The 144179-nt window shown below is 42.2% G+C and overlaps 1 protein-coding gene and 1 long non-coding RNA gene across 3 annotated transcripts; one reads left to right on the top strand and one right to left on the bottom strand.

Moving 5' to 3' along the window:
• Positions 1-36837: 36837 nt before the first annotated feature.
• Positions 36838-39786, bottom strand: LOC142069173 (uncharacterized). The gene is made up of 2 exons (XR_012665014.1): positions 39560-39786; positions 36838-37374 (listed from the first exon to the last, which is right to left on the bottom strand). It is a non-coding gene; the product is annotated as an uncharacterized LOC142069173 (long non-coding RNA).
• A 14435-nt stretch (positions 39787-54221) lies between these two features.
• SESN3 (sestrin 3) lies at positions 54222-143220 on the top strand. 2 transcript variants are annotated; one of them, XM_048843457.2, is made up of 10 exons: positions 54222-54454; positions 98357-98422; positions 106535-106732; positions 108082-108264; positions 108654-108890; positions 113689-113836; positions 123343-123461; positions 125611-125801; positions 131460-131604; positions 133052-143220. In XM_048843457.2, the coding sequence occupies exons 1-10, from the start codon at positions 54365-54367 to the stop codon at positions 133136-133138; spliced, it is 1464 nt and encodes a 487-aa protein (XP_048699414.1). In that variant the 5' UTR covers positions 54222-54364; the 3' UTR covers positions 133139-143220. The 2 variants fall into 2 exon arrangements, with proteins under 2 accessions (XP_048699414.1, XP_048699424.1); XM_048843467.2 differs by lacking the exons at positions 54222-54454; positions 98357-98422 and adding an exon at positions 100306-100422.
• The last annotated feature ends 959 nt before the right edge of the window (positions 143221-144179 follow it).

Genomic DNA, 144179 nt, shown 5'->3' with positions numbered 1-144179 from the left:
CCTAACTGGCTTGAAGACCGAACTTGACAAGTTTATGGAGGGGAGGGTATGATGGAACTGCCTACGATGGCATGTGGTCCATCGGCAACTGCCAGTACCAAAAATCCCAATGACTGGAGATGGGACACTAGATGGGGAGGGCTCTGAGTTACTACAGAGAATTCTTTCCCAGGTGTCTGGCTGGTGGATCTTGCTCACATGCTCAGGGTCTAGCTGATGGCCATATTTGGGGCCAGGAAGGAAATTTTCCCCCAGGTCAGATTGGCAGAGACCATGGGGGGTTTTTGCCTTCCTCTGCAGCATGGGGCACGGGTCACTTACAGGTTTAAACTAGAGTAAATGGTGAATTCTCAGTAACTTGAAGTCTTTAAACCATGATTGGAGGACTTCAGGAAGTCAGCCAGAGGTTGGAGTCTATTTCAGGAGTGGGTGAGTGAGGTTCTGTGGCCTGCAATGTGCAGGAGGTCAGACTAGATAATCACAATGGTTCCTTCTGTTCTTAAAGTCTATGAGTATTTGTATTACCATCGTGCTTAGGAATTCCAGTCATAGCCCTTTTTGCTAGGCGCTGTACAAACAGCAAACAAAAACAGTCCCTGCCCCAAAAACTTTCAATGTAAATATAAGACAAGAGGCAACAGACAGATACAGGCAAACAGCACAGGAGATGGAAACAAAGACAATAATGGTCAGTATTATAGGCAATGGTAACAGCTTACCAGCTGTTGTCAAGTTTCGTGTGGGCATCACAGCAAAGGAGAGTTTCAAGGAGCGATTTGAAGGAGGACAATGAAGCAGGTTTGCAGACGTTCAAGGGGAGCTCCTCCCAAGCATGAGGTGCAGCATGGGAGAAAGCATGAAGGTGCATGTTTGAAAATTTAACATGTGGGCAATGGAGACTGGCTCCCTATTAGGCAGGAGTCAAACTTTCCATACTGTACAATGGGGACAGACTGTAAAGTGGCTTTGAAAGTGAAGACAAGTAGCTTATGTTTAATGTGATAGAGAAGAGAGGGGCAGTGGAAGGATGCAAAGAGAGAGGGGTGACATGGTCAGAGCAATCGGCTAGGAAAATGATCTTGGCAGCAGCATTCTGAACGAATATGTGCACGGCGAGATGGCATTTGTGAAGGCCAGAGAGAAGAATGTTGCAGGTACGAGATGACAACAGCCAGGACAGGAGTTTTAGCTGTGTGGCTCAATGGGAAAGGCCATATCTCAGACATGTTCTGCAGAAAGAATCAGCAAGATCTTAGAAGTTGCCTGGATGTGAGGACCTAGAGAAAGGTTCAAGCCAAAGATGACGCTCACTCTGTGCCTCGATTCCCCATATGTAGAGGGGGAATAATAATAATAATAATAATACTTCATTTGCCTGTGTTGGTACAACATCCTGCACAATGGAGCCCCAGTTCCTCTTGGGGCAGGTAGACACTACTGTCATAAGTAATTCTATTCAACATGTGTTTTTCATACTGAAAGCCAGACTTTACACACAGTAGTGACTTTCCTGCAGGACTCCAAAGTGATTTAGACCCTTCACAAACACAGAACTCACTTCATCTGCCGTTGATGGCCCATGCCAACACAACATCTTTAGGGGCCTGATCCAGCTCCCACTAAAGTCAATGGAAAAACAAATGGGATTTGGATCAGATTCTCAGAGAGGAATGGAAGAAAAAGATTATATCCGGTTCTTTGAAGTTGTTTTGAACTTGTTTCTCTCCCCAGTACATCTTACCTCTTTCAGTCCTTCAGATTCTTTAAAGGGGAACAGAAATGCTTTGAAAAGAAGGAACAAACCTCTTAGGGTCCCAAATATGTGCAGATTTAAAATAATTATTGAATAGATGGTGAATCGATCAAAGAGGTTGAAAATCAGTTCCCCTTCTAGTTACCTGCCCCAACCTGTGTTCAGGATTCTGTGTTTCACTTGCTACAGAGGATGGCATCATTAACTCCTAGAGCAGCACAGAAGGCTTTATCACACACAGCGTAGCCAGGGGAAACAGAATCGTGACTTCAAGGCTTGGCAGATGTCATGTCTTTCAGTTCCTCTTTAAGCCCTGTGTTATTTCACTGGGTGAGTTCCAACCCTCTTACATTAATGAATATATTTGAAGCAATTATGGGCTGAAATCAGTATGAACTTGCAGGTCAGCTCATCAGTGTGACCCTAGCAGTTTGCTGCAGGCATGTAAAAAGGGACATTCCATGCCTTTTCCTCCTCCTCCTCCTCTCCTCCCTCCCACACACACTGTATACAATTATTTCTAGTGGCACCCTGCTTCTGACCCAAGAGCAAAACACCACCCAACAATAGAATGGAGAGATTTTGTGCCAATTAAGCAAAGATTTTGCTGTGAACTCTTGTGTATAGCTTTATACAATAAACCTGAGAGATATCCAAGCCATCAAATTAGAAGTATTTCCAGTGTCTGCTATGTAGTCCACTCTGATGAAAAATCCAGTACAGGCCAGGAAAATGTTTGAAGCAGCTAAATTGAGGCTGATTCTGTGTCTCCACCCAATCAAGCAAGGTAGCCTCGGCTTTGCTAAAACTGTAGTTACATGAGGTTTCCATTTTGGTACTGAAGATCATAAGGATATCAGTTAAAGGAACAGTGTCCAAATTGGTAGGCCTCATATTCCATACACACTAAACCAGACACACAGAGAGAGAGAGAGAGAGAGAGCTTGCAAATGAGTCCCTCGGTATTGTAATGCATTCCCTCTATGGCCACTGCTTCTCCAGCCTCTGGGTTGGAATGGAAGCAGCAGCCCCTCCATTCATGCTTCACAGGAGTTCCTAGCCATGGGATCTACATTGTTTGTACCCAGGCTCCAAATAGGGTAGTACATTAGGCCTCTTGAACAGTTCTTCCGCCTGTAGCCCTCTCTTTCCTCTCACAGCCTTACTTGTTGAGTGCAAGTCGTTTGGAGGAGATTTTACTAGCCCTCCACATCTGGTTGAACTTCATCTTACAAGTTTCAGTTCGCACTCCAGTTTTATTTTGGTGGCAATACTGTGCCAGATTTAACATAAATGAAAGCAGAATCAGGCCCCAAGTCTTTTTTACTTCAAGATCATTGCAGCAATGCTGTTTATAGAAAGCAAAACAAAAATGCCTTCAACGTCATCCAGTGTCAGTTGCCCAGCACTCAGGGCCATCTCTACACAAGCAATCCAGTTTGTGAGTTGCAAACTTTGGTTCTAGAATTGGATCTGGGTTTTAACTTCTCCCTCAACCTGTCAAGTCTCTTATCTGGGGTTTTGGTTTGGGCCATCAGAGAGACAAGCAGCTGCCTGTGAAGTTGGGATCTGGATCTCAACTTTCCCCAAGTTTGGGGTTGTTCAGTTCTGCTTTTTCCCAGTTAGGGCTATAATTCAGATAGATGAACAAAACAAAGTGCCCATGCCTCTGACAGCTCAAAATATCAGCTAGTGTGGTTTATTGATGTTTCACTGAAAACTAAACAAAGTACTGGGCCTTTTCATCCTTGAAATGTATCTTCCATTTCACTGTGTCAGTCAATCAAACTGAAAATCCTTCTGAAACTCTGTGGGGAAAATCACTGTAACTGTTTAAAGAAAAGCAATTCTGGCTGGAGTGTGCTGTTTCATAAAATCACTCTTCATATACACACAATCCCACAAGTGAAAGACTGAGGCAAGTAACTTTGGGCCCCAGCAATGCTTGAAACACACAATTACTTGTGCTGACCTTCCCCACTCAGCACCCTTCAATGAGTATCAGTCTCTTATGAAGCAGAAGAGAGAAGCAATTATCTCCTTTCATGCCATTCTCTTTGAGTCAGACGCCTCTGCATTATGCACCATGCACGGGGAGTAGACATGTGCCATCCTTTTTGGAATGGGGCCTAGGAGCATGAAAGAGGAGTAATGGAGGTTACTCACAGTGTAAGCTCTTTGGGGGAACTGTCTTTTTGTTCTGTGTTTGTACAGCACCTAGGACAGTGGTGGGCAACCTGCGGCCCGCATGCGGCCCATCAGAGTAATCTGATTGTGGGCCGTGAGACATTTTGCTGACATTGACCGTCCACAAGCATGGGCCCCCGCAGCTCCCAGTGGCTGCGGTTCACTATTCCCCGCCATCAGGGATTACCCTGATGGGCCTCATGAGGCCCGCGGGCCTCAGGTTGCCACCACTGACCTAGGACAATGGGGTCCTGGTCCATTACTGGGGATCCTAATGTAACCTTTGGGTGTGCTAGAGTTCACCTCATTTCCCTTCTCCAGTGCCTTAAAAAAAACCACAAAAACAACTCCTGTAGAAAGTAGCTGGAGACCCAGAGTTCAGTCTCTAAGGATTTTCAGCAAGGATTGCACAGGGTCAAGCTCCCCACGTTCAAGTCCAAAAAGGAACTAAAGAAATGAATTTAATTAAATAACTTTATAAAATTTTATGATAAAGAAACAAATAATCTAATTTTTACAGGATGACATGGCTATTTTATAATCCACAGACATTACCTTCACAGTTATACATAAACATAAATAAAGAAAACAAATTAAAATCTGAACAGTACAGTCCCCACAGAAATACAGTCGGAAGAAACTGAAAGCTCCCAAAAGCTTAGTTCACCTAAGTCACGGTTAGAATCTTTGATCATCAAATCTATACAGTCTGGTGAGTCTAAAACAACATCTTCCCTCCATTTGCTTGTAGGAATCTTCAGCTGGAATCCATGCAGACTCTTCCTCTGCTGAAACCACTGCTAGCCGGTCAGCTAACTGATTAACCAATCACTCAGCTAAGTGTACAGAGTTAAAGAAAACCTGGTTACAAGAAAATACAAAACTGAGAATAGCGAAATATAAACGACTCTTTCCTCATCGCTACATTTAAAGAAAAGTTGGTGACTCAGACTAGATGAGACAATTTAACTAGAACAGTTTGGCCAAAATCAAAACAACATTCAAAGCGTACAATTAAAATAGAAGTTATTTTTCCCTTCCAATTTCCCCTTGCTATAATTAGCATTGCCCATGCTTCCCTGTTTGAGGGTTAACAGTATCACTAGCCTGATGCAAAATGCTTCAGAGCTAGGCACAACAGCCCGCTTTCTGCTCCTGGGCTCAGCTTCTGCCAGCTCACACAGGGCACATGGCCTTCTACAAAGCAGCTGCCCTGCCCGCTTGCCCTCATGGGGTCTGACCACAGCAACAGGGAGCCTATTGGAGCAGACCCAAAACTACCACACCCAATTCCCGAAGATGTGGAGTGCTTAATCTGACTAGCAAGTGAGGTCCATGCTTTCTTTAGTTAGAATCCTTGTCAGATTATTCTGTAACATGTAGTGAATTTTTGTTCTCTGTTTGTTCAAGGGAGGTAACATTTACCAATAAAGAGTTAAGCTGGGGGTGGGGGGGAACAATGACCCAGACACAACTCCCTCCTCCTGCGAATGAGTCTCTTAAAGAGATATCTCTCGATTAGGCACCTGGGTTACACAAGCACTACATCAAAACAGATTGTAAATAATAATAAAGATAAACCATCATGCTTTGGCCATTAACCAACCCCTAACTAATAGGGGGGGTTAGGAAGAAACTTTCCCTGGGGGCACAGTATTATACACTTGCCTGCAGCAGGATTTCTTGCACCTTCTATTGAAGCAGGGGGTGCTGGTCACTGCTAGAGACAGGACGTTGGGCTAGATGGTGTGAACCAGTGTGGCATATTTTATGCCACTATGCGGTGTCGTTCTCCTTCACCGCCTCATCCTTGCCTGCTAGGCAGCCACAGAAACAAGGTGAGTATCCAAATATTCACGCTGTAGGGAGAGTGACTGGCCAGAAATGGGAGGATGCTACGGAGCAGAAGCTCTTTGCACCGACACAAATTGCTGTGACAATTAATGCTGCACTTGAAGCCCTGACTACCAATGCATGGCTTCTGTTGTCCTTGGAGTGGTAGGTAGGGCACAGATGTGATGGGGGAAGCTAACTGCAGCATCACCACTAAGTCAGCAGTGCTTTTAAAGGGGAGGGGCTCACAGATAAGCAATCAAGGATATCCCAGAGTCAAGGCTGGGTTTCCCTATAGATCCCCTGGCTCTATGCACCACCTTTAACCCAGACACTTCTGTGCCACTGTGAATCGCTCCCACAAGATGGCAGAATGCACCAACCTCAAATGATATTCCAATAGGCTGCAAATTAAGTGGGAAGAAAGAATATCATTTAAAGCACAAGTAAAATTTAGAACAATTTAAACACTAAGGGCCAAATCCATTGCTGGCATGACTTCAGCGATGTCACTGAAGGTACACTGGGAATGGGACTTGTTCTGTCAAAATCAATTACATTTTTTGTGCGTGTGTGATATCTTAAATTCAAGTATTTGGGTTGATTCAGCATAATGCACTCCTTTTTCAGTGGGGTGGAGCGTTATCATGTTTATAGGAGTTGATCTTCCTATTAACCCAACATGTTGTTGATAGAGTGGAGTGAGAAAGCACAGAAGTACAGCCATTCTGAATGTCTTGAGCCAACTTACACTCTTTAAAATCAGTCTTGGACAGGCGGTATTTATACAATACAGCTTGTGGTCCTCCTAGTCTGATCTTTTAGGTAAGTGTCCAGAGGTCTCATCTCTAAAGATAGGGAAAAAAATACTTGAAATATACATATCCTTGAAATGTGTGCATCGCGCCCTGTGTAAGCTTGTCTCTTTCACCACAGAAGTCAGTCCAATAAAAGATCTGACCTCACCCACTTGATTTCTAAAATGGGTATTCCGCATTCTCCAACAGTCTCAAAATAATTTTATTTCCTGATGTTTTCTTTCAAGCTGAGATATGGGGGAGGGGGATTTCTGTGACATGCTTATGTCTTGGGCTGTTTCAGGACTTGTGTCACCTTCCAGTCAGGTTCTCTTCTGTTGCACTGGTGTAATGCTGGAGTAGGTCCACTGAAGTCAATGAAATTATTCTTGGTGTAACTGAAATCAGAAGTTTCAGAGTAGCAGCTGTGGCACTTTCCACTCTCCAGTGAAGATTTTTTATGGGCTGCCAAGGCTCTTTGCTGGTGGGCTGGCTTTAAAATGTTCCTCCCATTGGTAGTAAACGGCTTTTTCCAATGTTTCCTCTGGTAACGTCTAGGTTTTGAAGGCCACCTCAATAGGTGGTCTAATTTAGGCCAGATGTGTGCACTTGTGAACGTGTCTGTGATGATATATAAAAACGTTAATTTTAAGAAAGGCCTCTTAGGGTTTTTTCAGTAATAAAAAAAGGCTCTGTGTTATATGCGGTGCATGTGACACTAGTAAAAGGTTCATTCAGAAACGGCAGCTTTTAGCGGCTTCTGAAAACAGCATCAAGTCTCAGGTTATGATGCGCAGCTAAAGAGAGTTTGTTCTGATGGTGCAGTGCTTCAAACCCTGTTTCAGCATGGGCTGTCCTGATTAGTTCTGAACTTTGTCTGCAAACTACACTTCTAAGGCTGGATACACCATGTTACTCCAGGTTTGGGCGGGCAGAGTCAGTGGAGTAACACCACTGAAAAACTGGAATAATGGAGGGGTGAATCAGGCCTTCATGGCAATTTTTCTACTTTAAGCCACTTAGGGCCTAGTCCTAAATTCCATGCAAGCCTCTACTGACTGCAACAATTCCAACAAATCACTTATTGCTATTGCTTCAAACACAACACCTCTGTGGGTTGTACGCGCTTCAAACACTGTGGACCAGATCCTGATCTCCACACTCAGTATGCGCAGAGCCCAGCTAGAACCTTTGGTGTTGACTAATAGCACTAACCTTGCTTGCCTTTGTGCAGAGACTGCAATTGTGACCATCTTCTGTGCAGCACAATAGGAACTGGCCTATCATAGATTGGCTCAGGTGCAAATTCTGACTCAGTTACAGCACCGTAAAACCAAAGTAACTCTCTTGACCTCACTGCTGCTACGCTTGTGTGAATGAGATTCAATCCTAGCCTAGAATTCTAGAATGGTTGGAATAGTGATGTACTGTTGCCCCAAATGAGAGGATTTGGAAAGCATCCATGTGACCGGGGTCCTAGTGGGGGCCAGCTGTGGTCACTGAATTAGGGTGAACTGCAAAGAATGGGGCAGACAATCCCCAAAAAGCTGGTGATATTCCAATATTTAGATTTACCAAGCCAGCATAAAACAGCTTCTTTATTACCTTGCTGGTTACTCAGAAGTCCAAACAACACAGTTCCCTTGAAGTGATCCAGCCTCTGGCCTCCATCCAGGTACCCACGTCAAATATGATGAAATTTTCTGTAAATCTTATTTCATCATATAAAAGAAAAGCTTCTTCCAATCCCAAAGGATCGAACATATTACCTCCCAGGTTACTGGGTATTCCAGATCTTACCCAAATACACGCTACAGCCAATTCTTATTAACTAAACTCAACTTTATTAAAAAAACAAAAGAGAGAGAGTATGGTTAAAAGATCAATATACATACATGAGTTCAATCCACTGAGGTTCAGATTCCTAGCAGAGATGGTGAGCTTTGTAGTTGCAAAGAGTTCTTTTAGAAATAGTTCATAGGTTATGGTCCAATGTCCATGTATCATATTCAGGGCGTACCAGCATAACTGGGACCTTAGACTTGGGACTCAAGCTTCCCCTGGTGAAGCCTAAGCAGATCTGAGATGACTGAATCAGGACCCAAGGATCTTTTATGCAATTTCATGTCTTTTGACAAGCTGGAGTTCAAAAGGTAATTAGCATGACTTTGAAGGAGGTCCATCACCGGTACTTAGCTGTAGAATTAACATAAGGCAATTTGCTTGTTCCTCCACCATTCACAGATTATTTGCTATACATTTCAAAGAGAGATGAATACAGAGATATCCAGGGTTTACAACTCATTTAAATGATAGGATGTTCTTTTGACCTCTGAATTATCAGAATACAGCATAGACAGGGACGTTGATTACATTGTTGACCCTACTCATACATAGGTAAATACACAAACATTATCTCCCCACATGTCTTTTGAGGGTTATTTATTTTGCAGGATGTTTAATCCTTTCTAACCATGCGTCACAATCCAAGAGACACATAAGATGCATGCCTGTTTTCCCACAATTTCTCTATCACGTATCAGTCAGTTGTAGCCATCCTTCGTTCCATCTGTAGTTCATAAAAATCTCAGAGGCACTTCTTATTTCCAGTCTCTCCATTCAGGTGAATTTATGACAGAGGCTCATCCGTCTAGAGTTATTTCCCCAACATTTGAGTCAGTAGTTTTGCCACATTCTTTATCCTATATCACATGATCCAATTCAATGCTTTCAATGGAGCTGTATCCATAAAGAGCCTGTGGCTGCTGGTGACCCATTAACTCAGCAGCTCTCATTAAGATGTCGTTCACCCTAGGGATGTTTGGAAAACCAATGATCTAAGCACCCTTCTTGCATGACCACAATTCAGGATCTGTTGCATTAGAAAATGTGTACACTGGAGCGTTTGAAGAAACCAAGAAGGAGGAGGGAGACAGGGGTCTGGATTTGTTTGAAGGTTTTTAGTAATTATTCCTCAAATGAATACAGAAGGGCGAAAGCCAAAACACAGACTGAAACACCCCCAATGTTGGAAATGTATAAAATCCCAACAAGTCTGGGATTTCAACACAAATTTTGAAAATGCTTCCTGTCTTTCTAATGCGATGAACAAAAGCACTAGGTCCTACTTCCTCCAAACTCTGGTCCAAAATCTGGATCTAAATTTTGGGACTTGAATCTATTTTGACAAATAACTGGTTCACAAACAGTGTTTTCTTTCCTTGCCACTATTCTCTCAAGCTATGAGTGAAACTTAGAATTAAATTATCCACTTTGATTCAGGCTCATTAAAGGTGCTGGATAAACAGTACTAGAGGACACGGGTGTCATTTGTCTGTCTGTCTATTCAAACAGCAGCAGCACAAAACTTGTATTCCCATTTCTTGGACCACATCCTCAGATGCTGTAAATCAGTGTTGCACTGTGCTAACTTACATCAGATGGAGATCTGCCTGCCATTTTTGAACCAAGACCAGACCATAACAGCTTTCTGAAGGAGTTACCATGGGACTGTAGAATCTGCCACATTCAAAAACTGCAGTAAACAGATGTGAATGACAAGGTTCAGTGCTCGTTGTTCCACCCATACATTCATAATACAGCATGCAACTTGATGATCCAACCATGTAAAGTGTGAACAAAAGCAGGTGATTGTTACTGCAATGCTTCACCATCCTATATTCTCCAGTTTAAACAGCCTGATAAAGAACAAAGACTCATTGGGCTCTAAAATACCAGTATTTCAATCAAGCAAAATTCCCCACACGTACAGTTTCAGAATCTCAAGACTAATCAGAGGCTCTCTACTCACTCTTGCCCTTCTTAGTTTTCTGTTTACACCTGATTGCACCTCTTAGCCACGCACCTGATTTATTTTATCCTGCTCTTTTATCTGCAATTTATTGTACACACGGTAATGCTCTTTTCTTTACCAGTGCCCTTGGTCATTCTGGGCTTGATCCGGCTCCCACTGAAGTCAGTGAAAAAAGAGATCTTTCCCTTGACTAGGAGCTGAAATGATATAAGGACGCAATAATATAATGCAGATATTAGTATTCTTCCTCTTCCCTTCCCCAATGTTCCAGATACAGTACAAGACACATTGTACAAGTGCATTATATAAGCTTGGCTGTCCCTCAAGACTGGGAACCCAAATAAAATCCACCCTGGTTTGTGACTCCTAAGTTCACAAATACTTCAGAAGAGGGCTGGTTTACCAATGATCTAATAATAATACTCAGGGTTCATACTATGCTCCACATAGTCAGAGCTCTGCTCAAACAATAATTAATTTTCACAACATTCCTATAAAGTGGGTAGGTCAGTATGTTTAAAACCATTTGACCGAAGGGGAAAGTGCGGGTGAGAAGTTAAGTGACTTGATCCTGGCAGCACAGAGAATCAGTGCTAGAGGTTCCTGTGTGCAGACTATACGCTCATGTCTCCCATTGCCCAAGTGAGAGATGTATTTGACTTTGTAACACAGCAAAGAAAAACTGAGAGACCTGATTGGTCAGTAAGTATTCCAGCTTATGGGCCAGATTCTACAGCTGCTCTGTGCCTGGAACTCCCATTGATTCTGGTGGGAATTCTGTACACAGCGTGCTTCTAGAATGAGGCCCTACATCTAGCAAACCCATGTGAGCTAGACCTTCTTCACCTCTTCACTGACTAGTACTCACCACTTCAAGTCATAAACTTAAATTACTGGAGAGACGCACACAAATGAGTAACAGCAACCACCCCTATAGCCCAGCAGAAGGCTATTTTATAATAGGCAGTAACACATTCTGTGATGCTTGGGTGTGCCCTGGGGTGCAGCTGAGTCACAATAATAATGCTTAGCCTATCTGTAGCAATCTCCACCCAAGGATCTCAAAACAGCTTGCAAACATACAGGGGTAGCTCCTCAGCAAACCCAATGAAACTATGCTGATTTACACCAGCTGGAGATCTGGCCCTAAGTCTCCCAACCCCCCTGCAAGGCTGGTATTATTAGTTTACCAGATGGGGTCCAGATTCTCCAACACAATCCTGCCACTTTGCACCATTACGGTGGCACAAAGAGGATGGATTCTGGCCATAACTGGCCACCGGAAAATTCCACTTACAGAGGTAAACTCCTCATTGGCATACACCCAGAGGTGGCACCAGTGCCAGCTGCTCCACCCTCTACCCTGGCAAAAGGGGGCAGGCTGGGAAAGAAAGGAGACATGACACAGGTGGGACAGAGGTAGGGCAGGGATGTGGATCCTCTACTCTAAAGAGCCTTACGGTTTAAGGGACCTCATGCTGGCAGCGTACGATAGAGCAGCTCCTGGTTTGCTCTGAGATGCAGGCCAGCCTGGATCAGCAACAGGGAACTGGCTCCTTGGTGGCTCCCACATGAGAGTCAGGGGAGGACTGAGCCCTTGAAAACTAAGGCAAAGAGTGAGTAAGCAACTTGCCCCTCATCTTGCAACCAGTCACAGGTAAAGCTTGGAGCAGAACCCAGGGTTCTTGATTCTCCATTCCATTCTCTTGACCATTAAATCATGACTCCTCTGTGGCACAACACCTCTCCATACTCCACGTGCCAATCTCAGCGCTGGTCTCTACTACCAATTTATGTCAACATAACTATGTCGCTCAGGGGGTGTGGAAAATCCACACTCCCTGAGTGATGCAATTATACCGGCCTAACATGAGTGTAGACAGCGCTATGTTGAGGGTGGGGAAGGGCTTCTTCCATCAACATAGCTACTGCCTCTTGGGGAGATGGAGTACCTTCATCCGTGGGAGTTATCCCATCAGTCTAGGTAGCATCTTCACTAAGAACTACAGTGGTGCAGCTGCACCAGTGCAGTGCTGTAAGTGTAGACAAGCCTGAGATGTACAAACGGAGGCCAGCTCCAGCTCCTTGCAATCAGAGCACACTGGTTCCACCATGTGTCCACTAGAATCACACTGTCTCAAATGTCTTATTGGCTTCATCTGCCCTTGAACAGCCTGCATAATCATCTGAGAGGCAGTATTTTGTTAGCTTTGTAATCAAATTTTCCTTGTTGGAGAAACCTGAATCATGCATAGAGAATAAATTTCCTGTAGTCCAACCAGCTGCCAGTATAATTAAAGAGGAGAGGAGCTGACATTTGTCATTTTTTTTTATTTCCCCACCCACAACAGGTTGGGAGTAAATAGCTGACTGCTGGCAAATGACTGTGGACATGCTGTAAGATTGGTATGAAAAAGGGGAACTGTTAAGGAGAGGTCAAGTATTTCCGAAAGAATCCATTTCTGTGGTTAAATCACAGCTGGTGCTGAAACAAGAATAAATGGATGAAATAATCCTTTATCAAAATGAATGGGGGGGAAAAATCTATTAGATAAAATCTCCTCCTGTACATACACTGTGAAGGTCTGACAGCAGCCTCTGTGCTTAGGAGACATGACAGCATATGCTGTTATACTACCTTCAGTCATAGAATCCTAGAGGATTAGGATTGGAAGAGACCTCAGGAAGTCATTTAGTCCAACCCCCTGCTCAAAGTAGGACCAACCCCAACTAAATCATCCCAGCCAGGGCTTTGTCAAGTCGGGCCTTAAAAATCTCTAAGGATAGAGATTCCACCACCTCCCTAGGTAACCCATTCCAGTGCTTCACCACCCTCCTAGTGAAATATTTTTTCCTAATATCCAACCTAGACCTCCCTCACAGCAACTTGAGATCATTGCTCCTTGTTCTGTCACCTGCCACCACTGAGAACAGCCTAGCTCCATCCTCTTTGGAATCCCCCATTCAAGTAGTTGAAGCTGCTATCAAATCCCCCCTCGCTCTTCTCTTCTGCAGACTAAATAAGCCTAGTTCCCTCAGCCTCTCCTCATAAGTCATGTGCCCCAGCCCCTGAATCATTTCCGTTGCCCTCCGCTGGATTCTGTCCAATTAGTCTGCAACCTTTTTGTAGAGGGCGGACCGAAACTGGAAGAAATACTCCAGATATGGCCTCACCAGTGCCGAATAGAGGGGAATAATCACTTCCCTTGATCTGCTGGCAATGCTCCTACTAATGCAGCCCAATATGCCGTTAGCCTTCTTGGCAAAAAGGGTACGCTGCTGACTCATACCCAGCTTCTTATCTACCGTAAGCCCCAGGTCCTTTTCTGCAGAACTGCCGGTTAGCCAGTCAGTCCCCAGCCTGTAGCATGCATGGGATTCTTCTGTCCTAAGTGCAGGGCTCTGCACTTGTCCTTGTTGAACTTCATCAGATTTCTTTTAGCCCAATCCTCCAATTTATCTAGGTCACTCTGAACCCTAACCCTACCCTCCAGTGTATCTACCTCACTCCCCAGCTTAGTGTCATCCATGAACTTGCTGAGGGTGCAATCCATCCCATCATCCAGATCATTAATTAAGATGTTGAACAAAACCGGCCCTAGGACAGACCCCTGGGGAACTCTGCTTCATACCGGCTGCCAACTAGATATTGAGCTGTTGATTATACCCATTGAGCCCGATAATCTAACCAGCTTTCTATCCACCTTATAGTCCATTCATCCAATCCATGCTTTTTTAACTTGCTGGAAAGAATACTGTGGGAGACCGTATCAAAAGCTTTGCTAAAGTCAAGGTATATGATATCACGTCCACCACTTTCCCCATATCCACAGAGCCAGTTATCTCATCATAGAAGGCAATCAGGTTGGTCAGGCATGACTCGCCCTTGGTGAATCCATGTTGACTGTTCCTGATCACCTTCCTCTCCTCCAAGTCCATGAACCTGATGCCTGCTGTCATCAAGGGAAGTTGTGCTACAGATCTAGGGCAGTGTGTGTCACTCGACATACAGTTGTGATTCCCACGGAGCTCTGTTATGACAGTGTTTGGCACCCACTTGACACAGGTCTTGAGCAGAGGAGGCTCTTCTCGAGGATCACAGACTGACCCCAGCAGAATACAGGTTTACATGACACATTTGTTCAAAACTCAGGAGTCAAGATAAAATAAATCAGGAGGGTTTTTTTTTTAAATAAGAAATTTGGTGGTCTTTTTGTCTATCTTCTGGTCTGTCTTCTGGTCTCCTGAGCGTTTAGGGTCCCCCCGCTTCATGCTTTCCAGCTTTTCTCCACAACCACAAGGGCTAGAAATTTTCTTCTTTAAAAAAAAAATGAAAACAGATTTGCACAAAAGCACTTGATTCCAGGAGCTGGGGTTTTAAGACAGACAGCAAATTCTGAGAGCCTTGCAATGAAACTGAGATTTGACAACATGGCATCTACTGTGGCTGCCAGGCTATGGAGAAATCAGGCCCAAAGTTTTGAAACTAGCCATAGGCCCACACCAAGACTGCAGATTGGATTGTACTAAGATCCACAAAATCAATACTGGTGGGAGCCTTCATATCCCAAAAAGATTAAATGTGCATGTTAACCACTCTGGTTTTAAAAGCAGTAAAATATGTCCTAAATATTTTCCAAACCATTACGTGCCTGTCAGAATTCAAACTGTCAAATCAATACATATTATACATCTGTGCTTGCAGTGTAGAGATGAAGTTTCCTTCTTGCATAGTTGGTTGAAACTAGTTTTTCATGATTAGCAAAACAAGGACTTGTTAAACTACAAAATGTAGTGATCAGGGCTCTGATAACCAGCCTGCTGAAGGCAGCACGCAGAGCTAAAAATACAGAGGAAAAAAACCACAATAATCTCAGCCAGGCAACTGCCAATAGGTGAACAAATGAAGCAGACATAATGTTAATATCAATTTTGCAATCCCATTCGAGGTCCAGCAGCAATGGGAATAGCTATAAGAATTAACAGCAGTACAAGTTTGACACCAGTTCAGTTCTATCAGATCCGTGATGAGCAAAAACAAGTTAGAAAGGGCAACCTGGCTCTTTGTTCAGGCTGCCCCTCACTATTTGGACAAACTGGTTTTTGAATTGCAAATATTAAAATTAAGCTATTGCACTACTTTAGCTCTTCTAGTTATTATAAAGTTCTTTTCATGAGTAACCACATGCCCAGACTCCATTTGGAATATATCATATACAGGAAATGAATGGTGTGGTACAAAGGTTTTATGAGCATAAGTTTTTGATGGCTGTGTGCATCCCCAGTGGATCTGAAGTCAGTGGAAAGACTCCCATTGACTTCAATGGGTTTTGGATCAGGCCTGGGGTGAGTTATGCAAGTCATCCTCAGTTAATGCCAATAAAACTTTTATACCACATCACGCCACCTTTGTGCATGCTACAACCACAATTATTTTCCTAATAATTTAGAATTTAAAAAATAATGTATCAATTATTTCTTGCATCCTTCTTAATGAAAGCCAGGATCCTTAGTTACCACGAATGTAACTGTAGAGGGCTGAGAGGTAGGAAAAAAACATAAATAATACACTTTAAACACATCTAAAAATCACACAACATAAATTTTTCTGTAAATATGTCATGACTTTAAAGCCTGATATCTCAGGACTTTGCAGAACTAAAAGTTGGTGCTGATGGTCCAATTTAAGAAGCTGGGAATCTCTTTCCCAATCGGAAAAAATTCCCCTTTCTAGCCTTGCAAGATCCCAAGATAATTGGATTCATCCTGGTCCAGGATGAATATTGCCCATGCTGCAACTTCAGCTCTGTTTAACTACCGGCAGTGTGGGTGGGGAAGGAATTTTCCTTTGGGGGAAGAAAGGAAGTAGTTTTGTGGCAGGTTGATTTCTCTTCAAGAAATGGCGGCTCCTGGCAGCGGGCAAGAGGTTTTGCAACGTTAGAAGTAGATTGAGGAGATGGATTAACGCACTGAGTGCGTCAGTAGTAGTCAAAGGTGCCTGATCAGTTTATCGGGATCATCACCATATATTGCACGTGTGTGTATATTTATGTATCTGTGTACTGTACATTGTTGATTAAAAGGATCATTGCCATATAGCCAAATAGTTCATAATTTTTATGATCTGCTTATCCTTGGATCAATTTATACATTTAAATGTACCAGTAAATGCAGAGTAATAGATTGCAGACCTCTGTGAAAAACCACTATCAATGTTTCAGCAATGTACTGTACATGCTACAGAGAACTGCACTGTCAGCAGGATATAAGCTGGGCATGTATCCATGTTTTCCTTACTTTTAAAAGAGTCATTGACCTTACACAGGCCTGTATCGAAATAGGATGAACAAAAACTAGACTAGACACTGCAGTATTTGGTTAGACTTCTTTCATCATGTAGAAAAAGTTACTGTATATCCATTTGCAGTCATCAGAATGCTGATTATCTACTTCTTGTACATTCAGCATTATTTAAAATACACAAGGAATAATCAGCTGTCACCCAGTTTAAGAGCAGCAACTCACGCAAGAAGGAACTGAAAAAGGATCTGTAAGCTGGGGGAAAAAACCCAATACCTTCATATTGTTTTTCTATTTTACTTACTTCCTCATCTCACTGCTCGAGATAATTTTGTAATGGTATGGGCAGATCATGTGTATCTCTGTTTGGGGTGTGTATGAAAGACTTTGTTTATATGAGATTAAAAATGGGCAGTGGGAATTAAGAGTCACAGATAGAAGCAAAGCAATAAGGAGGATGGGAAAATTTAAAATGAATTTAAGAGGGGGACTTTAGAAAGCTGGATTGGGAGCTACTTCAGATCCTCCAGAATTTGGTTGGTCAATATAATTTCAAAAGAATATTATTGTTATAAAGAGACAGCCTATGAGCTATGAAATGTTCATTTTGGGTCTGATCCAAAGCCCACTGAAATCAATGGGAGTCTTTTTAGTGACTTCAGTAGACTCTGAATCAGGCTATCTATGCACTGGGGAATGTCCAAATGTATTAAGGATGCAACCAAAACTGTTTTTCTAGCTTTATGACTATAGCAGCTTGTTCTGGCTACCTATCGTGAGTGAGAAGTACCAGACCTTAAATCTCATCCTTCTGATTCCCACACATTTCAACTGCAAACTGTTTGTGTCTGCTTTCTCCAACAGCAGCACCCAGGATCTCACCCCTGGACCTGCTCTGAAGGTGGGTGTATTCTTGTCCTGGAGAAGAGACTTGACCCATCCAACCCACCTTTGATGCTATGCCTGTCAAAATCACTAGGTTCCTACACAACTTTGAAAAGAGATACAACCACATGACCTCCCACACACACACCCCCCCTACCACTAAGAACAAACTCCTTCAGAGGTCTTTCAGCCCCTGGAACGGCCTCCTGCCTCCCACCCTCCCAATTAGCTCTCATGTCCTGGGTGATGTACATACAGTTCTCCAACACATTAAGACAACATTTTAAAAAGCACCCTCTCTAATTTGGGGTTCCTCCAGTTTTGGATGCCCAATTTGAGCTGCCTTGGGCCTGATTTTCAAGGGTGCTGAGCCACTGTGGCTCCCACTGAATACAGCTTTCCAGCACTAACGGCTAGATATTGCTGGTTAAAGTACCACAAAGGTCAACCCTCTCTTGACCCCTCCTATTATTCCTCATTTCAAAATTTAGTTTAGCTAGAGCCCAATCCTGCTCCCATTAGAACCACTGGTAGTTTTGCCAATGATTGGGGTCAAGACACTGATGGGGAGAACACTAAAATCAGCAAGTATGCTGGGCTAAAATATATATAAAAAAGGAACATGTATTAGAGTGAGAGGCCTTTTAATCAGTCACTTCCTTCTGAGAAAACCGGGACTATTAATTGCTGCTATCTGTGCCTAGTTAATTACATAAAAATGAAGGGTTGATATATGACCAAATACTATCTCATTGGTATTCAGCCATACGGGAACAAGAAGAGAAAAAAATAAACCAGAGAAGAGCAGTGAGAAGTTAAAATGGTTTCCTAGAACAGATAAATATTTTCTGTCTAGTGAATTATCCTCTTCAGCTCCTCTCTTACGAGGGTGGTAAAGTCAGCTGGCAAGCTGCATGTTCCACAGATGGATTGGCAGTGGAACATGTACCATATAGCTGATGTACACAATTTATATTACCTTGATATGTAGGTTTTGGGTGGCTGTATAGAGGAGTATCCGGAGCAAGGGCTCAGGAGTGAGTTGGCAAAGTCTGAAGATGATTCAAAGTGATTTAGCAAAAAGAAAAGGAGTACTTGTGGCACCTTAGAGACTAACCAATTTATTTGAGCATGAGCTTTCGTGAGCTACAGCTCACTTCATCAGATGTTTACCGTGGAAACTGCAGCAGACTTTATATACACACAGAAATCATGAAACAATACCTCCTCCCACCCCACTGTCCTGCTGGTAATAGCTTATCTAAAGTGATCAACAGGTGGGCCATTTCCAGCACAAATCCAGGTTTTCTCACCCTCCACCCCCCCACACAAATTCACTCTCCTGCTGGTGCTAGCCCATCCAAAGTGACAACTCTTTACATAATCAAGTCGGGCTATTTCCTGCATAGATCAAGGTTTTCTCACATCCCCCCCACCCCCATACACACACAAACTCACTCTCCTGCTGGTAATAGCTCATCTAAACTGACCATTCTCCAGGTTTAAATCCAAGTTAAACCAGAACATCTGGGGGGGGGGTAGGAAAAAACAAGAGGAAACAGGCTACCTTGCATAATGACTTAGCCACTCCCAGTCTCTATTTAAGCCTAAATTAATAGTATCCAATTTGCAAATGAATTCCAATTCAGCAGTTTCTCGCTGGAGTCTGGATTTGAAGTTTTTTTGTTTTAAGATAGCGACCTTCATGTCTGTGATTGCGTGACCAGAGAGATTGAAGTGTTCTCCGACTGGTTTATGAATGTTATAATTCTTGACATCTGATTTGTGTCCATTTATTCTTTTACGTAGAGACTGTCCAGTTTGACCAATGTACATGGCAGAGGGGCATTGCTGGCACATGATGGCATATATCACATTGGTGGATGTGCAGGTGAACGAGCCTCTGATAGTGTGGCTGATGTTATTAGGCCCTGTGATGGTGTCCCCTGAATAGATATGTGGGCACAATTGGCAACGGGCTTTGTTGCAAGGATAAGTTCCTGGGTTAGTGGTTCTGTTGTGTGGTATGTGGTTGTTGGTGAGTATTTGCTTCAGGTTGCGGGGCTGTCTGTAGGCAAGGACTGGCCTGTCTCCCAAGACTTGTGAGAGTGTTGGGTCATCCTTTAGGATAGGTTGTAGATCCTTAATAATGCGTTGGAGGGGTTTTAGTTGGGGGCTGAAGGTGACCGCTAGTGGCGTTCTGTTATTTTCTTTGTTAGGCCTGTCCTGTAGTAGGTAACTTCTGGGAACTCTTCTGGCTCTATCAATCTGTTTCTTTACTTCTGCAGGTGGGTATTGTAGTTGTAAGAAAGCTTGACAGAGATCTTGTAGGTGTTTGTCTCTGTCTGAGGGGTTGGAGCAAATGCGGTTGTATCGCAGAGCTTGGCTGTAGACGATGGATCGTGTGGTGTGGTCAGGGTGAAAGCTGGAGGCATGCAGGTAGGAATAGCGGTCAGTAGGTTTCCGGTATAGGGTGGTGTTTATGTGGCCATTGTTTATTAGCACTGTAGTGTCCAGGAAGTGGATCTCTTGTGTGGACTGGACCAGGCTGAGGTTGGTGGTGGGATGGAAATTGTTGAAATCATGGTGGAATTCCTCAAGGGCTTCTTTTCCATGGGTCCAGATGATGAAGATGTCATCAATATAGCGCAAGTAGAGTAGGGGCTTTAGGGGACGAGAGCTGAGGAAGCGTTGTTCTAAATCAGCCATAAAAATGTTGGCATACTGTGGGGCCATGCGGGTACCCATAGCAGTGCCGCTGATCTGAAGGTATACATTGTCCCCAAATGTGAAATAGTTATGGGTAAGGACAAAGTCACAAAGTTCAGCCACCAGGTTAGCCGTGACATTATCGGGGATAATGTCTCTAAGGTGCCACAAGGACTCCTTTTCTTTTTGCGAATACAGACTAACACGGCTGTTCCTCTGAAAAGTGATTTAGGTTAGTCAAAACGAGATAGTATTGTTTTCAGACTGTCTTTTGAAGACAGGCTGTAATTTTGTATTTGTGCAGTGCCTAGGATAATGAGGCCCTGAGGTAGCTGAAAGCTCTTTCCACTATTGCAATATAAATGATAAACAACAACTTCTGAAGAATCTAGCAAAGTTAGGCAACAGGCTAACGGGATGGCAGATGAAATTAGATGTAGACAAGTATAATCCTTGAGCCTGGTGCCTATGGTATCAGCAAGACTTGGGGCTGTAATGGACATCACTGTCCCGGAGTGCCTGTGGTGGCATTTTCCAACTGACTCCTGTGTTCAGAACCTGGCTCTCCAGCCAGATCCCGCTGAAGTTCCACCCCTTCCAGGGAATAATGTTCTTAGTGTCCTAAATAACGTCCTTCACCGGTTTTAAACCACAGGTAGCAAACTAAAACATCTTCTGCCCCACCTGCAGTCTTACTTGATTTTCAGTCTCTTCACTGAGAAACAAACAAAATGTGACACTTCTGTCCTATTGTCAGGACACTAAACAGCAGAGCCATTTCTATTGGGTCCTGCTCCCCCTGTTATGAGCCCAGTGCAGACACTTCCCCCCACCCTATGACTGCGTCTCCTTTAGCCTTTCCACCCAGGAGAGGTTTCCCCACTGCCTCTCCCCTGGGCCTTCTCCTTAGAAGAGGACTGAAAACCACCTTCTCATCCCTGGGTCTCCTCTCAGTATTGCGCTGAACTCCTTCCTTTATGGAAACTACCAGTGCTTAATTTGTAATGAAAGAGGTGCCAGGGCTCAAGCAATTTTTTTACTTTCATAACTGAAGCAGCAAGCCCTTAGGTGCCGGGGCTATGAACTGCCAAGCCTACAGGTGCCGGGGCTCAGCCCTGGCATGCCCTGGCACAAATTAAGCACTGGAAACTACCCAGCTCTTCCCCAGTTGGGTCTAATACTGAATTGAGCCTGAATTGAGCAACCAGGTGGGTTAGCTGGTCTTTCAGGCTCTTATTAACTCTTTGTTGGCCTGTATGGGATTTATATAGCCCATCACTGGGCCTACATCAGTACAAGGTAATCCTTGTTGGAAAGAGCAATTTGAACTAATGTAATTAACTGTAACCACCCAGGAAATAATCTAGCTGCTGTTGTGCCTATTATATTACTTAGTGGCTTTACCTTGAATACTGGATTCAGCTTTTGTTGTCATGTCAAGGATATAGCAAAAAGGAAGGCAACAAAAGGGATTGGAGGTATAGAAAGACTTTCATAAGTGGAGAGGAAGAGTAAGGCTACAGTGTGTATGCTAACACCCATTGTTTCATGTTCTCTGTGTATATAAATCTCCCCACTGTATTTTCCACTGAATGCATCCGATGAAGTGAGCTGTAGCTCACGAAAGCTTATGCTCAAATAAATTGGTTAGTCTCTAAGGTGCCACAAGTCCTCCTTTTCTTTTTGCGGATACAGACTAACACAGCTGCTACTCTGAAACCACAGAAAGAAGGTGAATATCAGTGACATGATAGATAATGAATAGAATTGGAGAAAGCCATTCTCCCAGTACAAGAACAAAGAGAAATTCAATTAAATTAAAAAGTGACAAATTTAAAACTGATAAAAAGGAGATACTTTTTTGCATGATCAACATGTGAAACTTATTGCTACAAGATAATATTGCGGCAACAAGCTTAGCAGAATTCAAAAAGTGATTATCTAAGTATATTAATAAGAATATCATCTGCAGTTACACTAGCTAGCAAAAACATTTATAGAGGCTATACAAATTCTCAGATTCAGGACATAAACCAGCTGTTCCTAGTCTCTGGTTAAGAAGGATCTTCCACCAGGAACATACTATAACAGAATTATACATTATGCAGATTTTACAGCATCCTTTAAGGGAACTGGTGTTGGTCATTCCCAGGGGCAGGATACCAGACTAGTTGGTCTGACTTTATTTTAGCAATGTCTATGTTTCTGTGTAAAGCAAACACAGATCCTCAAAAAGTAATTGACTTCAGTGGGAGTTAGGTGCTTACATACTTTTGAGGATCTTGGGACCTATCCATTCTATAGTACCCAATATAGTACTACAATAGAAAAAAGCAATTTTGGTATAAAAACCATGCATAAAACAAAACCCAAAACCAACCAACCAAAACAAAACATTTGCGGTGAAATCCTGGCACTATTGAAATCAAGGGGAGTTTTGCTATTGGCTTCAATGGAGCCAGGATTTCACCCTTTTAGGCAAAACTGACTGGAAGTTTATCAGTTTTAACTACATTTTCTTTGGATTTTGCTTTCAATCAAACCTAAAAGCAAGACTTAAGAACCACAGCAATCAAAGAGATATGAGTCTGTGCAAACCAAATCAGCTGAGCTTCAAGCTACTCTGTTAACAGCATCTCCGATAAGGGAAAGTGACAAGAATTAGAGAGATGCTAGGGATCCTTCAATCTTACATGGATTATTTTTCCCCTATTGACAGGGAGAATGTTTCTTGCTCCGTTTTAGTCAAATACACTCCTTTGTATGCTGGCCCTACTTCAATGAAGGTTTGCCCTCCTCCCTCGCACTCCCCTAGCCCCTGCCAAACCAGACGAACTGGATACCTTCTCAAGATACACCCCAATTTTTAAAGAACAGAATTGTTGACATCAGATAATTCAGGGCTTGATTCTGCTCCCATTGACTCCTGTGAGTGGGACTATTACAAGCTTCTTGTTTAAATTACGCCCTAATGTGAAGGGGATAATATGTGAAACAGACAGTACCTGAAGGCACTAGGCAGAGATTTCTACTATGAGAAAGGTAGTAGCAGTACCCATTGCAGACTGCCTGAAATAACAGACCAACATATCTCTTCTGCACCACTCCTGTACAATGGGCTAGCACCAGCATACTTAGAGGACAATTTGTTCCCTCTTATATCTTCATGGAGACAGTTGCCAGCATTATGGGAAAAATTCCCAGGAGAATTCCGTGAAGAAGCCAGGGCTCTGGGATCTACTGAGGCAAAAGGTGACACGAGGTGGGTGTGATGTTACACTCCATATACTTCATGAAAATATGTTTATGAATGTGAATATGATGTAACTGAAATCTGCTTTACGCAAAAGGTCTCTTGTAAGGTATCATTACAAAGCTTATAATCTACCGAGTGTATTCATCCTATTTGTTTGCATGTATTATTTCTATGTCTGAAGTTAGGAGAATAAGATATAAACGTGTATTACTGATGTAAACATTTAAGTGGAAGCCATTAAGGGTGCTTCAGAATCAATTAACTGTAAATGGCTCTCTTTACTTGCAAACCTTCCTGTTTACGTGTGGGCCAGTCCAGGAAGAATGGAGGCTGGGGTCTCACAGGACATGTGACCATGTCACAGGATACTGGAATCCATCTTAAATCTGGTACTTTTCCATTTAGAAGGAGGGGTGGAGACCCAGAGAGATAAACGATTCCCGCCTTGTGCCAAAGCTATAAAAGGGGGTGGAAGAGAACAGAGGGCGGTAGCCAGTCATGAGAAAGCCCCTGTTTTCCACCTAAGATGTCTGCTGGAACTAAGAAGGACTGTGCATATCTCTCTATCAGTGTTATAGAGGGTGGACAATTTATGAGTTTACTCTATATAAGCTTTATACAGAGTATAACAGATTTATTTGGGGTGTGGATCCCGTTGGGAGCTGGGTGTCTGGGTGCTGGAGAGGTAACCTGCAGACCTGTTTTCACTTAAAGCTTGCAGCTTTGGGGGCAGGGCCCGGACCCTGGGTCTGTGTTGCATCAGGCTAGTGTGTCTGGCTCAACCAGGCAGGGTTCTGGAAGTCCCAAGCTGGTATGGAAAACGGGCTCAGAGGTAACTTCAGCACATCAGGTGACAGTTCCAAGGGGGTCTCTGTGACCGAACCCATCATAGAGGGGTCTCTGGGTTGAGGAGCAGGAGGGTTCTTTTGCATTAAGGGAGTTAGTGAGTCAGCAGGAAAGGTTGGTGGACCACTGGGTGGGAATGTAAAAAGTTTTTTGGGGGTTGAAAAAGCAAGTGGGGGCAGGGTGTCTTTGGATTATAGGGTTGGAGGACATGGTAGTGTTCGGGGAGTAGGTTGGATTCACTAGATTTGGGGGGGTCCACTAGTCCCAGTCCATGTGGGAGCCCCTGTTTCCTGCCCAGGTAGGGGTCTGTTGGAGATCAGAAAAGAGCCAATCTGTAGCAGCAGCTCCTTTCCTGCCAGGAAAACAATTTACAGCTCAGGCAGGAGAGGCACCCATACCTGCCTTCAGCCCTAGGACATAGGGACCAGCCAAACCAGGAGTAGTGTCCGGTGTGTGTCTAACATAGATAGTGAGGGGGGGGGGAACAGTACTGCCTTGGAAGTAAGCTGGCTCCTCTATCTAGTTGTTATTATTTTTAATTGACAGTGTTTAAATGTATATATAATTTGCATATAATTGACTGAATCCTTCTTCCCTAATCCTTCATATGCTACTTGTCTTCTAGATTGAGGCATGGACCCCATGTGTTCTTATGCCAGGTGACGTAAAAAGGTGCCAATCAAGATTAGGGCTTCTAGGCACTACTTTAATGAAAATACAAAATGGTAATATTTGACTCAGCCAGTTTGGTTTGAAAGTCACTCAGTTCACAAGTGAACAGATGCTGGGCTGTATTTTGAGAACAATAGGAGTTGCTGAGTAACTCATGTTCTTTTAAAGGGCGAGTCAGCATTTTTTTAAAAAAGATTTTTTTTTCAGCTAAAGTGAACATTGTGTTATTTATTAGAGTTAGGAGAACCCTCGCCAAAAGCCAGGCTGGCACAAGTGGGAGTCTTATGTACGGTTTATTTCAAAAGCTTGGAAAATCCACACCTCCATAGCTAGAAGATTAGCTAAAACCTCAGACATTATAAATTGCAATTTGGCCTATAAAACTGAATGAAGAAGAAATGCTTTGATCTGGAGATGCGCAATGGTGATACTGACCTAACCCCTGGTGTAGACAGCACTATGTTGATGGGAGGGCTTCTCCTGTAGACATAGGTGGAGTATCTACTCTGATGGGAAATGCTTTCCCATCAGCATAGGTAGTGTCTTCACTAAGCATGACAGCAGCATAGCTGCAGCACTGTAGGTAAAGACAAGCCCTAAGACAGTTGAGAAGAGCTGCTTAAACAAAGCTAACTCAGAGCTGCAGCATAGGGAGATAAATTCTCCATCCCAATAGATGGATTTTCTGGGGGTACCACAGCAAGTCCTATTCACTGAAGCTGCTCCAGTGAGTATTCAACAGATGGTGTATCCAAGTACCTACCTACATAGGGTGTGTGTATAATAGCACGGGTTCACGAGGTGACAAATAGAGCAGTGGGCAGGCTCAACAATACAGATACAGAGAAAGGAGCGAAGAACGGGGACAGGAGAAAAATTTCATGGGAAAATAGATACAGTGGGTTTGACTCTCCTCTCACTTATACTGAGCTAAATCAGGAGTTACATGGATAAAAAACTGGTATGAGAAGAGAATCAGGCCCAGAACATGTGTATATTCAAAATGAATGGAGCTATGCTGATTTACTCCAGCAGAGAACCTCGTCGCTATGTATGTATTTTACTTACACGGGGTCTGATTCATCACAGTGGTATTCCAATTTAACCCCAGTGTAAATGCAGTGATTTCAGTGGTGTTATACAAGTGCAAAACTGGAGATGCACAATGGTGATTCAGGGCCACAGCATTTGTTTTTCCATTAGTATCTTCCCCTCTCCCTGTCTGCTCCCTATTTTACCCCACCATCTCTCCAACACAGAACCAATAAGATAAAAGTTTGAATTGAACTTTTGAACCCAGGCTATTCAACTGGGTTTGAAATTAGGCAAAAGTATGTTTGCTCTCCTTCACTTCATGAAAAATAAAAGGCTTTTTATAGTGTTAAGCTGCCATTTGACAGTTAACTTGCAGAAAGAAGCAAAATGGAGTTTTAGCTGAGCTCTAACAAGAACCTCAGTTGTTTCAGCTCTGTTAAAACAAGTTGTTTAAAAGGTTATTTTTTATAATAATAACAAAGCCCCACAAAACTTCTACCTTTGGGAAGGATCAGTAACAGGATGCCCAAGTTAAAATTCTTAGTTCAGCAGGGCATGCTTAAATGAGTTATTTTCTGTTAGAGTCTGTTGGTTTAAAGTGAGATGACACAGAGACAGATTAGCGAAAACCACAGACATTATAAATTGCAATTTGGCCTATAAAGCTGAATGAAGAAGAAATGCTTTGATCTGTGATTCACTTAGGACTGAACTGAAAAGCATTTGTGGGGGGAAAAGGGAATTGGACATAAACAACATTTTCTCCAATTACAGCAGATGACCCAAATAACAGCATTCAGCATTAAAGGAGTTATTTTTATCAGTTTCATCACATCTGTAATGGTTACCAGGAAAGGTTGGTGAATAGTGGTATGGTGAGATGGGGTTTCTATGGTAGAGCATTGCAGCTCTTAATCCAGTTCATTAATTAATAGCAAGTCTACAAAGCATCATTTAAAAGACAGAGCCAGATTTGGTCCCACACTATGGCCCCTTTGTGGGAGGTGTGCTGGGAAAAGTGGAAGGGGAATCTTTCCTGAGCCCTGGAATCAGCTTATACATTGAAGCCACTGGTTTAATTTACTTTCTTGGTGGTAGCTCAAATATAACCATGGGTCGTAAAAACCACAATTCTGCAGCCTTTGAAGTCAGCGGGATTTAAGAACATGCCAAAAGTTAAGCACATGCTTAAGTGGCTTGCTGAATTAATGGCAACATTATCCTGCTCTTTTTAAAAGAAAATCCAGTCACACCTCTCTCCGTCCTTTAGGGAACCCATTTCAAGCAAGCCATTCACTCTTCGTATGGTGGATTGTGATCAAAGATGTGGTTCAGTTCCTCAGTAATATTGGCCTTTCTTGCTAAAATCCATCTTACTGTCCTTTAAGCAGTGTACCAATCTCTTGCTGCTTATATAGCATATAACTGTTTAGCTAAAATGAGAATAAAACATTATACACAGTCCCCCTTGCCATTCTCAATTTACTTGATAACTGGATTATAATCTGTACTTTAGTTCGTGTAAAGGGGTGTACAAAGGGTCAAGCACTTGGGGAAAGACTGGTTGACCAGTAGGTCTGTTAGTACATCAGAGTCAGGGTTGAAACCTGGGGACAGGCTTTCCAGCTGCTGAACTGTGCTTCAGTCCGGTCCTCGGAACCCACGTGAGTAACAGAGACCAGGTTAGGAGGAAAGGACTATAGCAGAAGAAAGCCCATGTCTTTCATACTCAAAGTGTGTCATCTGACTGGGAAGCTTTCACACATCCTGAGTTTGGGCTATGCCTGAAGGGAGCCTATTTGGAGCAGGACAGAGAAAACCCCTGCTTTGATGGTTGGAGTCAGAAAGCCTAAGGAGACAGGACCTTTCTGGTTCCCTATCTGTAAACAAACCAACTCTCTGGAATTATTCTCTAGTTATGCTCATTTCTGTCAAGGAAGTGCTATCATAGCTGTGTTAATGCTCCTCTAGAAGCACTGATCCTCCTGATTTCTTCATCTTGGTTGTAGGGTCAGGCCAGCTTTGGTTTGGACCAGTTTCAAAAAGCCCTTGCCAGCTTATTTGGTGTCTGTATAGTTCTGCAGCCCTGGCCATCATACCAGCTAGTGTCCTTTCAGATCAAAAGGTAACTGTTAATGCCATTAGAATTGCCAAGATTACTTTGGGCCAAAGTCAATATTTATTTTGCTGAGCTATCCCTCGATCCCAAATTCTAGTCTCCTGTCAGTCCTGACACTGACTCTCTGCATACCTTGGGCAAGTCATTTGACCACTGTGCCTCAGATTCTCTTATGGAAAAGGCAAGCAATGGTACCTACCTACCTACAATATCTCCCAGGCCTGTTATGAAACTTAATTAGATAATAGTCCTTGTCCTCCTCACCTGAATAGTCCCACCAAAGAAAACAGGACTGCTCTTGAGGATGAGGCAAGCAAGACGTAGCCCAATATTTTCACAACGCTTTAAATATGAAAGGCTACTGTTACATACTATGGTATATGCACAAGAGAGCAAAAATGACCTTAGCTTTTAGAATGCCCTGAATTTTGAGAGCTTAAAAGCTCAAAATTAGGTCCTGATCCCGCATAGTACTTGACCACATGCTTAGCTTTAAGCATGTGAATACTCCCTTTGCTACCACTCATGTGCTTAAATGCTTTGTAGATCAGACCTTTAGTGCTCCAGTGATGCTATTTTTTGCAATAAATTAGTTTTCATTGTTTCACATTGAATGTGTAGTAGCTAATTATGATGAGGCTGAACATAGAAAAATAAAAGGACCCTGGATCTGGGACTGGGATCTACATATTAAATATGATGAACATTGTGATTTATGGATTTATAATTCCATTGAGGCATTCTGGTAACTACACAAAACACTTGCCCTCCAAACTGGTATTTTAGGGTATCACCAGAACCTCTGGATGGAATCATAGCCCTATAATTCAGATGTCTGGCGTTGAGATGACATCACAGTCTCTAGGCTGAGATCAAGCCCAGTGGCAAAGGAGTCACTTCAATTTGGTGCTAATTGCAGAACTTTTTCAGTGACCTTAGAAGAACATCTTACATTTGAAAGTACTGACTGCTTTGGTTGCAGCATGCAGCGTTCTGGCACTATAACAAAACAGCAGACGACATAATGGGTGTGTTGAAAGAATGAGCAGATGGGAGACTGTTAGAACAAGGATTTAGCAATGCATTTAGAAAACAGATTATTTGGGAAGATGAAAAATTGTGAAATATGACCCTCTCCCCCCATACACACAGGGTGCTAGTTTGGCAGCGCACCATGTTAGTGACTCAATTGTGATGCACAGTAAGAGATTTACAAGAATTAGCAAGGAGGTGATGGTGGTGGGAGAAAAACCCTCTCCTTTTGATTTGCAGTAATACCAACTTGGAGTTTTAACTTAATTTAACCTCACAGCCTGGCCCTGCCCCCTCATCACCGGCAGAGACTGCCATTATGGTGCTTGTCCTGTAACGAGGCCTCTTCACAGCCAGCAGGGACTCAACAGCCTGGCTGGGCACATACCTCACACCTTCTGCTTGGTGGGTTGACTGTGGAATTATTTTCTCCCATGCTTTATGTGTATAAAAAGATCTACACTTTCCACAGTATGCATCCGATGAAGTGAGCTGTAGCTCACGAAAGCTTATGCTCAAATAAATTGGTTAGTCTCTAAGGTGCCACAAGTACTCCTTTTCATTTTATTAAAATGAGAATCCCTTGGAGCAGTACCTATGGGCACAGCCTCTGTGGCAGGGAGACTGGCCACAGGTGATGGTGGGATTAGAAATGGGGGCAGCCTGCAGCATGAGAGGCCAAGAAGTTTTGTAAAAAAAAAAGTAAGTGCTGGATGAAGTAAAAGTAAGAGGGTGGATGAGTGTCTCTAGCTAGAAGAGGCCCCTCCAGTTAGGAGGCAAGGGAGTCCTGAATTCTTCCCTCTGGTAATTCCATGGCAGTGGGTCTGGCGGCTGAGGGTGGCAGAGACCAAGAGCGTGAGTGATTATGATGGTGTTCCTTTCCATTGGGCCAAGGGGCCAGTGTGGTTAAGGGCAAGAAAAAGAAATTATGTCTGTAAAAATGGGGGGGGTGTTTTTTCCCCCCTTTTTGAGAGTGATGGCACTGTAGGCTCCCAGAGGTCCTTTCCTATGAGACAATGAGTGGGTGGTGGGTTAGGAAGCAGGGGAGGGTGTGTGTGTGTTTTGATTCAAGAAGTCTTTTGCAGCCAGCCCTGGGGTGGAGGTGGGGAAATCACTATTTGGGCACCCAGCTGTGTCCCTTTACTGGCCACTGTCAAGTGGTCAAGAGGGTGGGACAATGATGCCATATGCTTGCAAAATGGAGGCCCATGGGGCTATGGTTGCATGAGCCTGGAGTCCTCGGTTACTGTGGTAGGTGGCATGGAGAGACAATGAAGTAAACTTCTAAGGAGATGGTATAAGCCAGGAATAAGATGTCTAATTTCTGCACTTGTGGTCTCATCCCCTTAGGAAGTTGAGCTGTCAGGAGGCAAGGATCCTAACTTTTGGTTCACAGTTGGCGCAAAAACAAAAACACTCTGTGAGTTAATAAAAGAGGAGACCCTCTACTTTGTATATATTATCAAAACCTGATTAGATGCTGTTGCTGGGCCAGTTTTGGCTCTAATAAATTTGTTGGTCGAAGGTGCCACAAGTCCTCCTGTTCTTTGTGCAGCTACAGACTAACATGGCTGCGACTCTGAAACCAACCACTGATAGTACTGCTAACTGTCCTGATTTTATTATGAGTCTCACGTGGTTTTTCTGAAGTCCCAAATGCTGGAATCAGGAGAACTGGCTTCTCTGTAAGAAAAGAGGAAGTTGCTAGCACTCAATGGCTCAGAACCTGAAAGAATGAATATAAAAATTAACTTCCACTTTTTTAAATCTCATTATTTTGACCATTTGGGGTTGGTAACACAGCAGTGGTATTTCAGAGAGAAACTGCTGCCCTCCCTCCAGGACTAGCTGCCATGCTCAGCAAAGCTAGAGCAGCCACAGGGAGGCTTTAGCTTACACTGTGTTTTACTGGCAGTCAATTTAATTCAATTCATTTTTTAAGTAAGACTTGAAAGGATTTTAGAGTGGGGATAAGAAGCATACTAGAAGCGGTGAGAGGAACAAGCTGTTGCTTTTTGGCTGAAGCCTGTTAAATATGAAAGATGGAAGAAAAAGATCAATTTGAAGCAATAGATAGATGGATAGATCAGAGGTAGGCAAACTACGGCCCCCGGGACCGTCCTGCCTGGCCCCTGAGCGCCTGGCTGGGGACGCGAGCCCCCAGCTCCTCCCCTGCTGTTCCCCCTCCCCCGCCACCATGCCGCCGCACGGGCAGCACTCTGGGCGGCGGGGCTGCGCACTCCTGCAGCGCAGAGGGGCAAGGCGGCGCGGCTGCGAGACATGCTGCTTTGAGCAGCATGGTAAGGGGATGGAGGGTTGGGTAAGGGGCAGGGGGTTCCAGGGGGCAGTCAGGGGACAGGGAGCAGTTGGATGGGGCAGAGATTCTGGGGGGGGAGGGGTAATGGCAGGGGGTTAGATGAGGGGGTGGTCAGGGGACAAGGAGCGGGGGGGGCTTGAATGGGTGGGGAGTTCTGAGGGGGGCAATCAGAGGGCAGGAAGTGGGAGGGGGCGGATAGGGGGCAGGGGCCAGGCTGTTTGGGGAGGCACAGCCTTCCCTACCCGGCCCTCCATACAGTTCGCACCCCGATGTGGCCCTTGGGCCAAAAAGTTTGCCCACCCTTGGGCTAGATCAATCCTTTATCTTTCCCTGCATGAATTATTCCTGCTCCCAGCCCTTGTATGCATTTAATATTCAGTCAAACTCAGAAGCATCTAGGCCTCCAATCCTGCCACTTGTTCTAAGTATGCAGACACCTGCATGCACACAGATCCCCTATTAACTTCAGTGGGGCTCTATAGGGGTTCAGAGATCTGTCAGTGGAAACCACTTGCAGGATCAGGGCCTAAGAGGTTCAGAATCAGGTCAATACTGGTGACACCTCCTGGATCATAATGAGGTTGTAACTGAGGGAATGGTTTAGCTCAGAAAGTCTACATAACTGTCGGAGGATCTACCATCATCCAGACATATATTGGCTTGGGCTCTGGAAATCCAAGTGCATGGGCTTGCCCACACACAACTACTGGTGGGATTGAGGCCTAGGATGTCCACTAGATTCTCAGACTGACAGATTCACACCCACTTTATGAGTAATTTACACCTCTGCCCTTATATTACCAGCGCATTGGCCCTCTAAGGGCTGATCTACACTTAAAAACTCTACAGCAGCATAACATAAGAGCAGCCATACTGGGTCAGACCAAAGGTCCATCTAGCCCAGTATCCCATCTTCCAGCAGTGGCCAATGCCATGTGCTACAGAGGGAATGAACAGAACACGTAATCATCAAGTGATCCATCCCCTGTTGCCCATTCCCAGCTTCCGGCAAACAGAGGCTAGGGACACCATCCCGGCCTAATAGCCATTGATGGCCTTATCCTCCATGAATTTATCTAGTTCTTTTTTGAACTCTATTATAGTCTTGGCCTTCACAACATCCTCTGGCAAGGAGTTCCACAGGTTGACTGTGTGTTGTGTAAAGAAATACTTCCTTTTGTTTTAAGCCTGTTTCCTATCAATTTCAGTGGGTGACCCCTAGTTCATGTGTTATACACTGCTGTAGCACTTCAGGGTAGACACCACCCTGCACTGCCAGGAGAGAGTCTTCCATTGGTGTAAGTAATCTACTTCCCCAAGAGGCAATAGCTAGGTCGAGGGAAGACTTCAGTCAGTTTAACTATGCTGCTCCCGGGTGTGGATTTTTTACACCCCAGAGTGACAAGTTACGCTGACCTAATTTTCTAGCGAAGGCCAGGCCTACGTTAGACAAGGTGGGTGAGGTAATATCTTTTATTAGACCAACTTCTGTTGGTGAAAGACAAGCTTCAAGCCCTTCTTCAGAGTGTCACAGCTAAACACAAGGCGGAACAGATTGTTTAGCATAATTAACACATTTCAAGGGACGGGTCAAGGTGAAGTGGCCCATTAACACCTCTCCAGTCACTGGGGGAAGAGGAAGCTGGGTGTGGGGGGGGGGTTGTATAATCCACTAATATCCCCATTTTCCTCCTCATCCCATGAACACCTGAAGAAGAGCTTTGTGTAGCTTGAAAGCTTGTCTTTCACCAACAGAAGTTGTTCCAATAAAAAAATATTACCTCACCCACCTTGTGTCGCTCATATCCTGGGACCAACACAGCTACAACACCGCTGCACCCAAAGTCTAAGTTAATAGACAGGGATCAATCTAAAGTACTTATTCTACCCCTACCCCCATCATATCTGAGAAACTTACGATTTGCCAGGTATTTATCCTCACAACAGCCCTGTAAGGTAGGGCAGTGCTGTTATTCCCATTTTAAATATGGGGGACTGAAGCAGAGAGGGACTAAGTTCTTGTCTACTCACAAAAATTGTTCTACTTCAACTGTACTAGTATAATTGCATCCCAACTAGGGGCTGTACAGAAATAACTTTTGATAAAAAAATCATACCCCTGACAACACAAGACCTGTTTGAGACCAGGCCTGAGTGAGAATTGCCACATTGGCTTGGACCTGGACCCAGGGTCTCCAACAGTGGACAGCACTGAATTCTCCAGAGAAAGGTATAAGAACTGCACAATAGGATGCAGGATATTCTGCCCCCACATATCAGATCTCATCTTGGTCTCTAAAAGTGACCGATTGGCTTAAATCCTGAAGCATAAGGTTTAGTAACAATTTCTGGAACAAGGGATATTTATTAGGATACACTTGCCCAAGGTCACACAGGGCAGAGCAGGCTAACCTAGATCTCCAGACTCCCACCCTAAAGCACCGGACCATCATTCCTCTAATTTAGGTCAAACTCTTCAGAACAGGCCATGGGATTTTACAGACAGAGATTAAGACACAGTGTAAATGTAGTGCTCTACATATGACTAAATGGGCATAGGGAGATCGTATCCAGTGATTTGGGCCCAGCATGGCACTGTTGGGAGCTGGGTCCACTGGAGAATTTTTAAATTCAGATTGCCCATCTCTGGGTTGCAGGGTAACAGGCTTTTTTTTATTTTTGGCATAGGCAGACAATATTTTTATGCCCAGTCATGGCTGGGTGATCAAAACAGCAATTAGGCTGCATCAGCAGACGGGCCTGCTTTCAGTCATTATCCGTCCCAACAGCATACAACTGTACCCTGTTTTGGAGGAGAAAATATTCAGAAATTAAAGTACAACTTAGACCCTTCAAGTGCTTAATTAACTATTTTAAAATCTGAGTGGGGATGGGATTGTCTTTTATCCTTCCTCACTTATATCAGCCCAGGTGCCTGTGGTGGTTCATTAAGGGTGCTTTTGTGTACATATATATTAGGGAAGTAGCACATTGAGACCCCGAACAGTTTCACTGAGAGTGCATGTAATGGGGGCCCTCATCCCAGAAGCACCCCCTGGCAGACAGTGCAGTGCCATAATTACATCTCTGCCTCCGTTTCCCCAGGGGGCTTTCAATAAGATTTATGTATATTAAACAGTGCTCCTTCAGGGGTCTAGTCTGTTTAGCCCAAAGGCAGATCAGACAAACAGGCCTCTACCTCAGCATGTCTAGCTGGAGGGGAGGGGGGGGGGGGGGGAAAGGGCCAAGTTAACCTTAGTCCATCAACTCTACTTACATCCATCTCCTTCACAAGTGAGGTCCTCTTAATACGGAGCACTCTTCTGGAGACACGGGCTTTTGTCATCACTTGTGGAAGGGTCTCTCCTCTTGGGCTGAGGTCTCCAGAGGTCAAACCCAGACAACCCTTCCTCAGGACAACATTAATTTCTCCGACCTGGCACTCCTGCTGCTACCTGGTGAAGTCTTTCCATTGGGACCAGTTTTGCTGAGACTTGGCATTGATAGCTCTTCCCTCTCCCCCTAGGAGCACTCTTCTTCCTTAGTTTCCTTTCCTAGGGCACTCCCTCAACAGCTACCCCCAAGAAGCCTTCCTCTAGAAACTTCCCTCTCCCTGAGAGCTCTGTTCTTGATGGAGATTCCACTAGTAGCTTTATAGCCAGCTCCCCCAAAGGAATTTTCCCCAGGTGCTTCTTCCCTGTGCCCTATCCAGTCTGAGCCCACATAACCCTGTATAATTAGTTAAGGCCCAGCTGTAACTTAGTTAAGTACTACCCAGCTACTTAGGCAAATCACTCATCCCCAGATGGATCTGGGCTAGCTCATTCTCTTTAGCAGAGCCTGTGAATGCCTGGCTCCCCCTCAAGGACCAGCTCTGCTGGGACTGAGCCCCAGTGAGATCGCTCAGATTGTTTTGCACATAAAACAATAAAAGTAATGGTCACATTTTCTTCTCACTTACCAGTGAGAATCTGGATTTATTTCCCACATTTACAAAGCTGTAAATAAGAGCAGAATTTGACCTAGTGCCTGTGTTAAGCCCACTTGCTGTCACAGATGTCATCATGTAAGGGTCTTATTTTCTAAGGACTTGATCCTGCTAATGGCTTTGCTTAATACTGGCAAAGCTCTGAGTGTCCCTAGTGTCTACTGGCTTCCTTGGCAGTCAAGGACAGGTAGAACCACATAAAACTGGGCCCAAAGGGAAGTCTGTTCACCTTTTATTTCTTACCATATGCTGCGTGAGGACTCTGGGGAATTATCTCCTCTAAATATACTAGAGGTTCTGGTGCCATTGCTGGACATTCAAGGTCTGCATGATGTAATCACACCACTCGATGCTTACCTCCTACATAGGGTGGCCAGGTGCCCAATTTTTGACTGGAAAATCCGGTCAGATCTACTGACCGGACACCCAAAGTCTGGTTACTGTGGGTGGAGAGGCATTGGGTCATCATCCATGCCATCCTCTACTCAGCTGGTGCTGCCTCCTACCTGTGTCGGGTGGCTGCAGCTCCCAGCCCCGGCTCTGTAGGCGAGTCCCTCCTGACCTGGGGCGAGGGGGGGGGGGAGCAGCGAGCGATGGGGGAAAAGGGAGGGGAGAAGAGGCAGGGTGGAGCACAGCCTTGGTCGGGGAAGGGGCAGGGTGGGGGAGGTTCCAGCACTCTTGCTGGAGTGTCTAGTTTTTAATTACCACCAAGTTGAAAACCCCAGTCCTACACTATAACTACAGGTCAGCATAGGGAAATCCCACAGCTATTATAATCCACCTCAGATGGCTCTGCCCTGTCTGCATGATCTCCCCACCGAGAAAAGCCACCCCCTTCTTAGGGCAACAAGCCTCTGCTGAAATGCCCTCCATCACATCTCATGCCCTGTCTTATTGGATTTACTTAAAATGAGAGTTGCATTAATGCCCTTGTAATGATGAGGCCTCTGGCGGGACACAACTGAGAGTATCAATGCAGGACAAATTGCTTAGAGCAGGGCAGTCACAGCCCAAGGCTGGGTGTCCTTTATTATTAAGGCACACCAAACCAGCCAAACAGAGAGGACTTCAGTTTTACCCCACTGGCTAACCAAAAGTCATACAAGCAATTCCCTCAGATACTCCAGTTCTCTTGTATCACCACCAGCGCCACTCCTTATGGGGGATGAATGGTTATGAAAACCAATACCGCAGTAAAAGAAAAAAAGGTTCTCCTGATCCCAAAGGACCAAGCCCCTGACCCAGGTAAATAGACAAGTCAGATCTTACCCACAAATCATGCTGTTGCTAATCCTTTAGAATCTAAAAATCTAAAGGTTTATTCATAAAAAGAAATATAGATGAGAGCTAAAATTGGTTAAATGGAATCAATTACATACAGTAATGGCAAAGTTCTTGGTTCAGGTTTGTAGCAGTGATGGAATAAACTGCAGGTTCAAATCAAGTCTCTGAAGTACATCCACAGCTTGGATGGGTCATTCAGTCCTTTATTCAGAGTTTCAGTGTAGCAAAATTCCTCCAGAGGTTAAAAGCAGGATTGAAGACAAAATGAAGGCGTTTCCAGGGCCTTTTATATTCTCTGCCATGTGGAAGGACACCCCTTTGTTCTTACTGTAGAAAATCACAGCAGCAAGGTGGAGTTTGGAGTCACATGGGCAAGTCACATGTCCATGCATGACTCAGTTCTTTACAGGTAGAGCAGCCATTGCTCACATGCTACCTTGAACTTTCCCAGGAAGGCTCTTAGATGTGGACTGGAGTCTCACAAGGTCCATTGTCAGTTAAGTATTTCTTGATTGGGCACTTAATCTGAAGAGTCCCTTCTCAATAACTTCAAATACAAAAATGATACACACATACAGACAGCATAATTATAACCAGCAAATTACAACCTTTTAATAGACACCTTACTTGACCTCCTTTGTACAAGATTTGGTGCCACTATATGACCTTGGTTGCAACAATGATCTATACAATAACAGTTCATATTAACATCACAGGCCTTTTACTGGGGAAAAAATCATCCTGACCTGGAGCCATGCTTTGCTACCAGCTGGAATGGAGGCTACAGGGTTGCTTTAAGTTACTGGGTTGGCGGACTAAGAACACTTCCACACGGGCCCAGGAAGGACCAACAAGTTTTATCCACAATACATTGCAAAACAATTCATAGCGTGGCACAGCTTGCTAATAGGCTTGGGATATTCCTCCAGAAAACCTAGTGCTTAACCTGGTTTAGTGCAGTGCCAGTGTCGATGCAGCTACATGGCTATGACTTGAATGTCACTTACAGTAGATGCTCAGACCTGGATTCCCATACCCAAACGCCCAGACCTAGGGTAACTCTGGAGTGAAATTTTTGTTCATGGGGACTGCATGTGCACAGGGAAAGGCAAATATGCCCAGTCTGAGGAAAAATATTTGTTCTCTGATCACTTCTGGCATATGCCAGTTTACATATAGGCAAAAGAATATGGCTAAAATTTTCACTGAGTGGACTAAAGCAGGTTACCGTTCTGTCCTAAACTGCAAATCTTGATGCAGTGCATTGTGAAGTTTATAGTAAAATGAGCTCACATGTAAAAAATGAATTTGCCTTCATTAGAAAGTTTAATCTTTATTTTAGCATTTTATTCAGCTTAGAAGTAACCTGAGTTTAATTTTCTGGTTCTCACACCTAGGAAAGCAGTGTCTGCATTGCACGTGCTACAGTGGAAGTGTAGAGTTCAGGAATTGAGTCGTATACTTTCAAATACCTTTGAACCCTTTTGTGGTCCTCACTCTATTTTCCAGAAGCTACCAGAAACCTTGCCAGAGCAGTAGCATATAGATGTAGCTGGGCCCTACATGTTCAGTAAATATGTATTTTTGGCCCCAATTGTGCTTGTGTTTTCTTCAAAGTATGCATGTTGCAAGAGATACAACTGAAGTGTTTAAATCCTTACTTTCTTCACTGAAACAAAACCACATAATGAAAACACTTTACAGTATTGGGTTTTGCAAAGTTCTTACAGAAAACCTACATTTTGGCCCCAGATACCTGATGTAAGCTTTAAACAACTACTTTACAGTATCACCAGGATTTCTAGTACAATATTGCTAACATCCATCTCTGGTAGGCAACTGATTTTTCCACTGGCCCCCTCAGGCAGTCACGTATGGTAGATCTCACAATATAACCAAAGCAAGAGCATGGAGCCACCATTCATTAAAATAATCAGTTAAGTCTAAGAGTTAGCAGAGGGCACTGGACTGGAATCAGAACATCTTGGTTCTTTTCCCAGTTGTGCCACTTGTCAGGAACTCAGCTATTGGGCTAGGTGGCCTGACAACCCAATAAGCTCTGTGGGGCCCAATAAACCCACACCAAGTGACTGCGCTCCCTGATTGGTAGGTAGGGCCCTACCAAATTCAGTCCATTTTGGTTAATTTCAGAGCCTGAGGGTTTTAAAATTCATCAATTTCACATTTTCAGATGTTTACAACTGAAATTTCATGGTGTTATAACCATGGGGGTCTCCAACCAAAAAGAGATCATGGGGAGGATCACAGAGTTGTTGTAGGGGGGTTGCGGGATTGCCACCCTCACTTCTGTGCTGTCTTCAGAGCTAGTCTCTGAAGGTAGAGCAACTGCAGACCTTCCTGTGGCCAGGGGAGGTACCCTGAGATAGGTCTGCTTTCCCCCGGAGGGTAGCCATGCAGGGCAAGTCCTGTCCCTCCCCAGCATGGTGTACTAGCAGCTGGAGCCTGGTGAATAGTAAGAGCCCCCACCCCTGACCCTCTCTCCCCCTTTCAATAGCTAGATTTCACAGGGAAGGTCTGATTTCATGGTCCGTGATGTATTTTTCACAGCTGTGAATTTGGTAGGGCCCTATTTCTTGGACAGAAGGACCAAGAGATCACCTACAGCTGTGCCAGACCTGCTTCCTGCCCAGCCCTTGCTCCACCCTTGCCGGTTCTGCTGCAGCCCTAGACCCTTTGTGCCTCTGAACTCCTGATTCCAAACTTTGACTTACCTCTTAGCCATGCCTCCAGTTCTGCTCTGTGGGTCTGCTCTGACCAGTATTGCTCCACCTACACCAGACTCGTAAACACCCCTGAACTGCTCTGTGACCTTGGCCAATTCTATGAAAGTCACTTCATCTTTCTGTATCTATTTCCTCTCCTGCCTTTTGCCTTGTCTATTTAAGCAGTTGATATCATTGGCTGTCTACAACAGAGCTGCTGTTTTGGTTGTGTTGCCAGCTCTCGTGAGTCTTATGATATTTGTTGCTTTTCTTAAAGCCCCACTTCCTGGAATCCTGTGGTTGTAAGAATCTCAACTTTCATTTTAAAATAATAATTTTTCGCCCTCACAGTCTTGGAGAAAACTTGAAAATGTGAGCACAAGAAACTCAGAAGCCAGACAGCAAATAAGAACCCCAAATGTATTTTTTTTCCCCAAGAAGAGCAGGCTCATTTCTAAATCCTAGGGTTGGCAGTGCTCAGACAGAATAAATACAACTGATATACAAATAAATACCAGTGGACAGTAAGAGTGCTCATGTTGCAGAGGCACTAAGAGAGCAAACATCTAATCATCACGTTTTAAGAGCATGGAAATACAGTTAACTTGCCAGGAGTTGCATAATATCACAGCATATTTTGTTTACAGACACCACTATTCAAAGGAAATATTTTTAGCCCTGTTTATCACATTGCCCGGGTGCTCTGCAAACCTCAGCTTGCTAAGAAGCCTGAATCAGCACTTATCACCCCCATGCCTATTTGTCTTGATGCAAATGATGTCAAATGTATGGTCATTCTTTTGTACATTTTCAGTGTCTGGAGACATCCTGTCTACGCTGCAAGTGCAAGGGAAGTGCAAAGAGCCCTTGCACTCCACAGGAGAGCTCGCTTTGCTAGGAAACAGTGCTATGATTTTGCTCAGACAGATTCATTCTTACCTCTGATTGGTCACTTTCTTTTACCACTGACATCATCTTGTTGCTGGGTGGAAAACTCCAAAGCACAGCCGTTGATACTGCTTTCAGCAAGTTGGGAAGATGACTTGCTCTATAGCCTATATTTTCCAGTGAAACCAGATTACTTCACACATACAACTTTAGAAATTTGTTGGCAAATTGTGACTTCTAAAACTTTAATGATTCAATTGTTGCTTTTAGACTGGTCGCTCCCCTTCCACAAAAATACAATTAAATACATTCAGATGATACCTTTGTAAATCAGCCATTTCTCTTTGAGACGTTACATAAGAAGCAGCTGTGCTCGCACTGTGTTTCTCAGCAGTGAGCTGAGAAAAGGACTGGGAATCAGGAGACCTGGAATCTATTGTTGATTCTGCCATTGAATTGCTTTGTGATCTTTGACAAGTCACTTTATGCATAACCTACCCTGTCTGTAAAATGAGACTAATGCATAACAATTATTAGTTATATTACAGTAGTAACTGGGGGCCTTAACCTAAATCAGGGTCCCATTGTGCTAGGTGCTGTATAAACATAGTACGAAACAGTCCCTGCCCTGAAGAGGTCATAGTCTAAAGACACAAAAACGTTCTACAGGTTGGGAACTGAGGATGGAGAGACAAAGTGACTTGCCTACAGTCACACTGGAAGCCTGAGGCAAAGTCAGGAACTGAGCCCAGACTTCCCGAATCTCAGACTCATGCCATAACCACAAGACCACCCTGGTAAAATTCCCCAAGGTGCACTATATAGTGCAGGGTAGTCTATTTTTTGTCAAGGTCCAGATTTCTTGGTCAAGGTATAGTCAAGGTCCAGACTCCAGAGAAAACAATGATAAGTACATAAAGATTTTGGGGTCCATTCAAAAGCATCTGGCAGTCTGGATTTGGTCTTCAATCCACCTATTAACTTCCTCTGCTATAATGCTTTTCATGCCTACAAAGGCAAAGTATTGTTACATTAGAAATAATTGGCTACATTCAATCTTGGTGTAAACAGGTGCAACTCCATTCACTTCAAGAGTGTTACACCAACTCAGATCAGAGCAGAATTTGGCCCAATATTTTATGAGTTTGCCTATTTACTTTAAAACAATGAGGAGTCTGGTGGCACCTTAAAGACTAACAGATTTAATTGGGCATAAGCTCCTGAAGAAGCGTTTTTTTACCCACGAAAGCTTATGCCCAAATAAATCTGTTAGTCTTTAAGGTGCCACTGGACTCCTTGTTGTTTTTGTGGATACAGACCAACATGGCTACCCCCTGATACTTGACACCTATTTACTTTAGGGTTTGCCTTACTAATGGAGGTACAGAGATGCATATTGCAGTTCCTGGCCATTGATAGCCAGCCACCTTATTCCTTGCCTTCACTGCAATTTCTGCCCTGGCATCTTTCCATGGCATCCTCTTTTTGAAATGGCCCCTGGTTCATGGATGCCTGAAGTATCCTGGCTTCTCCAACTAATTGCTCCATTCCACATTGCTGCCATAACTGCTTATTTTATCTTCTCAACCTGTGACATTCTCAGAGGCAGTTTCAATATCACTGCTCCTCATTGCCTGTCTTGATGCTTTATTAAAGAAAAAACTCAAAACTATTGCACCAGACTGACCTTCATGATCATTGGCTCAGCTCACTTCAAATAATCTTTAGAATGTGGAGTATGGTCTAACACTATAGGGGCCTTCTTCATATGCCATATGGGGCCCAGGTAGCAGAACTAAACTTGTTTTTCATTTTTGCAATTGTGCTGCAAGTAGCTGCTATGATTTCAATTTGTGTAGTGCATCTTAAAGTTTCTGGAGGCTGCATTTTGTGATCCCATTCAGATGCTGTGAACTACAACAGAAAACACCGTGCTCTCCATCCATTGGATTCTCTTACTCTAAAATTTAAAAAAAGTCATTTAGACTGAGTATATGGCTGTTCTTTGGGTACAGAGAATCATTACACAAAGGGAACTGGAAAGGGTTAAAACAGTTCATAAGTCATTTGGTGGAGTGTTTGCACAGGGACACATTTGTGCGTCTGTGCAGTAGGCGTTGTTATAGTGATGCTGGTTGGGGTATTCCACTTGACATGTAACCCCTTTGTTTTTCATTACAAATGTTACTAACTGTAGCCAGCAGCTTTTAATAGCTCCTCAGCATATTCCTCACCTTTGCTGGTGCCTCCATTTGTGTAAAGCAGATTGTAGCACCTTCTATCATCCCCTTTAAATATAAATATAAACATAAATATAAGGAGTGAAGTATGATCATTTCCATATGAAGGCAGAACAGATTGTTCATCTCTACCATCTTCCTTGTATTTTATCAGACCAATCGGATACATCTTTGATATTAAGGGTTAGTTTTCAGTTATGATGGCTATAAGCCAGGACTGAAACCCTAAATCAGTCTACCTCTGATGCTAAGGTTTGGATCCAGATCTGAACTCTGCGGCTCAGTAAAGAGACCGAAATATAGGCAGACAATTCAAGTCCCTTTAAACTTGAGAAACTTCACATTAGAAATTGGCCTGAGCTATTATGTTCTGGTTACCATAGGAATTTTGCAGCAGTTGGACCACACATGCAGGATAAATCAGTCTCTAGAAGAGTGGTCCAGAACCTTGGGTAATTGGTTTAAAAATCATCTACATTGCTGGATGTTCTTGCTTGCATCTCCTTTTATCACGGTCTTAGATTAGAGATCCGACACTGTTACCCAACGCAGCATATATTCTTCTGTTCTGACAGCAGGACAGCTACTATCATCCTTAATCATTCTAGGATGGCCTGCAGGGGAACTCTTCTAGTGCAAGAAGTGAGATCATTATCTATTTGTCACACTCCCTCAGACACTTTTCCTTGGAAGAGGAATAAATACTCACTTCCACCAGTCATCTAGGTAGCACTTGCATAGAATATTTTAAACGACTCAAAAAAGCATGATACCAGTAACTTCTCTTACCAATGCTATGGTTGAGAGCTCAGTAGTCATGTCTGCTTCATGTTCAATATGAAGATCTTATTTACTTTCCCCATAACTTTTCAGATCTAGAATGTTGCCCATGACATGCCTCGAGAAGTAAGCTGCTCTTTTGTGGCTTATTTTTACACTGTTAACACCTTTCAACAGACAATTTCAAAAGCACTTTGCAAAAAAGTCTCAAATCCTGCAGGAGGATAATGGGAGGGAGATAGAGTCTGATTCTCCAGTGCCATGTGCCTTGTGTAATCCTTTACATGTATGCAAAGTGCAAAAAGAGCAAAGAGCAAAATGTTAGCATTCATGTGAATGGAGAATTCTGATTTGTTAGTATCTTACACTTTCTTTGCATGGTTTTAATGACTAAACAAGATGCGAGCAGAAGAGAATCAGTCCTGTAGATGTTAAGCAACTTTCACAAGGTCACCCAAGAAGTTTGTGGCAGAACCCAGAACTCAGATGTCCCACTCAGTCCCCTGCTCTAGGGCTGATCCAAAGCCTACTAGAGTCAATGGAAAGACTAACTGGCTTCAGTGGACTTTGGAAAAAGATTAAATGTTTAGAACGGATGAGATTAGTTGCTGGCATTATATTCATCAATAATGGATTCCTCGGAAACTGCACCAGCATCCCCTCCAGCAATCCAGGTGTTTCATTTCTACCTTCATTGTCTTAGTGGGCAAAGCATAAACATGGTTTAGAATCAGCATTTCTTGTTTATTAGAAGCCTGTTATTTGATCGAGTCGTTTTCAGTCCAAGTGCATGCTATACCAAATCAGTGAAGATTAAAGTTGTGGTTTCTCCAAACATGTGGCTTGTTCACTTGTGCTCCCTGTAACTCTGTGTTTAACGTATTGTAAGTGATTATGCTACATGAGCGCACATGCAAACTCAAAACAGACTAAATTAGGTGGCACTTTCGCACGTCGTTAGTGAGAATGACAAACAGTAGCAATATATAGTACCAATTACGTTTTTCTCCCTCCCGTGGCTTTGAAACAGAACTAGTTTAATTATGTTGCAGACACAGCTTGTAAATATAGGGTTTATATTTCAACAAGGTTTGGACTCAATGCCTATGTCCCATTTCTCTGATTAAGTAAGTGAATACATACCATATTTTATCATGAGGGGAAGTCACTGAAGAGGTTAGAAGGATCCTCAGTTTCTAGAGAAAATGCTTTGCCCATTAGCTAACCAAGCAGTGTCACTAGCTCAAAGCAACAGAACCTCCACTGCTCTTACAAAATGATGCCATTGTCCCGTGGCAGACTTAGTAGCCCTCTGTCTCCAGTGTTTTTGGCTGATATATTGCTTGTATGGTATCATAACTGCCTGCTTTTATTTGAAGGTAATAATATCCTACACTGGAGCAATTCAGTTTTCATAAACCGATTAAGAAAAACAAGTTATTTGCCCAACAAGAACATGCACATGAATTGCCTTTGTGTTAACACAGATTACATAGAGCAAAGTGACTCCAAGCTTGTTTACCATGAACTCTCCATGAAATTCAACATTTATATACCGACAGTGAGTTGCAGCACCTTTTAGAAGAAATAAGTTTAATTTCTCTTCCTTATTTCAGCCAGATTTTTTTCCTGACAAAACATTGAAGTAAAAAAAAATTAAGCCATGTGAACTAACTAATCTTTCATCACCACAAGTAATAGTTTTATCTACATTCAGTACTGTTTTTTCCTAATTTGCTCAAAATGGCATTTAAATAGAGGGCGAGGTTCTGCTCACTGTTTCACACAGCATTTATACCAGTGTCTCCACTGATTAGTGGAGTTACCCTGGATTTACACTGAGAGGATTGAGATCAGAATTCTGGCCCAGTGTTTGTAAAAGAATATTGGGAGTGGAATATTGCCAGCAAAGAATTTGGCCCATTGTGTTTAAGTGATGGAGCCAAATAATACAAAGATGTAAGTTGATCTTTAGTCTGTTTATAAGAAAATCCACTATTTCCAGTGATTCATAAACCACACTTAAAGAAAGTTAAAGTTCAGGAGTTATTCAGCATGGCTAAAAATGCCATATTATTTCTCCCTGTAGCAGGACACTATACTAGAAACAAGGATAAATAAAATTCTTGAGACATGACCTTACTGTTGAAATACAGTGCTTTTATGTAACATCTCAGTTCATTGCATACTTATACCAGGGAGCTGGTATGGTTTTAAGACATCCACATTAGTGCCTCTGCTACCCAATATCCTCACAACTATCAATTCAAATGTGAATGAGTAACAATTTAACTGTGTCCATTTTGGATCCTACCTCTAGATTTCAATGAGGCAACTGATAGAACATACAACTGAACAGGACTAAGGGTGTCAAAATCAGGCTCTTAGCCAATATAATACATTAATTGCTTCCAGAACTATCCTAGAACTCACTGCAAAATACCGTGGGCCAAATTCTTCTTTCAGTTATATCAGTGAAATTCTACTGATTTCTGTCTTAGGTACTTCTGTGGCCCCTATTATTATAGTATCTGAGCATCTTTCAGTCTTTAGTGTATTTATCTTCACAACACCCCTATGAGATAGAGTTTCAGAGCTATACTATTACTCCATTTTAAAGATGGGGAACTAAGGCACAAAGAGACTAAATGACTTGTCGAGGTAGGCTTTGATACAGTAGGAAATTTAACCTAGGTCTCAAGTCCCAGACAACTGGACCATACCATCCTACCTCTTTTTGGGGCTGCTCTGGTGGAACTGAGGAGAATTTGTACCCACCATTCTCTTTGCAGTCTGAATTCCTCCCCCCTTGCCTATAAAGAGTCCTATCCCTGTGTAGAAGCTGCATTACTCTATGAAGTGAAATTGTTCAAAGAGCTTTCAGAGGGGATTTGTGAAGGTCCTATAGCTAAATGAATACACAAAATAAAAGGACATGGGGAGGGGGGAAATGGATTTTGCTGACATTAGTTGTGGGAAGGAAGTGTTGCTGCTCCTTGTCTCTTATATAATTGTGCCAATGGCTCTGCCCCAATCTGTACTTTTGTGTATCATAATAGGTACTGGCTGACTTCACAAGGGGGCGGGGGGGAACAGAAATGTAAGACTAGTCAGCTAGACACATTCCATTTCTCGTTAGATCAGTCATTTTTTTCTGCTGCCTTGGAAGCTGTTTTTTTAGTCTTTTGAGTTTTAGATTTTGGGCCCTCTCACATTCAAGAACGTTCCTGGTACCCCAATAGTGTTCAATGCAAAGACAAAGACTCCCTGCAAATAAGTTCTAGCCCTCAAACCCAAGCCTACCCAGCTCTGGTACATCTGCATTCACTCCCCTCAATTACTCTCCTGATCTTATCTCTTTAAATGGTGGCACCTTTTGAGAAAAATTGACACTTCTGTGTTTCCATGATATAAAGATCAAGGAAATAATGAAACAGAAACATCTGTATGCCAAAATACAGGCAAGGGCACTACAGATGCAAACCTTTCTGCATTCCAATTTTTCTTCACTAGAAACAAAGACTAAAACTGCCCCATAATTCAGCATGATCTTCCAGTGTAGTTTTGTTAATATATTGGAATAAAATGTCATTGCCTTCAATGGGAACCAGACCTTAATTATGGGCCAAATCTGGAAAGTTGCTGAGTGTTCTATTGGTTGTGAAAATAATAGACGTCATAAGTTCTGCAGTGAACGCAGCAGGCTTACCACACTGATCAGATCCATCCTGAATGTGGTGGTATGCTACAGAATGTGTTTCATTTGCAAGAAGGGAACAGACAGGTTCCCTTTTGCCTGATTAGCTATAGTAATAGAGCATGATGAATTTCATGGAGAGTTCATGGTAAACAAGCTTGGAGTCACTTTGCTCTGTGTAATCTGTGTTTACACAAAGGCAATTCATGTGCATGTTCCTGTTTGTTTTGAAGAAGCTATTCCCAGTCACTGCATTTACCTACTAGTCACAGCTCCTGAAGAGACATCTCTTGCAAGTGTCAAACCCAGTCAGACCTGCTGAGTAATCACAGTTGGTAAAGATGGGTGCTACAGCCCAGGGACCTGTCTGAATAGGAGAATCATGGGACTCCGGGACAGGAGTAGGCAGAAGCCCGATATCTGGGGAGGTTAGCTCTGGGGAAAGGAAGGTGCAGCTTACCCCAGCTGTACCCATGACACATGCATTAATTTGGGAAAGTTGGTGGTGTGAATCTGTGTTGTATTTGTGCAATCTCCCTCTCCACCCATTGACTGGGTGGTTTTGGCTTTTTACATGACCATAAAACAAAATCAAATTATAGGTTTGCGAATATCCTTACATTGGGCCACATCCTGCAAGGAGCTAAGCACCTTGCACTTCAGCACAGAATTCAGCCCTCAGTGTGAATGGTTTTGAATGCATATGTCAGCTCATAGGCCCAGCTCCTCAAAGGTATTTAGGCACCTAACTCCCATTGGGAGTGCTATGAAGGCAAATGATTTAGAGTACATGCACCACTGGGGAAAGAGGGGTGCTGGGGCTGTTCAAAATCTTTGTGAATTGGGCATCTTAAAGCCATCTGTGATAAGATATGAGAACCTGCCTAGAAGCTTATGGCTACTGTTGTGTGGTACTTCCCCCTCTCCATCTCCCAACTGTTACTTTCATCCTGGTCTTTCAAGAGGACGATCTTGTCTTTCACTGGTCTTTCACTGGTCCAGTTTCCCTCTATGTCCTCCTTCAGTAGCTGCTGTTACTCCAGCCCCTGAACATTCTGTCTCCAGCCCTGTCTCACTCTTCTTGTAACCCCCTCTTTCAGAGCATTGGGCCAAATTCTGCTCTCATTTCACAATGCAAATCTAGAGTCTCCATATTTACCCATGTAAACAGAATTTTGGCCCCTAGTCTCCAGCCCAAACTGCCACTCCTACTCCCTGACTTCACTCCCAGCTGATTGCATAGACCCTGTCTCTAACCAGAAGCCAGAGTGGCCTCAACAGTGAGGCAAATACATTACAAATAATTATTTGCCATTCGTGTAGGAGTAAGGGGCAGCCAAATGCCAACAGTCCTTACCTTTTAAACCAATATATTGGCCTTTTCCTCCCCACACTGTCACTCCTTAAACTTCTTAGACTAAAAGATTTCCAAAGATAAATTAGCATGACCCTATTTGCTCTCCAAACGTCCCTATTTATTGTTTTACAGGGTTGGTTGATATGGTATTAAAGCTGTAGAGCAAGGTAAATAACGTTAGAATACTTAGCAAGTTATAATGCAAAACAGAAAATATAGAGAGGGGTAGAGGAAAATTTCACAGCTAGGAAGTGCTTGAATGTTTTATAGAATTACACAGCAGTGAGAAATTAGAGATGGAAGAGACTTATTAGGTCATCTAGTCTATTTCATGGGCCAGTGCATAATTGTTTCCTATGACATACATACTTTTTAGTGCTTTATCTAGTCCTGATTTAAATGCCTCAGATAAAAAGGCTTGCACCATTTCCCTGGAGGGACTATTCCACAATCTATTAGCTCTCACAGTCTCATGTAATTATCTCTACCGTCATTTTGCAAATTAGGATATGTAATTATAAAGTCAGAAAGTTTCATTTTGTAATTTAAAACATTTATGTAATATTATTCAGAGCACAAATATTAACTGCCATCTTTTCTCCCATGATGAATTTAAAATAAAGCCTGCATAAACATTAAAGCAATACACTAACAAATGTACAAATCAAAAAGGCAGCACTATAGGTCCTTCAGCATGTAACAGGGGAACTTACCACAAGTACCTCTAGCAGCTAGGTGTGGTAGTGAGTGCAGTCCTTTTCTCACACAAGCACCCTCTGCAGGCCAGCTTTCTGTGGCCATCAGTCCTGGCTCAGGCCCCTTTAAATACAGTTCTCTGTTTGGGTTCCCAATTCAGTCCTGTCCCTTCCATGGGTTTTACAGTGCTTTACTTGTAGCCAGTATGGGAAAGAGGCTCATCCACTACTCCAGGTTCCAACCCAGAGACATTAAACACAACAGCCACATACCACTTAACTCAATTCTTTGTTGCATTTTCCCTAAACCTCTTCCAATGAGGCCCTTTTATCTCCCTCCCTACCTCAGGTTCTTCTCTCTATATAATTCCCACGAGGTAAATTCAGTCAGCAATAACACCTAACTAATTATCAAGCTCCTTTGGCCAGAAAAAAAGCAACCTTCCTTACTCCCCCACTCCTAGCCTTCAGCTAAGCTGCTAGCCCCTACAGCTCCTTTAATAGGAACCTGCTGGGCTCTGATTGGCTCTTCTGTGAGGCCCCTCTAGGCAGGCTTGGAGGAGTCAACTTTGCTGGTCCTTTCCTGGCGTGGGATGTAGTAGGACTGTGGGACCTCCTGCAGGGAGCCGTAAAGGCCAGGTAGACACTGTCACACAGCACCTATGGTCACAAGGTGCCATGCTGGATTTCTTGGTATGCTCTGGAGAAACCATGTATATTTCTCCTCTTAACTGTATTTGCTTGCTTTTGCTATCTGTTCCAAACTTAACCACGTTTAATGCAGTGTTAATGTATGATTCATAGACTTTTGACGCCAGAAGGGAACATTAGATCATCTAGTCTGACCTCCTATAGCAGGCAATATAATTTCATCCAGCTACTCCTGTAGTGAGCCCAATAATTTATATTTGATGAAAGTGTATCTTCCAGCAAGGCATCCAGTATTGATCCAAAGACTTCAAGAGATGGAGAATCTACCACTTCTGTTGGTAGTTTGTTCTAGTGGTTAATCACTTCCACTGTTAAAATTTTGTGCAAAAATTGTGACCACTGATTATAAAATCTATGTAAACCAGATTAGGAGAGACCAAAAATGCAGCCCTTTTATTGCTGTTCAATAATCTGTGAAATCAATTTGAGGGTCTCATTCCAATTTCTGTTTGACAAGTATCTACGTCAGAAAAACACCCCAGTGCATATGGTACTAACTGGCTTCCTTTGTAGGCAGTCTCAGCAGAAGGACGAAGAACTGAAGGAATTTGCAAACTGAACTATACTCTCACCCCTATATCAACATTAAAGTTATGTGGGTAAATTTAAACTCCCTCTGCCAATGCACAATGCCATAAGCTAAAATACAGGATAAGTAAAGGACTTTAGTAACTTTCACTAGTTTGATGATTAGACAAAAGTCAAATGAAGATCACAGCAGTGGGTGAAAAGGAGGGGGCAGTTGGACTGTGAAAGCTGCCAGTCAAAGGTGGAGGCTGCACTGAAAAAAACCCATTTCAACTATATCGATGTATATTCGTGTACATAAAAGAAGTATCCTAGAGATTTTTGAAACATTTAGCAGAAAGGCCCCAATTCTGCAAATGCTTCACTTGAGATCAGTGGAACTGATCACACACTTAAAATTAAGCATGTGTGCAAGACTTTGAAGTTACATGGTTTCAAGCTAAGCACATGCATACATTTTTGCGGGATTGGGGCTACAATGAAAGATATAATCCATTTCATTCCATGGTATTTGATCAAATATTTCAGTTTTTTAAAAAGTTTTTCTGTTCTTACTCTATAAACCAGTAGCCCCACTGGTGGCACAGGATGAGAAATCCATTCATGTCCCATCAACGGCTTTCCTGAGGGGCATGTGCAAAAATTTAACTTTGACCCCTTTTGGGTGGGCACATTCTGTGCCCCCACCCCCATGCAAGAACTTGCTTTTCCCTCCCTTCCGCCCCCACCTCGGCTCCAGCAGGAGCTCACTCTCCTCCCTGAAGGCCCAGGGCCCAGAGAAGCTCGCTCTCCCTACCACCTCAGCCCCGAGGCTCGAGGAGTTCTGTGCCCCTGATGATTATTGGGGGGGGGGCATGCCACAGCTTGCCCCCCCTTGTGCATGCCCCTGCTGATTTCCATTACCATGGTTCATAAAATTGTCCAAGAAAAAGAATATGTAGGAATTTCTGTTTGTGAGCAGAAGCAGTCAGCTTCAGAAGAGATACCCAAGAGAACGTTTCTCATGATTCAGTAGAAAATTTTCATTATAATCTAACAATCCATTCACTGTTTGTTATATCATTTCAGAAATCACTGTGATGCTTCTGTAGTTTTATACAATTCCACAGCATATGTAATAAGATAGTGTTTTCTGCATTACATAGCCCACAATTGTTTATCTCTGGCATAGGTTTTTGGGTCAAGGTTTGTTTGATTGGCATTTTTGGCTATTTGGAGTCCAATAAAGATAATTAATCAAAAAATAATACTTTACTATAACATTTTCATTTATTGTTAGATTTTGTGTTAGTGCAAAAAAGAATTCTTCCAGTGATGTGGAAGACCCTAGGTATGCTTTTATATGTCTCAAGTTGTATCTATTATGTCAATAATTGCATAATAAGCATGAATAACAGATTTAGGCCCTGATTATGCAAATTGATCCATGGAGGTGAACCCATGCACTTGCACTGAATCCCATTGAAGCCAAAGGGGCTCTGACTGTCTGTCAGGGTCTGCCCATGTGAAATGGTTATAGGATTGGGGCCTTATTTACATCAGTATGTTTAGCATAAAGTATTCTGTGCTTTTTCAGGAGGAAGGACAAGGGCAATAATGGGAGTGGTTGATGCTGTGAATGATGTTCTGGTTATGGTAGAAATGTTTTTTCAAATCGTGAAGATTTTCAGTATTTTTTAAAGATAGTCCCTTATGCAAGTGTCCCTTAAATGTCCCTTTAAAGTGTCCCTTTATACAAATCACTTAGCTAAATGTTATGTTGCTTAACTTTGCAAAAACAAATAACACTATCAAAGATAAAAATATAGGAACCAGATTGTAATTCGTTTACAGCCAATTTACAATTAGTTTGACAAGATAAAACTTTAAAACAATGTACATAACAAAACAGTAAAACCTATCTTAGGGATTTCAGAGGGCTATAATACTAGAGTGCTAAGTTTCTGTAACAGATAGATCAAATGACTTTATAGTAATATTTTTCAGAATAGAGATCATATACTATCCTATCATTAATTTTCAGAATTTTATTGAAGTCAATAGGATTACTCACATGCTTAATGCACTTGCATAAGTGCTTAGAACCTAAAATCTAAAGTTATGATAGCCCATAAATGGGAGAAATTATAGTGATACATGGTATGAAACATGTGCACCACTATTATCAGAAAAATGGGGACTACATCCCACCCACCTGCCCTGTAAACGAGATTTGTCTTTGTCCCAATTATATCCCCGTCTCTCTGTGCATTAGCATGGAGGCTAGAAAACCTGACTCATCATTTTTTAATAATCCTCCCAACCTGAGACAACACACATACTCTCCAAACATTCCCAAGTCCCAATTTCCCCTAAAGCAAATATCTAATCTCATCCTGCCTGGCAGCACAGCAGTCTTGTTTCTACGTGTGCAAGCAACTGCCTTAAAGCAGGATGTTTTTCCAGAAAGCAATTTTTTCTCCCTATACTCTGATCTGTACACTTTTAGGATGAAGGCGGTAATAATGCTGTATCTCTCTCTTGATAAATAATTGATTAATGCACATTGGGGAGAAATGGACAATAATCCAAATAAAATGAAGTTGATGCTAATGAACTGGGGAAGAATCTGATGTTTGTAGTCTCCTCAAAGAAGGGGTTTGTGTCTACTCTGCCCAAGAGATTTACAGTGTGCGTGTGGGGGCTTTTGTACCATTGTTTGCTCCTGCAAACCAGGAAATTTGGAGGCCAAAAGCAATTTGTCTGGTTGCAGTCATGACCAGACTTCTGGGATTTGAAGCTTGCCATGGTAGTCCATGACTTTTTAAAATTCTAGATTGGTTTACTGCAACGTGCTCTGTACCGGACAGCCACTCTGAAGCTCCAGCCAGGGACAGAACTACTTTGTGTCTGCTTGGTGGCAGAGCATATCACACTGCTTCTGCTGCACAAATTGTGTTTGCTTCCTATTACGTTTGGGGTACAGTTCAAAGTGATGAGTCTCATCTGTTGACCTGTACTGTATAAGATTTGGGTCGTGGCTATGAGGAGCAACTCCTCTCTCCCTTCCCAATGACAGCAGTTGAGATCGGTTGACCTGCTTGACCTAAAAGACCCCTGATTGGAGTAAACAGCCGTGCCTGACTCTAGGATTGACTTCCTCCATGGGTCTGACAGCCTCAGAATTTGCTAGCTTTTCAGGCATGGTGCAAGGCTCAGATTTCCCCCTCCCCTTTTCTGCATGAGGAAATGGTGGTTTGGTATCTGGGGTGTTTATGAGCACTATATTTTCCTTTTTTTTCCTCTTGGCCTTTCTCCTCCTCTCCTCTCCTCTCCTCTCCTCTCCCTTTCCCCTCCTCCATTCAGCTCCCCCTCTCTCCGATCCTTCTTCCCTCTCTTTCGTATTCCAAGCTCTTCCTTGAGTCAGCCCACATCCCACCAGCAGCAGCAGCCAAAGTTTAAAGGGGTGTGTGTGACTGACACCTGGTAAGCATGGGCTCCTGTGCCTCATCTGCATATCCTCGCCCGTCGCCCTCTATTGGCTGGAAGAAGCCACGCCCTCGCGCTGGGGCCCTGGCCGAAAGGCCGCCCGGAGACAGGAGCTTTCCCCGCCCTCTTGTGCTGCGGCCCCGCCCTTTCGCCCGCCCCTGGCTGGAGGCTGCCCGGAGACGGGAGCCGGCGAGCGTTCTGGCAATTGGTCAGCGTCGTGCGAGCTCGTCGATTGGTGGCTAGTAGCGAGAGTGGGCGTATCCGGAGCGCGGTGATTGGCGGAGGGCTGTGCGCGGGGGGAAGGGGCTGCCCGCGAGCGGTGGACGGGGAAGCTGCGGGAGGATGGGGACGGCCGGGGGAGCGGGTCAGTGAGCTGAGCGCAGCCAGCCCCGCCAGCTCCTCCGACCCGGGCGCACCCGCTCCCCGTCCCAGGAGGCGCGGCGCGGCAGCATGAACCGGGGCAGCGCCGGCTCCATCGGCAGCGCCGCCTCCGCCAGCGAGTACCGGGTCTGCAGCAACTGCCGGAAAGTGCTGAGACAGGTACCCGGGGGGCCGGGGCGCTGCTGGCGTGAGGGGGGCGGCGGTGGAGCCGGGATGTGGCGGAGCCGTGGGGATGTGAGCCACCGTTGGGGACGCCGGGGGGGGGGCGGGATGTGGTGTGGGGGCGGCCGCGCCGCTGGGCTGCGACCCGGTGGGGACCGCTGGGGGTTCGAGGCCGGCTGCCTGAGGGGAGGGGGCGGGATACTGGGACTCGGGGGGGTGCGAGGGGGACGGGACCCAGGCGGCGGCGCGAGCGGAGGCTGGTGTGTTTGGGGGCGGCCGGGCGGGTAGCACGGGAGCTGCGGGCCCCTCTGCGCACGGGAGGCGGAGAGAGGGAAACCGTAGATCTGAGGGGAAGGAGCGGGGTAGCCAGGCACTTTAGCAAGGCGAGGGGCCACGGGAGGATCTGGGGGTGGCAGGTGGGTGAGTATGAGGAGAACGGGGCATTGTCCCGGGATGGGAGGGGGGTACCAGCCCCAGCATGGTAGAGAAGAGGGGATGGGCAGATCGTCTTTCCCACCCGACACTGGCCCTTTGGCGAAGGTCCCTCTTTTCCGCTTTCACTGATCTCTGCATCTGCTTCTGCCCGGTGTGAGGGATGTTCCCCGGCCCACTGATGTCCCTGTTAGCCCGTGAACGCAACCTTCAGCCACAGCTCCTATTAGCGGGGTTCTTAGTTTCTCGTGGTTCGTACTCTCCCACCCCCTGTAGTGCCTTTCCCTTGTTAGCGATTCTGCCTGAGACATAAAATATATGTGGGGATTTGTATTGGGTGTGTGTATGTGTGTTTTTCAGCAAAAGTGTTTACTTGGATGGATCATCAGAAACACTGGCTCTGGTTGATTCTCATAGAGAGCGGCTTAGAAAGTTTATTCACATATCACTTAGTAAAAATAAATACATCACTACAATTTTTATAAAACCTTATTTTCAGACTGCCTCTCTGAAATGTAAAGCTTTTGGGGAAAAAAATCAGCTGGTTATTAACAGGTCCCCTGACCAGAATGTCCTTTGCGAATATTCTAATCCTTTACTAACTCCTCTCAACATCTGATTAATTGGGAACATTAGATGAGGTGCTTTTTGTTTGTCCAGTGCAAATGAATTAAAATTGCTGAGCTGTGCAAATGCATCAGGACTGGAAGACTGAGAAAAATGCAATATTTTTTTCCCTCATCTGTCTCTCTAAATACATTTTGCACCAGGGTTGTTCTTGTAAATATTAAGAAAGCATGTAAGTCGGCGAGCTCAAATATTTGCGCACTTTGTCCAAAAACTGTTTTTCTTCCTCTGTGGGTCAGGCCAAGTGCCAATCAAAGTTGTTTTTCAAGCCTCTTTTTGCTGCAGTGGGCTGCTGTGTGTGTGTGTGTTTTTTTTTTTTTGTAAAGGGGTTGGTTTTTGGAAAAGAGGTGTGTAGAGGGAGGGGGGAGCATATTTAAAATGCATGAGAGAGAGGGGTGTGTCTTAATCATGTTTATGGAATATTTTAAGGGAAACAAACTCTTATTAAATGTGTGCAATTGGTATGTGCAGTTATTTTTTCCATAAACTCTTAGATCATATTACAGTTGATACTTGGTACTCAGCTCATTGTAGCGCAGCTTGTGAGAAATTTAATGGGTCAGAGAAGTGCATATCATTGCAGTCTGATGTTAACTATTTCACTGCAGGGCCAAACTTTAACTTGCTAATTAATTTTTTTGAGGAAACCAGACACTTATAGAAAAACTTCTGAGACGTTAAAAGCCTGAAGCTCTCTCTGAGATTTGACATGTTTAAAGGATTGGCTTAACAGGTTAATCGGTGTCAAATTGGTCTATGTCAGGGGTTCTCAAACTGGGGGTCAGGACCCCTCAAGGGGGTCACAAGGTTATTACACCGGGGGGCCATGAGCTATCAGCCTCTACCCCAAACCTCACTTTGCATCCAGCATTTATAATGGTGTTCAATATATAAAAGAGTGTTTTTAATTTATAAGGGGGGGTCGCACTCAGAGGCTTGCTATTTGAAAGGGGTCACCAGTACAAAAGTTTGAGAATCACTCGTCCATGTAAAGAGTGGGGAGGGGAACTTGCGTTGTTCTTGTCAAATAAACACAGTTTTTGTTGACTAATAAACTGGTGTTTGGCAATCCTAGTATTTCTAAAATTAAATTGATCTGAAATTTCTTAAAGCCATAGTCTCAAACTAGTGAGTAGGTCTCTTGTTTTATTCCTTTTAATACTAGAAACTGTGGATGTAATATACCTTCTGCTAGCCTGTAATATGCATTACTTTCCTAGTAATGATTGTGAATGATATTTATTTACCAACATATCCTCTGATGAAATGTTGCTATTCAAGTAAATTATGGAGAATAATGGTGGCATGCTTAGGTATCGGGGTGCTGGGCACTGCAAAGGAACCTAGTTGGTTAAGTGGATGTCAGTAGCTCTCTTTGCTGGCCTGCCTTATGAATTCCCTGCTGGTGGACTGTGCTACTCTTGCTGGAGGATTCATAATTCCAGTGGCAGTTATTGAAATTAGATTAAGAGCAAGTGACTTGAGAGGGATATTTTGTGATTGAATTGATTGTGACGTTATGGCCTCTAGCCTTCAGGCTAACCAACAAACATAGCAATACAAAAACAACAAGGAGTTTGGTGACAGTTTTTTACCCACGAAAGCTTATGCCCAAATAGATCTGTTAGTCTTTAAGGTGCCACCGGGCTCCTTGTTGTTTGTGTGGATACAGACTAACACATCTACCCCTTTGATACTTGATAGCAATATAAACCTTGTCTCATTTGCTCTGTAAGCATTTAATATGTTTGTTGTAATAAAGTCCAGTGTAAACTTTAACCTTTTGCATGACATTAGCTAATTTACAAATAGAAAATATAGAATTCTTCTCAGGTGTAAATGAGATGCAAACTTTGATCTGGATGTCAATGTATATGCTAAAATGCCCTCAAGATTGTTGTTGCTTCATCTTGTTTTATGACAATATTCTTTTAAAGCTAACATGACAATGCGTTGGAAAAATAACTGCTCATAAAACATTCTTAATCAGTTCCTACTCTCATCTATTTGAGTCTGTATTTTAAACTGCTAAAGTATAGTGTTAGCAACAATTATTGGTGGATGGGGTGATATGGCAGCGAGGGAAAACAAGCCTTTCAGCTTACAATGAAATTCAGAACAGACAAACTAAATGTAAACTCGTTTGGGTGAATTGGGGTATCTTATACTGAAAGATGTAAGTGGAGAAAAACTAGATTTAGAGTGCATAGTCTGTTTATTTTGGATTAATCAAAGTTATGGCTTTTTAAAGATGTTTTCAATCTCTGGAAAAAACAATGCTTTTTTCAATATGGGAGAGCCCATTGTACAAAGGTTAGCATGAATAAATAAATAAAAATGCAGTCTTGCTATAAGAAAAGGAGTACTTGTGGCACCGTAGACTAACAAATTTATTAGAGCATAAGCTTTCGTGAGCTACAGCTCACTTCAGCGGATGCAGGGATCTGGCAAGCTAGTTCTGTCGCTGCTGGCTAAAGGTGAGGTAATACCACTTCAGTAGCAGAGGTGGGTGGAAATGCTGATATTTGCTTTGTAGAATTCAAGAGGATTTTCAGGAATGTCATCCAGCGGAAGTTAAGGAAATGCCACAGTAGTACAGCCAGTTGGATTTGACTGTCTTTCAGAGTAGGCTGAACCAGGCTGGGAAGTGGGAAGCACCTGCCAGACCACACACTGCCTTGTGTGCTGTCAAGGGATTGTGCAGTGTGATTTTTTTTTTTAAAGGAACCTAATAGTCAAAGTACTAGTGACGTGAATCGATCTCTTCATTTTACAATGTTACACTTAATTTTTAAAGACTTCAGATGAACTTGTATACTTCCTATATGTGCACCACTCTTCCTAGTGGTCATGATGTGTCACTTCTCTGTTTAGAGCTATATCACAGCTCTTTAATTTTATGTTCTCTTAAAATTAGTCACCTGCTGAAATCTCTGTTATTTTTTTTTTTAAGGAGCTCTCAGAATGAATTAGCACACTTCACATGAAAATATAAGTTTTGTGATATTTAGTGTTTGTCTTTTAGAACCCAGCCCCTGAAGTCTTTTTTAGTATGTGAGAATTTTAGCTTTCATTTAAAAAAAAATTCAAGCACATATGGTTGCAAAGAAAGGTTTGGAAATGTGAACCCTAAAGGCTCAAAAACTAGAAGGCAAATTTAATAGAATGCCAAACTTATAACTTCTTTAAAAAAATCTCGCGATTTTTGAGGGTCTGAGGCATAATGTTTGAACACCTGGAGTTGGCAATATTTCCACCTGCCATACTTTCTTATCCTGTACTATACACCTGGTTTGCTGGCACAATATTTCTAGTTTTAGGCAAAAAGCATTTTATTACTTCAAATTATTAGTGTTTTTTAGGAAACATTTACAAAATTGTACACAGCAAGCGGCAACTCCTTTCCTCTAATAACTGCAGTGAAAAGACAAGAATGGTCTTTTATACTGTTCTGACTGTTTGCACTGCTCTGCATCTTTCCATACTGCAATCCATTTGGATAATTGTACTCTTTTTCCTTGTTTAATTGTTGGCTTTGCGGTATCAGAGTGCTGTTGTTCTCAGCTCATGTACACTGATATTGAGCATTCCTGTGTTCTCCACTTATTCCAAAAAAGTGGAATAAAAACATGGGTGGTGGGTGAACTGGCCATTGAGGGAGGCTAGCCCCTGGTCCCTCCCCTTCTGCCCGAGAACCCACCTCTCTTTCCATCCCTTCCCACCGGAGCCCAAAGCATCCCCACCGTGGCTGCCAGACCCCCAGCTCTGGGCTGCCCGAGCGCAACCAGCCCCAGAGCACCGGGCGGTGCGTGGGTGGGGCCATGCCAGACTGTTTGGGGAGGTTCAGCCTCTCCCAGCCTATGATACCCATGACCCATGAGTAAACATATTTTTTATGTTTTTCTAATCTCAATTGTTGGAAGTCAGAAAATGGTCAGTTAAATTCTCATTGGTGGTCTGAGAAGAAATTATCCTCTACTGAAATGTCATAGTCTTGCAATAAAAAGAACATGTTGTCCTCTGGGGCAAAATTCAGCTACAACAGACAATACAGAGGGAGTGAGAGAGCTACTAATGTAAGGAGAGTTTGGCTGCAGGGAGAGTTCAGTGGCCTGGTGGAGGCCAAGTAGTATAATCTAACTACAGGAAGAAACGTAACAAACATACTCTAAATTTAGGTCAATAATACCCTCTCCCCACAAAAACAAACAAACAAACCAACTCAAACCCCCCCCCCCCCCCAAAAAAAAAAAAAAAACTTGCAAGAGTAAAAATAATGCAGGCAGAAGTCCAGCAGCAAAGTGAGGGTATCCAGTTTATTGCACTGAATGCAGCATGAACAATGACTTGCCTTGTGGGCAGTTATTGTATGTGTGCATTTGATACAAGCAGCTCATAGCCCTCCGATTCAGTACAGGCTAGAGTGGCTGAGTTGGTGGAGGTAAGGGGGACAAAAATCTACATCAAGGAGACTTTCAGGGTTGCAGTAGTACACCCCAGTCATACAGTTTGTGCTGTTGAGAGGGTGAAAGTCTCAGGGATAGAGAAAATCAACAGTTCCATAGTTGTGAACCTCCTTCCAGGTGATGTCATGGTATCCTCAGTCCTCGGATACCCCTCCTAGGGAGGGAGGGAGCCGCAGTTACTACCAGGAGCAAGTAACTCAAGGGATTTGATTATTAGAAATATCAGTAATTGGGTTTGTGTTGGCCGATGGAACCACATAGTTAATTGCCTGCTGGGTGTGAAGGTTACAGATCTCATGAGATGTCTAGATAGACTTATATGCAGTGCTGGGGAGCAGCCGGTGGCTATGGTACATGTAGATACCAATAATACAAGGAAAGGTAGGGGAAAGGACCGGAAGGCCAAATTTAGGCTGCTAGGTAAGACTAGAGAGTAAAGTCCAGGACCTCCATGCAAGCAGTCTCTGAAATGCTTTCAGTTCCATGCACCGGGCCAAAAAGACAGGACGAACTGAAGGGTTTTAATACACAGATGAGACAATGGTGTAGAGAAGAGGGTTTTTGGTTTATTAGGAACTGGGGAAGATTTTGGGAAGGGAGGAGCCTAAACAGGAAGGATGGGTTCCACCGAAAACCAAAATGGAACTAGACTGCCAGCATGTAAAATTAAAAGGTTATAAGAGAATTTTTTAAACTAAGGGCAGGGGGATAGCTGTCAGGTGTGGAGGGGCACACAGTTGACGTGGAGACATCCCTTAGGGATGGATTTATTAAACTGATAGGAAAGAAGTTGGCAAAGTATAGATAGGAGCTAGTGAGGAATAGTCAAACATAAGAATCCCATTCAAATCTAACACACGAAGACAATCAACTGAATATTGACAAAGTGTATAAGTGCTAATAGACAACTGCTGAAGTCTAAATAAGTAAGATGGGTGAATTAGAGTACCTGGCATTAAATGAGGATATTGATATGATAGGCATCACTGAAACTTGGTGGAATGCGAATAATCAGTGGGACATGGTAATAATGCCACATCCCCACCAGCATGAACCATTTGTGAAAGAGCATAGTCAAAGTAAAAATCTGAAATGACTCAAACTATACTATAGACTCTCTGGGTAGAAATTACGTGCTTGAATAATAAGAGTATAGCAGTAGGAATATGCTGCCACAATCCTGATCAGGTGGTTGGCAGTGATTGTGAAATGCTTAGGGATATTAGAGAGGCTACAAAAACAGAAAACCCAATAATAATGGAGGATTTCAACTATGTGCATCTTGAGTGGGTATATGTCACCTCATGAAGGGATGCAGAGATAAAATTTATAGACACCACAAATGACTACTGCTTGGAGTAGCTAGTCCTGGAACCCACAAGGGGAGAGGCAATTCTTGACTTAGTCTTAAATGGACCATAGGATCTGGTCCAAGAGGTGAATATAGCTGAACTTCTTGGTAATAATGACCATAATGTGTGTGGGGGGAAATGTCAAAGAAACCCACCTAAGTAGCATTTAACTTCAAAAACGGGAGCTACCCAAAAATGAGGAAGCTAGTTAAACGGAAATTAAAAGTTTCAGTCACAAGGGTGAAATACCTGCGAACTTCATAAAGGCTATTTAAAAACACCATGATAGAGGTTCAAATTAAATGTATATCCTAAAAACAACAGCAAGAGGACCAAAACAATGCTATCATGTCTAAAAAGCAGAATAAAAGAGGTGGTTAGAGGCACCTTTAGAACTTGGAAGTCAAATCCTAGTGAGGGAAATAGAAACAATAGAGCATAAACTCTGGCAAGTCACATGAAAAGTAAAATAAGGCAAGCCAAGAGAGAACTTGAAGAACAACTAGCACACAAACTAACAGCAAAAAATGTGAGTACATTAGAAGCATGCCCAACAGTCAGTGGGGCCACTCGATGATTGAGGTGCTAAACGATCACTCAAGGAAGACAAGGCTGTTGTAGAGAACCTAAATTAATTTAGCTTCTATACCAGGTGATTGAAAGGTAGTTATTATATCAGTTTTTAAAAGGCTCCAGAGATGATTCTGGCAATTATAGGCCAATAAGCCTAATGTCTCTACTACAATTTCAAACAATTTGCCTGGTAAAGAACAGAATTCTAAGACACATAGGTGAACATGATGTGTTGGGAAAAGTCAACATGGCTTTTATAAAGGGAAATCATGCCTCACCAGTCTATATTAGAATTGTTTGAGAGTGTCAATAAACATCTTGATAAGAGTGATCCAGTGGATACAGTGTACTTGGACTTTCAGAAAGCCTTTCACAAGGTCCCTCACGAAGGCTGTTAAGCAACATAAGGAGTCACGGGAGAAGAGGAAAGGTCCTCTTATGGATCAGTAACTGGTCAGTATCAGGGAAAGCTAGAAAACAAAGGGTAGGAACAAATGGTAGGTTTTCATAATGGAGAGAGGTAAATAATGTGAACCCCGATTAGGGGTCTGGAACACATGACTTATGAGGAGAGGCTGAGGGAACTGGGATTGTTTAGTCTGCAGAAGAGAAGAATGAGGGGGGATTTGATAGCTGCTTTCAACTACCTGAGAGGTGGTTCCAGAGAGGATGGTTCTAGACTATTCTCAGTGGTAGAAGAGGACAGGACAAGGAGTAATGGTCTCAAGTTGCAGTGGGGGAGGTTTAGGTTGGATATTAGGAAAAACTTTTTCACTAGGAGGGTGGTGAAACACTGGAATGCGTTGCCTAGGGAGGTGGTGGAATCTCCTTCCTTAGAAGTTTTTAAGGTCAGGCTTGACAAAGCCCTGGCTGGGATGATTTAATTGGGGATTGGTCCTGCTTTTGAGGAGGGGGTTGGACTAGATGACCTCCTGAGGTCCCTTCCAACCCTGATATTCTATGATTCTATGAATGTTGTCCTCCAAGGATCTGCACGGGGACCTATGATGTTCAATGTATTCATAAATGATCTGGAACAGTGAGGTGGCAAAATTTGCAGGCAGTACAAAATTAGTCAAAATAAGCCCTAAGCTGACTGTGAAGATTTACGATGGGATCTTACAAAACTGGGTGACTGGGCAACAGAATGGTACATGGAATTCAGTGTAGATAAATGCAAAGTAATGCACTTTGGAAAACCTAATCCTGAAATTACATACAAAATGATGGGGTCTAAATTAGCTATTACCACTCAAGAAAGAGATTTCAGAATTATTGTGGATAGTTCTCTGAAAACACAGTTCTGGTTACCCCATCTCAAAAAAGATCTTAGAATTGGAAAAAGTATAGAGAAGGGCAATGAAAATGATTAGGCGTATTGAAGAGCTTCCATATGAGGATAGATTAAAAAAAACGGGTCTGCTCATTTTAGAAAAGAGGCAGCTAAGGGGGGATATGATAGAGGTATCTAAAATCATGAATGGTGTAGAGAAGGGAAGTGGTGTTTACCCATTCACATAACAAAATAGCCAGGACTCACCCGATTAAATTAGTAGGCCTCAGGTTCAAAATAAACAGAAGGAAGTACTTCTTCACACAACACAGTAAACCTGTGGAACTTGTGGCCAGGGATGTTGTGAAGGCCAGAAGTATAAATGAGTTCCAAAAAGCATTAGCTAAGCTTAGGCTATTAGCCAAGACGGTCATGAATGCAAAACAGGGCTCCATATGTCCCTACACCTCCAACTGCCAGAAGCTGGGACTAGACAACACTGCGTGGATCACTTGTAATTGCCCTGTGTGCATCAGTCATTCATTGGCTGAATTATAGGGAAGCAAGGAAATATTGGTGGCAATGAGGGGTTTAATTTTTTTTCACAGAAGGTCCCCACTGTTGTTCACTGGGCTATATTAACTGTTTAAATTATTTTACCTACTGTTTTAACTATTACTGCTAACAGGAATAAGTGATATGTTCCTTAGGAGGTGATATGATATGATAGGAGAACATACCAATAACCTATTAACTCACCAGACTGAGTTAGGAGACCTGGGTTTTGTTCTCTGCAGTGTTAGTTTTACTATGACTTCAGGGAATTTTAGAGAGAAATTCAGGGATTTCTTTATCCGTAGAACAGGGCTAATGCTCGTTTACTGTGAGAATGTACTTTGAGATCTGCAGAAGAAAAGTCCATTGGAAATTAAGTATTAACTTTCTCCTTTCTATTTTAGAGAGAGGTCAAAAACTGCTCTTTATTTGGATATTCATTTCGAGTGGCTTGGGAAGTTGGAGGAAGAGAATAGTCGTTGAATTCTCCATTCTACCCTGATCTTGCTAACTGAGGTGGTTTGGGTTGTGCATTTATTGTCTGCATCCCATTTCCACTATGGATAATAGGGCTATTAGAGATCGTAACACGCCATGTTTCACTCTGTGGGGCTGAGTATCTGGTTTTCTGTGGGTGGGTAAGTCTGTCCTTGCTATAGTCCTGCCCATCAGAAAAGAAGCTCAAATTATAGGAGGAAGGAAGTTTAGTTTTATGACTTCTTCTTAACCATCACTGTAGGGACCTAAATGGTAATTTATATTTGATTCTCCTAGTCTGCATCTGTAATCCCATCCATCTCAAAATCTCTTTACTAGGGTTTCCTCCTCATAGAGCCTGGTGGCATATGCCACCTTAGGTAGAGTTTGCAGAAAAGCTAGGCAGATAACTGCAATATTGCGTGGAACTATGTTACAAGAACAGAGGCATTATCCACAAATGGATTTTTTTTTTGTCAGATAGTTAACTTTGAGCCAATATTTTAAACATGCTAGAGAAAAAACTCATGATGTTCTTTCCTAACCAAAATTAGCTTTCCCTATTAAAAATCATCACAAGATAAAGGACTTTTTGGCACTTTACCCTGTACATTTGCACTAGTATTGGTGGTAACATGGGCTGCCATGTTTAAAAATGTTTTTAAAGATTCACTTTTAAACTAAATCTGTACAGAGTGGGCATGTGTTTTGATTTGAAGACCATATTCCATATGAATGCAGGATTTCCCCCCCCCCCCCCAGTGCTTCAGGGTCATTACATGTGAACTTCTAAATAGACCGGAATAAGATAGGGGTTGCGTCTTGGCTTACTTGCTGCTGCACCCCATCTTAAGTAGAGCGTTTAACAGAAATTACATAAGAGTGAAACCCATTTCCATTATGGAGCATCTTTCTCTAGGTAGATAGCGACCAAGGTTATGTCCAAAAATCAATAGTGGGATTCTGTCTGCTTATTGTTCAGCTGCTTGATAGATGGCTAAAGAAAGTCTTTCATTCAGAAAGTAAACTGTTGTATGAAAGTCCCATGCTTGTATCAGTACTGACATATCCTCAAGAGATTTGGTAACTGGAGGAATACTTTAATTTAAAGAAACTGTTAAAGGAATATTTACTTTAAATGTCTGTTTTAACCCACCAATTTGTTTAGTCGTTTTGAGATTGGCTTCTTAATGCAAATGAAGAGTTGTAAACTTGGGTTAGATCCCATGCAATATTTCACCTCTCCAGGATCATGCTGTCCAAATATTCAAGGTTTAGTAGAAGCAACTATTGATACGGAGTTGCAATATTTCAGTATGCTCAATTAAATTAATTTCAAGTGATACTGTACATAGTAGTGTTTATGCAGAACTTTTTGTCCCACCAATCAAGTTTCACTGATCAGTGCAGACTGAAGGATTTTTAAGAAGAAAGCCTATGCTGTAGGCCTTGTTTATATCAGTAATTTGCCCTACTTCTAGCAGTCTGTGTCAAGCCACCAATGTAACTGCCCTGATGCAGACCCCAACTGCAGATGAGGAAGCTGTGATCTGTGCAGAAATTCTGCTAGTAGTCTGACTAGCATCAATGGAACTTCCATGCTGATTCTATCTTGTGAACGAGTGTAGCTGTGTTGGTGACTGGCTATTCAGTTGCTGGATTTGGGGCAGATTATGAATGTAAGCAAGGTCTTTAGCCTGTAATGCTGCATAGTTAAGCTGCTGCAGAACTCTCGGGTTAACAGTTTCCTTTATCTTAGCTCAAACTGCTTCAAACTCATTCATATTTTCTCTAATTCATAGTTTACTGAGATTGGAGGACCCATTTTGGGGAGATTTGTTTGATTGACACACTGATGCCTCTTACCAGTTAACTCATTTTCCAGTAGGATAAAGATATCACATGCTTCTTTACTTGATGCACATGCAAAGCAAATAATACACTTTTGTCAAATAAGAATTTGCCACTCTCTGGCCTGAAAGAGGACTCCATGTCTTTAAAATCTTACTTATAATTTTTTTTGCCACTTAGTTTATTTTGTGAAATATTCCAGCTCCATAATTGTTTGAGTTCTTCAGATACTTAGTTTCTCAATATATAAAACAGGCCTGGTCTGCATGCAAATTTTGTACTGGTATAACTCAGTTAAGAGTGTAACTTCTTTTTACTTTTTTTTTTTTTTTAACTGATAGTTGTATTTGTACAACCTCTAGTCTGGATGCAGTTAGCTTATTCCCCTTCTCACACAGGAATAAGCTATACTGGTTTAAATACTTCTATACCCGTATAATTGTATCATTTTACTGTACCTGTGTAGTTACAGTGGTACAACTTTTGCATGAGGACACAAGTTATTACTGTCTGAACAGTTGGAAGTATAAAATGTAGCTTGTGTATTTTGTTCGCACTGTACTCGCAAAAAAGAAGCATTTTCACAGGGCCACTCCATGAGATCTGTCTCAAGGAAAAGCATTTTTTTAAAAAAATCTGGGGAGGTGTAAAGAGAACTGGATCTGAATACTGTAATCAAAGAATAATTTAAACATACCTTCAAAATGAAAAAAGAATAAAATTACAAAGTATCTTTAAAACACAGTCTAAAACAGGGTTTCAGACTTTTTCATAATGTGGACCTCATCCTAAGAGTGTCTTCTGAAACATCTTCCATTTGTACTACTACTCCTGTTTTTAATCACATAATGTCCCTGTGGGCTTATGACAATCAGGGCCCAGACACTCAAGAGAATCGCTAAAGAATACAATCAGTGGAACCAACTGATTGTGTACAATATTATTGTACTATAAAAATGTATTGTATAAGATATCATATAAAAACTGGTGACACACTGGTCATAAATATAACTGTGTGATGTATGTATGGGTGGCCTGTAAGGAGTTATTATGTGTGCTGGAAATATGTTCCTAAAGTATGTTTTGGGGGGCAGTCTTAATGAACAAGTTTGTCTTACACAAAGGAATGTAAATTTGCCTATCTGAGTCAAGCTTTGTAAGCCATCGATCATGAAGGTACACTTACATATAAGATAAACAAAGCAGTCTAGTCAAGTGGCAGAGGCAACAGCTTGGTGAGCACAGCGAGATAGACACTGGAGTCTGAATCCCCACTGGATCTTCCGGGATCTTGAGACAAAGATAATGGACTTTGGGAAATATAAGGGGAGTAAAGAGACGTTCTAGTTAGTCATCACTTAAAGGACAGAGGGGACAGCACCCTCTGATTCTGTGACATTGGATCCTCCTACTGGAAGGGCTGGAGATGCTTCTACCTTGATGTGAGGAAAGCTATTTAGATACAGATTGTAGCTTGCTAAAGTTAAGTATTAGACACTAGGAAGTGTGTTTTTTGTTTTGTTTTTGTAACCTTTTACTGTTTATTACCTCTGCTTAGTATCACTTAAATCTCTGTTCTTTATTAAAAAACTTATTCTTAATTTTACTATAAACCATCTCTGTGCTGTGTTTAGGATAGTGTCTACGGTGGGCCAACAGGCTGGTGTGTTTGCTATATCTTTGGAGGTAGTGAACCTAACTTCTGAGAGTGTCCTATGAGAGGAACTAGCTGCTGCAGAGACATTTCTGGGCAACTCTAGAACTGGAGTTCACTGAATGTTACTGAAAAGGCAAGATTTAGCCTGGTACAGTCTCAAAGAGTTTGTTGATAAGGTAGACAGACAGGTGTGGCAGGGACCTGACATACAGTCTAAACTCTAGCAAACCTCTCCCTTGCTGAGGCAGAGAGGTATCACAGTAGCTTAGGTTCTGGGTGCCCTTAGCAGAGTGTCCAAGATTGCTACAGCAAATGATTACATGGAAAGGTAACATTTGGGAAGTGCTTAATATATTTCTAACTTCTCTTACTGTGTTTTAGCTGGAAACTAGCAGGAAAACCTGCGGCCTGGTCTACGCTACAAAATTAGTTCAATATAACTGTTGCACAAGAGTGTCAATAATTCACACCCCTGAGCAATGTAGTTATACTGACCTAAGTGCCAGTGTAGACAGCACTATGTCAGTGGGTGAGCTTCTTCCTCCAGTGTAGCTGCCTCTTGTGGATATGGCGTTATTAAGCTGATGGAGTGCTCTCTCCCATCAGCTTGGAGCATCTTCACCAGAAGCGCAACAGCGGCACAGTTATACCATTGTAAATTTGTAGTGTAGACCTGCCCTGTGCCTTATTGTCCTTCAAGCTCCTTGTATACCATAACACAGGGCTCTGCAGGCTACCATTTGTCCGTGGATCACTGTTAGGTTTAGACCAACAATTCTTGTAAATGTAAAAAGAAAAAAAAAAACCTATGCTGTCTTTAAGTACAAAGGCAAGGAGAAATCCAGACTTGTGGCTAAAAGTTATGAGGGATAGAATAGTTCTTTAGATTATCTTTTGAGATGCAGAAAATTTCCATAGGGAACTGACTTATAATTCTTTTTAAAATTCAGGATTTTCATAACTAAATACTAAACTGGGAGGAGTGGTTGATACGCTGGAGGGCAGGGATAGGATACAGAGGGACCTAGACAAATTGGAGGATTGGGCCAAAAGAAATCTGATGAGGTTCAATAAGGATAAGTGCAGGGTCCTGCACTTAGGACGGAAGAACCCAATGCACAGCTACAGACTAGGGACCGAATGGCTAGGCAGCAGTTCTGCGGAAAAGGACCTAGGGGTGACAGTGGACGAGAAGCTGGATATGAGTCAGCAGTGTGCCCTTGTTGCCAAGAAGGCCAATGGCATTTTGGGATGTATAAGTAGGGGCATAGCGAGCAGATCAAGGGATGTGATCGTTCCCCTCTGTTCGACATTGGTGAGGCCTCATCTGGAGTACTGTGTCCAGTTTTGGGCCCCACACTACAAGAAGGATGTGGATAAATTGGAGAGAGTCCAGCGAAGGGCAACAAAAGTGATTAGGGGTCTGGAACACATGACGTATGAGGAGAGGCTGAGGGAACTGGGATTGTTTAGTCTGCAGAAGAGAAGAATGAGAGGGGATTTGATAGCTGCTTTCAACTGCCTGAGAGGTGGTTCCAGAGAGGATGGTTCTAGACTATTCTCAGTGGTAGAAGAGGACAGAACAAGGAGTAATGGTCTCAAGTTGCAGTGGGGAAGGTTTAGGTTGGATATTAGGAAAAACTTCTTCGCTAGGAGGGTGGTGAAACACTGGAATGCATTACCTAGGGAGGTGGTAGAATCTCCTTCCTTAGAAGTTTTTAAGGTCAGGCTTGACAAAGCCCTGGCTGGGATGATTTAATTGGGGATTGGTCCTGCTTTGAGCAGGGGGTTGGACTAGATGACCTCCTGAGGTCCCTTCCAACCCTGATATTCTATGATTCTATAACTGATTGAGTTAAATATTCATAAACACAATATATATTTTGATTAGTGCACTTCAAATCAAAATGATGAAATATAACTGACTTTCTTAGAATGTTTAAAAAGAACTTGGTTCATCTTTATATTTCACACCATAGAAGTCCAATTAGTATAAACTCTGAAGTTTAACACTCACCAGGGAGGAGTGGACATGAAGATTACTCAACTAAACTTAATTTCCCCAATACTAATTTCTCCCTCCTGTTACTCACACCTTCTTGTCAACTGTCTGTAATGGGACACTCTCTTACCACTTCAAAAGCTATTATTCCTCCCTTGGTATCCTGCTGTTAATTGATTTATCTCCTTAGACTGACCTCACACTTGGTAAAGCAACTCCCATCCTGTATTTATACCTGCTCCTGTATTTTCACTCCAAGCATCTGATGAAGTGGGTCCTAACCCACGAAAGCTTATGCCCAAACAAATTTTAGTCTCCAAGGTGTCACAAGGACTCGTTGTTTCAACTATCTAATGTTTTCACACACAGATACTTAGTCACGTTATAGGTTTTTAATTCCTAAATTATTTAATCTGTAGAGTTGCCCACCAGCCAAAAAATAGCGTTAGTGATTGGGAAAGAAAATATGAGTTGTCTTGATCTAAAACTTTTTTTTTAAAGGACTGCCAACTTTGTACTCAGAATCAATTTATGTATAGTGTCTGTGCTGTGACTACATTGGAGTCACTTTAACTGAATATCAACAAATAGAACTGAAAGTCATATGTATTCTTTCTTGTTCGTATCAATTTGGCATTTGGAAATGATTAAATATGAAAGCACCCATACAGAATACTGAACCAGACCCAATTTAACAGTGTATACTTGTAAATATGTTTAACGTTTCATACTTTAACTATATTCCCTTTGCTACTCATTAATATATTTGAAGAGTTTCTTAAACATATGGTTCTAAATCTGTTTTAATATAGTTATGCTTTTAAATGAAAAAGCCTTTAATAAAATCATTCCCTCAGATTTGTTTGAAATATTTTTCAGTTTGTAAATCCCCTCCTTTGTTGATCAAATAGTGGAAATAGTAATTTGCTCTTGAATTTAGAAATTTTATGTAGATCTCTAATGAAACCAGGATCCTACACAGTCAAAATAGTTGGCTCTCATCCAGGTTGAAAGAATGCTTGACATGATGCTGTACTACAATACATTCATGTCTTGTAATCCAACTGTGCATCAAACATGCAAATACCTGCTAGCTGGCCAGAGTAAATCCTGATCTCTGAAAGATTGCATCTGGGCTTTCTTACTCTACTGAACATTTGCTAGACTATTCTGATACCTAATTTAGAGGCTGAAAACTGGGGCAAACCTATTTTTAATATAAACCAATAGTGTTTAACTCTAAGTCAAGTTAACTTTTTAAAATCGTTACATACACAACAGATATGTAAAATTAAACCTGATTGGAAAGATTTTCACAGGCCACTTTTCTTTGCTTAGATACAATTTTAATTTTTAAATACAGAGTATTCTGGTCATGGTTACAGGACTACTGCACCTCTGTCCCCTTTCTGATCTCTGAATGCACCGCCTCCAGTGTTAGGCCTTGTGCCTTTACATATCCTGGGATGAAGTTTACCAGTTTTCCAACTCTTTGACTGGGACCTGGGCTATCTGTGTATCCACCATTCTTAACTTGCAGGTCTGACCTGCATTGGGGCACCTAAGAGTCGTCTTGTCAGGAATCTGTGACCAGTGGTGCATAGTGACCAAAAAGGTCTGAAAACCAAAGAATTGTTTGTTTTAGCAGTGGGAGCAAAGCTTTTTTTTTTTGGGGGGGGGGGGGGATTTTAAAACAGGATTCATGGCGCATGTAGACTAACTTCTTTGAACGCCCCTTCCTTCCCTCTCTCCCTCTCAGTGGGTCCCTGTCTGATTCACCAGAACAGATGGCTCTCAGATGTCCTTTAAATCCTGCCAGAGTGTTTTTGTTCTCCTGTTTTTGGAAGATCATTGGTCATTCCTAGTGAGAACCATTTTTGTAGGTTGGGTGGAGACAGAGTGAGAATTATCAAAGCTAACAGTTCTGGCGTTGTCTCTCAAAGGCTCTCAAGTCTCTCTGTTGATGGGTGGCTATCTGGAGCCAACTCTTTGTTTCTGACTGTATTCTGGAGCAACCTCCCAGTGAGTTAAACCAATATAGTCATCCAGAAAATCTCTCAATATATCAGGCCAACATATTGTCAATAAATTATCACAGGGAACCTCCAAATCCTCACAACTTCCAATTCTGGCTGTAGACAAGGTAACAGATTTGCTTTTCAGACTTAGCTGTGGTTCTAACTTCTACTAGTAACATTTATCTGCAGTACTGACTACATTAATCGGTGAGGGGAGCCAAGTTATTGAACTTAATTTACTCTCCCATTCTATTTTTTTTCCTCCTTAACTCACTTTCTAGTAGTAGTACAAGAAATAAGACACCTTGTGGTGGCTGGACAGATATCCAGCTACTAGTTTTAAGTCAATTTAATGTAGATGAATCTGCAACCATATGCCTTTTTTATTGGGTCTTTTAAGTGATGTGACTCCTGAGTGGAAATTTTAAGTCTTTGTGGAAAGAGATGCATTGAAACAGCATGTTGGGTGTACTTCTCCTTTAAAATAAGTTAGATTTAAATTAATAGTCTCACTCCATAATAGTGAAGACAGAATCTGTCAAAATATCTTAAACTAGGTTATAGCTTTGTCTCCAGCTTTATTTTTTCCTCAAAACTTTTTTAAACATGCTGTTTTGTCTGCCCTCTTGGATTCTTATGTAATTCTACTACTCACTTTGTAATCAACATTTGCTAATAAAATAAACTTTAAAATAAAGTTAATTGGTGGGAAGGACTGAAAAAATAGAAGAGATGAGGAATAACTTGCATTAAACCTGTTTAAAACTGGTTTTCCATCTTTAACACCTATTTAACTTTAATACCTGAGAGGCAGTTGGGAGAAAATAGGCCTTTCTTAAAAATTCAACACCTTAATTCTTCAGTCAAAGGCTGAGGGACCCCCCCAGTCCACATATGAGGCCTCCAAGGAGTTATCCAGCAAGACTAGGGAAGAGAGCATTTGACATACTTGTATAGTTGGCACTTAATACAAATTAACCCATTATCTGCCAATGGTTCAAGATTAATTTTGAACCAAATCATGATCACTTCTGTGGCTAGTACAAAAAGATAAAAGTACACTGCACATGGAGTAACATCCGGTCAGTCGGCAATTAATAAAATATCTGACCTGCTTGGAACACCAAGCTCGGTAATTCAGAGATGTTTTCCAAAAGGTGAAGGGTGTTTATAAGCAGAAAGCTGGCTGTGGGAGGTACTGTAAAATTGAACTGGTTTATATAACTCATCCCATTTTTAATGACCGAGATTAGAGGTTCCTGTCTTCCCTCGTATTTTGATGAGTTCATCTTCATTTATTTTTAAGAGGGTTCCCACACAGTCTTAAATCGACATAATTGTCATATAAAAAGCTTTCTAAAAGACTGTTAGAAAACCCACCCGCTCTTGTCATGTTTTCCTGTCTCCAAATAGAATTTGGTTTTATACAGCACCCAGCAAATGAAAGGTACTTTTGAAGCATTTTCCAGTGACAGCAACAAGTTAGATCAGGGACTGGCAAACTTCATCGGGTTTTGGAAATTGTATGGAGGGCCGGTTAGGGGAGGGGGTCGTGGCCTGGCCCCCACCTCCTTTCCGCGCCCGGACCCCCGCCCCTAACTGCCCCCCCCCGCCACCACATCCAACCCCTCCTCTCATTCCTGACTGCCCCCCCGGACCCCTGCCCCATCCAACCGCCCCTTCTCCCTGTCCCCTGACTGCCTCCTGCTGCCCTATCCAACCCCCCTCTCCTTCCTGACTGCCCCCATTCAACTCCTGTTCCGGCCCCAACCCCTGTCCACACCCCCGCCCTCTGACAACCGTCCCGAACTCCCCTGCCCTCTATCCAACCCCCCTGCTCCGGGCCCTCTTATCGCACTGCCTGAGGCACCGGTGGCTGGCGGCGCTATAGCCGTGCCGCCCAGCTGGAGCTCGGCCACGCTGCTGCCGCCGCCACCACACAGCACAGCACCGGGTCAGGCTGGGCTCTGCAGCTGCACTGCCCCAGGAGCTCACAGCCCCGTTGCCCAGAGCATTGTGCCGGTGGCAAGGTGAGGCTGCGGGGGAGGGGGGACAGCAGGGGAGGGGCCGGTGGCTAGTCTCCTGGGGCAGGAGCTCAGAGGCTGGGCAGGAGGGTCCTGCGGGCCAGATGTGGCCTGCAGGCCGTAGTTTGCCCACCTCTGAGTTAGATGATGAGGTTGTGATTTATAATGTGACAGTATGTATTCACTCAGCAATAGTGTTTGCAGAGCTGTGGACTTATGACTTATTGAGACACTATGTTGGCCAGGACACACGTTATCAGTTTCATTTATTCAAATAGTGCCATGGTTTCTCAGTCTTCCACCCGAACATCTGTGGAGAAGTAGCCAAAAAAGCATCTCTCAAATATGCTACTCAAACAGCAGTTTGAATGGTTTACAGTAGTTGGCTGAACATTGGGTAAAGACAAGCAAGCAATGCTAGATGACCACGCAAACATCAATAAAAACTGCAGTTATATAGCAGTCTTCATAGGAGAACTGCTGGTGGTTTACAGTAAAACACTAGTACAGTGATCAGGTTTAAAAGCAAAATAAAGCAAGAGTAGACAAATTTCTTCAATTTAGTTTAACTGCCAAGAGATGCTTGATGCTGTGAGAACTGTGGTAGGAAGCAAGAGCCATAACAGTGCTGTGTCTACACTATCTAACTTCATAGCTGAAAATATCATAGGTACAATTAACCAATTACTTCACTGTGTGGTCTTGGAGTATACAGTCTAACCTTCCATTCTTTTACAGCTGCCTTTCAAGCAGCAGGATCCCCTCTCTCTCCCCTCCCCAGTATCTGAAAGATGTGTACTTACGTCCTCTTGTGACTTCCGCATAAAATATGCGCATTTTACGAATAAGGGTCTAACGTCCAGCCCTTCAAACTTAAGCCCTTGGCAGTCAAGCTATGTTCTTTCCTTCAGATCATTAATTAGTAAAACACCTTGTGGGTCAGATGAGGCCCTCTAGGACATCTGTACAACCTTCAGTGGGTTGCATGGACATAATTGGAATTTGGCAGGAGTGCTGGAACTGTGGGGGTGTGGTAGTGTTCCCTGGCTTGAAGTGGTATCTATCATGTTTAGGGTTTATATTTTTGTTCAGTGGCTTTTAGCATTCCCACTATAAAAATTGTTCCAACGCCACGGAAACTTGGTAAACAATTCTGACGATTCAGGAAAAGGGACTAGAATTCAGATCCCTCCTCTTGGCTGTTTTGGGCTTCGAGGTGCTAAGTAGACTAAAATATAGTAAAACTGTCAGTAAATAAAGGGGTATGACTGAATCCTTGTAGTGAAAAGATCTCTTCAGAAAATTGGCACTTTTCTAACTTTAATCATTTTTCAGATTAGAACTGCAGTTTGTCATTGAAATGTTAGTGCCAAAAAAGTTGAACACGTGTGAATGTACATAAAAGCAGAAAAATAATCTGGACAGAATCATAAATATTTGCTTGCTTGCTTCTTGAGCAGACAAGTTACACTTTAACTGAGCTTCGTAGATGTGCATTGAACACAATATCATACTTAGTCAGAGGCATAATTTAGAGTGGTGTTTAGTATGTGCCTTTGGTGCTGTTTGCTACTTGATGTGTGAAATTCATTTCTGCTTTGTTAAAGTACCTTGAAACAAATGATTAGATGCAAGTAGAGACATTAAAAAACCTGAACTTTTTTATTCTGATCCTTCCTGCTCTGTCAAAGTCACTTAAGGCATGACCAGGGCTCTGTCATCCCAGTCTATTTTGGACCATGCTTTAGATGTCCTCTATGCTAAATCCGTGAGTTTTCATCCTCTGGTACTGTTCAGAGGGATTCTTTCAGTTTTCCTCTTTTACATGTTCCTCTAGCTGCCAATGGCAGGTGCTCTGGCTTCATTCTTAATACATGTCCCAGATATTTCCATCTTCTTTTCTGGATAATTTTAGAGATAAGGGAAACGTGAACTCTGACCAATCCAAGCATGTGTTATATATTTAATAGAATATCTTCCCAAGGCATTTTCTTTTGAAGGCATTTAGACATCTGTTTAAATTTTCTCTAGATTTTCATCTTTTACATCACTGTGTTCTCCTATTGAGAGATAAGTGTACATGTACATTTCACTGTAGGTGTATGTAGGCATATGAGTCGGAGACTTTTGCCAGCTGTACCAGCAGGTGGCGCATGCGAATACGTCCACTGCCTCCCTCTCAGTTCCTTCTTATTGATCCTTGTGAGTGATAGGAACAAAAGTTAACTGATTTGTTTGGGCAAGGGATATATGGAGAATAAGTGTCCCATTTGTACCTCTCTTCTGACAATTCCCTTTGCTTTTTCATTCTTAAGGTACATTAATTTAAAAACTCTTCAGAAAGTGACCTTGTTCATGAAAGCATGGAGACCTCTTCCATGAGGAGTGCCCCTCTGGCTGCTCCAGCCCCAAAACAGAAACTGGGGGAGAAGAGTGTTCATCTTGCTCTCCACAGTTTCCTTTGCTGCTGCCTTCGTTCTCTGAGATTCTCAGACATCAGTCTCATTTTTTTGTCTGAGAAGGACAGATCCTCTAAAAAGTCCTCCAGGGCCAAAGTCACAAACACAGATGCTTGCCAGCACTGACTCTCTGGCAGGGCTGTTGAAATTAGTGCTTTTACTTCCTCTACCACAGAGATCTTCAACCCTGATGCCATTATGTATGGTACCACTGACATTATCGGAAGAACGCGTGCCTCTGATATTTATACTGTTGACACAATGGAGTTTCTTTGTGGCAAAAGACCTTTTGTCTCACTCTCCTTGACTCGCTTTCTTCATTTACTGGTACCAGTTACAGCAGCTTCAACCATGTCAACACTACTTATTTCCATGACACCATCAGTTCTGCCTGCATTGTTGGTGCTGCCAGCAGCATTGGTGACATTGACTCAGCCGTCTGCCTTCCATCTGCCTCAGTTGCTTCCACTGAGTCCAATGGATACATCTTTGTCATTGGTACCACCTGTGCCCAAGACTTCACCAACACCTATAGGAACTGTGCCTCCATTCTTTGAAGAAAGCTGTATTTTTTTCTTCAGACTCTGAGCATGATAGACCTCTCTCCCTCAAGGTCTTTCAGGTCTCCTTACAGGTCACACTCTAGAGACACTCACACCTGTTCTACAGAGCAAGAACATTATTTGGAAAGATGCTTGTGTGCTATGCACCACCATGGACAGTACAAAGACTGGACTACCCACATTGTACAGATTGGGCCTCTTGGACTGCTACCAGAGCATCCACATCTCCATTGGCCACACGATCCAGGAGAAAGTCACCTTTTCCAGCACCTGTGTCTGTTAGAGAAGATCTTCCTCCAGTTTGACAGCATCCTCCAGTTTTGGAACCCACAGAGAAAGAGGCATCTTGCGAAGAATCTACAAATATCTTTCCTCAAATGAGGCCATAACTCTAGAGTCATATGTCACGTTCTTCTGAAGACTTTAAAGTCTTTCAAGATCTCGTGAAGAGGGTGACCACGTTGCTAGGAATGAAAGCAGAAGGCATGTAGGGCAATCCACACACATTTGTGGATATTCTGAAAAGTCCAACTGCAGGACGGGTTTCCCTTCCCATTAATAAGGCCCTGTTAGACCTTGCTGAGACCTTTTAGCCAATCCTGGCCTCTATTCCACATGCTAAACATGTGAAGAGACAGTATCAAGTTACCCTGCAGAAATTTGATTTTCTTCACCCATGGTGTCCCAGACTCTGGTGGTTATGGTGGTGAATAAGCTCTTAAGCTAGCCTTGGGGTAAGACTACCTTGGAGGACAGGAGTACATGAGACTTTTTATATGGTAAAAGGGCCTATACCACCCCCACATGCAAATGAGGGTGTCATTGGACAGAGGTTACAAAGTTTGTGGACAGCCTTCCTGAGGAAGTTCTTGGCTTCGGTCTCTGAAGGACACCACTGCCCAGATGTGTGTCTTAGACACTACTTTATGCTCTGTGACTACAGCCATCTTAGTGAGACGCTCTTTGTGATTGCAGGCCTCAGGCATTCCTAAAGAGTCACAAACCACAGCAGAATACCTTCTCTTTGAAGGCTCCAAGCTTTTTATTAAAAGACTGAAGATGCCGTGAGCATATTAGGATTCCTGTGTGCCTCTGCTTTCGTTGGGTATCTTACTCTCCAGTAATAGAGAAAACAGTTTGAGCCTCAATTGCAGTATAGGCGATTATATTACTAGCTGAGACCTCAGGATGCCTGTAGAAGGAGACATTGCCCAGCAGCATCTTCTCTATAGCATGTCCTTCTCACCAGACTTTGGCAACTTAGAAGCAGTCATTTTGACATTATGATTGAGCATAGCACACCGACCATGTCTCTTTTCTGGATTTAGAACCTCCCTTTGTGAAAGAGGCAATTTTTCAGGACATAGACAGACTGCATCAGACAAATGGGTGTGCAGCACAGTAAAGGTGGGATGTGTCATCCCATTCCTTTCCCAACCCACATTTCCTGTCCCTTTTCAGGGATCTGTCTCACACAGCTGTCCGTCTTCAGGAAGTGCTCTTTTGGAATTGGGAGCAATAGAAGAAATGCCTTCTCAACGCAAAGGGAAAAGCTTCTATTCTCACTTCTTCCTGATTTCTCAAAAGAGATGGTCTATGACCCGTTCTGGATTTAAGAAAACTGAACAGATTAATCAAGAAAATCAAGTTCAGAATCATCGCCCTTGCATCTGTTTATCTCTTTTGGGAGATAGACATGCTGCCATCGAGTTGCAGGATGCTTATTTACATATGACAATATGTCCTGGCTGTAGTATCTTGAATGTGTGGTTGGCAATGTGCACTGCCAGTACACTGTACTATCCTCCAGCTTGTCCTCAGCCCCAAAGGCATTCAAGTGTATGACAGTAATAGTGATACATCTGCTTCGTTCCAGAGTTCAGATAGGGAAATATCTAGATGGTTGGTTAGTTTGAGGAACATTGAAGCTTCACATCCAGAACAACAACATTGTCATCAGAGATCTGTTCTCTCCACTGGGGCAATAACAACGGATAAATTTTATGAGAGTGGATCTCAATGGTTCACAATGGCTTACCTCCCTATGGACACATTCAGTTCATAGCCACCTGTAGAAAAGCCTCATATCTAACCCAAGGACAACAGTGCATTCTTGCATCCAGCTTTTGGGATATATGGCCTTGTAAATGTATGTGACTCGGCATGCCAGAGTTCACATCGGATGTCTGTAAGCCTGGCTTTACTCAGTATGTTGTCCAAACACACAAATCAGCAAGTCCAGATAATGTCTGTCTGTACGAGCTCTTCAGTCCCTGAATTAGTGGATAGATTCCTAGAATATCTGCAGAATGGTTACTTTCTTTCCACCAGAGCCAACAGTAATTATTACAACAGGTATTTTCTCCATGGGTTGGAGTGCCCACCTGGGGCCACTTAAGACTCAGGCACTTTGGACACCACAGAAGGCTTTCCTCCATATAAATGATTAGAGCATCAATCCATTTGTTGGGTCAGCAAGACTTTGATTACCATGATCAGAAATGGGGTGATTCAGGTTCTGATTGACAGCACCACTGCTGTGTATCATTTAAACAAGAAGGCTGGTACAGGGTTGACTCAGCTGTACCAAGAGGTAATCCAATTGTGGGGCTTCTGCCTAAAGAGAGATTTCACTTCCCGGGTGTGAGAAACGCTGTTGTGAGCTCCCTCAGCAGGCCATCAGGAGTGGTCTGTAAAGGAGCCAATCCTGCAAGGGATTTTCTGTTATTGGGGATACCCAATTATAAACCTCTTGGCAATGAACCTGAACAACAAATTCAGGAAATTCTTCTCTAGGGCAGGTTACAGCCCGGGTTCCATGACAGATGGCTGTCTGTTTTTTCCCTGGTTGTCGTCCGCTGTATGTGTTCCTTTCAATTCCTTGAATTCCAAGTGTAATCAGGAAACTAAAAAGAGACAAGGCAATACAGGTACCCAGATCTACATCAACGCTCAATTTGGCTGCCCATCTCTCTACCTCTGGTTGTGGATCTCTTGGCTCAGAACTAGGGAAAGTCACTGAGCAGTCATAAAATCATAGAAATGTAGGGTTGGAAGGGACCTTGAAGTCATCAAGTCCATCCCTCTGCTGTGGGAGGACCAAGTAAACCTAGACCATTCCTGACAGGTATTTATTCAACGTGTTCTTAAAAATCTCCAGTGATGGGTTTTCCACACCTCCCTTGGAAGCCTATTCCAGAGCTGAATTACCTTTATAGTTAAAAAGTTTTTCCTAATATCTAACCTAAATCTCCCTTGCTGCAGATTAAGGACATTACTACTTGTCCTACCTTCAGAAGACATGGAGAACAATTGATCACCATCCTCTTTATAACAGCCCTTAACATATTTGAAGACTATCAGGTTCCCCCCTCAGTAGTCTTTTCTCAAGACTAAACATGCCCAGCTTTTTTAACCTTTGCTCATAGATCAGGTTTTCTAAACTTTTTATCACTTTTGTTGCTTTCTTGAACTTTCTCCACATCTTTCCTAAAATGTGACATCCAGAATTGGACACAGTACTCCAGCTGAGGTCTCGCCAGTACAGAGTAGAGTGGGGCAGTTACATCCTGTGTCTTATGTACAACACTCGTGTTAATATACCCCAGAATGATACTGGCATTTTTCACAGCTATATCATATTATTAACTTGTATGCAATTTGTGATTACTATAACCCCCAGATCCTTTTCTGCAGTAGTACCACTTAGCCAGTTATTCCCCATTTTGCAGTTGGGCATTTGATTTGATTTTTTTTTCCTTCCTAAGTGAAATATTTTGCTCTTCTCTTTATTGAATTTCATCTTGTTGATTTTCAGACCAAATCTCCAATTTTTTGAAATAGTTTTGAATTCTAATCCTGTCCTCCAAAGTACTTGTAACCCTTCCCATCTTAGTGTCATCTACACATTTTATAAGCATACTCTTCACTCCATTATCCAAGTCGTTAATGAAAATATTGAATAGTACCAGACCCAGGACTGCCCCCCCCAACCAGGACTCACTAAATACTCCCTCCCAGTATGACAGCAAACCATTGATAACTGCTCTTTGAGTATGGTCTTTCAACCGGTTGTGCACCCACCTTATAGTAATTTCATCTAGACCCTAGTTTGCTTTTGAAACGGTCATGTGGGACTATGTCAAAAGCCTTACTGTATTCAAGATATATCACGTCTACTGCTTCCTCCCGCCTGCTAGGCCTTATCAAAGAAGGAAATAGGGTTTGTTTGACATATGTTCTTGACAAATCCATGCTGGCTATTCCCTATAGTCTTATTATCTAGGTGTTTGCAAATTATTTGGGTGGGGAGATGGCGGTGATCTCAATAGATTTGTTTTTTCATAACTAATTAACCCCATCTGTTTTGCAATTCTGGACAGTCTTTTGTTCTCCACTTGCATGTTAGTTCAGCTTCAAATGTATTGTTAAGCCATGTACTGTCTGTTGTATCCATGTACACTTTTTTTTCCCCATAAGGAAGTTAATGGTGATGCCAGACAGGAGAGGTGCAAAGATAAACCCTTATTTGATACCATTGTCTGTTTAACCATTCACTCAATTCTGCATTTACTTTTACTGAAAATTACACCTTGAAATAAAGCCCTGATGTTACTTTTTTGTTGGCATACCGTAACACCTAAAGATGATCCAGAGTGAATTCCGGTGAAGGCTGTCAAGTGCTTCCTTAAAATCTGTGAGGTTTATGATGTCTTGCCATTCAGTGCTTTTTAATGATTATTGTTAGATATTTGAAATTTTGATTAGAGTATTTGAAATATTTTAAAAAACTTGTCATTAGGAAGTCGTCTTATTGTAGGAAGATGCCATTTTGTTTGCAGGATGGGTGAATGCCACTTCGCTTTCCAGCGCTCATAGGGTACTCATAACATTGCTTGTATTATTGTGAGCAATCTTGCTAAATTGAGAGATGGATTGAGAGATGATTCCCCCCCCTCCCCCCCCCAATTTTTTGTATCTAACAGCTATACATCTGAGGCTAGCAGTATGCCTGATAGTTCTTTAGCTTTTTTAATTTATATCCATATTTAAAAATGGACTCACTTTATTGTACTGGAACTGCTGTCAGACTTTTGTTCAGATGTTAATTCAGGCTTGTTAATGCACAAATAAAGTGGAACCTGGATTATATCAAATGTTTGTTCTCCCTGTTTCCAACAATTTGCAACATGGACTTGATGAAGTTATGTCAAATGAATCCAGCTCATTAAGTTCCGTGCTTAGATACTGTGGTTCTGAGAACTGTAGAAAATCATAAGATGAATTTAGTTGACTACACTTAAAGTTGAAGTAGAATTTGTAGGCAGAACAGGCGATGGCGGTGATGGACTCCCAGGATACAACCTGGAACTGTGGGACTGTTGTACCCCCTGAACTCTCAAGCCTGGCCTGTCTGTCGCAGTGCTGTGTTGGTGGCAAGCAGCAAACTCCTCTGGGTGCTGTGCACTCTCGGCCAACAATATGCAGGGACACACCCAGCTAAGCTGCATGAATGCTCTCTAAGACAGTGGTTCTCAACCTTTCCAGACTACTGTACCCCTTTCAGGAGTCTGATTTGTCTTGCGTACCCTCAAGTTTCACCTCACTTAAACTACTTGCTTACAAAATCAGACTTAAAAGTACAGAAGTGTCACAGCACTCTATTACTGAAAAATTGCTGCTTTTCTCATTTTTACCATATAATTATAAAATCAATCAACCGGAATATGAATATTGTACTTACCTTTCAGTGTATAGTATATAGAGCAGTATAAACAAGTCATTGTCTATGTGAAATTTTAGTTTGTACTGACTTCGCTAGTACTTTTTATGTAGCCTGTTGTAAAACTAGGCAAATAGCTAGATGGGTTGATGTACCTCCTGGAAGACCTCTGCATACACCCAGGGGTATGCATACCGCTGGTTGTGAACCACTGCTCTAAGACACTTATGAACTGTACATAGAGAGACACTGGCAAGCCCCCTGAACCCTCATGCCCTGCACCCAAGAAATATACCATCTTACGCTGCTCAAAACCTTCTGTTGAACAAAGCAAGCCCATGAATTAGTTCACCCCTTGGTCAAAGGATAGTGGACATGCACCAGCCTTTGTAATCTGAGCAGATTCTTCAAGCACTTTAGACAAACTCAGTAGTAAGGATAAAACATTAAAATAAGTTCATTAACTACAGAAAAATTAAGCGATTATAAGTGTTAGACAGAGAGGTCAAAGTTGGTTACTTAAGAAATAAAATTGCACTCTAAATTCTGAACTTTCAGACTAAGCAAGATTTGAATCAAGCAGTTTTGCTCACCCTACTAGCATTGTAAGCAGTTCACAGTTCTTAATACCCAGGCTGAATTTTTTTGCTCAGCCTGGGACCAGTCTCCCCAGTTCAAAATATTTTTTCTTCCAAACATTTTTGTTGCCATTAGAGTAGGTTGGGGGTGGGGGGGAGGGAGAGAGGCTCTGGGCTGATGTCAAACACTCCAGTTTGTACCCCCCAATCCATGGGCATGGAAAGATACAGTCACAAACATATTCTGTATCCCCAGCTGAGTCAGTGAGTTAAGCAGTCTCCATTGTCTATGTACTTCGGGAGGGGCGCACTGAGAGAGTAGATTCTCCTTAATGGACAATCAGCACGTGGCCAGTTAGTCCTAATGTAAATCTGTCTTGGGGGTGTTAGTTGCTCCATTGTTGCTCCGAAAAAGCCAGCTGTGGATGTCTCCCAGACACACAACAGATTTTGGTAACACATGTGCACACATAGCATAACTTCACATACATTGTTAACACACATAATTAAACAGGATAGTAGTGTCCAACAGATCTTGACTTCCCAAATGATACCTCACAAGACATACTCTGTACAAAACATCCTAATCATATCACGGTGAATATGGGCATTCCAGGGTGCAATTTTGAGGTACAGTGTGTCACAATGGCCTCAATTTGTGAAATCGAATATTCCATGTTGAAATAGCTGGTGATGGATAAAAGGGATTTGCAGGGGCAGGGAGAGATAAGTACGTTACTACTTGAGGCTTTTAAATGTAAAGTGCGCTTTTTTTTTTTTTTTGATACACATTTATTTTTTTTGAACAGTTTTGCTATGGTGGCTCAGGAAGTCATTCGGGAAATACTGTCAAGAAAGTATCTGTTTCAGGGCCCTGCAAATGTAGACTCTGGACAACTCTGATCAAGAGCAACAGCATCACGTTAAGATGATAACTTATTCCTTATTCCATTGTAGCTGAAAGGAGTGTATTTTGACGGAAGCTACACATAAGAGAACCAAGAATAAAATAGAAAGGGGAGTCCATTGAAAATTCTTAGCAATTTCCACAGATAATTGCTTTCATGAACCTATATTTAGCATAATTACACCATTAACTTCTCTCCCCCAAAAACCACACATATAGGCAAAGAGCTTGTGTAAGGTGGAGACCCAAACCAAGACATTTAGTCACTATTCCATTGATTTTTGTCTATTTTTCTTGGGGAGTCAGAGTATCAACAAGGGTCATGGTCTCCGATCCATATCGAATCCAAGGTTGGTGAATAATAAAACATCAGTCATTCATGAATGCACACATGCAGGTGCCTCTTTCTTTATCACTGAGACCTAGATGATGCTTCTGTGGTATGCATTTTGGCATGGTTGTCTCCTATGAAGTACTCGGTGTAGCATGGACTGAAGGAGGATTATTGAGGAGAATATGGGACATAGATTTTTAAGGTCGGAAAGGACCATCATGATCATCAAGTCTGACCTCCTGCATATTGAGGGCCACACTCGCCCACTCCTGTAATAAACCCCTTACCTCTGGCTGAGTTACTGAAGTCCTCAAATCATGGGTAAAGACTTCAAGTTACATAGAATTCACCATTTACGCTAGTTGAAACCTGCAAGTGACCCGTGCCCCATGCTGCAGAGGAAGACTAAAAGGGTGAAAGGGCCAACAAATTTCATTGCCAAAGTGCCTAAAGTTCCATCGGTAAATGATAAAATCTTCAGGGTTACAATATATAAACTAAAGAATCTGGACATCATTTGCTTTAGTAGTCTGCTCTGAACACTCATACTTGCTGACTTTGTTGCTTCTGTTGCTAAAACCTAATAACTATATGTAGGGCCCTACCAAATTCAGGGTCCGTTTTGGTCAATTTCACGGTCCTAGGATTTTAAAAATTGTATATTTCATGATTTTAGTTATTTAAATCTGAAATTCCATGGTGTCGTAATTGTAGGGGTCCTGACCCATAAAGGAGCTGTGGGGCAGGGGTTACAAGGTTATTGTAGAGAGGGTTGCTGTACTGCTATTCTTACTTCTGCGCTGCTGCTGTCGGCAGTGCTGTCTTCAGAGCTGGGCAGCTGGAGAGCGGCAGCTGCTGGCCAGGAGCCTAGCTCTGAAGGCAGAGCCGCCGCCAGCAGCAGCTCAGAAGTAAGGGTGGCATGGTATGATATTGCCACTCTTACTTCTGTGTTGCTGCTGGTAGCGGGGTGCTGCCTTCAGAGCTGGGCACCTGGCCAACACCCACCATTCTCTAGCCATGCAGCTCTGAATGCAGCGCAGAAGTAAGGGTGGCAATACTGCGATACCCGTAAAGTGGCCTTGCAACCCCCCTGCAACTCCCTTTTGGGTCAGGGCCACCAATTTGAGAAATGCTGGTCTCCCCCGTGAAATCTGTATAGTATAGGTTAAAAGCACACAAAAGACTATATTTCACAAGGGTAGACTAGATTTCACAGTCCGTGATGGGTTTTTCATGGCTGTGAATTTGATAGGGTACTAATTATAAGAATTTACTATAGGAATTAGACAGCTTTAAAAAGGTACTCATGCAAAATTGAAAGGTTTGAAAAAATTCTTCTGCATTCAGAAAGCATTCTGCTTCACATCATATTTACTAATTTCTTTTTCTTCTATTAAGGACACTTTCTGTGAAAATAGAACTTCTTAAAGAGTTTGTGCTTTTGGTGTTCGTTCTGCACTTTTTACTTTTATGAGTGGAATGTCACAATATGTTGCTGTGTGAATTTATTGCAAATGGATTATAATTTGGGGGGGGGGGTGTAGGAAGAGAAATTCTTGAGCAACTAAAGTCCTGGAGTTTTTTAATATATAAATGTTCTTAATGTTGGAGAAATACAAAATGATGCACAAGTAGAAAAGTAATCATAAGCAAACTAGGGAAATGTGGTCTGTATGGAACATTACTATAAATTGGATGCATAATTGGTTGAAAGACTATACTCAGAGTAGTTATCAGTAGGTTGCTGTCAAACTGGGAGGACATGTTTAGTGGGTCCTGTGAGGGTCTGCCCTGGGTCTGGTACTACAGTGAATGCTGCTTAATAGCACAACCCTGATATTAACTTCTGGTTCAGAGCAATATTTTGCCAGGAACCAATCCCATGAACTTTATTATTAAGGGGATTCAGATATTGGCAATGGCATGCTGCTTATGGAACTTGTATTTAAGAGAGTCCCCGGCCATCGGGTTACCACCTGGCCAGTATTTTTATGGAGTTGCCAGAAAAATAATTTAATCTGCTGGGTTTTTCTACCTGGGTCTAAGGATTTGCATTATTATCACAATACACTGGGATATCTAATGTTAAGTTTCTGTGTCCAGCCAAAGATGCTGCAGTGTTCCCACTGCACAGTTTAAGTGATAACAGATCAAAACTGTTGAAAATACAGCAGCTGTCTGCCCACCAGCACGCAAGCACTGTGTGTGTGTGTGTGTGTGCGTGTGCACGAGAGGATTTGAGTCATGCAAGAGTGAGGAGGCATGTGATGTTATCTCTCTAGATACTATTAATGGCTGTTGGCGGGGGTGGTGTTTGCAAAGTTGCCTTGTGATTTGGGAGTTGGGTTTGCAACGGGCTTGCCTTGTGAAGAGGAGATTGCTAGGGTTTTTGCATTTCAGAAGTGGTAAACCTACCCAGCCACAAGCAGGTTTGTGGGGCTGCAGCTAGGGAATGAACTAGGACATGTCTTTCCTGGCTGAAGCCTCACGCACTGGCCTTTTGCTTGTTAGCAACTACTAGGTAACAGAAACTTTTTGCTGGCAATGGAGAGGTTGCTAGTAAGTGGACTCTGTTGTATTCAGTATTTTCATTATTGACCTGAATAATGGAGTGAAAAGTATGTTTATAAAATTTGCAGATGATGCCACACAGGGAGGAGTTGCAAGCACTTTGTGGGACACGATTAGAATTTAAAATGACCATAACAGATTAGAGAAATGGTCTGAAATCAACAAGGTGAAATTCAGTCAAGACCAGTGCAAAGTACTACACTTAAGAAGAAAAAATCAAATGCACAATTACAAAATGGGGAATAACTGGCTAGGCAGTAGTGCTGCTGAAAAGGACCTGGAAGTTATAGTGAATCACAAATTGAATGAGTTAACAATACGGTGAATTTGCCAAAAAGGCTAATATTCTGGGGTGTATTAGCAAGAGTGTCATATGTAAGATACGGGAGGTAACTGTCCTGCTCTGCTCGGCACAGGTGAGGCCTCAGCTGGAATAATGTCAAGTTCTAGGCCCCTCGCTTTAGGAAAAATATGGACAAATTGGAGAGAGTCCAGAGGAGAGCAACAACAATTATAAAGGTTTAGAAAACCTGACGTATGAGGAAAGGCTTAAAAAATGTGTGTCGGGGTAGGGGGACTGATAATACTTCTCAAATATGTTAAGGGCTATTATAAAGGGAACAGTGTTCAGTTGTTCTCCATGTCACTGAAAGTAGGACAAGAATTCATCTGAAGTAAGGGAGATTTTCGTTAGATGTTAGGAAAACCCTTTCTGACTATAGGGGTAGTTCAGCTCTGGAATAGGCTTCCAGTGGAGGTTGTGGAATCCCCCATCTTTTGGAGGTTTTGAGGAACAGGTTAGACAAACATCTGTTAGGAATAGTCTAGATCAGAGATACTCGGATTGAGGCTGGGGAGCTGCAAGTGGCTTTTTAATGTCTCGTGCGCCACCTGTCTGGGTTTTACCTGGACAGTCTGGTTTTTGGCTTCTGTGTCTGGGTGCCATTTAGGGTTGCTGGGTGTCCAGTTTTCAAGGTCCTTGGAAACCCTAAATGGCATCCGAACCAAAAGTCCAGTTACTGCGGGGAGAGAGAGGTGCTGGTCCTTAACCCGTGCCAGCCCCCGTTCAGCGGGGGCCACCTCCTACCTGCAGGCAGGCTCCTTGAGATGATTGGGTGAGCAATGTGGGGGAGAAGGGGAGAGAAGCACGTGACCTTGGCTGGGCCTGGGAGGGGGGAAGAGGTGGGGCGGGGGCAGGGTCTGGGGTGAGGGGAAGAGGAGGGGAGGAGGCCTTGTGGGGTTGGTTACCAGCAATTAGATAGAAGGGTGGCAATCCTGCCTGCAGTTTTTTGCAGCACATGATAGTAAAACACTTATTTAATTATTAACTAATTAGGATGCTTAACTGTTAACCAGTTGTAGGTAAAATTAATAATACTTGGTCAGAATAACTGTGTGTGTGTGTATGTATGCATGTATATATAAAAATAGTAAATGAAACGCTGAATTTACACTACTGTGGCTCTCCATCGCTATTTTGGCTCCTGAAGCCTTGAGGCCTGAGTGTCACTGATACAGATATACTTGGTCCTGCCTCAGTGCAGGGGTCTGGAGTACATGACCTCTCAAGGTCCCTTCCAGCCCTACATTTCTATGAGTCTGCATTTCTAAATTAGGAAACTTCAGAACTTCATAACATTATCTGCTTTTTTTGTTTTAAGCATATTATTTTGGGTACTCTGATGTTTCTTCCTTTTTTCCCATGGCGCCTCTCTCCTCTTCTTTTTCTTGTCTTGATTCATAGTTTTCCTGCCAGATATTAAACAAGTGTTACTTGTTATAAAAATGAAACGCTTAGATGAGAGACTAAATTTTAATATTTTTCTTGCAACCAAAAGAAGAGTCTCACTATAAAAGCAAAAGTATCAAACTGTCATGCAAAAGGAAGAAAGGTTTTCCTTTTAATGAACAAGGACTATTTCATAGTTTCAGATAACATAGTAATTACTAAACTTTCTGAAAGTGTCAAGCAGTTATGACTTAATAAATTGGATGCTTCCAGAACTGCTGCCACAGTCCGAAAGTGCTGATCACTTCAGAAATTTAATCCACCCATGAAGTTATGGTTTGAGTTACAGTTGGGTTTTCCAGTTCTGCAGTTAAATGAATAAGTGACCCTTCCACTGTGTTTCCACACCCTCCCCACAAATAGAATACTGTCACATACACCCAGGAAAACCTCTGCCAGATTCAGAATTATGCTCTCAAATCAAGCTTTAATATACTCTTGCACATGTTCTGTACATTCAGCTTTTGAGCACTTTTTTTGGGGGGGGCGGGGGGGTATTTCCCCATAGATATAGTCTGTTTGTTAATCACAAACTGTTCTAAATGACTACTCATATAACTTTTCTTTCCCTATTTACCATCTTGTTTAAAAGCAATTATACTAGCCTCCTTGGGGGCAAAGTAAGGCATGGTTCTGGCCTTTTCATGGGGAGGTAGGAGCATGGATTGTGGAAAAAACTGGTAAAACCGAAGGATACCAAATTGCTATGATTTTAAGACCACTTTGATATCAAGTCTAGTCTATTCTTAATGAAAACCAGAAGGTATATCACAGTCAGGATAAGCAGGTATCGGTGCTGTCAGGATCCAAGAGCAAAGAATTGGGAAACATTTGGAGTGGTCAGCATTTTAAAATTTTTAGATTAACGTAGCTGCACCATTCAGCTACACCCCCGAGTGTCCTAGTTAGGCCAACCCAATCCCTGGCATAGATGTGGCTAGGTCAATGGAAGAATTCTTGTCAATCTAACTACCGCCACTCAGGGATGAAGATTACCTACATCAAAAGACAAATTCATTCATTGTTGTAGGAAGAGTCTATACTTTAGTACTACAGTGGCATGGCTGCAGCTTTGACATTGTAGCGCTTGTAGTCTAGACATAGCCCTAGCATCTGATAGCAAGGATAATAGAAGTGTAGAAGTTAATTCATGCTATTGGGGTTTTAACTGGGGCCAATAATACTAGCTATTCTGTTAGCACTAAAGTATAATTTTTCTCCCCCAAAATGGCAGAGCTGTAGTGTTTGACCTCTTGAGAGTCCAACTGGGCTAACCTTGAGTTAAAATAAACCCATATTGTGACAACATCATGGTGGTGGTAACTTTTTTTTTAGCCTTCAAATGCTACAGTGTTGAGTACATTATAAAATGACTTTAGCTGGCTATAAACTATAAGAAAGGTTAAAATGTCAATGAAGTAAGGGGTTGTGTTGATAAATAGAAACAGCATGAAAAGATCTGCCCATCAAAAGAAGGATGAAGTGTATCTAGTCACAAACCTCCAGTAATAAATACTAATTGTAGGTGCATACTGCGAATCTCTCAGACAAAAATCTGAGTATGGGAAGCTGTTAAATCTGATGATAGGATAATGAGGGGTTTTAACTACTGCAGTATGAGCTTGGCTGAATTTCATCACTTGGACAGGGCTTGGAGGAGCATTTTATTGATACCATATAAGATTTGTTTTTATAGCTGCTTGTCTTAGTACTTAGAAGGGATGTATTAAAAGGGGCATGGTCAATTTGATATTAAAAATAAAACTTTTTTTCATAAAGCACCTTTTTAAATAATGTGTGCAAAAATTAATTTAAAAATAAGTGCTTCAATACTCCCTGTTGGCGTTTAAGGGTCTCTTCAGCCAGAAAAAAAACTGTATAAGGGAACACCGTGAAAATAACTGTAGAGTATCAAACGCACAAAGTAAATGAACAGCAAAACTTTATTCTTCCACTCTTCAGTGATGATAATCTTGTCAGTTGTAACTATAATAGTTAACGAAATTTTCAGACATGGTTGACTTTTTTCCTTAGTTGAGTGTCCCATTAAGTAGCAAGAAGGGGTTAATGTAGAGCATGGATGTAGGAGCTCCAGGGGGTACAGTGATAGCAGTACAGATGGACTTGATGCAATAACTGAACATGACATGGTGAGGAAGTCCCTCTGACAAATTTTTTAAAAGGCACATCCGTAAAACTCTAAAAGTCTCATCGCATACTCAAGGGCAAAGTTTAAAAATACATATGAACTGTAGAATCAGCTTCTTACAGGCTATTTAAGAACACTACATTAGAAGTACATATAGTTTGGATGCTGTTGGGAAAACCAATAAAATGTGCATGGTTAAGTAAAGAAATACATGGATTTAAGGTTAAAATCCTTCTTAAACTGGAAAACCTCAAACATACCAAAACAACACAGGCAGTGTCAGTTTCGGGGGAAAATTGGAAATAGAAAAAAGTTATATGCAAAGAATAGAGGCAGAAACATCAGAGTACACAAAATAATATGCTTGAAATAAGCTAGCAATGCAAGGGGGAAACTAAAGGGTGGTGAACTAGTAGAGAATTATCTGAATTGTCCATTAGATTAGAGGATTATGGGGCATTTCCTGTTTCAGAGGCACTTCTTATGTTAGATCAGAGTATGGCCTTGGCAGAAACTGAACTTTGTGAGGAAGTTACAAAGAAACAGAAACTCAAGTGCGGTAAAGTGGTGGCAGGATGGTATTTATCTGGTGTTTTCTGAAAGATATAAAGTGTGAAATAGTGGAGATCAGCAAATTTTGTATATTCGTAAATAGCAGCTATATCTCCTGAAGCTTGGAAAGCTATTAATGAGGTTGCTGATACACAATAGGGCACCTGCTTTACAAACTAATTGGGAACTGAGGAGTTCATAAAATCACAATTCATAAAATCTAACATCTCAAAATGACAGTAGATGCAGTGCATAAGTTGCATTATGATGCACCACATCGTTTTGTTGTCTTTAAAACTACTGCAAAGTGATTTCCAGTGCACTGAAGACCTTAAAAATGTTCTTAATTGATATCACTCATCCCCTCCCCCCCCGCCAATGGAGGAAAAATACTTCATATAACTGGTGGTTCGTAAAATTGAGGTTCTATTATATTGTCTTAAAGTGCCAAGGGAGATCCTAGGAATTAGATGGGTAAGCATTATTTAAGTCATAGGTAAATGTAAGCATCTTAGAAAGAGGAGTATAACTTGATACGGTCAGACCAATGCAGCTTTTGTGGGGGAGGGAGGACTTTACTAGGTCACCTGTTTGGTTTTTTTCTTTGAAAAACTTACTAAAATTGTAAGTAGACACATATGAGGAACTTTATGAAAGATTCATGAACAAGCAAAAGTGATAGTGGAAAGTGGGGACAGATTAATTGTGGGGTGCTTTGTGGGGAAGAGGGGTCTGTGTTCGGACCAGTGCTGTTTAATATATGGATGATTACATTGTGGTTGATAGTATGTAGGAAGGGCAGAGGAGTTTGTGGTGGTGATGAGTTGGTGAGCCAGATTCTCTCTTCTGTTTTGGCCTCTTTGCGCCAGTCCATGGGGCCCCGGAGCTGGAAGAACTGGCCACTATGGAATACTTTTGACATAAGGGGGAGGTCCTTTGAGCAGTACAAAGCCTCAGAATGATGCTGTGCCTCCTGCAACCCCGTCCCCCTTTACTTTGTCAGTCTGGTTGATACAATTGTTGGAAACAGTTGCCATATTCCACTATCTACTCAACACTTGGCATCTGACAGCAGACACCCTCCCTGTTGTAGTTACTAAAAATAAATTTTGAAACTACATGCCAGACAGTCTTTGGATCTATTTTGTTTTGGCAGTGTGCATGCTAGATTTATTAGCAAGCACGAAGGAACCTCTGATCATGTGGTGTAACCTGCGGAATGAAACTATTTTATACCTTAATACATAATGATTAAGTGCTCTAAAACGCTTAAGTACTCTTCCTAAAAAATCCTGCTAGCGATTACCCCTCTTTTATAGAAAGGAAATAACACAAGTACTTTCTGAAGCCCCCCACAGCTAATGTCAGAACTAGGATTAGAACCGCGGAATTCCTCTTTACCGGTTCAATCTGCTTTTAAGAACTCAACAGCTATGTAGTTTTAAAAGTCATATATTAATGTTACTGATGCAGCAGTCTGTTACTTAAAATCTTGCATCATGGAAGCTGTCCTTTGAGTACAGTCTGTAGCATGAATCCTCCCTCCCTGGTCCAAACAGTGTGGGGAGAGGGAGATAAGTTACACAGGCTCCCCTTTTAAGGCTGCAGTGAGCCTCTTGAACATACTCAGAATGCTCACCATTGCATGCCTCTCTGAAGGAGGCGGAGCTAATCTTTGATTCCATGGAGCCTGGTTCCAAAGAAAGATGCAGTAGCAAATATTAGTATCATCCAGTGTGTAATTTCACTGTTATGCCAAAGTTATGTACAGTATCAGGTCAGCATATATTGGAAGGCCTTGATCATAGTTTTCTATAAGCAGCTATGTTGTTTTGAGGATAAAAAGCCTAGGAAAAGGAAGCTGACCTTGCCAGTCCTAAGCTATTGATATTTTAATGAGCGCTAACTTTGGACGAGCTGAATTTTTGATTGCTGTACCATTTACTCAAAAGTCCAATGTGGGAAGATAAATGTCAGCTGTGCCTCACCTCTGTCTCCATGACATCTATCTTTCTATCGTTCTCTCTTTTTACTGCTGATAATCGACAACAAGCTGGATGCTTTTGCCTGTAAAAGAAGTGTGTGAATAGTGCCTGGTTCATAGGTAAGCTAGGAACCCCAAAGGGCTAAGCAACCTAAAGAAACACTTTCAAGAGACATCTCCCCTGAGGTGGAGTGAGAGATACGCAGGTCTCCATATAACGAGACCCTGACATGGTTGTGGAGTTCAAAATCCAAACCAAAAAGTCATCTATTTCTAACCATATGATGATACTTGGTTTTGTTTTTACCTACTATGCAGCATGGTGCTTATATACCCAATTGCCAGTGACTGAACAGTTTTCTATGGTTATTTGTGTTCAGGATGTTGAGTACCTGAGCCACCTCGTTTCTCAAATATCCTGGGACTGACACAGCTATAACTACACTGCATACAAAGAACCAAACCGCTTATCTTTCCTTTGTTTATATGAGACACAATTATTCTTCAGTGGGTCTCTTGAAAAGATGTTCACCAAAGATTTTTGTCTTCATGAAGATGAGCTAGGCTGTAAAGTATTTTCTAGGATGCAAATTGATGAGATTAAGAATTTTGAAATCTCCACTACTGATGTATGGTGCATGACTGCCTGAAATTATATTGGGAAGGCTACAAGATCTTTCCATCCATCATAATACTGGTATAAGTGATAACCTTGGTTTCTAATTAAAGGGATTACAGATGAGCTGGTTAGCAGAAAGTTGTCTCTGCTATTAATAAGATAGTGAAAACTCTTATGCTCCAAAATCCTCTGTTATTCCATCAATTTGAGATTGAAATAGAGTTCATTGTTTGTAATTAGAGATGGTCAGGAACTGGAATTTTACTTCATGAGAAGTTCTGACACTTCTAAATTTTTTTCATTCCAATTCAGAATGAAATGCTGAAATTTCCTGTAAAACACAAATTCCCAGATTTTCTTTTTTGGTTTGGGACTATTCAAATATTTCATTTGTCTTTGATGCTTAATGTTATATTAAATGTATGCATAAACATATTTAATGTGTAGAGTGGAATCAAAATACCATCAAAACAAAATGTTTTGACTTCTTTTCACAGAAAATTTTTGTCAAAATCCACGTATTCCCTCAAGTTTAGATTGAGAAAACTGTATGTATGTATATTAAACAGACAACAGCTCAGGCTAAAATTATTTGACTAGTTCTCCTTGCAATCTGTCTCCAGATTCTTTTGCACAGGCTAATACATATTGCCACATTCCTGATGTTGGCAAACAGAATTCAGATTTTTCTGTAGCTTTTGCCATGTTAGACTCCAAAGAAACACTGGAAATATCCAGTTTAATGTGAAGCCATTTTGATGACTTAAAACTACTAAAATTCTAGTTTGTATTTCTCAATTTTGCCTGTAGTTGAAAATCTATTGAAGCAGGATGAATGTTAGTTAAGTAACTAAGCACTTAATAGCAACTAAAATACAGCTGTTAATCCTGTATTGCAAAAGCTTTTTGGAGGGGAGGAGAGAGCTTTTTAGATGCTTTTTTCTATTTGAAACTCATTCTTTATAGAGTTGCTCGCTTCCATGTAGTTTCTGGGTCCCTCTGCTGGGACTTGGTAACTCACTTTAGGTTGGTAAATTGATCAGCTTGCCAGAATTCAGAATTAAATCATTCTGCTCCAATAGCTTTATTTCTATTGGGTAAACTGCTTTCACTAGGTGTGTTTCAATGGAAGATGCAACATTCATGAACATGTTTTTATGTACAGTTAATCCAAGGTTTGTTGTGTACACACGTATGTGTACCTGTGCTGTGTCTGGAGTCACATGATTTAGCACTTAGTTTTAATGTGCTTTATACAACTTAACCAGTGTGTCATTTTGTCTCAGTTTTTTAAGGGGAGCATGTAGATCCTGCCATCCGAAAAATGATGGATCCTCAAAGCTAGTTTATAGTAAAGATTCTGTCCTTCCTTTCATGGGGTATTACACCAGCCAGTTGGTCCTCAGGAGTGTATTGCAATTTCTGTTTGTCTCTCCAGGTCTCCATAAAAGTATTGACCCTGTCCCAGGCTCTAAAAACTTATCTCTCATCTTGAGAGAGTTTAAATTGGAATTTTCCTTCTTCTGTCATGGCAAAAGGGCCACTGAGCAGCCTGGTTTTAAGGTACCAGGCACTCAGCTTTCACATCCCCACTCCCTGTTTGGAACACCTCTGCCATGAGAAAGCAAGTGGCAGGAGTGTGGTTGTCACCTAGGTGGTACTACTCTGACCATTTGGAGCACTTTTTGTAGGAACTATGCTCATCTTCTAACCCATAGCAACCCTTTAGGAGGCATTAGCCTAGTTATCAATAGAAGCTTGAATTATCACTAATCCTCTAACCCCGGAGAGCTACCCCGTCCCAATTATCCCTTCTGAAATGAAGATTATCCCAAAATTAGGATTTTAAAATAACTTCAAAACAGAACAAATCAAATACAATTCTAACAGTGGACGTAGTAGTTACTTTGGGAAACGTGTTTGTTTTCATTATCAAAAATGTCAATACTTTCTATCTTTCTACTCAATGGTATTTCAGTGCTCCGTTCTCCAAGTTAAATTTGTAAGAAAATACAATAAAACAACTTGCATGTGCTCATATCCCATTAAACAAATAAAGTATTTACCTCTTCTGTTTTCCACAGGATTAACAAATTTGACTGATAAATATTGTAAATTATCCTGGAACTTTACTGCAATTTACTGGGTGTAAATTGTTGAACTGTCTCCCTACAACTGGCTTTCTCGTGAACAGCTCAGATTATTTCAGAAGGGGTGACAGCATTTCCTCAGCGGTAGACACTTCTCTGCCAAAGTAATGAACATAACTCCTAAATCATCAAACTCTTGTTTTAACCTCTTTCCTGAATAATTTGCACTGACGTCATTTCTGATCATCTGAAAAATCAACGTAGGTGGGATTTTTTTCCAGAAATGTAACAATAATATGAACCTCTAGTGTTTTTACTTCCCTATGCTGCAATCTGTTGCAAAGATTAGTGTTTAAAGTAATCTCAGAATGGTGCACATATTCATTTACAAAATTAGTATATTTCTCAAACTCCTCTCTGATGGCATTGTTGAGGGCATCTAAGACTTGATTGTCAGGTGAACAAAATATTTTGAGTGCAAATCTAATACTGGTAATGATGGGTAATTGCATACCTTTTGAAATCAATCATGTACCTGTGAGAATAAGAACTAATGCTTTTGGAAAGAAAGTAGTTGAATGGATATGAGCCATTTGATAAACAATAAGTTTTAAGGGGTGCACAAGTATTAGGGGAAGGTATTTATGCTGCTGTTGGAAAGCCTCTTCTCTCATTTTACTTAAGGTAGAAGCAATAATGCAGATCTGTAGACCAAAGACTGATTTATTTATTTTTCTCCAAGCATTCAGACTTGGTTGGCATCTGGCAATGAAACTGCTCTACACATTTTGATGTAGAGCATCTGTTTATTTCCAAACTTCATGGTTGTTTGCAAGACATACAATAGTTCATAGGTATGCAGTTGCATGCAAATCTTCATCTTGCATATATGAACTGATGTAACAGACTAAAACCGTTCTCCCAAGGTTAGTGATTTACGGGGGCTATTAGTTGACTATTATTGAACCAGTAAATTAAAACTTATTCATTCTTATGAAGATTAAGCTGCTAGTGAATTTCAGTCAGTGGGATGTACTATTGTAACATGTTTGTTTGAGCATAAGCTTTCGTGAGCTACAGCTCACTTCATCGGATGCATTCATTGCCACTGAATGCATCCGATGAAGTGAGCTGTAGCTCACGAAAGCTTATGCTCAAATAAATTTGTTAGTCTCTATGGTGCCACAAGTTCTCCTTTTCTTCTTGCGAATACAGACTAACATGGCTGCTACTCTGAAACCTATTATAACATGCTGACACAAAATCCCAGGCACTTTATTGACACTGATAGTAATAGGAGTGCAGATAGTTACAGGAGTGGACGATGACCATGTAGTTCACTCATCTCTTACTGTGTTAGCATTTGGTCGTACCCATCTTGGACTTGATCCAGCTCCTATTAAAATCAGTGGAAAGACTACCATGTAAATTAGTGGAAGCTGGATTGAGACCCATATGTTTTCTTTAAATCTTAGTTCAATTCTCTTCTTGGGGCGGGGGAAATACACTGCCTGTTATGTAGTAAATAAATTCTGTACAAAGAAACTTGACATTAATTCTTTGGGGGCCTGGCTCTTCCTTAGCTTTAGTTTGTGCCTTATAGGCCTTGTAACCTCTAGTCTCTTCTGAATTGGATACAGCTCAATTAGGTCATCTCTTCCTCAAAGAGTGGAGGCATAGTTTTTCTAGTACAAGTTCTTAAATCACTCTGGTTGTGTATGTGTGGGTAATAGCTGTTTTCATAAGAATCTTGCCACTTCCAGAGCATTTCTAATCTTCAAAACCCTTCGCAAACATTATATAATCAAATTCAATGTTGAGGGAAATGGAGTTGAGGACTATCTCTCATGTGCAGCCTTGTCAATCTTATGTCTAGTATCATGCTAGAATTTCCTTTGAGTTCAGTATTTCTCTCTATTCTGATAGTTTGTTTGCTCTGAAGTATTGTGTCAAAAGTTTGAGCACTATTGCCACATGTTCTTGTATAGCTCTGTAAAGTAGTCAAGGTTAGATTTCTGAGTGATTTTTTTAATTTTATTTTTTTATGTCCTGTCACTGGCCAACTTTTGGGCAGTCTGAGAGCAATGTAAAGGACTGCTAACTCAATCCAACTGATATGGCATGTTAGCCTCATCTGTTAACAAGTTGTAAAACAGGCAGACAGTCTTTTAAAGATAACTAAGTCACGGCCTTCAGCATCTAATCTTGTAAGATAAAGTAAGTTAATATGTTATCCTTGCTAATTCTAATAAAATCATGTGACGTTCCTTTGCAGGAAAAAAGAATCCGAGTCTCTCAGCCATTAACGAGAGGACCAAGTGCCTTTATACCAGAAAAAGAAGTAAGTTTACAAACTAAAACTACTCTGCATATAGTAGTAACTGCATAACAAAAATATTCAGGGCCAGATTCAGGCATTCTACATCCATTGGGCAGTACCTTAGTCCATGTGGAGTCCCATTGAGAGTCCAGTGCAGTTATTTGTGGACTAAAGGGCCATTTAGTGTGAGCATCAGAATCTGGCCTTCAGTGAGTAAAAGTCAAAGTTTGCTCCTTATCTTCAGGTAGCACCCATTGACTTGTAGACTAACTTTTCTGTCTTCAGATGCAGACGTGCAACTCCCATTAAATCTGTGGGACCTGCAAACACCTGTAAGCTTTTTAGGAGAAGGACTCATTTATCATTTACACAATACCTATTACAGTGGGGCCATACCTTGCTGTAGTCGTTAGGCGGTACTGCAGTATAAATGTTTAGTAATATGAGGAGGATCTGACTTTCAATTTTCACAAAAGTAAAAGTGTGATTAATTTTGTAGTACACAACTATGTCCATAATAAAATTTATAGTTGCAAAGGTGCAAACTCAGATTGGTTCCTGTGATTTAAATGTTTAAGTCTTGATTGCAGATTGCTGCAGTATACATAAAGCTCGGTACAGTATATGTAAAACTTGCATGCATAGTTCTCTCTAGGAGTCAGATCTTTACAGGAACACTATTTCCTGAGGGATTGTTTGTGAAAGCAAATTGTAAAGGCAAGTCCTGCTTCTTGTTTTCTTAAAAGAGCTAGTAGCTGTTAAAGCCAGGCAATTAGAATAATAAAAAAGGATGTAAAAGTTAAAACAAAATAAAGGAAAGGCAGGGTGTAACAATGCAGCCTCTGGCAGGACACAACTGAGAGTATCAAGTCAGGACAAATTGCTTAGAGCAGGGCAGTTACAGCCCAAGGCTGGGTTTCCTTTACCATTAAGGCACACCAAACCAGCCAAACAGAGAGGACTTTGGTCTCATCCCACTGGCTAAGCATAAGTCATACAAGCAATTCCTTAGATGCTCCAGTTTCCCAGTATCACCACCAGTGCCATTCGTTATGGGGACGAATGGTTATGAAAACCAATACCCCTGTAAAAGAGAAAAGGTTGTCTTGATCCCAAAGGACCAAGCCGCAGACCCAGTTAATATACCAGTCAGGTCTTACCCACAAATCACGCTGTTACCAATCCTTTAGAATCTAAAGGTTTATTTATAAAAGAAAGACGTACAGATGAGAGCTAAAGCTGGTTACGTTGTATCAATTGTATACAGTAATAGCAAAGTTCTTAGTTCAGGCTTGTAGCAGTGATGGAATAAACTACAGGTTCAAATCAAGCCTTTGGGGTACATCCACAGCCACAGGCGCTGACTCTGTGGGTCCTCCAGGGCTGGAGAATCCACTGAAAAAAATTAGTGGATGCTCTGCACCCACCGGGGAGATCAGCTGTTGGCAACGGGAGATCAGCTGATTTAGCATGCGCAGCAGCCCTCATCAGCTCTTTGGCTGGCTGCGGCCAATCAGCTGTTTCCCCTGCTGCCGCTGAAGTTCCTAGCAGGCTCCCACCGCAGGCACGTGTGAGTCCTTTTAATTTTCAGGGCAGAGGGAGCTGGGTTAGGTGGGACAAGCAGCCAGGACACAGCAGCTCCTGGGCTAGCTGCGGAGGGGTGGGGAAGATGAGGTGGGCAGCCTCTCGGCAGGGGACTGGGGGAAGAGACGGGTGGGCAGCTTCTCGGCTGGCCCCAGGGGGCTACTTGGGGGAGTATGGGCCGGGGGGTTTCTCAAGGACCAAGCCAGCTATTCTCAGCTCACCCTGGTGTCTCCCCCAGGACCTGTGCTCTCCTTCCTGCCAGGAGAAACCAGCTGTGGACCCCCTTAGTGCTGGGCACGGGGACAAACCAAAAGACATGGCTCCTTTAATAAAAGTTTGCCCTTGTGTCTGATGAGTGAACTTGGTCTGGGGCCAGCAGCTTGCCCCCTCCCCATGCTCCAGCCAGCCAGCCGGGTGCGTCCAGCCATGGCCAAAAGGTGAGAGGGGCTTCACTTCAGCCACAGCCCCAGGTGCAAATGAGCGGCCTCCCCCAGCCCGGACCCTGCTTGTGCCTGGACCTCTCCCATGCAGGCTCTGGGAGCTACCAACCACTACAGTTCTGACCCAGGTCCCGGGGCTCCGCATCCCTTCCCCTGTGCGTGGGGGGACAGGAGTGGGCAACGCACCACCGTTACTTCTAGTCCAGGGGTGGGCAAACTTTTTGGCCCAAGGGTCACATTAGAGTTGCAAAACTGTATGGAGGGCTGGGTAGGGAAGACTGTGCCTTCCCAAACATCCTGGCCGCCACCCCTATCCACCCCCTCCCACTTCCCATCTCCTGACTACCTCCCTCAAAACCCTCGACCCGTCCAACCCCCCTTGCTCCTTTTCCCCTATCCAACTCCTCTTGCTCCCTGTCCCTGGACTGCCTCGACCCCATCCACACCCCTGTCCCCTAAGTGTCCTGTCCCGTCCCCCCCCAAACCTCCACCCCATGCAACTGTCCCCTGACTGCCCCTCCCGCCAGGACCTCCTGCCCCTTATGCAGCCCCACCCCACTCTCTGCCCCCTTACCATGCCGCTCAGAGTGGCAGGACTGGCTATTGGAAAGCCTGGGAGGTGGGCAGGCGCAAGCCGTGCTGCCCGCGCAGTGGCATAGCTGCAGGGGAAGGGGGCTAGCCTCCCCGGCCCGGAGTTCATGGGCCAGCAGGACAGTCCCACGGTCTGGATGTGGCCCACGGGCCTTAGTTTGCCCACCTCTGTTCTAGCTTCATCCTCCCCGTGGGCTCTTCTCCAGGGCCGGCTCTCATGCCTGGGAAAGTAATGCTTGCCCAGCTCAATGCTGTCTCCTCCTCCCCCACACCCAGGTCAATCCTGCCTGAGGGGCTTTTCCTACCAGAGAGGAAGTTTATCCCCTCCCTGCGTCAGGAAGGATTGATTTCCTTCCCCTGGATCCATCATCCATTCGCACCCCTCCCCTCCATCCCCCCGCAGCTCCCAGGGAATTCCTTTCATTGCATTCACCCCCCTGTATCAGCTTCAAGTCAGGAGACACTGCCTTGCTTCACCTTGGGACATCTGAGCTCATCTTGCTTCAGGGTGCTGGGCTGCTGAAGTCCGGTAGAGGAAGCAACCCCCCCCCCACCTTTGGCCATGGTCCCACCAGGGGTTCCCCTCCCACAAAAGTTGCAGAGTATATGAGGGAGCTGCAGTCTGGGAGACTGGGAGGAGCTGGAGTGGCACAGCATCCACACAGCAGGATGAATGAATGGGCTATTTCTATGTTGGGCTGTTGAATTCAATTTCTCTCTCTGTCTCAGGGTGGGCAGTTTCTGGGCTGGCTGCAGGGGGTGGGGCTGGGGGGAGACAGAGCTGCTTTGAGCGTGTGGCTGGGGGGAGACAGAGCTGCTTTGAGTGTGTGGCTGGGAGCGAGCACTAAACAGGTGGGAGGCATTTAGGGGAGGGGGTCGGCAAGAAGGAGGCATTCAGGGGGGTCTAGGGGAATGGGGAAGGAAGAGGTGGAGTGGGGGCAGGGCCTTGGAGAAGGGGCGGAGCCAGGATGGGTCACCCGCTGGCAAAATCAAAAGTCAGCACCTATGTCCACAGCTGGGATGGGTCATTCAGTTCTTTGTTCAGAGCTTCAGTTTGTAGCAAGGTTCCTCCAGAAGTAAGAAGCAGGACTGAAGACAAAATGGAGGAGCTGCAGCAGCCTTTTATAGTCTCTTGCCATGTGGCTTCTGCTTTCTTTGTTCCAAAGACAAACTAATCTAGCACATGGCATGGAAAAACCTTAGAGTTCTGTCCATAGGCATGTCCCTGCATGCCTTGCTGAGTCACAAGGTGTGTCTGCCTTCTCTCAATAGGTCAGTTGTATAGCTGATGGTCCTTAATGGGCTATCAAGCAGGCTAGGTGGTGCTGACACCAAATTGTCTGGGTTGTCACCCTGAAGCATAGCACAAGTTTGAAATACAAACAGTATAGAGCCAATACTTATAACTATAAATACAAAAATGATACATGCATACAGATAACATAATCATAACCAGCAAATTATAACCTTGTCCTGCACACCTCACATGACAATCTTTGTACAATATTTGCTGCAAATATATAACAGTGGTTACAACAGTGATCTATATGGTCACAGTCTCCATCAATAGCGTCACACTGGGCTGTAGTGTTTCTTGGAATAGCTCTCCACTCCTAGGCAGAAGGAAAAGAAATTGCAGGATCCCCACCCATTACTCAGGATGATACAAGTATTGATTATTCACAGAATCCTGTCTGTGGGGATTAGAGAAGAATATTGGAATGAGTCCCTGGCTTGATTTTTTATTAGGGAAAGATATGTGTGTGTGTATTAACTATGCTTTGTCTTTTGAAGACTTTTTAATGGTATTGTGTACACTTTAAATCTAGAAAACCCTAAATGGTTTGATGATATGGTTCCTGAGATGATGCTGTTCCCAAGCAGTACACAGTTAAGATCAGCAAAGGCACTTTAAAAGGGAGAGTGCTTCTGACTCATGAGGGGTCTTGGGCTCTGGAATTTGCTCCCCATCCTGTAGTCTGCCAGAACTCAGATTTGTTCATTTCTAGGCACCCTGCAACATCCGTCTTTTTTGTGGGCATTTTGGCTTATAGGAGCCTGTGCTGCATGCCCAGCAAGTTAGGATCTTTGATGGCCCACAGTGGGATATGTTTGGTTAGTTTTGCTGTTGTGGGACAGTCCAATAATCAAATGAACGATACTGCAGTTTTTAAATTTTGTGCTGAATGTTCCCAATGACATGAGTCACCTGGCTTGAGATGGGGAATGGATAATAAGTCACAGAATTATTTTCATTGCATATTAATGTGGCTTGCTGGATTAAGTAAGTGGGAATCTGCCCCCTGTTTTAGGGGTAATTTCTAGTAGCTATGTTTAGGGATCATGTCTAATAGTGTATGCCAAAATATGAATTTCCAAGGCTATAATATATTAGACCCATGAGCAATAAGTAGCATTATAAAGACTAAATCTCATGAAATCCTGCTCAAGTATTTGAATCTCAAAAAAGAAATCTTAAAACATGCACTGGAAATGGAGAGGTGGGGAAGAAGTAAACAAGGATTCAGGTTAAAGTGAGGCTTGCAGAGAAAAGATCAAGGCAGCAAAAACCAGACTGAGTCACTGCTAGTCAAAGTTGCAAAGGGGAGTGAGAGTGAAAAGGCTTCCACTAATATCACACAGGGATCTGAGAAGCTGAACTTAAAAGCAAACCTGTAATGAGAACAATGAAGCTTGGACAACTGGAAAGCAAGGAAAACGCCATAAAGATAGATAAAAAGCAAAAGTGAATATTTTGAATCTGAACATGTAAGTTTTGAGAGAATTGTCTAATGAGCTTACTGTATCAGTTAAAGTCCAGCATGACAGGAGGGGTCCTGGAAGGTCATATAAAAGAAGTTAGGGTATGTCTAAAATGTACAGTGGCACCGCTGTGACTCTTCAGTGTAGACACTACATACTTCTCCTGTCAGCATGATAATCGACCTCCCTGAGAGGCAGTAGCTAGGTCGATGGAAGAATTCTTCTGTTGACTTACCACTGTGTACACCAGGGTTAGGTCAATATAGCTGTGTAGCTATACCATTGTAAATTCCTAGTGTAGACCAGGCCTTAGTCTTCAGAAAGGAGTGTAATTCTGCAGTTACTACTCCATAAGCTTGGCTTCTATCACTAAGGAAATAGTGGAACAAATATTCAAACAAATCACTAAACTTCTGTGCAAAATTAGAACTATAAACAATAAGCAGTGTTATAAAGACTAAAATTGCTAGGCTGGCTTGACTTTTGGTTTTGGTGATAGTTATCAATGAAGGATGAAGGGAATACATTTGATATAATTGTAATTTAATAAAACATGTTGGTACATCTCAAAGCTTGAGAAATTAAATAAAACGGACTTTGGTAAGAGCGATATGGAATAGATTGAAAACAGAAGAAGTGAAGAAAAAGGTAATGACAAGCATGAATCAGAAGGTGTAAGGGTACTGTAAACATTTGGAAGGGCATTTTATTGAATCCACAGATGCTACTAATTTGCAAAGAAGTACAGATACTTGTTAGAGCAGAAGAGTAATACATGTTGGACTAGACACACAAACAGTCAAAAAAGACATAGTCAGCCTGGAAAATGCAAGCTGATACATCCAGGGGAAAATTATCCAAAAACACTTATTGTGGAGATAAGCCAGGGAAGCAGTAGTGCTCAAACAGAGTGTAGTTCTGTACCTGTCTATGCAAGGCACAATAATACATGACAAGTTCTCTCTCTCTCTACAGAAAAATGTAACTGCACCTGAAATCAGTTTTCTGTTCCGAGTACGTCCTTAAAAGAAAGATGCTGACAAGCTGTAGGAAGTGTAGAGAAAACTGGCAAAGATTCTCAGAACTGGAGGAAGAAACATGCAAGGAAAGATTGAGACACATGTGGATAGTTTTCCTAAGAGACTACTAACGGGGACGTACATCTATAAATAATTGAAGGGTGTAATCACCAAGGAGAAAGAGGAATTATTAGAGTGGAGTATAGGAGTATAACAAGGACTACTGGGATAAAATTAAGAACAGATTTAGGCCTAGTCTCTGACTAAAACTTAGGTCCACCTACTGATATTGCTCAGGAGTGTGAAAAATTCACATGCATCGTTAAGCTGATCTGAATCTCAAGGTAGACAGCACTAAGTTGACAGAAGCATTCTTCTGTCCACCTATCTGCTGCCTCTTGGAGAAGTGGAATTTACTACAGCTTTTGAAGAACGCTTTCTATCGCTTGTAACAAGTGTCTACCCTACAGCATTGCAGGTTTGCCACTGTAGCTTTTCTGTGCAGACAGTTAGTCTGAAAAAACAGAAAGTTTCTGATGGTCAGAACAGCCTCCCAGGAAGAATGGTGGAAGGCCCATTGCTTGGTACGAAGCACAAAAAGAGGCATTGCAGGGAACAATTATACATGGAAAGGTGATGGGACTAGTTAACTAGATGACTGAAAATATTCTCTTCTACCTCTGCCTTCTGATTCTACGAGCCAAAACAAGGAAACCTTGAGGTAGAAAGAGAAGGTGCAGTAACTTGTTCATGTGTGTATATTTTATTCCTTAAGAATAAAATTTGATTTGTTGAGAAATATTTTTCTCTTTGCCAGTTCAAGATTTTTGTTTTAGTTGGTGATGTAGTCACGGAATCAAATTCAACAACAACAGAGCTATGTTCGATAGTTGCAGGGATTTTATCTTTTAATTCCTGGTAAACCAGTTGGAGTAGAAAAGAAGGTCATGGTATTTGTAATGATAAACTAGCTACCCTAATGTTCTGTTATAGGGAGTTAAAGAATAACTCTTGGTATTCTAGTCCCTTTCTTGCAACTTTTTTTCCACAGATGAACATGTTTAGAATGGCCGTTCTTTGGTGATAAAACACTGCTCTAATAGCTGCTAATGCTTTTTGTTAAGGCTTGCATTTCAAGAGCTACCGTTCTACCACATGATTTCATCTTGTAGCCCAAGGTCAGGGTTGGCTGGAATGGTTAGTAAAGAACAGTTTAAAGAAAGCATTAAATTTCTGTATTTAAATAATGCGAGCTTTTAAAAGAAACTAGCTTTTGATCTCTTTAATTATACAAACATAAAACTGGGAAGCGGCAGGCAGACAGACCTATTCTCTGGTTTAGTTACCTAACTCGGCTCCTCCCCATATTAACTTTGAAGTAACATTTTGGGGCTGAATTCTCAGTTGGTATATCAGCATAGTTACATTGACTTCAGTGAAGCTATGCTGACTTTCACCAACTGAGAATATGACCTGTAGAAGGATTTATAGAAAACTTCACTCCATTTTTATGGAAACCTGTCAAAGTAACAAACTGAGTGTACAGCTTCTTTGCAGATTTCTTATTCCTTAATTTTGTTAAGCATTTTCTGTACATATATATGCCCAAACATCCCAAAGTCCACAGAAGTTGGGATTTGCATGCACAATTGAATTATGTAGGTATCTGGGGTTACTTGAGTGAGGGGAAGTCTATCTTAGTTTATCTGTTTTACATTGCCTACTTCGCTCTTAAGGTGATGCAAGCAAATGGTTTGAATGAACGTACTAACCTTCTTGTGGAAGAATACTCAACATCTGGTCGCTTGGACAACATCACACAGGTCATGAGTTTACATACTCAGTACTTGGAGTCTTTCCTCCGCAGCCAGTTCTATATGTTGCGTATGGATGGGCCCCTTCCTTTGCCTTATAGGCACTACATTGCTATAATGGTATGTACCAAGAATCCTTATATTAACACACACTTTCCTGCCTATCTCCTTAATGCCCCTCCAAAAAAAGAAACCCCAAACCTTGTTTATAAATAGCCTTGCCTTGACAACTTGGCTTCCTTTCTTTCTATGGTGCAAGCTCTGCAAGCCTGAGTCAGTTCACTTAGGCCAGGTCTGCACTACAAACGTACATTCATATAACTACGTTGCTCAGGGGTTTGAAAAATCCACACCTCTGAGCAATGTAGTTATACTGACCTAGTCCCCAATGTAGACAGCACTATGTAGAAGTTCTCCTGTCAACATAACTACTGCCTCTTGCACAGGTGGATTAACTATACTGACAAGGGAAGCTCTCCTGTTGGCATAGTAGTGTCTTCACTAAAGTGCTACAGTGGCATAGCTGCAGAACTGTACCTGTAGACAGGCCTCCAGACTCTGAGACTTGCTGCTGGGGTGTTTTTGCAGTGTAGATGTAACCCACACACCTCCTGGGTGTGGTGTTCTGTCCCATCTAGTGGCACCAAGACCACTTAGATTAATGAGTCTGCTCTACAGCCTTAGCAAAGGGTCATGTGGCTTTTAGCTCGTGCAGTAGAGCAGGGGTGGGCAAACTATGGCTCAGGGGCCACATCCGGCCCTCCAGTTGTTTTAGTCTGGCTCTTGAGCCCCTGCCAGGGAGCAGGGTCAGGGGCTTGCCCCACTCCATGCGGCTCCCAGAAGCAGCGTCATGTTCCCCCCACACACACACACACATACACACACACACACCTCCTATGCGTAGGGGCAACCAGGGGGCTGAGCACGCTGCCCCCACACCCCAATTTCCTGCCCTAATTGGAACTGTGATCAGTGGGAGCTGCGGGGGCAGTACCCATGGATGGGGCAGTGCACAGAGCCACCTGGTCGAGTCTCCATGTAGGAGCTGGAGGAGGGAACATGCTGCTGTTTCCGGGAGCCGCTTGAGATAAGCGCTGCCCAAACCTTGCACCCCTGACTTCCCTCCCTGCACGTCCCAATCCCCTGCCCCAGTCCAGAGTCCCCTCTCGCACCCTGAACTCCTCATTTTGGCCCCAGTGCCCACACCCCCAGGCAGAGCCCTCACCCTTTCCCACACCTCAACCCCCAATTTCATGAGCGTTCATGGCCCGCCATACAATTTCCATACCCAGATGTGGCCCTCAGGCCAAAAAGTTTGCCCACCCCTGCAGTAGAGGCTCATGCATTTAGCTCCAGAGGGCCGAGGTTCGATCCTGCCCACCGCCGACTGGGGTTTGTTGGTGTTACATAGACATATCTAAATCTGCTGCCCTTGTAATACCTCTTCCTGACTGTTTTAACTACTTTAGGCTGCTGCCAGACATCAGTGTTCCTACATAGTAAATATGCATGTTGATGAGTTTCTGAAGACTGGAGGGATTGCAGAATGGTTGAATGGTTTGGAATATATCCCACAAAGACTGAAAAATTTGAATGAAATAAACAAACTTCTTGCACACCGACCCTGGCTGATCACAAAAGAACATATTCAGGTACCCATCAAAATATATCTAGATTAGCAGTGTAATGTTATTAATGAAAAGTGCTAAATAATATGCAAATCTACTTCGGCTTAATATTTTTGTTTTATAATTTCATTATTAAATGAGAAATCTACATATTTAGTAGACATTCTGAAGATATTAGGATATTAAATAATTGTATCCCTCCCCAAAGATGGGAATTAACACGAATAATTGTAAGTAGAAAATAGGACAGAATATGCGCCGTTATTTGGTTGGGGGTGGTTTGGGATGAAAGAAAAATCATTTTTGGAGGCTGGGAGTCAGAGCTATCCCATCCATATACATTCTCATACACTTTCTATCTTGGTCTCTAGAGCTCATATATTTACTCACTCTCTATTTTGTTCTCATTTCAGAAACTTGTCAAGACTGGAGAAAATAATTGGTCTCTTCCTGAATTGGTACATGCTGTGGTCCTATTGGCACACTATCATGCCTTGGCAAGTTTTGTATTTGGTAGTGGCATTAATCCAGAGAGAGATCCAGATACCTCTAATGGGTTCAGACTTATAGCAGTCAACAAATTCTGTGTCTGTGATCTTGCCAACGACAACAACATAGAGAATGCATCCCTCACAAGTAGCAACTTTGGGGTTAGTGTTGCAAGAGTATTCTTTTGCTTGCTTCTGTTTTGTATTAGGTTTTTTCCACTCTTTCCTATTTAAGCCTAAATTTTGTTTGTTTTGTATATACTGTTGGAATGCTAGGGTTCTGGTGGCATATAAGATTTTAGCCCTGACAGTTTGCAATATATCAGATTCAAAATCACATAATTCTGATTACAAGCTTCAGTTGCAAAGTGATTTTTAATAGCTGATCTCCTGAATTACTGGGGTAGATTAAGGCTTCTTTTTCTTAGAAAGCCGGAAGCCCTAACTTTTAAATAGTATAAATCACTGTTTGAGCTCCGGAGGCTCATGAAATAGAGGGTGCTGCAATCAAAATGGAAAAAATTGCAACATGGTAATCAGAATTGTGATCTATTTAAAGTCAATGATCTCAAAACAGGCTAATGTTTGAAACACTTTTTGTTAGGGGGCTTATTCCTTCACCCACTTCCTTCCCTGGTCCTTCTCGCATGAACAGAGAGCAACAATACCCGAAGTCCAAAGGTGCAAACAATTCAATGTTTTATTGGGGTGAACTTCCAGCAAGCATAATTCCAGTTTCCTTTCTTAGTGTACCTCCTTCCCAGCTCTGACACCACAGAGCCTTACACCTGTGTCCTTGTTCCCATTCCCCCCCCTTAGCAAACATGATTCCAATTTCCCCACCCTCATTCCCTGTTCCCATTTCCCCCCCTTATTTCCTGATTAACTGCAGACTATATAGTAAAACTTGAGTTCTGCTTAGCTATACCTTAACCAATCATTTTCCTGAAATTTAACTAACCAATCCTAACATATTGTAACATGACAGGTTTCAGAGTAACAGCCGTGTTAGTCTGTATTCGCAAAAAGAAAAGGAGTACTTGTGGCACCTTAGAGACTAACCAATTTATTTGAGCATAAGCTTTCGTGAGCTACAGCTCACTTCCTCGGATGCATACCGTGGAAAGTGTAGAAGATCTTATTATATACACACAAAGCATGAAAAAATACTTCCTCCCACCCCACTCTCGATATGGATACAGACTTGCTGTCTGTATCCATATCGAGAGTGGGGTGGGAGGAAGTATTTTTTCATGCTTTGTGTGTATATAATAAGATCTTCTACACTTTCCACGGTATGCATCCGAGGAAGTGAGCTGTAGCTCACGAAAGCTTATGCTCAAATAAATTGGTTAGTCTCTAAGGTGCCACAAGTACTCCTTTTCATATTGTACCATGATTATTTAACCAATTATATCCCACCACCTTAATAAGTTTACACCTGGCAAAATTAATTATACAGCAGACAGAAACAATCACAGAACCAGACAGATTATACAGACAAACAATAGGGAAATGGGGACTACAATGATAGAACAACACAGAAATGAGGATTTCACAACTACATCTATAAAGACATAAGGGTTTCCCAGCTGTCTATTGATAAGTGAGTTCTTGCCAGACAGGATGCTATCAAACTAAGTTTCCTTTTACATCTTCTAGGCACTTTCCTTTCTCTGGAGGTGATAGGCATTATCAGGACAGGATTGTATTCCTAACAGCCCAGTAGCACCTTATTTCAATGTGACTAGGTTGGAATGTGAGGATGTGACCGTTCACTTCCCAGCTTATGGCTGCCTAAGAACAAGGCCTCAGACTGTCACAGTAAGAGAAGGCCCTTACGCTGGCAGACAGTGATTTTGATTCTTTCTTTTATACCTCTATAACTAGCTAAGTGATAAGAAACACCTAAATTCTTAGAGTGTAGGCCTTTAGAGACAGGCCTGAATATCTATATCCTAACACCAAGTACTTACTTCCAGGATCAATAAACTTTTTTCAAACAACCTTTTTTTTCCTCCCTGAACCAACCAGCAGAAAGAATTTTGATCTCTAGTTAATTATATTGTGTAAACCTGGTGTTTATTACAAATCTAATTTTGCAATGCTTTGAAAAGGAAGCCTTAAATTGTACTACAGGTTGATGTGCTAGGCTATTTTTTGGGGGTGGGGAGACCCTTCGTGCAATTTAATTAGTAGTTCTTAAGTTCACTGCTAACAAAATAAAATAACTTTTCACAAGTAAGAGATTGAAAGGAGAGAGAATAACAGATTTAGGTTATGCATATCTGAATCCTTTTTTGTCACTACAAGATGTAGTTCTAATATGCGGTTCTTCCTTGTAATATTTTTATCTTTATATGTATAAGCAACTAGTTTGGGTTAATAAAACATTAAAATAGAATAGAATATTGATTTACTCTCCTAGGTTGGGCTCCTGTATTGCTGGTATCATAGACAATATGACTCGTTAGTAAGACGGCTGTCAGCAGCAGTAAAACCAGAAAAGTCAATTTTAATATTTAAAACTGTCTTCCGGAGTACATGTCAGTGTTTATTCAGGGATAAGTGATTTTTTCTGAACCTTCAGAATGTTGCAACATACATTTATGGATACAGTTTCCTCTTTCGAACAATGTCTGCATTTCTCAATTACCCCTGCTGCAATAAAGTAGTCTGATAGCCTTGAATAGGGCTACCGGGTCCGTCCCTTTTCACTGCTTTTCCTTATAACGTTTTAGGTATGTCTACACTGCAGTGTAAGTGCAGGCTCAAGTCTAACCCCACACCTTCATCTACACACATCGCACAAACCCAGGGCTAAGACCTAGGGCTTCAGGGAACAAGCCTAAATCACATCGGGACTCAGGGTTCGAGCCCTATTGCTTTGTGGCCTCACTTAACTCTTGTTCTGGGTGTCTGCCAGAAGTATTCCACAATCCCATGGGCTAATTTCCTTAATCCTCTCTCTGCCAACACTCTTTAGTTGACTCAGTTGAAAATGGAAGCCAGCCTCCCCAGCATACAGCAGCAGCTCAGTGAGTCTGCATTAACTCTTCCATTGTCTTCTAATCATGGAGCTGCAAACACACCATCAGAGAGCCTTCTGTGGTTGCAATGGAGGCCCAACAGAACAAGCCTTTTGCAAAACATGCAGCAAACCTGGAGGAGACGGAAGCCACACCTGAGCCCATCATAGATCCATTCGGGGTGAAACGGCTCACTTCTGGCTTCACAAAGATTGTGAACAGCATAGCAAGCCGCAGTAATGCGGACAGCACTGATGACACTGGCATCCAAACAGATCGGTAGAGATCTCCAATGGGATTTAACCTGCTAAAAGCAGGTTCTGCCCACATTCTACAACCATTCTGCACCTGCTGAGTGTAACTAAACCTCCTTTTGCCAGGGCCTCTGAAATCAGGGTATAGTTTCATAAACCAAGGCAAAAGGGGTGTGTGTGGGAGGGGGGGGGTTGTGAGACGCAGAGTGCCCCAGAATAACGGTGTGGACAATAACTGTTTAATACAGTGTCATTTAGGGAATAGTGTGCCATCCTGTCCATGAATATAGACTCTCAAGCTGTGAAAAACTTTTCTTCATTAACTTTTCCAGTGCAGCCCCTTATGACATTCATGAAATCAGCCTCCATGGTCCATGAGGGCCTGCATAACAATGTAGTAGTACCCTTTGCAGTACTACCTTTGCAGTGTAGGTGCTCGTGCTCCTTGAGGAGGGCAAACTATGGGCACATGAGTCCATCAGTGGCCCCAGCACAGTTTGGAAACCTCATTCTCTCAAAGCTAACAATTACCTCCGGAATACCTTTAATGCCTGCCACTTGGTGGCAAACCACGTGCCTGATTGCCTCAGAAAACTCACTTTACCCACAGTTAACTTTCTGACACCAAACTGGTTGACAACAAACCTGTAGCGGTCTGGGGTAGCCAGCTTCCAGACAGTTATGGCAACCTGCTTCTGGATAGGCAAGGGTGCCCTCGTGTGTCTCTTTACGCTGGTGAGTCAGAGCAAGCTGCTCACAACGCTCCAAAATGTTGCTTTCTTCATGAAAAACTTCTGGACCCACTGCTTGACATCCCAGGTCTGCATGACTACATGATCCCACCAATCTCTGCTTGTGGGCATGCGCCGGATTATGTAGGGGGCATCAGTGACTCTGCTGATTGTACTGAGCAGCGTCTGCCGTGCCTGGATACTTCTCTGCCACCACCTCCTACTTGCTCCACCATGAAACCTGTCAGGTACTTTTGGTAGATCAGAAAAAGCTGCTAAAACGTCCACCAGTGCCTCAGACAAGCTCTGCCTGTTTCTTGACACAGGAGTGAAAACGCAAGCAAGAAGTTTTTCAAAAGGCACATCCACCCTGCCCCTGGTAGCTGGGGGCCTACATATCAAAATATGTCTCTGGCTGGCTATGTTGGCAGGCTGTTCAAACTTACTTTTAATGTGCAGCATGGGCAATAAAATTTTCTGACAGTGCATCACAGTCAAAGGGCTAGAGCAGCCATGTTTTGGGAGGGTACTAGGGATTCTGGGCAAATGATTTGGAATCTAGTTGGTTTGACTTGGATCAGCATGCTGCAGTGTGGACATCAGAACCACAGTTTTGAGCCTGGGTTACAAAATTCTTAACATACAATTAGAATCAGTGTAGATGCTCAAGCCCAGGGTTCTCTAACAAGGGTCAGCTGACTCGAGTCCCACTAACCCTGGGCTTACATTGCAGCATAGACATACCCTTTGTGAAAGACTTTCAAAGATGCATCACCTATAATGTACTCAAAGTATATGTACCATATGCTGTGTTTTCAAGGATAGAGATAACTTTTGAGAATATTTAATTTGAGCTTTTACTCCTAGACAACTATGATGCCATTTACTTTTTAATTTGCCAAAATATCATGGTTGGTTTTTGGGTTTCTTTTTGGTTTTTTTCCAGATTGCAGATTCTTTGAGTGAGCTGGAGGCCTTAATGGAAAGAATGAAGAGGCTACAAGAAGAAAAGGAGGAAGAGGAGGCCTCACAGGAAGAAATGGCAACTCGCTTTGAAAAGGAGAAGAAAGAGAGTCTTCTAGTAGTTACTGGAGGTACTTCACCCTCTCTGCTCCCCTTCTTTCTCTGCTCCATTATAACTAAAATTCTACAGTGCAATCCAATTAGTGGACTTTAGCAGTTATACTGATCTGGATTTTCACAGGGTAGTAAGGCTGGCTCATGTGTCACTGCCTGTCTGATTCAGATTTCTTGTTCTCAAATATATTAATCCTCATTGTTACTAGAAATTAGTCTTCTTTTGTCAGTAAGAAACTTGCACACAACTTCAGGAGAAACTGCTTTTTCATAGTGCTGCCTATCTTTAAATCCCAGTTCATTCCTTAATAGGATTTTTGAATAGCAGACTTCTGCCACATTTTCAAATAGTGTTTCTGGAAAGTCCCTTGCTAATAGTCTTAGAAGGAAAAAATTTCTGTTCAAGAAATAAGTATAAGACAGAGTGTGGCAGCACAGACTTCCCTACGTTACTCCATCATTGAGCTTCAACCTTCTCCTGAAGGGACAATCTCAGGGAGAGGGGGGAAGGGGATGGATTGAAATTATCTATTTTTGAGGTGTTGTTTTGTTATCCTATAGCCCTTTCCTGTATTGTGATGAAGGTTTCATAAAACATTTTTAATTTATTTCTAAGTTATCCTTCAAAATTCAGAATTGGGGAGTCTGCTTTGCTATGTTTCTCTTTTAAACTCCTGAGAATAATAGTTTCATCCATAGACAAGGAATAGCTGAAGTCTGTTTCACATTACTCATGGGAGAATTCTGCGCCTAAAAATTCTGCACCAAAAAATTAAAAATTCTGCACACAATTTTAAAATTCCACATATTTTATTTGTCAAAATAACACAATATAATCACATCAGTTTCAATTTTTTTGGTAATTTTATTTCAAAATACCTGTCAGTAAGTATGGCTGTAACAATATGGACAACAAAAAGGATTCAGGAAACGTTTTTTGACAAATAGATTCCTTACTAGGCATATTTAATACAGAGCTCTTTAAGTAATAATTCATTTAAACTACAGAACAGAACCATATTTTTTGGACCTCTCAGAAGCAATGCAGAGGCTTGGGGGAGTCAGGGGTAATGGAGGAGCTGAAGGAGAAGGAAGTAATTGCTGGGAAGGAGACTGGGTATGAACTTGAAGGGTTGTTGTGTATGGGTGGGAAAAATATGGAACAGGTTTTTTGAGGGGGCAGGGAAGGATTGTTAAGGAGTGTACCTGTACAGACCCTAGCTGACCCCTAGTCTCTCCCATTCAATCAGGCACATCTGCTTCTGTGTCTCTGTGCCCCATGTGTCCTTGCACCCCTTGTTCACGTGTCCCTCCACCCCCACTCAGACACCTGTCAAGGTTCCTTCCCCACTCTGAACTCTGCATGATGTGGGGACCTGCATGAAAACCTCCTAAGCTTATTTTTACCAGCTTAGGTTAAAACTTCCCCAAGGTACAAACTATTTTCCTTTTTCCCTTGGACTTTATTGCTGCCACCACCAAGCGTCTAACAGATAAATAGATAGATAGATAACTGGGAAGAGCCCGCTTGGAAACGTCTTCCCCCCCCAAATCCTCCCTAAACCCTACACCCCCTTTCCTGGTGAAGACTTGATAAAAATCCTCACCAATTTGCATAGGTGAACACAGACCCAAACCCTTGGATCTTAAGAACAATGAAAAAGCAATCAGGTTCTTAGAAGAAGAATTTTAATAGAAGAAAAAGTAAAAGAATCACCTCTGTAAAATCAGGATGGTAAATACCTTACAGGGTAATTAGATTCAAAACACAGACAATCCCTCTAGGCAAAACCTTAAGTTACAAAATGACACAAAAACAGGAATATCCATTCCATTCAGCACAGCTTATTTTCTCAGCCATTTAAACAAACAGAATCTAACGCATATCCAGCTAGATTACTTACTAAGTTCTAAGACTCCATTCCTTTCTGTTCCCGGCAAATGCATCTCTCTCTCTCTCTCTCTCTCACACTCACACACCCTTTGTTTCTCTTCTCTCCCCCCCCCCCCCCCCCCAGCTTTGAAAGTATCTTGTCTCCTCATTGGTCATTTTGGTCAGGTGCCAGCGAAATTATCCTAGCTTTTTAACCCTTTACAGGTGAAAGATTTTTCCTCTGGCCAGGAGGGATTTTAAAGGTGTTTACCCTTCCCTTTATATTTATGACAACACCCCATCCCCATATGTCCGTGCACCCCCTGTTCCCATGTGTCTCCATGCCCCCACTCAGCCATCCCCTTTCCCCCTGTAGCCCTGCACCTCTTCCACTATGCCCATGTGGCCCTGCACCTCCCTCCACTCTGTGGCCCTGCGCCTCCATTCCCATTCAGCCCCTGCCCCAGTCTGTCCTCTCCCACTAGCCCTTATGAGCCCCTGTCTGAAATCCTCCCAGCAGCCGCATGCTGGCTGTCTCTCTCTATCCTCTGTCTCTTGACCTGGCCCAACAGGCACTGTGGAAAAAGGCAGGCTCTTTCTCTTCCCTAGCTGGTTGGGGCTTGCCTGGAGCAGCTGCTGTGTTCTAGCACCACAGTACCCTCTAGTGGGCAAAAGATGGAATTGCATCAATTTTTCAGCAGAAGCTAATTTCTGCGAAAAAATTAAAAATATTCATGGCACATGGAATATGCGTGTGCACAGTGGTACAGAATTCCCCCAGGAGTATAACATGTGTGACATTATCCAGCATACAATCTGGACTGTTGAACAGCTGTGTCCCCTCAATTCTCCAACCTGGGGTGCCTTTTACACTGCTTCACTGTGAGAGCAACCAGTCCTGGACTGCTAACAACACAACCTCCAGCATGTAGATTACTCCCAGCTGTATTGTGAATGCTGTAGCCAGCCACTCCTGAATTATATTGCAGAGCAACACCAGCAAATTCCCAGTCGTAGACTTGTCCCCAGAAATGTGCTGCTTGTATTGCCCAGCCCTCTCTTGCACAATACAAGCTAGGACCCCTCTCCCCAGTCCAATGCGTCTTTCCTTGTACTTCAGGTGTTCTGAATGCCGTGGGCAGAGAGAAAGGGAGGAGTCACTTGGTGTCTGTTTCCCACTCTCATACGTTTTCCTCCTGTTTGAGAATGATCTCCAGCTGAGGTTCAAGAGACAGAAAGTCTGTGGGTAGGAACCACCAGCTGTTCCTTTTCCAAGGTGTAAATTTCTTGCTCGCACCCTCTTTTCCTGCCAGAGAATGGCTGCTTTAACCAGGTGATAGTCCATTTGATTTTGTTCACACCTGGCTGAGGCATCAGTTTGCCTTTTGTCTCTAAGGAACTGGTTTGTGCCTGCTTTTCTGAACTTTGGAACATGCCTCAGTAATGTCATACAGTAGAATTTTATAACTTTATTACAATGTTGCCATATAATTTACTTGGACAATTATCAGCAAATTGAGTTTTCAAATGATACCTGTGATGGGTTGGATCACGGAAACCCCCTGTGAACTGCCACCTGATGTTCTGAGACTACCTCTGAACCCGTTTTCCCTGCCAGCTTGTGACTTCAGTACCCTGTCTTGTTGAGCCAGACACACTAGCCTGCTGCAAACACAGACCCAGGTCTGAACCACGTCCCCCAGAAGCTGCAGGTTTAACTGAAAACCACTTAAGAAGTGCTCCCAATGGGATCCAAACCCCCAAATAAATCCGTTTTACTCTGTATAAAGTTTATACACGGTAAACTCATAAATTTTTGTCCTCTATAACACTGATGGAGAGAGATGCACAGCTGCTTGCTCCTCCGGGTATTAATTACATGCTCTGGGTTAATTTAATAAGCAAAAAGTGATTTTATTAAGTATAAAAAGTAGGATTTAAGTAGTTCGAAGTAATAACAGACAGAACAAAGTACATTTACCAAGCAAAATAAAACAAAAACACGCAAGTCTAAACTAAATGCAGGTAAATCTTACCCTCAGAGATGTTCCAATAAGCTTCATTTACAGACTAGACTCTTTCCTAGTCTGGGTCCAGCAATCACTCACATCCCCGTATGTTAGGGGGCTTATTCCTTCACCCACTTCTTTCCCTGGTCCTTCTCGGATGAACAGAGAGCAACAATACCCGAAGTCCAAAGGTGCAAACAATTCGATGTTTATTGCGGTGAACTTCCAGCAAGCATGATTCCAGTTTCCTTTCTTAGTGTCCCCCTTCCCAGCTCTGACACCACAGAGCCTTACACCTGTGTCCTTGTTCCCATTTCCCCCCTTAGCCAAACATGATTCCCATTTCCCCTCCCCACACCCACCCACTCACTTCCTGATTGAGTGCAGACTATATAGTAAAACTTGAGTTCTGCTTAGCTATACCTTAACCATCATTTTCCTGAAATTTAACTAACCAATCCTAACATATTGTAACATGATTATGTAACCAATTATATGCCACCATCTTAATTAGTTTACACCCAGCAAAATTAATTATACAGCAGACAGAAACAATCACAGAACCAGACAGAGATTATACAGACAAACAATAGCAAAGTGGGAACTATAATGAGAAAACAATACAGAAGTGAGGATTTTACATCCCAGCTATTGATAAGTGAGTTCTTGCCAGACAGGATGCTTTCAAACTAAGTTTCCTTTTACGTCTTCTAGGCACTTCCCTTTCTCTGGAGGTGACAGGCATTATCAAGACAGGAGTTTATTCCTAACAGCCCAGTAGCACCTTCTTTCAATATGACTAGTTTGGAATGTGAAGATGTGACCAGTCACTTCCCACCTTATGGCTGCCTCTGTTTCTTAGCCAAAGGCCTTAGCCTAAGAACAGGGCCTCAGACTGTCACAGTAAGAGAAGGACCTTACACTGGCAGACAGTGATTTTGATTCTTTCTTTTATACCTCTAACTAGCCAAGTGATAAGAATACACCTAAATTCTTAAAGTACAGGCCTTTGCAGACAGGCCTGAGTGTCTATATCCTAACACCGTAGTTTCTGTAAAAGGGGTGAACATAACGGTACAGACTGTCACAGTGTGGTACGGTAGATGCTCACTATAACATCCTTCACAATTACAAACCTTGGGCTAAAGCAAACCTGGTCTCTGGATCCCTCCACCACAGCCCCAGCAGGGCTCTTCCACTATAACAAACCGCTGTCTATAACGAACAAATGGCTTGGATCCCTAGAGGTTCATTATGGCAAGGGTGTACTGTATTGGTATTTCTTGGGAACTGTAGTAAGAGAAGACGGCTAGAGATACTATGCTTCTTAGGTTAGCTTTTTCTTTTTTCAAAGGGTACTTCATAGGTACTGATCTGTGAGACTCCCATAGTTTTCTAAAACACTCTAATGCTAGAGTTTAAATCTTATAGTTGCAGGAAGCAGCAAATGGGAAAATACAAGCTGTAAACCAATGAGAATTAAATCTAACTTGAAATAATCTTCAGGGGTGATTACCTAGGGCAGGTGCCATGCAAGTTTCTTCCTACACAGTTATGTCTTGATTAATTAATGAGCCAGAGAGAAGATAAAGCATCCCTGTGATTCTTAAATGAACTTTTTTTTTGTTTTGTTTTTGTTTTGTGAACAGTGGACATCTGGCAATTTTTCTGTCAGTTCATGTGGAAGTGAGCCAAGATTTAATATCAGGGTCAAATGCAGTCAGCTATGTGGTAATCAACTCCTGTAAAGGTAGTTACACAATCAAGCCACCTGTTTGTTCGGTGGAGATAAATTGATTCCTGCTAGAGAACCTGTCCTCATTTAGTAACACATTGTTGGAGCTCTTCAGAGATGCATAGTTACTGTAACTCTTGGCATAAGTTCAGCCTGGATCTTGATGAACTGTAGAGTTCACTGCTTTCATATAATTTTGACTTGGTATCTACAAGCCTGGTCTTGTATGATTTAGTTCTTCTTCGAATGATGGTCCCTGTATGTATTCCAAACACGGGTGTGCATGTACGCCATGTGCTGGAGCTGGAAGGTTTTGCAGCAATGTTCATTGGCCCTCACGGGCAATTGTACGTAGCCTCGTGGTGCAGGCAAAGTTATGAGGCTGTGCGGGATGATGCCCCTTTCAGTTCCCTCTTACTGCCGCGTGGTCGGAATCCTTGTTCCTCTGTGCTCATCACTTGTCTGTGAGAACACTTGTCCATGTACATATTTAGTGTTTCTTTTTTCTTTACTATATTTGGTTAGTGTTAGTTAGTTTAGTTAGGTTTCAGAGGAACAGCCGTGTTAGTCTGTATTCGCAAAAAGAAAAAGGAGTACTTGTGGCACCTTAGAGACTAACCAATTTATTTGAGCATGAGCTTTCGTGAGCTACAGCTCACTTCATCAGATGTATACCGTGGAAACTGCAGCAGACTTTATATACACACAGAGAATATGAAACAATACCTCCTCCCACCCCACTGTCCTGCTGGTAATAGCTTATCTAAAGTGATCAACAGGTGGGCCATTTCCAGCACAAATCCAGGTTTTCTCACCCTCCACCCCCCCACACACAAATTCACTCTCCTGCTGGTGCTAGCCCATCCAAAGTGACAACTCTTTACATAATCAAGTCGGGCTATTTCCTGCATAGATCCAGGTTTTCTCACATCCCCCCCACCCCCATACACACACAAACTCACTCTCCTGCTGGTAATAGCTCATCTAAACTGACCACTCTCCAAGTTTAAATCCAAGTTAAACCAGAACATCTGGGGGGGGGGGGTAGGAAAAAACAAGAGGAAACAGGCTACCTTGCATAATGACTTAGCCACTCCCAGTCTCTATTTAAGCCTAAATTAATAGTATCCAATTTGCAAATGAATTCCAATTCAGCAGTTTCTCGCTGGAGTCTGGATTTGAAGTTTTTTTGTTTTAAGATAGCGACCTTCATGTCTGTGATTGCGTGACCAGAGAGATTGAAGTGTTCTCTGACTGGTTTATGAATGTTATAATTCTTGACATCTGATTTGTGTCCATTTATTCTTTTACGTAGACACTGTCCAGTTTGACCAATGTACATGACAGAGGGGCATTGCTGGCACATGATGGCATATATCACATTGGTGGATGTGCAGGTGAACGAGCCTCTGATAGTGTGGCTGATGTTATTAGGCCCTGTGATGGTGTCCCCTGAATAGATATGTGGGCACAATTGGCAACGGGCTTTGTTGCAAGGATAAGTTCCTGGGTTAGTGGTTCTGTGTGGTATGTGGTTGTTGGTGAGTATTTGTTCATGTTTTTCTTACTATATACAAACTAGCAAAGTGTTAAGAGAGCACATGCCATATAACAAAACACTTGTGAGCTGTGGTAAGCAGTCATACAGACTTAATGAGGGGCAAGGGGCAATTAACTAAACTAAAAAGAAAAAGGAGTACTTGTGGCACCTTAGAGACTAACCAATTTATTTGAGCATGAGCTTTCGTGAGCTACAGCTCACTTCATCAGATGTATACCGTGGAAACTGCAGCAGACTTTATATACACACAGAGAATATGAAACATAAAGTCTGCTGCAGTTTCCACGGTATACATCTGATGAAGTGAGCTGTAGCTCACGAAAGCTCATGCTCAAATAAATTGGTTAGTCTCTAAGGTGCCACAAGTACTCCTTTTTCTTTTTAGTTTAGTTAATTGCCCCTTGCCCCTCATTAAGTCTGTATGACTGCTTACCACAGCTCACAAGTGTTTTGTTATATGGCATGTGCTCTCTTAACACTTTGCTAGTTTGTATATGGTAAGAAAAACATGAACAAATACTCACCAACAACCACATACCACACAACAGAACCACTAAGCCAGGAACCTATCCTTGCAACAAAGCCCGTTGCCAACTGTGCCCACATATCTATTCAGGGGACACCATCACAGGGCCTAATAACATCAGCCACACTATCAGAGGCTCGTTCACCTGCACATCCACCAATGTGATATATGCCATCATGTGCCAGCAATGCCCCTCTGCCATGTACATTGGCCAAACTGGACAATCTCTACGTAAAAGAATAAATGGACACAAATCAGATGTCAAGAATTATAACATTCATAAACCAGTCGGAGAACACTTCAATCTCTCTGGTCACGTAGTCACAGACATGAAGGTCGCTATCTTACAACAAAAAAACTTCAAATCCAGACTCTAGCGAGAAACTGCTGAATTTGAATTCATTTGCAAATTGGATACTATTAATTTAGGCTTAAATAGAGACTGGGAGTGGCTAAGTCATTATGCAAGGTAGCCTATTTCCCCTTGTTTTTTTCTACCCCCCCCCCACCCCCCCCAACGTTCTGGTTAAACTTGGATTTATGCTGGAAATGACCCACCTTGATTATCATGCACATTGTAGGGAGAGTGGTCGCTTTGGATGAGCTATTACCAGCAGGAGAGTGAGTTTGTGTGTGTGGTTTTTGGAGGGGGGTGGGGGGGTGAGAACCTGGATTTGTGCTGGAAATGGCCCACGTTGATTATCATACGCATTTTAAAGAGAGTGGTCACTTTGGATGGGCTATTACCAGCAGGAGAGTGAGTTTGTGTGTGGGGGGGTGGAGGGTGAGAAAACCTGGATTTGTGCTGGAAATGGCCCAACTTGATGATCACTTGAGATAAGCTATTACCAGCAGGAGAGTGGGGTGGGAGGAGGTATTGTTTCATGGTCTCTGTGTACATAATGTCTTCTGCCGTTTCCACAGTATGCATCCGATGAAGTGAGCTGTAGCTCACGAAAGCTCATGCTCAAATAAATTGGTTAGTCTCTAAGGTGCCACAACTACTCCTTTTCTTTTTATGAACTACAGTTGTGTGTTGTAACTTAAGGTTTTTTGTTATAAACAGTACTGTAAGACACTCCTTTCAGTCTTATATAGCCTGCTGTAAATTCAAAACTGAACTTGCCTTTTCTCCCAAGCCCTGTGCTATCTCCGTTCCCCGTTAATTGAGTGACACCTTAATTCTTCCTAACACTCTAGGCAGCATTAGGGTCATCTTCGATATCTACCCCCTCAACCAAGCTATGATTAAGGTCCTAACCTTTCTTTCTTCGTCTCCAAAATTGAACATTTCCTCCCTATTCTAACAAATAAATTACTGATCCACTCCCAGGTCATCTCAAACCTTTACTATTGCAATCTTCCTCTCTTCCTCTTCTCTGGATTTCTTGTTACTAACCTCACTCCCTCATGCCACCCTGCAATCTGTTTAAAAACATCTTGCCCATTGCTTCAATGAAGGGTTTTAGAAAATCTCTGAAAAAGGGAGAAGTGTAAAAATAAATTTAAATATTTACTTGCAAAATTAAGAATAAAAAATTGAAACACTGGTGCGAAGTAAATCAAGCAAATTACTATGAATTATATTGACAAATGTACACAAGCGTAATATCATAAACTGAACGGAAATTGGTTGAAATTCTCCTAATACTCTTCCTACACCAACATGTTATCCTCTTCTTTGTACACAGAATTAGTTGCAAACTTTAAATATTGTGTTCAGCGCGCCTTGTAGTCTTTGTTGAGGGAGAGGATCAGAAGGCTACAACGGCCTCCATACTTATCTGTCTTAAACACAGCATTTTGCTGTCCTTCTCAGCATTTGATGATGAAATGGTTTCCACGTCGGATGTCTCCCGCTATATCGAAGATCCTGGTTTTGGGTACAAAGACTTTGCCAGGCGGGGAGAAGAACATCTGCCAACATTCCGAGCTCAGGTACTTAAATGCACTTATTTTTTAAAATAAATTAACCCCAACATTTTAAGGGCAGGTCTGCATGACCACTTGCTGTGCAGAAAGCTGGGGCACAAATCTATAGGACACCAGCATACCTTGCTCTAACTCTCTGTATGGACTGTGCTGCTGCACGCTAAAAGTTCCCTGGTGCCCTTTGGTGTACTGTAGATTTATGCCCCAGCTTGCTTTGCAGCAAGTGTTCATGCAGACATGCCCTAAGTCTCTCTTTACTGGAAAAATAAGATGTAGTAGTAGAAGGACATCCATGTTAAATGTCCAGGTCCAAGTAGAGGATCAAGAGCTGGTCTACACTGAAAAGTTAGATTGCCATTGCTAAATCCCTCGGGGGGAGTGAAAAAGCCACACTCTTGAGACACATAGTTAAACCAGCCTAACCCCTGGTGTAGACAGTGCTAGATCAATGGAAGAATTCTTTCAACCTAGCTACCACCTTGCAGGGGGGTGGATCACCTACAGCAATGGGAGAACCCATCCAGTCGCTGTAGTGTGTGTTACTACTGAAGTGCAGTGCTGCAGCTGTGCCACTGTCGTGTGTTAAGTGTAGACATAGCCCAGGTAGATAACTGCTCATTATGGTATATTTTTATATTTGTAGCATTTTGTTCAGTCAACTGTTAAATATCTCAAATGAAGCGGCTTCCATCGCTTCAGTTGGGTGACTAGCCCACCCTCTATTAATTGTAAACCTCAGGCCAGGGGTATTAGGTCTTCTGTTGTGTTAGCAGAACAAGTGTATGTAACGGACATCTTTTTGTTATGTCCATGCAGTGCCTAGCACTGTGGGGCCCTAATCCACGAATAGGACTCCTATGCACTATTGCAATACAAATTTAAAAAAAAAAAAATAGGGACAGCTCTAGGTGTTTAGAACAGATCACTGACTAAAGTCAGTTTGATCTCCTGGGAATCTAATATTAATAAACTGCAAGTTATGGGAAAATCTTGAACCATGTCAGAGCCAAACAAACCAAAATAGGTGTAGACAAACCAAAATAGGTGTAAAAAAATTCCTTGGTAAAGCAAAGGAGTCACGATTCCTGTCAGCAGACATACTTAGGGCTAGTCTACACTTGAAAGTTAATTTGGATTAAAGTAGGGTGTGAATTTAAAGCACAGTAGCTATTCTTGAATAAGTCCCTGTGTTGACAAGCCCTTAGATTTACAACAGTCTATGCTGATCAGGATGAATTCATGCTGCAATAAACCATGTTTTGGAAGGTGACGCAAACACCACCTTGGGTGTGTATTGTGGACAAGGATAAGGCAAAGTTTGTGTCTGAGATCAAAGATACTGCTGACCTTTCTATGAACTTGAGAAGGCTGACAATTGTCATTGACTTGAGACAACGTTAGACATGTACAGCACTGGTTCAGAAGAGCTTTATGGAAGGTTGCACTGAAACTGAAATGTCTCTGCGTTCAGGCAAGGATTTTCAGTTACTGACTTCCAACTTCAAAAGTTTCACCTTCTCCAGAATAGCTAACTTGTTTAACTGTTTCCTAGCTGAGTGGTGGTAGAATGTGAGACCTTTTACCCAAATCATATCTTCTATTGTAACAATTGTATTACAGAAGCATCCAGAGGCCCCCAGTGATGGAGCAAGACCTCATTGTGCTAGCCACTTTATGAACATAGGATAAGCTAATCCCTGCCCAAAGAGGTTATGTTTGAAGTCGTAGCCTGTGAAGGTGTTGCTGCGCAGGCACAGCTGGCAGCGTTTCTCAAACTGCTAACTCTTTTCCTCCGTCCTTGGTGCAAGAGTGAAGTCATGTCTCTAAGGAACAGCACATCCCCGTGCTTCCACTCTGGCTCATAGCTTTCCAAAGCAGCAGTCTCTGAATAATATCAGTGTGAATATTTTCCAGTCTGAACCAAATCTGCAGGACCTAAGGACTAAAGCAGAACTGACCGGGGAAAACTTATTGATTAAAATACCCCCTTTGGAGGTGGGGACGGATGGACGCGCAGGGGAATTAATAAAGCAGAATGAGAGACAAAACAGAGAACAAGATCTTCAACTGGGGAAGAAACCAGAGGGAGGATCAGGTGGGAAGGCACTATTTGCATATTTATGCATTGCTGGTGTATTTCTTTGTGCTCTTACAGGACTATACCTGGGAAAATCATGGCTTCTCCCTTGTGAACAGGCTCTATTCTGATATTGGGCATCTCCTGGATGAGAAGTTTCGGATGGTCTACAATCTAACCTACAACACTATGGCTACACACGAAGATGTTGACACAACCATGTTGAGAAGAGCTTTATTTAACTATGTTCACTGTATGTTTGGAATCAGGTATGTAACAAATTGACCTGTCTAATAAGTGTATTTGGAAGCATGTAAGCAAAATATATTTACTTGGGGACAGGAATACATTAGATTTTGATCACACTAAAGCAGTGTTTAAAAATTGGTGTATGTGGCTTTTAAATTTTTCTGCAGTGAAATTGGTACAAATACTGGTAGTAGTACAACTTAATTTCTCTATTTAAAAAAAAATGAGTTGGTATTACAGAATCAAATTAGGATTGATATTTTTACAGAAATATGTCTTCTCTGAACTCATGGACAACATTGTCAGTTCAGGAAAAAAGGAAATGCCACACTATTTAAAAGGCTCTTAGGAACTGAGTAACTTTTATTCTTCTTTGAGTAGTGTCTCTATGGGTTCTCCATGACAGGAGGTGCAAACACACATTTGCTGTTGATCAGTGATTTGTCAGCAGTGTCCATGGATCCATGCCTGCGCCCCAGACACTTTCATGCTCTGGTATGGGGGTATATAGCTCGGAGGCAGACCCACTGCCACTCCAGTTCCTTCTCAACCACCTATGGCTTGAGGTGGAACATTGCTGTGTCTGTTAGCTAGCTATGCAGTTTGCTACCTCTCTCACAATAATCCTTTCTTTTCTCCGTATATTCTTTCTTTTTGTTTTTTAGCACTGTTTGTGCTTTTTTGTGGGGGGAGGGAGTGTAACCCCCTTCTCTCATTTTGCCTCCCCCACTATCCTATGCTTATGATTTCAAGGCCATTCAGGACCTTTCCGTGGCAGAAACCCTGCATATTCCATTATAGGAGACACCAGAATACCAACATTCCCTGTTGGACATTCTTCATACATCTGCTGCAGGCAAAATTACCTTGCCCACCTTGTTCAGCTGACGTCTGTGTGGCAAACTCCAATTACTATACCACCTTGTGATGATGGGCTGACAGAAAATGCTACTTCCCAGCCAAAGGTTCAGAATATTTTTTTCACATCCCATTCTGAACCCCACTCCCTGGTTCATAGAGGCAGTTATTAAATGGAACAGATAACAGGTTCTGCCCAACACCATCCAACAAAGAGCTCAAAAGACTGGACCTTCTGGGATACAAGAGCTACTCTGCTTCACTGCCGTTTAGAGTAGCTAATTACCAAGCCCGGATAGCAGAAGACAATTTTACAAACTATTGCAAGTTTTCATCTTTTATTGAACTCCTGCCACATGATCAGAGGGAACAATTTCAAGCCCTCCTAACAGAAGGCCAGACAATCAGCAAGAAATCTTTCCCGGCCTGACTCAATGCTGCTGATATAGCTGCAACATTCCATGGCTACAGAAGTTTCTTGGCTGCAATCCTCTGGTCTGCCTCAGGAGGTAGAAAACACAGTTAAGGTCCTTCTTTTGAAGGACCCAAGTCGTTGAGTGAAGCCAGGGTCTCTTTGTTCTCTTAAAGATTCTTGGGCGACACTATGATCTCTGGGCATGTGTACGCTTGTGGCAAAGAGAGAAAGTACGGTAAATTGCAGATGGCTCAACGGTCTTACCCAGAATGGCCGAGCCCCCGAGAAAGAAGCCAGGATAATGAAGAAAAAGGGCTGTCCTTACAATAGCCTTCCAGTCAGCAACATTCTTGAAAGAACTGGTTTTCAAACCTTTGGTCCAGGGTTACAAACTCTGTCCTGCTCCTCGTCCTACACTGCGTGTATTTCCCCCCTTACCACTCCCCCCATTGGGATTGTCTTCCATTTCCTACCTTCCTGGGAGCTCATCACCTCAGACAGGTGAATTCTGAAGATAGTTTCTACAGGTTACTCCATCCAGTGTGCTCCTCCCCACCCACCCCCAACTTCTTCCTCCCTCCCTCTTCAGGGACCCCTCTCATGAGAATCATTTGAGATAGAAAATATAATTCCTAACACTGGGGTCAATCAAACCTGTTCCACCAAAATTTATTGGAAAAGGGTTCTTCTGCAGCCCGGTGTCTCCCAGAGTTCTGGACATCAAGCCGATTTCTGTCTCTGAAGATAAGCATTTTGGCATTGTACAGTCTGCTCCTACTTGCTGCCAGATTTCCTAACTCTGCAGGAGAAGGTAGACAATGGTGGTTTCTTTTGCTCTCACCTCTTTTCCTTCTATTTTAATTTTTTCTGCCCTGTTTTTGGGCAGTGGGGAGCAGTGTTCTCCCTCCTCAGCATTCCTTCTCCTCCCTGGATCAGTTAACTTTTGGGGGGCTTAACTCTCTCTGAGCCTCTGCTGTAGTGTGTCTCTGCTGGCTCCTTTGTCCTTTACAGGCATGGGAGAGCAACCAAAAAAGCACCAGGTTAAATCCAAGCAGTGCTCTATTTGTGAGGCAGCCTTCACAGGCTTAGAACATGGTGAGATATGCCCAGCCTTCCATCCCTAACTGCATTAGGTCCGAAGGCTGCAAGTCAGACAAGCAGGTATAGTTCCCTGCCCTCCAAGGCAGCCACAGCTTCAAAAAGGAAAATTTGGACCAGAAACCCTGCAGTAGAGCAGAGAGGTTCCAGACCATTCAACTAGGGAGGTAAGTCCTGGAGGACCCCTGCAGAACAAAGAGGGGAGGCTTGTGGACCACAAGTGTCCATCACGCCCCCCCAATCCCCATGATAAAGTGGGTCCTGAGCACCCTGGGAAGAAAACAGGGTTTCTAATCAGCTCTTCTCTCTTTCAAGCTAACCAGGAGGTTCTGACAGCAAGTCCCCACCCTTCTCCCAGGGGGAATAGGAAGCAGTGGTGGAGGATTCTGAGGAAGACATCTCAAGAGAGCACCAGGCCCTAAGGAAGGCAAGCTACAAAAGGCCTCACAAAAGCCACAGCTGAGTGTCTATGCTCCTAAAGCATCCAAAAAAGGTTTTTGTTTAATTAAAAAAAAGGGGGGGATTGAAGGGGGAAACATCCCAAAAAAATCAGGAGGATATGAGTCATCCTCCATCACCACTGAGGAAGGTGAACTGTCTGGCTCTGAAACTTGAGCAAGCCCCTGTGAGTAAGCCTCAGAGTACATTTCTTCCCGCACAATCTTCTTCTCCTGGTGCTGCAATATCCCTTCACTTCTTCTTTGAGGAAGTGATTAGGGATGAATGGAATAAGCATGATAAGGGCAAGCATATTAATAAGATCTACCTGAGGCTATATATCATTAAAAACCAAAAGGCTTTATTGCTGAGATACTGAAGGTTGATGCTGCAGTAGTGTCCCTCATCAGGGGAGTTGTACTGTAAGGAAACCACAAAAACCCACAAATAGAAAGACGGAGGTCCCTCTCAAAGATTTTTGAAGCTGCCTCCACCATCCTCCAAGCATCCCTGGCAGCTACCTGCTTTGCAAGAGCATCTCTTTCCTGGCTAGAAGATCTCAAAGCCCTTAAGGACAGAGATCACCCTGATTTTGATGCCACCTTAGTCTCCCTAGCAACAGCATTTGTAGCAGATGCCTCAGTGGATGCAATGAGGTTTTCAGCCTGAGCCATGGTTTCCAGCCAGACACCACCTTGGAAGATGGATACTCAATCTAAGCAGGTCATATGCTCAGCCAAGCTTACAGGCTCCCTTTTTTTTTTTTTTTTTTGAGAAAAATTGGAGAAGATGGTGGCTGAGAGTGTGGCAAATCCAAACACACTGTCCCTTCCCACCAAGTTCTCTAAGAAGAGAATTATAAGTCAACCTTCAAACAGAGGCTGTCCTTTCTCTCCCCACTCTCAGAGGTACTAGCAAGGGACAACAGATTCCCTCAGGGAAAACAGTGGAATCAAGGTCTGAGGCACAAGTCCAGAGGGACCTCAGCTCCCAAATCCCCTTTATGTTAAATATCGCATAGGCATCTGCCCAGAGCTGAAGTGAAGGGACAGGATTTCCCATTTCCTAGATAAATGGTTTTCATCAACCACAAACAAGTGCATCAAGGAAACAATGAGCCAGAGACACCACCCCATCTGTTCTTCATCCACTCATCCAGCTCCAATGACCTCGTAAAACACAATCGGATCTGGAACAGAGCATCTCCTCTTCTGGACATGGGACAGACAGAGTGTGTTTCCTCAGAAGAAAGATTCTCTGGGTTCTAATCCATTTTTTTGCATTCTACAGAAGAGCACAGGCATGTGTGTGGGGGGAATATTAATCATTTTTTGACCTCTAAAGGCTCAACAAATGGATGAAGAAAATGAAGTTTTGGATGGAGACCCTGTCCTCTATAGTGTCACCCCTATCCTGGGGGAAACTTCAGAAAATATTTTCAGTAGCGAACACTCCCATTTAGCCTGTCCTCTGCCCTCAGGGTTGTTACAAAGATGATGGTGGTGATAATAGCCAGACTCAGGTTGCAGGGACCCTTTCCTGAACGACCTCCTAATCAGAGCTTCCATTGCAGTCATGAGCTTGCAGGGTTACATCTTGGACGTTGAATCTCTTCCAGGCACACAGCTTCTTCATCATCAGTGCCATCCAGGAATTTTCTTGCTCTAGAGCCACAGGAGGCCTACCGTACCACTGTGCCTCCCAACTGCTAGGACGTGTTTAACCTTTTCCCTTCTGTCAAGGAACCAACTCCATCATGGGACCTCAACTTAGCTCTCAATGCGCTGAGAAAACACCCAGCCGAACCTATGGCAAATATTAATCTATCCCTTAAGACATCATTCCTCATGTCCTGCCTCCTGACTGAGGTGATGGTAGCTTGGAACCTTGGTGGCTGACTCCACTATACAGTGTTCTGTTGAACGAGATGACACTATGACCACACCTTCCCTTCCGACTAAGGTTTTCCAGAATTCCACATTAAGAGATTCACCTGCTGGTGTTTATCTCAAGCCTCACTGTTTGAGAGGAGGAACGAGCCTCCATACACTGAACATAAGAAGAGTCCTTGCTTTTTACCTATATAAGACCAGGCCCTTTAGGGCTTCACCCAGGCTTTTGCATCTCAACTGCAGAACCCATGAAAGGAGGTACAATTTCCACACACACATACACTGAGTTATTGCTCATTCCACCAGGGCTCAGTCTATCTTTGTAGCCATACTGAAAAACATTCCTATCCTTGACATCTGCAGGGCAGCCACCTGGTCTTCAGTACACATGTTTTCCCGGCACTATGCTCTTGTATCGACTTGCAGAGCTGAAGTTGCTTCAGTGATGCTGTTCTACTGAATCCGCCTTTTCAGCACCCTCCTCCATAAATGAGGTACTGCTCATGAATTTTCTAATGTGGAATACCCATAGGGACGCTACTCGAAACAGGAGAAGTTCCTGGAGCCTAACTGGAGTTCTTCAAGATGTGTCCCTGTGGGTTTTCTACTTCCCACCCTTCTTCCTCTCTGCCTCAAAGTCTTTCACTGGACTTCCATGGTTGAGAAGGAACTGGCCTGGCAGCGGGTCTGCTGCCTCCTCCCCATATGCTCTCGTACCAGAGCATGAGGGTGTCTGGGGTGCAAGCATGGATTTGCGGACAGACATAGCTTGCAAAATCTCTTATCAAAAGTGCACAGGCGTGCGCACGTCCTGACATGGAGCACCCATAGGGTAACACATCTCTAACAACTCCAGTTACTATACAAGATAAGTAACCGCTCCTTCTAGTATTTCAGTTCATAAATACGTGTAGTTTCAGAATTTAAAAAGCCATGTGGGTCCAGACAAAATATTCAGTCTGCCTTATTTTGCTTAGGTATGATGATTATGATTATGGGGAAGTTAATCAGTTACTTGAACGCAGCCTGAAGGTTTACATTAAGACAGTGACCTGCTACCCAGAGAGAACTACCAAGCGCATGTACGATAGTTACTGGCGTCAGTTCAAGCACTCAGAGAAGGTAAGTGTTTCATAGCCAAACATTACACAAGAGGCCCTGTGCTATGTAAACAATGCAAATAATAAGGTGGCTTGCAAAAGGGTGGGGGTGAGTGTGTGTGTGTGTGTGTATACTAGAGTTAACCTTCTTAACAATAAAGAAAAAACTTACAGAATTAACTTAAATACTGTACAGTAAAGCCTTACAAGTTAGTTCAATAAATATTAAATGTCACTTTTGCCAAAACATTTTCATAATGAGCACACCATGGACAGTCTCTAGTGACTCCTGCATGAAGCTAGATCCATAGATCTGCATATAGAAAAATGAGCAGTTTTGGAAATCGTGAAGTAGTCAACTGTTCTGATACTACTTGATTCTTATAGAGAAGATAAATTAACTTGTATCTACACTGCTTTTCAGTGGTAAAATACATTGTTTATATATACGTGTGTGTGTGTGTGTACACACTATTTTTAAGTTAACTACCAAGCATTGATAATACTTGTATGCCTTTTTAGTATGAGTGGCATACAAATTATGCTCTATATTACACAAAATATCATATTGTGCCTGTGGCCACTGTCTTGTGCATGATACAATAAACAGGAATGACATAAAAATTGCACTCCTGAGATGACACACAATACTGCCCATTATTTGTTCTTTCTCTAAACTACTACTGTAGATGCCTCCAATCATGATGATTAGATCTTAAAGACCTGTAATAGATAAGACAGGATAAAGCTATTGTTGATCTTCCTTTTATTTATAACTGTTATGGTCTCATATCACCAGAACAGACCTGGTCAATACTTGGGTAGGATACATGCCAGTGCCCCAGCATTATACCAGGAGACGTGCTGGTAGAAGTTCCTGAGACAGTTGTGCAGTAAGGCCAGATGCTAAAGCAGTGGGCAGTGATATGTGCATTTCTGTTCCTTGTTGTTAAATAAATGTCATTCTGAAACCAGCCTCAGTCTTCACTGGAATAATTTGCCATCCCTGAGGTTGCATTTATTTGACAGTTGACTTCAGATAGTACATAGGGTGTGTGGCATGTGGATTGATAATATAACACTGATAACAGAAATCTAGTCCTCAGAGTATAATGCTTATAGTGATGGTGAATGGTAAGTCTTCTGTCATGATTTCCATTACTGTAGAGCATTGTTTTGCTGTGACTTCTGTTAAAGCAGATGGAACACTGCTTAAAGCAGTAATTAAGGCTTGTTACCTGGGAGTCCAGAATGTCATATAAAATTGGCATATTAGATAGCCATCTGGAGAAGAAATGGCAACACTTCAGTCTAGTACGTGGCACTAGAATGTAGAGAGGAGTGATGCAGCTATTTTCATTTGGCACAAAAATCTAAATCTGTAAGATAATTAAGTGATTAAACGCCTCTGCTTGTTAATCTGTAATGGTGAACTAAATGGCTATTTTTTTTTTTTTAATTTCAAATAGGTCCACTTAAATCTACTTCTAATGGAAGCTCGTATGCAAGCAGAACTTCTATATGCCCTTCGTGCCATAACTCGTCACTTGACCTGAAGTATCAATTTGGAGGGGCGAAGGAAGTTTAATTGATATGTAAAGACCTTTTTGAAATAGATACACACCAGAAGCTGTATGTGCTGTAGCATCAAGTTACTCAAATCTCTAGTGTCAAAGTTTAGCCGTGTTTTTGGCGGCTGTAATGTGCAATGACGTGTTTTATTTTCTTGATGCTTAACATTACTAATGATAGCAAAAATAACACTGAGGAGCACTACTTTTTCTGGTTGGATTTCAGGATACTGGTCAAAATCCTAAAACTAGTTTTGTTATACTCAGCTCTAGCGCTTTGTTCTTAAACAAAGGAAAAAAGTGTTTATCTTTTCCAGCAATCATTTTTCAGATTAGTGGAATTCAGCAAAGGTTTTTTGGATGTTCTAAGAGATCTTAATGCAATGTCCTAACGCTAGTAGAGAGAAGCATGTGATGTATTAAACTGAACTGGCTACTGGATTCTTTATCTCCTGGAGACTACTTGTCAGGCACTGTTTTACTACAGCAGTTGAAGGTGATGTGAAATATAATGCCAACGTTGTCCACATTTTAATGTGACATTAATCATGATAAATTCTACAGAATGCTACTGAAATGCAAAATTCAGTTGTTTTTTTCCTTTCCTCTTTCCAAAAGAAGAGGTTTCACAGTTATCCATTTGTTGTACATATTATGGTTCAATCATGAATAATCTTGTCTTACTGACAGTCACCCTCAATCTTCTTTACAACATGCATGCGCATCATAGTGTTGCTTGCAAGTTCACCTAGTTGGCGCCTGTAAACGTAATACAGAGACTGACCAAAAAAAAAATGTTTGCACTCTCCTTTCTCCAGTGCATTTTTTAATTAAGGAAGGCTATCATACCTGTTCTTTTCCTAATAGGTTATAGAAATTTATTTCCTAGAATTTTTTCATTCATAGTGTCTGAACACTTCAATATTCAAAGCTAAAATTGTGTTTCTATGCATTAATGTTTGTGAACAAAAGAAAAGTGCAATATTTAAAAAGAAAGCAAGCTTTGCCCTAGTATTTCGCTACTGAAGTGCCCTTTTTATACAACCATAAAGAAATTTTAAAACAATTTCTTTATTGTCCAAGGCTTAGCATTTTTGTTTTAGCTTGTATGGCTTGAGCAATCTGATATTTAAGTGCCAAAGCAGCCACAAAATAAAATTTACTTGGACAACTGGTAATATTGGGGAAGGGAAGAAATAAGCTGCCAAAAATGTCACATTTTTGCATTATTTTGTGTTGCTTGACTAGACTGATTTTAAGAGCACAACATTTCAGTGTTTATAGCTTTACTTTGGATTGTGTTAATGAACCAGTGAAGTGCCTAAATTGATGCTTAAACTTTCCCAGTAGGACACAGCTATCACGGCTAAAAATCTTTTTGTTTTGATTTTTGTTTTCACTGTAAGAAGGGTGACTTTATTTTGCTTTTACATGTATTAGAAACTAACTGGTTAGGTTTTTTAAAGTTCCTCTGAATTGTAGAAGATGTAAAAAGGCCTTTCCATTGAAGACTGCAGAATAGCTTTTTTAACATAGTAGTCATATTTTTACATCTTTCATTGAGGGAAAACAAACATGGACCAGTATGCTACTAAAGTTAGTTTTTTTCTTCCTCCTTCCCTCTCTTAATAACTTGCTGTGACACCACATGTTGGGAGGTTTTGCTTTAGCTGTCTGTTCCAGATTGGAAAACTAAATGATTGTACATTTAAATACACTTTTTCTGCACTTTTGGACGGCAGTCTATTTGCATAAAAAGCCTTGTGAGACAGAAATTACTAATTTTTTTTAAGCCAAGATAAACTACCCATCAAACTGCATCAGAATCTCTCCTATATAAAACATTGCATAAATAAGATTTATTTATCTCATATAGCTAACTACAAAGATTATTCAGACAAAGTGGTGAGAGGTTGATATGCATAACCTTAGATTTGACTTCTTTAACTTGTTATAATCTTTTTCAACTTAACTATAGTGGCTGCACTTAGTGAGTTTTTGCTTGTAACAATTATATCTGGTAAGGACGTTCTTCAGTTAATAACTCTGCCTTTAAGTGACGGGAACTGTACAGTGAAATTCCTTTGGTATGAGAAGCCAGGTATTTCTCAAGAACAGTTTAAGTTTTGGAAGGAAGGTGAAACTAGTTTTAGGTAACTATCATAACCACTTAATTCCTCTTCTGAAATATAAGGATTTTAAAGTAGCTTGAGTGTTAGTTGTGGAAACTTTAGTGCCTTTATTTTAATCTTTCGCTATAGAATTTACTTTTCCAGCTGAATTGCCTTCTCAGCAAAGTATGTGATTAGATTTTGAAATACATAAACTGTAAATGAATTGATCTATTCATAGTGAATCAGTTTAAAAAAAAAAAAACAACAAAACTTGATTTCAGAAGGTGTCATATCTAATCTAATATGGCCCGCATGGCATTCCATGTTGGGAAATGTCATTTGACAACTAGTTTGCTGTAACTTTTCTATATAAAATGCAAACTTAAAAGTAACAATGCTGTTTTCCACTTTTTCAGAGTATTGAATTTACTGTATAATCATTTATAGCCTAGCTTTTATACTCAAAATGTGATATTTTTAAAATATAGATGTTTGTTCAGGACAGGTGTTAAAGGTATACGATTATACCGTATATTTTTACCTACACCTTAGGCTCACTTTGTGCCAAACTTAAATGTGCAACTGTTTTAAAAAAAAATGCACGTGTGAATGTGAATCCTCAAACTTCATTGCTTGTTAACTTCCTTTGTCAGAAATGTACCTTAATGGGAGTATATGCACAGATATTGACTTTTTGCTTTCCCCTGCTGGGGTTTATATTTACCAGCATTAACATTTAGTCATCAAAATCCCAATCTTCACCAAGGTAAAAAGACAAATGCATCATCTCCTGCCTGCTGAAGAAAAGGCCAAAACTATTGGCTCACTGGGGTAATGACTAACCACATATCGTAGGAAACGCTGTAAATAGGGAATCGCTTTTTTTATGAGATTGGAGTGCTTATTAACCTTAAGAGCATTTTAAAAGTATTTTGTATTCTGGTCAGGTGCAGAACAATACTCTCAGAAATTGCTTGTCTGTAATAAGTGGGGAAAGTACAAATTAGAAAAGCCATTTGCATTAGCTCAGTATTCTGTGGAATATAAAACTGGCAATTGAACATCATGGGATTGTAGTCCTATAATAGCAGAATTCATTTTAAACAACAATTTATGCTAACAGCAGGTGATTCAAACTGTTGTAGAGTCCCATGAGAACTAATTTTTGAAATGCTTCTATAGTTCACTTATATCCATCAAGATCCATGGTGCTGCAGTTCTAGTATATAGGATGCCTCCATGAATATTGCTCGGATTTACGGAGAATTGGGCCAGAGAGCTTTTCCCCGGTCAGCTTTTTTTAAAAAACAAATTTTAAAAAAAAACCTAATTTGTTCAATGTTTTAACAAAAGGGAGCTACACAATCAGCTACAAATCTAAAAATTACATATTTAGGGTTACCGTAAATTTAAGGTAGATTAGAAATCAGAAAAACAAGGTTTTTAATCATAAAAAAAGCTTAAATTGAAAAGGACAAAGGGCCAGATTTTTAAAGGAGTTTAGGCAACTAAAGACGCAGATTAGGTCCTACTACGGTTGTGTTCAATGGATGTTAGGTACCTAGGCACTTTGTAAAATCCCTATAGGTTCCTATCTCCATCTCTGAACCAGATTTTTAAAGGTATTCAGTTGCCAAAAGTTAATAGGGTAGAAATCAGTTTCCCTGGATATTAAAGTAATAGTGTGATTTGCATTGGTTTATTGACATACATACGTTCTATTAACTTTTTCAAAAGATCTTAATCGGTAGGCTGCTACCCTTGTAGAGCAAAATCTTGACATCCTTCCTCTTGCTTATGCATTTGTTCATCATAAGTACATGCATTTAACAGATGTGCTCAGACTGACCAGTTTAGATTCTTGTCTTCTAGGCGGTAAATTCTGCAGCCTCCACTTGCACGAAGCACCCTTTGGATTCAGTGGGCGTTTAGCCTGTGTTGGGGCTTCACATTCATAGGGCCTGATCCAAAACCCACTGACTTTGTGTTGACTTTAGTGCATAAATAAGAGAGGGAAATGGATCAATCATCTGTAAATGAAACTTAGCCCTGGCTGATCTGCTTGTGGCATACAAATGCTGCCAACCACAAGACCTGGCCAAAAGTCAAATTTTTCAGAATCCGCTTTTAAATTACAGGGAAAGACCCCATCCTAAGTGGTGCAGCCACTAGTTTCTTTACTTCTGGAAGGTTTAAATCAAGAAATATTTCCCAAGTGAAAGAGTTTGGCAAGCTGTACACATCACAAAATCACACACCCCTTAGGCATGGGAGACGTGTAGGACAAGAATAGCAGAGGTGTCCCAGATTAGGACTGATGCATTGGCAGAGCAGTGGGCAGATGCTTGAATAGAATCTGCCTGCTCTATGCTATTTTAATCCTTACAACAACTATACTTGGCCATGCAGTCGGTCCCCACAGTCACCCCATTCCCATCTCCCATCCAGCTGTATAAATCTCCTGCTCTTCACCAAGGTCTCTGACCCCCTCTTTTCAATGGCTAACCCTGCCTACAAAAAGGTCTCTCTTCCTCCCTCCCACCAAATGTTGAGAAGTTCCCAGTCCTGGTCTCCGACCTGTCAAAGCCTAAATGTTATCCTTCAGGGATGAGCTCCCAGGCTCAAGATCTTAAAATTGCATTCATTTCCCACATCAACCACCTAGAAGCTAGCTGGAGTTCTGTGGTCATATTCAGTGTTCCTCACTTTCAGCAACACTGACTTCAAATGTTCCCTTTATTCCTGGCCAAGGAAATTACATCTCTTCTAAAAATTCAGTACTGAGTACCCATTTTAAATAGTGAAATCACACTAACTGTCAAGGAGGGAGACTAGCTTAGCAGAGCTTTATTTCTAAGGGTCACATTCTGCCATCCTTATGATACGAACCAACTGGACCACTTTTGGAGGGGTGCTACTCGGTATGGGCAACTGGGATCAGATTCTGGCTCTGTGCTTACAATAAAAGGCCTAAAGAAGAGCTCTGTGCAAGCTTGAAAGCTTGTCTCTTTCACCAACAGAAGTTGGCCCAATAAAAAAATCTCACCCATCTTGTGTCTACAATAAAAGAAGTCCACTAGTACTTACACTTGACGCACTCATGAAGGCTCTTCTCAGGCAAAACTTTCTTTGACTTAGTTTTGCCCGTGTAAGGGCTTTAAACCTAGACCACTCAGTTCTCTCACACATACCTTTTATACAACTGAGTAAGAGACTAAAATGAATTTCAACAGGGAATCACTTGAGACTATGTGGAAAAAACCCTTAAAATGGGGTAGATTTCATAATGGCCTTTAGAACAAATTATCTTTTTTTTTACTTCTTGTGGGACAACTGCTAAGCATAAATGCATCTCATGATTACTTGAGACAGCGAAGGTTTTTTACCCCCATTTAAGGAGGCCTGATTCTGCTTTAATTGAAATCAGTGGGAGCCTTTGCTCCTTATTCTGATATCATTATAATGTCCTTATGATACTGATGAATATATAAAATAATTGGCCTAACCATGTAAATACTGTTACCTGAGTAAATGTACTTGTATGAATAAAGTTACTCACATGCTTAAGCATTTGCAAATATGAGGCTGTTTAACAGGAAGGAAGTAATAAAATTAGGAGGGAAATCAGTGTTTTTATTCCCTAAAATAAAATAGCATTAAATGGATAAAAATACACAGATTGTACTTCTGTATGCAGGGGAGATGTTGGCAACACTTTATTTTTCCCCAAGATTACCAATGAGATTTCCTTACAAAAGGTACGGCTTTGAGTTGCTTGGTTGCAATGGAGTAATTCTGGTATCTTGTCCATTTTATCATTACCCCTGCAGTAGAAAGGGATAGGGGGAGCCAGCCTTTAATTTTTGAAAGCACAAACAAACTGTGTGTTTGAATCTCCTTTTCTGGTTGTTATAACCTTCTTTAAGGCAAAGTTTTAAGAATTATGGAGCATCAGATGCCTGTCCATCTTTAAGGATGTAAATAAAATGGCACCAAATTCATCCAAACAAAATATAATCAATCTACACTTTGCCTCATCCAGTTTTACATTGTGCCTCTTCATGTTTAATTCATTTTGTCACCATGATTCAAACAGGGCCGCCCAACAATACACATGATAAATGAAAAGGTATTGTGGTATTGATTACAGGGAACAATATACTAATGCTGATAGGACAGGTACAGCCACTCAACAAACCTCCAAAAGTAGGATAAATATTAAGATCTTGTAAACTTGAGCTCCAGTCTTGAGACTCTGAGAAAATACACAAAGCCACAAAATACTTTCTTGATTATGACAGAACTGGTTATAAACTGTAGCTTACAAGATAGGATTTTAACTTGAAATCTGTACCCCAATTTTTGCTGGACAGCCACATCATGAATGTATATGCTATGTCTTTGTATCTGAAACACAATTCAAAAATCACACTGCCAACTACTTTTGTTTTTGTTCAACATTGTATTCACCTTATTTTAAGTTGAGCAGTATATGTAGCATGCTGTGAACATGTTTGATCTTTGTAGTTATTCTTTAATTCATCAGTATTAACACCTATTCTTTTTTGTGTTCTTTGGTACTTATGTAATCAGAAGCTGTGATATGCCTTTGCAGGCCTGTGCTTTGTTACTGTAACATTTCTATTTTTGTGAAGCACATGACTGTGGGCTAATGTGAGGCAGGCAGTGTGATCCTACAGGACTGCCACTTATCAATCTTGTATTATGTAAGGTTTTAAGTAGAATAAGCTTTTAACAGTTAATTGATGCAGTTTAGGATTCACACAAGTTACAATGTTCAGTATGTGAGAGTCTTTGTATTTATAGGTTTTAATTTGTAAACTAGCAAATTTGCTAAACATAGCCACTTTAAACTGCTCTTGCGAAACAGACCCTGCTGTAGATAAAATACCGCTGTGAATCTGGATAGTAGAGGAGTGGATTAATGGTAGTGTCATGAGGACTCTCTATAGATCGTGGTTGGGTCAAAGTCCCTCTCTATGAATGAAAAAATCTCCAGTGTGATGCTTAAAGTTCAGGCAAAGAGACTACTATTCATTTAATCACAAATCTTTCCAATTAGCATGAAGAGCTGTGCTTTACAGCACATTGTAAACCCTCCACGTTAACAAAAAGTTAATCGCGCTGTTGTTAATACAATGACCATTTATTTAAGTATTTTTGGATGTTTTCTACATTTTCAAATATATTGATTTCAGTTACAACACAGAATACAAACTGTACTTCAGATTTATTTTTTATTACAAATATTTGCACTGTAAAAAAACCCAAGAGAAATAATATTTCAGTTCCCCATTACAAGTACTGTAGTGCAGTCTCTCTCTTATGAAAGTTGAACTTAGAAATGTAGAATTATGCACACAAAAACTGCATTCAAAAATAAAACAGTGTAAAACTTTAGAGCCTACAAGTCCACTCAGTCCTACTTCATGTTCAGCCAATTGCTCAGACAAACAAGTTTGTTTACATTTTCAGGAGATAATGCTACCTGCTTCTTGTTTACACTGTCACCAGAAAGAGAACAGGTGTTCGCATGGCGCCAGCATTGCAAGATATTTACGTGCCAGGTGTGCTAAAAATTCATATGTCCCTTCATGCTTCAGCCACCATTCCAGGTGACATGCGTCCATGATGATGATGGGTTCTGCTCGATAACAATCCAAAGCAGTGCGGACCGACACGTTTGTTTTCATCATCTGAGTCAGATGCCACCAGCAGAAGGTTGATTTTCTATTTTGGTGGTTCAGGTTCTGTAGTTTCCACATCTGAGTGTTGCTCTTTTAAGACCTCTGAAAGCATGTTTCGCACCTTGTCCCTCTCAGATTTTGGAAGTCACTTCAGATTCTTAAACTTTGGGTTGAGTGCTGTATCTATCTTTAGAAAGCTCACATTGGTACCTTCTTTGTGTTTTGTCAAATCTGCAGTGAAAGTGGTCTTAAAATGAACAACATATACTGGGTCATCATCTGAGACTGCTATAACATGAAATATATGGCAGAATGTGGGTAAAACAGAACAGGAGGCATACAGTTCTCCCCCCAAGGAATTCAGTCACAAATTTAATTAACGCATTATTTTTCTAATGACATCGTCAGCATGGAAGCAAGTCCTCTGGAATGGTGGCCGAAGCATGAAGGGGCATACAAATGTTTAGCATATCTGGCATGTAAATACCTTGCAATGTTGGCTACAAAAGTGCCATGTGAACGTCTGTTCTCACTTTCAGATGACCTTGTAAATAAGAAGACGGCAGCATTATCTCCCATAAATGTAAACAAACTCGTTTGTCTTCGCGGTTGGCTGAACAAGAAGTAGGACTGAGTGGACTTGTAGGCTTTAAAGTTTTATATTGTTTTATTTTTGAACACATTTTTGTTTGCATAATTCTACATTTGTAAGTGCAATTTTCATGATAAAGAGATTGCACTACCATACTTGTAATGGGGGAATTAAAAAATTTGTTTTATAGTGCAAATATTTATAATAAAAATAATATAAAGTGAGCACTGTATACTTTGTATTCTGTGTTGTAATTGAAGTCAATATATTAAAATGTAGAAAAAATCTAAAAATTTCATAATTTTTTTTGAATTAATCACATGAGTTAACAGCGATTAATTGACAGCCCTATCATTTATATATTCCACATGTAATCCACGCACCTCCTGGGTGTGGTGTTCTGTCCCCTCTAGTGGCACCGAGACCACTTAGAGAGATTAATGAATCTGCTCTACAGCCTTAGCTAAGGGCCATATGGCTTTTAGTTCATGCAGTAGAGGCTCATGCATTTAGCTCCAGAGGTCCCAGATTTGATCCCGCCTGCCGACGACTGGGGTCTGTCGATATTCCACATGCAACCACTCAAAACAGGGTTATGGGGGGATTTAAGTATTGCCTAGGCCTTGTGCTGACCTGCAAGTCAAGATTATCTTCTCTAGTTAGTCTATTGAGATTCCTAGATTCATTTTATGTTTTATTAAACTATGAAAATAGCAACATTACTTTTAATTTGATGTCCAAGAAGCCCAGCTCAGCAGGAGAAAATAATGTTCCTTTCCAATTGACATTAGGTCTCCAAAGGTTGTTATGGGTCTAATTTAGTTGGAACTAGATTGTGACTTAATCATCTGCTTGGAGTAAGGAGCAATAAGGAGTTGTGCTGCCTGTGGAGCCACCCAGGAGGGAGATTGTGAGTTGGAAAGGAACAAATCCCCCTCCTGGGGCCTCATACTCCAGGGAGGAAGTATTCTCTGCCAAGTTTATGCCACCTACTCTCCCCAATGTACCAGTGCAGCTAGGCAGGCAAGCTGAAGGGCTGGAGTCAAGGACCCACCTCTGCCCACCCATCTGTAGGGTGTGAGGGAAACGGCAGTTCTGCAGAGCCTTCTTGCTGTCGTGTGCTGCAACTTATGCTATGGGTAGCACGCAGAAAAGAGTGTGCATCTTACCGGGGCAGTGGGGTGATAATCATGCAAGCTGGGCCTCACTTTTATCCTGAATGCTGATGCACTTTTGCAAATGGCATGCCCATTAGATGAGTGAGTAGTTTGGAGTTTATTGCAGGATTCAACAAGAGCTTTTAGCAAACTTTTTTCCCTCTGTGTCGCTGATTTTTGGATAAACTGACCTAGCTGGATCCATTTTTGTGTGATTCTTTTTTAGCTTTTAGTTATGACTTGAATTCATCTGAATAGATGCAGAAGGAACTTTTTAGTGAATTAAGAGACAAAACACCTTTTTAAATAAAGGAATCGTGTATATTAACGTGTTAACAGCAATTCATAAATCTGCACTTTTTATGAGGTTTTGAAAATTCTATTTATAGGTACGGAACAATGGGGTTTGTTAAACTATTGCATTTATACTTGCTGAAATTTCTTTCATTGTTATCAGTAGGAATTTTATTGGTTCAATAAAACTGGCAAAACTGTACTGTGCTCTGTTCTGTCTTTTATTTAATGTCTGTTTGGAAAACACTTCTGTTGCAGAGGTATGTTCCTGCCTGCCTTCAGAAATCTGCCTTCTGAAAGGCAGTATCAGTTGTGTAGGTTTTCTTCCACTGCCATGCTGTTGGCATGGTTTATCATATTGATACGTGCACTAGTCCTTTGAACATAGGTCGTGGAAAACGTGGTCATTGCTTAAGTCACTGTCATTAAATACTCATAATGAAAGCACCATGATTGCCACTTCTGATATGGCTGTCACAATTCAGAGCAACCGCACCTGTATTCCATGCTGATCCAGCAAAGGCACCCACTCTAGGCTTCCCACTCCCCCACCATTGCCTCTCTTGGATGGAGATGTGCATGTCTCCCTTCTGACCAGGATATTTCCATGCTGCACGGTCCCCTGCCTGTACTGTGAAATCTCCAGGAAAAGACAGGCTGCTTTGGCATTCTCTTCAGAGATGGTACACAGTGTAATTGCCACGGGTATAACTTACACACAGCTCTTTCTAAGCAAACACCTTTTTTTCTTAAGGTAAAAGCATTAGAGAAAACATGAAAAACAATCAAAGAGTATACACATATGCTATCGAGCTTACTAGAGATTCTTCTCCCCCCACCCCCAAAAAAAACCCCAAACAAACCAAAAAGACCCTCCATCACAGGCTTTGGCAGCTGAGCAGTCCTTCAAAACCCCACACAGATGTGTTCCTGTGGTTTCAAGTTCATAACACACTTTTGCCCAGAACAAGAGCCCAGTCTTATTGAGTCTCAGTAGACCAAAGTCGTCCTAACCCTTCCCTAAGGATTGGGGACCTCAGTTTACCAGGGGTCTTGTTTGTTTGCTGGATCAGAAAGAAGGTCCTGATAAGTCAGTTTAAACTCAAGTTATTTAACCATAACTCCATTCTTTGTCTGTTGGTCCCTGGAGAATCCAGTTTG

The sequence above is a fragment of the Caretta caretta genome, chromosome 1, assembly GCF_965140235.1.
Source record: "Caretta caretta isolate rCarCar2 chromosome 1, rCarCar1.hap1, whole genome shotgun sequence".
Taxonomy (NCBI): domain Eukaryota; kingdom Metazoa; phylum Chordata; order Testudines; family Cheloniidae; genus Caretta; species Caretta caretta.
Note: the sequence above shows the minus strand (reverse complement) of the source record. Positions and strands in the feature narration are given on the sequence as shown.

Coding starts and splice junctions, on each gene's coding strand:
- SESN3 (XM_048843457.2), top strand. CDS start 54,365: ATGAACCGGGGCAGCGCCGGCTCCATCGGCAGCGCCGCCTCCGCCAGC. Junction 108,265..108,653: donor TCACAAAAGAACATATTCAG/GTACCCATCAAA, acceptor TTCTCATTTCAG/AAACTTGTCAAGACTGGAGA. Junction 123,462..125,610: donor TGCCAACATTCCGAGCTCAG/GTACTTAAATGC, acceptor GTGCTCTTACAG/GACTATACCTGGGAAAATCA.